This window comes from Nycticebus coucang, chromosome 2 (assembly GCF_027406575.1).
Source record: "Nycticebus coucang isolate mNycCou1 chromosome 2, mNycCou1.pri, whole genome shotgun sequence".
NCBI lineage: Eukaryota > Metazoa > Chordata > Mammalia > Primates > Lorisidae > Nycticebus > Nycticebus coucang.
The window spans coordinates 63,188,740-63,332,918 of record NC_069781.1 but is presented as its reverse complement, the minus strand read 5'-3'; the positions used below and the strand labels follow the sequence as shown (position 1 = coordinate 63,332,918).

At 39.0% G+C, this 144,179-nt stretch overlaps 2 protein-coding genes and 1 non-coding gene across 12 annotated transcripts; 1 reads left to right on the top strand and 2 right to left on the bottom strand.

Moving 5' to 3' along the window:
• Window positions 1–50,718: 50,718 nt before the first annotated feature.
• Window positions 50,719–115,941, top strand: SNAPC3 (small nuclear RNA activating complex polypeptide 3). 6 transcript variants are annotated; one of them, XR_008376172.1, is made up of 11 exons: window positions 50,719–51,067; window positions 52,030–52,107; window positions 75,682–75,766; window positions 83,034–83,138; window positions 84,345–84,494; window positions 88,810–88,892; window positions 90,260–90,424; window positions 94,013–94,120; window positions 95,411–96,035; window positions 97,033–97,218; window positions 102,595–104,731. XR_008376172.1 is itself a non-coding variant. In XM_053572143.1 (9 exons), the coding sequence occupies exons 1-9, from the start codon at window positions 50,751–50,753 to the stop codon at window positions 95,556–95,558; spliced, it is 1,239 nt and encodes a 412-aa protein (XP_053428118.1). In that variant the 5' UTR covers window positions 50,719–50,750; the 3' UTR covers window positions 95,559–100,138. The 6 variants fall into 6 exon arrangements, 1 of the variants encoding a protein (XP_053428118.1); XR_008376173.1 differs by lacking the exons at window positions 97,033–97,218; window positions 102,595–104,731 and adding an exon at window positions 115,430–115,941; XR_008376168.1 differs by having other exon boundaries at window positions 95,411–97,218; window positions 102,595–104,734.
• PSIP1 (PC4 and SRSF1 interacting protein 1) lies at window positions 99,971–140,111 on the bottom strand. Of its 5 annotated transcripts, XM_053572115.1 has the most exons (16): window positions 139,917–140,111; window positions 139,110–139,328; window positions 136,050–136,126; window positions 124,554–124,692; window positions 122,441–122,545; window positions 121,167–121,226; window positions 115,979–116,075; window positions 114,720–114,795; window positions 109,794–110,022; window positions 108,792–108,910; window positions 106,077–106,132; window positions 105,387–105,457; window positions 105,071–105,172; window positions 104,748–104,961; window positions 102,326–102,437; window positions 99,971–101,518 (listed from the first exon to the last, which is right to left on the bottom strand). In XM_053572115.1, the coding sequence occupies exons 2-16, from the start codon at window positions 139,179–139,181 to the stop codon at window positions 101,458–101,460; spliced, it is 1,590 nt and encodes a 529-aa protein (XP_053428090.1). In that variant the 5' UTR covers window positions 139,182–139,328; window positions 139,917–140,111; the 3' UTR covers window positions 99,971–101,457. The 5 variants fall into 5 exon arrangements, with proteins under 5 accessions (XP_053428090.1, XP_053428100.1, XP_053428107.1 ...); XM_053572125.1 differs by lacking the exons at window positions 99,971–101,518; window positions 102,326–102,437; window positions 104,748–104,961; ... (1 more) ...; window positions 105,387–105,457; window positions 106,077–106,132 and adding an exon at window positions 106,872–108,709 and having other exon boundaries at window positions 139,917–140,104; XM_053572132.1 differs by lacking the exons at window positions 99,971–101,518; window positions 102,326–102,437; window positions 104,748–104,961; ... (1 more) ...; window positions 105,387–105,457; window positions 106,077–106,132 and adding an exon at window positions 106,872–107,531 and having other exon boundaries at window positions 139,917–140,104.
• Window positions 110,887–110,990, bottom strand: LOC128580059 (U6 spliceosomal RNA). Its single transcript, XR_008378419.1, has one exon. It is a non-coding gene; the product is annotated as a U6 spliceosomal RNA (small nuclear RNA).
• Window positions 140,112–144,179: the final 4,068 nt, after the last annotated feature.

Genomic DNA, 144,179 nt, shown 5'->3' with positions numbered 1-144,179 from the left:
TCTACCCCCGCCCAGAAAGAAAAAGAAATACTAATGGTGCTTTGAATTAAAAATCTATTAAATATCAAAGTTGAAACTAACTTTGTCTATCATTCAAATTCTGTGATCCTCAGCTTTTCTAGGTATAAAAAAAGGAAATTATACCTAACAAATTCTGTAGTTCATTCTTTCCAGTTATATTTGATTCTGTGGCTATGAAAGGAAACTCAGGTTTTATTAGAAAATAAATGTGTCTGGACCTTTTGATAATTGTATTCCTAATTTTTATAAATTAGCCACTTAAAAGCCAATACTTTTGCCTCCTACAACTTAAATTTCTTTCTACTGAGATGAATCTTACTTGCAGACGTTTATCGACCATGAATCGTTTATTGACCATGAGGAAGGGACTGATGTCAACCAGCAAGAGAATTTCTGTGTACAGATCCTCTCCAAGGAGGTAATTTGGTGCTTAAAACCATAAGTTTAGTTGTCTTCCATCTCTATACAGCCCCGTCTGCCACCTGGTGGGATCCAATTCTAAGGAAATTACTCTGAGTTTTTTGTTGTTGTTTTGGTTTGTTTTTTTAAAAGATGGGGTCTCAACGTGTTGCCCAGGTTGTATTCAAATTCCTATACTCAGGTAATACACCCACCTCAAGCCTTCTGAGTAGCTGGGACTGTAGCCACGTGCCACTGTGCCCTGCTTCTGATTTTTATTTTAAATTCCCTGCAGAAATTCTGAAGCCTTTATTGAAGAAATCTATTAGTTAGACCATGAAAGATGGCTTGTATGTGTGTGCTTTTATAATCAAATGATTTGATTTACAGTGCTATAATGAAAATAGTCCCTTTTCTTTGCTGTGCTGTTTGCCTAACACATCTCCTTTAGACCTGGAAGAATAAAGCATGATATTGGTGTTCCTACTTTTCTCTGTTTCTAATGCTTGCCTTCTAGGAGCTTATGAGTCATCATTACTTTGACAAAAGTAACATTATCACAGGGAATTTAGGCCTGACTTTCCATATTCATGAGCAGGTAGGTTTTCTTCCTCCTACTTCCTTCATCATTTCCATCTTGGTTACTAATTCATGCCATTTTAGTTTTTTGGTTGAGCTCTTATTCTTTGCATAGAAAAACAATAGATTCACCAGAGAGAGGGAAGGAGGGAGAGGGGTGGGGCCTTAGTGTGCCACACCTTCTGGGGGCAAGACATGATTGCAAGAGGGACTTTACCTAACAAATGCAAGCAGTGTAACCTGGCTTAATGTACCCTCAATGAATCCCCAACAATAAAAAAAAGAAAGAAAGAAAGAAAGAAAAACAATAGATTCTTAGCTCTATCTTCTTTACTCACCTCTTTCTTGGCAGGCTGGTAGTGTTGGTGTCCCTGTTCTTTCATGTATGACTGAAAGTGATTTATGGCTAATACTCATATTTTAACCTAGACTACATCCAGCTTCTCAGCCTTCTTTAGAAGTCACTGCTTATAGCCAGGCACAGTGGCTCAGGTCTGTAATCCTAAGCCCTCTGGGAGGCCAAGGCAGGTGGATTGCCTGAACTCACAGCTTTGAGACCAGTCTGAGCACACTGAGACCCCATCTCTAAAAAAATAGCTGGGCATTATGGTGGGCACCTGTAATCCCAGCCACTCTAGAGACTGAGGCAAAATAATTGCTTGAGTCCAAAAGTCTCAGGTTGCTGTGAACTATGACCCCATGGCACTCTACCCAGGGTGACAAAGTGAGACTCTGTCTCCAAAAAAAGAAAAGAAAAGAAAGCACTGCTATAGTTTAATAACATGGCATACACCTATAATTCCAGCTGCTCAGGAAGCTGATGTGGGAGGATTGCTTGAGCCCAGGAATTTGAAACCAGCCTGAGCCAGCATAGCAAGACCTGTCTCAGATATAAAAACTAAATAAACATACATAGAAAAAGAAAAGACTAGAAGCAAATATAGAACAAGAGGTGCTATCTTTATTTAGTGGTAATATGGGCATATATGTATTTGCACATACTTTTCTGTATTTTCTAAAATTTCTGTAGTGAGCATATGAAACTTTAATATTAGAAAATATTTTTCAAAAAGTTACCAGTAAATGTGAAATTTCAGTAAAGCAATTATTTCATTAACGGTGCTAATCACAGGAATAATTGCAAGTTGACTAACGCACGTTATTTGCTAAAAGTGGAAGGACTCCTTATTAATTGTCCGCAGTTTATGTTATATTTGTTCTTTCATTGTAAAGAAGAGGAAAATGACATTCAGAGAAGTTGAGTCAGTCTATTGACTATCCATAGGTTTTGGTGGGGTGTGGTGGCTCATACCTGTAATTCTAGCATTCTAGGATGCTGAGGTGGAATGATCCCTTGAGCTCAGGAATTATCAGCCTAAACAAGAGCAAGACCCCACCTCTACTAAAAATAAAAAAGCCAGCTGGTGTCCTAGCCAGCACCTATAGTCTGAATAGCTCAAGCTACTTGGGAGACTTGACTCTAGGGGAGACCCAGGAGTTTGAGGTTGTTGTGAACTAGGCTAACCTGTTGGCACTCTGGCCTGGGAGACAGAGTAAGATTACGTCTTTCATGTTTACATGGATGGAGCTGGAATATATTCTTCTTAGTAAAGTATCTCAAGAATGGAAGAAAAAGTGTCCAATGTACTCAGCCCTACTATGAAACTAATTTATGGCTTTCACATGAAAGCTATAACCCAGTTATAACCTAAGAATATGGGGAAGGGGGAGAGGAAGGGGAGGGAGGGGGAGGATGGGCAGAGGGAGGGTGATTGGTGGGATTACACCTGCGGTGTATCTTACAAGGGTACATGTGAAACTTAGTAAATGTAGAATATAATTGTCTTAATACAATAACTAAGAAAATGCCAGGAAGGCAATGTTAACCAGTGTGATGAAAATGTGTCAAACTGTTTATAAAACCAGTGTATGGTGCCCCATGATTGCATTAATATACACGGCTATGATTTAATATTAATAATAATTAAAAAAAAACACCAAAGAACTATTTGTGGGTTTTGAGTTGGCTACACAGTCATGGAAAGGATCCACTAGAGCTATTTAGTTCCTGGGCTTAGGGGCAGCCAGGGTGCTCCAGATCAGGTGATTTGTAGGATCCTGGCATTATACTAAAAAAATAAGCACAATGTCAACAGGTGGAGCCCACGAAGAGATTTGCAGTTATAACTCCAAGGGACAGGAAGGACATCCTCACCTATCTCTTCTTACCCTCACTCCTAAATTTCTCTGATTGAAAAGTCCAAAGCATAAGAAAATTGTTTTTAGAAATCTACACATTCAGGTGCTTATTATTTTGCTGTGTGAACATTAGTAAACAATTTTCATCTTAATCACGAATCTGCACCTCTGGTGACTGACCCTTGCATCTTCTTACTCAGATTGTGTCTGCATTCCAATACTGCCACGAAAAACAGATTGCTCGCAGAGACCTCAAGGTACGTAGAAGTGTTCTAACCAAGTGTATGCTTGTTTGTGTTCAAATCTCTCATTACACAAATGAGGTATAGATTAGATTTTGCTATTAAATAAGACAAAAATAAATCTCATAATGGTTGAAACCTTTTAATCATTTTACTCGAGTAGTAGTAGAGGATTAAAAATAAATAAAAGTAACATTTGTGACAGGTATTCACATGTCAGTTAAGGTGGCTGGTGGTTGACCTCTGGAAGACAGTCATCACACAACCAAAGAGATGCGGTCCCCCAGAAGTGCATGGTCAGCTGGACAGCGTCCTCAGTGCCACCTGGCATTATTTTCTGCTTCTCTGGGCAGCTTTGTCTCCTGTTAACAGTAATGCTTATTTGAGACCTTTAAGAGTCTCCACCCTAGCATGGAATAAGGTTTCGTATTTCACAGAGAAAATGGAAACACAAGGCCCTGAGACATAGCTGCACCTGCACCATCCTTTACCTCTCCTCTTGTTACAGGAAAGTGGGGCAACTCTGCTGCCCCACCTCTGTGGGGTTCTCTCTCTCTCTCTGTGGGCTATGCCCTGACTGATGCCTCTTTTCTCTAATTTTTCGTTTACTCTCTCCCTCTCTGCTTCATCTCCCCAGCAGCATTTACAAATGCTCAAGTCTATGCCATCTTTTTACCAAAACCCTCTCCACCCTAGATCCCCTTCCGGATACACCCATTTCTCTTTTCACAGGCATAGCACATTTCTCTGAACATTTTCTAGACCCCATGTCTTAGCTTGGTCCTCACCTGTACTCTCTCCTTTCATGATTGTCATTGACTTGCTCGTACCTCTACACAATCCCCTCTTGGTGCGTTCATGTCCTGCAGTAGCCACCTGTGTGCTGACAGCCTCCAGTCCCTTCCTGAAGCCAGAGTGCTTTCCCAGAGTCCGGGGACCAGCTGACAAAGGGCATCCGTCTTCACCTGAGCATCCCTCAGGCACCTCAGGTGCAGCAAGTTCAAAGCCTGAACTCTTCCTTCCTTCTCATTTTGGTGACTGATGTCCCTCAGGTCTCCCTCTGCTTTACCAGGTCCTTTTGCTGCTGTTCTCTAAATATCTCTTTCACTTCTTTCTGTCTCTGTTACACTATCCTAGACCAGACACCATCATCTCATACTTAATTATGATACCAGTTTCTTGCCTATTTTGTTTTTTTCATGCATGTTTTCCACATTGCACCCAGAACTGACTTTTTATTTTTTGATTATTTTATTTTTGTCTTTTGACACAGTCTCACTCTGTTATGCAGGCTAGAGTGCTGTGGTATCAGTCCAGCTCACAGCAACCTCCAACTCTTGGCCTTAAGCAATTCTCTTGCCCAGCCTCCCAAGTGGCTGGGACCACAATGCCCAGCTATTTTTAGAGATGGGGTCTCAAGCTGGTCTCAAACTCCTAAGCTCAAGCTATTTATGTGCTTTGGCCTCCCAGAGTGCTAGGATTACAGGTGTGAGCCATTGCATTCAGCACAGCACGGACTTTTTAAAAAACACAAAAAAGATTGTTATTTCTGGGCTTAAATAATTCCTCAGTGGCTTCCCATTGCCCTTAGGATGAAAATCCAAACTTCTTGAGTATAGACCTTTGTGAGTCAGCCCTGACCATCTCCCCTGCCATCTCTGCCACACATTTTTAGTTTCTTGAATGAAACATGCTCTCTTCACCTGTGTGTTCTTAGACTCTGTATTCTGCCTAAAACACTGCTCAGCAACACATCCTTTATGCCCAACTGCACCTTCTTGTGCTTCAAGTTCTCATTTTGTGCCAGTCCCACAGCCCCCGGTTCCTCCTTGGTTACAGAGCAGACAGGACTCAGGGCAGCTGCTTTTCTTTCTGCCTTCTAGACTGTGAGCTCCTGAGAATAGGGTCCTATTTATCTCATTCATTATATATAAATCCATTGTGTAGTAGATTTCTTGATCTTGGGGCATTTGATATATTAGAATTAATGATTATTATCCTAGCGCTTCATGTCTGTTACTGATTGTTCATATTATCAAATTAGGAGTTCTAATTTGTCTCCTGTTTTTTTCCTCTAGAATAAAAGTGTTTTTTCATTTATTAATTAGGAGATACTAACTTTATATCATCACAGAAACCTTTGTTTATGAAATGCCTGATCTTGTCATAGTTCTAATTATTTTGGTTAAATTTTTTTTTTGTCTTGATGTTTTCCCTCCAGGCTGAAAATCTATTGTTAGATGCCAATATGAACATTAAAATAGCAGGTTTTGGTTTAAGCAATGAATTTACTGTTGGCAATACTCAACATGTGTTGTGGCAGTCCTCTGTACTTAGCCCCTGAGCTCTTCCAGGGCAAAAAATTCCACAGGCCGGAGGTCAGTGTGTGGAGGTCACATCTAGAGGCTCGTGGTCATCCTGTGTATGTTCATCATGGCTCACTTCCCTTGGTTGGGCAAAGCCTGAAGGTACAGGAAACAGTTGCATCCTTGTACTGTATCAAACTAAAAAGGAGTTTTGTAAAATTATATGGGATTGGTGGTGGCACCCGTATCTCAGTGAGTAAGGCGCCTGCCACATATACCAAAGCTGGCGGGTTCGAATCCAGCCCGAGCTAGCTAAAAACAATGACAACGGCAACAACAAAAAGAAATAGCTAGGTGCCTGTAGTCCAAGCTACTTGGGAGGCTGAGGCAGAATTGCTTAAGCCCAAGAGTTTGAGGTTGCTGTGAGCTGTGATGCCACGGCACTCTACCCAGGGCAACAGCTTGAGACTCTGTCTCAAAAAAAAAAAGAAAATTATACGAGTTTTTATATATATATATATATATATTTTTTTTTTTTTTTTTTTTTTGTAGAGACAAGAGTCTCACTTTTTGTGGCCCTCGGTAGAGTGCCATGGCCTCACACAGCTCACAGCAACCTCCAACTCCTGGGCTTAAGCGATTCTCTTGCCTCAGCCTCCGGAGTAGCTGGGACTACAGGCGCCTGCCACAACACCCGGCTATTTTTTTGTTGCAGTTCGGCCGGGGCCGGGTTTGAACCCGCCACCCTCGGTATATGGGGCCAGCGCCTTCCCGACTGAGCCACAGGCGCCGCCCATGAGTTTATATTTTTAATGTTATATCAGTTTAGGGATTTCAGTGAGGTTTTTTTTGTTGTTTTTTAACCTAAAAGTTGACTCACTAGTTTTCTTTCTGCCCTCCCTTCTGAAAGGAACTGGGAGAGAGCCTCTGAAGAGGGGTATACCGAATCCCTTTCTGCATCTCCGCAGGACTGTGAAACCCCCCTCAGAGGTCTCCTGGTGCTAAACCAATTAAACAAAGCACTCTAGAGGTTACGGCATAAGTGAAAATAAGTAATAACTTGGGAGAGTTTTCAGACTATTTTAGAATGTAGCTTGGTTTGTGTGGCATGCTGAATACTTGCTTGGGACTTTTTAAGCAGGAATTGAGGCATTAAAAAAAATTAAGTTACCCTTTGACCATATTAAAAAAATATTGAAAATAAATTTGCTTATAATTTTGCTTATCAGAATATTTTATTTTATGCTCCTAATGAACAGTCCACCTTTTCAGCAAATCATGAAGGGTAGGTAGCTCAATGCAAGGCATGGAGAAGATGAATTTAAACCATTTGTGGAACCAGAACTAGACATCACAGATCAGAAAAGAATAGGGAATTACTCTGTCCCTACATGCTATGTATGCATATGTTTGTCTAAATAACATATTTCTCTTTTGACTCAAGTATATGCCTAAAATGTGAATAATGGAACATTAAGCACAAGTTATATAATGGACAACTTATCTGATCTATCAAATTTAGGAACTTAACTAACTGTAGTTTCCTGTAGTAGTGGAAACTGTAGACTGTAGTAGTGACTCAGAAACAAGTACTCATTTGCGTTAGAAAAATATGTGATCTTAGGTCAAATAAAGAAAATTATTTTACCCTGTAACAGAATGATCTCTTACCCAAACAAAACACATAAATTGTATTATACAATCCTTCTTTTTTTAGGTATTTTGGTGAGAATGGGATATTCACAAGAAGAAATTGAAGAATCTCTTAGTAAAATGAAATATGGTGAAATCATACCATATATCATTATTTGAGAGAAAATCTTCAGAGGTAAGAGTATCCAGAGAGAAAGAGCTGAAGTATCCCTTACATAGGGCCAGGCACGGTGGTTCGTGCCTATAATTCTAGCATTCTGAGAGGCTGAAGCGGGCAGATTGCTTGAGCTCATGAGTTCAAGACTAGTCTGAGCAAGAATGAGACCCCCATCTCTAAAAATAGCCAGGCGCTGTGGTGGGTGCCTGTAGTCCCAGCTATTTGGGAGGCTGAGGCAAGATCACTTGAGCCTCAGAGTTTAAGGTTATTGTGAACTACGATGCCATGACACTCTACCGAGGGCGACAAAATGAGACTCTGCCTCAAAAAAAAAAAAAAAAAGAAAGAAAGAAAAAGAAATATCCTTTATGTAAATTATTGGTCTGTGTAAACTATTTTCTTAGTTTTAAAATTTTAGGTATATATGATAGTTGATTTATCATTTTTTAAATTTACCTGCAAATAACAAATTAACTCCTATGACCTTCATAAGCTACTATTTTAATTTCAAGATAATAATTCTCAATAAGTAAACAGAACATTTTAAATTATTTGGAAAAGCCTGGAAGAAGCTCATGGACACATAACTTTTTGTGACTTTTTCTGGCAGTCAGAAAAATACTTTTGCCTGAGTTTACGTTTGTCATTTTTAAACATTGTGATTCTTCAATTCTGTTAATGAACTGTTTTTGAGAGGTCTGTGTGTTATGAGTTTAGTTTCTTAATAAACCTTTTAGGTTCCTGTTGTGGTTTATTGTTTTTCTCATTTTCTCTCAGCTGGATGCTAGTGATTCCAGTTCTAGCAGCAGCCTTTCACTTGCTAGGATTAGGCCAAGCAGTGGTCTCAACAACAGCCCCAGCCAGTCTCAAGCCAGAAGCAGAGACATTACCATATAAGTGTTCTCTTGGAATCTCCCTCCTAATGTTGGGAGGCATTCTGTCTCTCAGGGCCTGCCAGGTTGGAGATTAGGATCTGTAAGTGAAGTGTTGTCCACATCTTTGTTTCCTTTGTGTTTGTTAGTTGCTAGTAAGGAGGGATTTTCAGGGCCTATGGGTGGCAGGGCAATTAGCAAGGCCCAGAACCTTCCAGTTTAAAAGGAATTGTTTCGAAAACCTAGAAGAAATCTTACAAGGGAAATTTCTTTTTTCTCTAGGGAATATCTTAATAAATTAAGTTTTTTCGGGCGGTGCCTGTGGCTTAGTCGGTAAGGCGCCGGCCCCATATACCAAGGGTGGCGGGTTCAAACCCGGCCCCTGCTGAACTGCAACCAAAAAAATAGCCGGGCGTTGTGGCGGGTGCCTGTAGTCCCAGCTACTCGGGAAGCTGAGGCAAGAGAATCGCTTAAGCCCAGGAGTTGGAGGTTACTGTGAGCTGTGTGAGGCCACGGCACTCTACCGAGGGCCACAATGTAAGACTCTGTCTCTACAAAAAAATAAAATTAAATTAAAAAATAAATTAAGTTTTTTCTTAAGTACATAAATTCCATCTGGATTATTAATGCCTTTTCCCCCCAGTTTATAAAATTTTAGAGATAAAAAGAGCTTTAGACATGGCATCATCCATAACACTCCTCAGACTCCCATTTTATCAGTGAAACACTATGCCAAGAGAGGTCACGGAGTCTCCTGAGGTTGCATAGCAAGTGAGAAATGTCCGCTCTGGGAGGTTAAGGCAGGTGGATTGCTGGAGGTCAGTACTTTGAGACCAGCCTGAGCAAGACGAGACCCCCGTCTCTATTAAAACTAGAAAAAAGCTAGCTGGGTGTTGTGGTTGGCACCTGTGGTCTCAGCTACTTGGGAGGCTGAGGCAAGAGGATCGCTTGAACCCAGGAGTTTAAGGCTGTTGTGAGTTATGATGCTGTGGCACTGTACCTAGGGCAACACAGTGAGATTCTGTCTCAAAAAATGAGAAATGTCAGGGGTCTTTAAGAGCCTTGAGCTGTTCGGTAGACCTAGCCCAGTAGACTCAGCAGAAGCAAGTGTGGCAGAGTCAAAAGTAAAAGCGGGGTATGAGGGAATGGAAAATAAACCAGCCAAAATGCCAATGCAATAGAAAAAAAGCAAAGTTTTTATTTAAAACAAAGTGTAGATAAGCCTAGACTTATCTGGAAATTGGAAAAGGGTCCCCCTCACAAGTGAGAGGAGATACCACACAAGCCAGTATGCAAGTATAAGTATCTCATTTCAGTTCCTCCTACGGTTATCTATAAAGTTTTTCACTGGCTCCTCTGATACTTTATTCTCATTTACTTTTCATTGGTCATAGATTACCTCAGTTGTCACGGGTGCCCATTTTCCTTGTCTTTTTTAGCCAGAATTGTTACCTGTTATGTTTCTGACAATTGTATGATGGTGTCTATTAGTCTTGTGATGTTTGTTCTGTAACTGTGACCATTATTTCCTTTTGTGTCACAAACTAGCAACAACTAGGGGAGAACAGGACATACTGGGTCAGTTCAGTCACAAGGTTCCAAAACTCATTGTTTGCTTCTGGGCCCTTTTTAGCTTTCTTATCTAGGAAGCCAGACTTTTCTCCTGTTCCTTCCCTGTAGACTGTTTCTATCCCTAATCAAGAAACACCTGGGGGGAGGGGGGAGGCCAGGAGGAGGGAAGGTTTTTGGTGGGAGCTCACCTAATGTGTACAATGCAATGATACATTTCAAAACTATTAAGAATAGAGGATAAATGTCTTACCACAACAAATAAGTAAGCGAGGTAATGGTAATGTTAATCAGTTCAGTGTAAGCATTCCACATTGTTTATCAAATCAGTACATTGTACCCCACAAATGCATTAATGTACAGTTGTGATATAATAAAAAAAAAAAAAAGAAACACGTGGGGCAGAACCCAAGACTCTGGTCCTGTGGATTTGTTCACTAATCCATCTCCTTTTATAATAATAATAATCATTCTTCTTTGTGGGAGTTTCTAATACTAAAAGGAAGTTCATAAAAGAATATTTCCAGAAATTATGTAATAGAGAAAATCACTTTTTGACCTGATCCCTGCCTACTTTTTACTTTGTATGGAGCTGGAAAGAGTGGTCAGCAAGGGAAAGATTTGATTGTGCCTCTGGCCATATTCTTTTAAGTATTAAAAATTAGATAGGTCCGGGTGGCGCCTGTGGTTCAGTGAGTAGGGCGCCGGCCCCATATACTGGAGGTGGCAGGTTCAAACCTGGCCCCAGTCAAAAACTGCAAAAAAAAAATTAGATAGGTTCCAAATTTGATGCCTAGCAAAGTACATCCACTTGATTCCAGGTGAGGGCTGGCTTTCCAGACCAGTGTTTAGTTTGTCCGCCAGCCTCCTCTCCCCGTTCGCCTTGTCCTACTTTCTGCTGCCTACCTTTGCATATATGCCTGCTTCTCTAAAACTACAATGTCATTTGTAGCTGTGCTGCTTAATTTGGAACCTTGTGCATGTATGTATTTGTTTACACTTTTCTGGAAAGGATGACTTTTATCATATTTTCAAGGGGTTCTTAAGTTTGTTTGAAAAAAAAAAGCACCAGTTTACCAATCAATAAATGGTATTGGGAGAAGTTGGTAGTTCTCAGAAAAAAAAATTAATTTGGATGTATTTCTCACATTTTATACAAAGATGAATTCCAATTGGAGTGAAGGTGGGAATAAAAAGGCCCCAGAAATATTAAAAGATATTTCCTGAGCAGGACTCTCGAAAGAAGAAGTAAGGGAGGGCAGGAGGAAGGAGGGAAATATTAAAAGATAACATGGACTGATTTGCTTTATAACTTGGACTGGTAAAAGTCTAACTATGACCTTAGACAATAAACCCATGAAGGAAAAGACTTGCAAATTTGACTGCATAAAATTTCTATGTGATGCATCCATACTATGAAATACTACTTAACAGTAAAAAGGAACACATATCTGGGATGGATCTCAAGGGAATTATATTGTCTGACATACCATTCCATACACATAACATTCTTAAAATGGCAGAATTATAGAGATGAAGAGCAAGTTAGTGGTTGCCAGGGCTCAGGGAAAGAGTCTTGGGGAGAGGGAGGTGGCTTAGCTCTGAAAAGGTAGCCCAGGAGGTCTCTGAGATGGATCTGACTGCGTCTCAGCTGGTGGTAACCACACAAATCTGCATGTGAGACAAATGGGTGTACAACTAAATATACAGACACAACTGAGTGCAAGTAAAAGGGGAGATCTGAATGCATTCAGTGGATTGGATCAATGCTTCCATTCTGAATCTCAAATCTAAATACAATTAGTAAGACGGAGCTTAAAGGCAGCTCATGCCCGTAATCCTAGCACTTGGAAGGCTGAGGTGAGTGGATTGCCCGAGCTCAGGAGTTCAGACCAGCCTGAGCAAGAACAAGACCCCCATCTCTACTAATAATAGAAAGGAGCCATAGGAGCCCACCTGGCATCATGGCGGGCTCCTATGGTCCCAGCTACTCACAAGGCTGAGGCAAGAAGACCATTTGAGCCCAGGAGTTTGAGATTTCTGTGAGTTATGATGCCATAGCACTCTAGCCAGGGGCAACAGAGTGAGACTCTGTCTCAAAAAGAAAATCAAATGATGCTTTTTAAAAAGAAAATAAATAAAATACAATAAATACAATTAGTAAAGGTTTTAACATTTTTTTTTTTTTTTTTTTTTGTAGAGACAGAGTCTCATTGTACCACCCTCGGTAGAGTGCCGTGGCATCACACGGCTCACAGCAACCTCCAGCTCTTGGGCTTACGTGATTCTTTTGCCTCAGCCTCCCGAGCAGCTGGGATTACAGGCGCCCACCACAACGCCTGGCTATTTTTTTGTTGCAGTTTGGCCAGGGCTGGGTTTGAACCCGCCACCCTCAGTATATGGGGCCGGTGCCCTACTCACTGAGCCACATGCGCCGCCCACAATTAGTAAAGGTTTTAAAGCCAATCAATAGTAACCTAAAGGTTCACAATGTTAGTGAACCTCTTGTGATATTGGAAAGAAAGATAAACCTTACAAGTGATATCACCCGATATTTGGTTAACTCTTTTGTTTTATATGTTAAAATTACTGCTCTGAGAGTTTAATTGTTCTTTCCCATAAATAAAATTAAGCCCAATGGGTTTTACTATGTGACCCAGACTGGAATGCAGCAACCCAGCCACAGCTCATTGTAGCCTCAAACTCCTAAACCCTGTATACTTTTAATTCAGTTCCAAACAGATTTGCCATTTAGATTTTTGTCCAAGTAGTAACTTACTCCCTTCTCTCCTTTTAATAGATCTAAAACATAAAGTTCCTTCTGTCTTAGAATAAACAATGAGCATTTGGTGCTGTTCTTTAAGGTTACCACTAGACATCAAATCTGATGAATATACTAGTGATAATCATTTCCAAAATCCTTTGCACTCCAGATAACCTGTGCTAATATTAGAATCTCCACACACAAATGATTTATTAGAGGGCATCAGTTCATTGTGCACCTGGGGTGTCCCTGGGTGCACTGCTCCTGGGGTTGAGGGTATGACAGCAACCTCTGCCCACTTCCTCCCTGTCACTTGCTTGAGGAACATAACTTTCCTCTGCTTTTACCATCTGCCTTTGTCTACTCAGGTTCTTGTTTACTTTCTAGAAAATTATGGGTGCTTTTAAAAGATCCATGATAAAACTTTAAAGGAAATGGCCCATAAAATCTATACTGTTTTGTTCCAGAATAGATGTAATTCAATCAGTTCATTCTGCGTAATGTGTGTGCCTCTTAATTAATTTGGTCAGTTATCGATACGGTAATAACCCCCCTTAATACGTTTCCAAAGGATCACTCTGAACAATTATTATTATTTTAAAAAATCTTTAAGAAAAGTAGAAAGTTAGGGACTTTTACTAAGTGAAATTTTAAAATTGAATTCATTGCAGAGTAAACATTATATGTAAGTGGGAAACATCTTAGAAGATTTTACTGTTTTGTAATTGTGCAGACAAATAGCAATCTTAGATCATCTTACAAAATGTTTATTTTCACACAATAAAAGGTGAAATTATATTTTATCTCTTAAAAAGTAAACTCTTTATTATAGCTGGACCAGCTATTCCTTCAGTTGTGGCATATCCAAAAAGGAGTCAGACCAGCACCAAAGACGTCAAAGAAGAATTCCCTCCCAGATATCAAGAGATATTGCTGTTGGGAAAGAAGGAATTGTTCCAGCCAGTCACATGCTTGGGGATACAAGAAAAGCTCCACTGTCCCTAGTGTAAGTGTTGCTGAACTAGAGAGCCGACCTAGGATGATAGAGTTGAAACCAACTAGACAACGACTGTTCTGAGCCTGTCCATTTTACTCTTGTTTTCTCCTTTGCCTGGAACACCCTCCCTATTACTCCACCATGCCCAGTCCCAACCTATAGAAATTCTTCCTGCTGCATTGTAGGTATTTCTTGTTGACATTCTGTGTCTAATCCATTCCTGATGCTGTCACAAAATACCTGAGAATAGGTAATTTACAAAGAAAAAAAATTTATTTCAGAGGTCAGGTATGGTGACTCATGCCTGTAATCCTAGCACTTTGGGAGGCCAAAGTGGGAAGATCACTTAAGGCCAGGAGTTTGAAAACAACCTGAGCAAAAGTGGAGACACCCTGTCTACAAAAAATAGAAAAATTAGCCAAGTGTGGTCATATGCACCTGTAGTCCCAGCTACTCAGGAGGCTGAGCCAGGAGGGTCACTTTAGCCCAAGAGTTCAAAGTTGCTGAGAACTGTAATAAGGCCACTGCAGTCCAGCCTGGGTGACAGAGCAAGACTCTATCTAAATTAAAAAAAAAAAAAATTAGTTCTGGAGATTGGAAAGTTCAGATCAAAGTGACAGTAGGTTTGGTGTCTGGGGGGACCCTATTCCCTGCTTCCAAGGTGACACCTTATTGCTGCATCCTCCTTAGAAAACTAAGGCTCTATCCTCACTTGGCAGAAGGGATGGGAGTGATGAACTTGCCCCTTCAAACCCTTTTATAAGAACCTAATTCATTAATAAGGGCAGAGCCCTTATGACCTGATGCCTCTTACACATAATATATTGGAGATAAAAGTTTTAGCATGACTCAGCGCCCATAGCACTGTGGTTACAGCACCAGCCACATACGCCAAGGCTGGCAGGTTCAAACCCAGCCCCAGGCCAGCTAATTAACAATGACAACTCCAACAAAAAATAGCCAGGCATTGTGATGGGCACCTGTAGTCCCACCTATGTGGGAGGCTGAGGCAAGAGAATTACTTAAGCCCAAGAGTTGGAGGTTGCTATGAACTTTGAGGCCATGGCACTCTACAGAGGGTGACTTAACAAGATTCTGTCTCAAAAAAAACGTTTCAGCATGAATTCTGGAGGAGATACAGTCAAACCATAGCACACACTGCCCCCTCCCCGTATACACTATGTCAGTGACGAAATCCTGTATGTCAAGTGCCATGTCCAGTTGTTCCACAGACATATGCTGAGCTTTAGGTTACTCTAAGCAGGGAGAGACAGAAAGACCTCAGTCTGACAAAGAACAGAATAAAAGCAATGACAGTGTAGACAGATGACAGCAGACAGAAGCCCACCATAAATGCCCAAAAGACAGTTATATTGATCTGTACCTTAAATCATATGCATACATTTATGTGTATGTCCGTAGATATGTACTGGAAACAACCCCAAATGTCTTTAACTATTTGAAACAGTTAGGATTCTCTGTTGCAAGTGTCAGGAACCCAAGTCCAAACAGGCTCCAATTAAAAAGTGCATCTGTTAGGTCCTACAACTAAAAACACCCAGGCCTAGAGTCAGGGTCCATCTTCTAGTTCTGCCTCCTCTGTGGTCGTTCCACGACTGAGCTCAGCACCATCAGACCTCTTCCTGCTCATGGCTCTGCTCCAGCCAAAGCCTGGGGTTGTCTTCTCGATCTGTGTGTGCTGCCTCTAGCAATCTCTAAATCTGTCGCGGGACAACAAGCCAGAAAAAGTCTAGGGTGGATGAGCTTCATCTGCAGCCCAGGGACCTAGAGTTGTTTCCCCTAAAGCAAAATGTAAGTATCATTGCCACAGGAAAAGAGAAGATACTAAGTGGCAAAAAAAGGAAACTGAGCCAGGCATGGTGACTCATTCCTGTAATCCTAGCACTTGGGAGGCTGAGGCTGGTGGATTGCCTGAGCTCATGAGTTCGAGACCAGCCTGAGCCAGTGCGAGACCTCGTCTCTAAAAAATAATAGCTGGGCATTGTGGTGGGAGCCAGTAGTACCAGCTACTTGGGAGACTGAGGCAAGAGAATCCCTTGAGCTCAAGAGTTTGAGGTTGCTGTGAGCTGTGACGCCACAGCACTCATACCAAGAGTGACAAAGTGAGACTCTGTCTTAAAAAAAAAGGAAACTGAAGGTGTTTCCAGTTCTTTGACTGTATACAGCCATTCTGCCAGGCAAGGCAGAGGGCAGAATTCTCGAACAATGCAGGGACATGCAGCTCTTCTTGAACAATTTAAAGACCTGTCACCCTCGTTTGATGGCTATCAGAATCCCGATGGGTAGTTGAAGTCCTATATGTCAAGAGCTGTTTCCAGTTATTCTGTTAGGAGAACATTTATGGATCCCCTGCTTTGTCAGGCTTCCTCCTGGGGGCACATTGACAAGATTATAGCTGTGTTTTCAGGGAGCGCCAGCAAGGAATGGTCACTACAATACAATGTGGTGTGCATGAACTACAGTCACAGGAAGAAGTGATTTAGCTTGCAGTAGGAGGCTGCACCAGGGAACGCTACATGGAGGAAATGACCTCTGACTGATTTTTGAAGAGTGAATAGAAAGTTCAGGCATAGGGAATAGTTTCTGCAAGCGTTTTCTGACTGGGGGCTTTACCATAAGACTGCACGTCCCTCGAGGGCCAGAAAGTCAAGTTCCAGGAAGAATGACAGGAGCAAAACCTAGGGAGATGGCAGGGGCCAGACTACAGAGCCCAGGGATTCGTGACTAGCATGTCTAAGTTAGGAGTCTGGACTTCATCCTGAAGGCTCTGTGTGCAGTAGAAAGGTTATGAGCAGATGAACAACAAAGTCCATTTATATTTTGGGAAGTTCAGGGCAATGGAGTGGATAGACTAGAGGGACAGAACCCAGTGAGGATGAAGCATGAGGCTCTGCCCTGAGAACCTGGCAGTAGAATTGGAGAGCAGGGACCAGCTGAAGGGCTGGTAGGAAACGGACACTGACAAAATGCCATGGTTGGTCTGGATATGAGAAATAAGGGAAAGGAAGAACCTGCCAGTTTCCAAGTTTCAATCCTTTGGAAGGATTTCTACAGAAAGACACTGGAAGAGTATGATCATTGTCATACTTTAAAGAACTTGAAAAAATAGTGCTTTGTTTTATATGGAATCAGAAAAAACCTTGAATAGCCAATATATTACTTAGAAATAAAAACAAATCATGAGGTATCAATGTTACCAGACTTCAGGCTATACTATAAATCTATAGTGTTCAAAACAGGTGGGTAGGGCCAAGCACCCGTAGCTCAGTGGTTAGGTCTCTGGCCACATGCACTGGGGCTGGTAAGTTTGAACCTGACCAAGGCCTGCTAAACCAAAAAAAAAAAAAAAAAAACAGCCAGGCGTTGTGGTGGGCCCCTGTAGTCCCAGCTACTAGGGAAGCTGAGGCAAGAGAATTGCTTGAGCCCAAGAGTTTGAGGTTGCCATGAGCTATGATGCCACGACATTCTACAGAGGGCCACAAAGTGAGACTCTGTCTCATTAAAAAAAAAAAGAACAGCATGGTACTGGCACAAAAACAGAGAGGTAGATTTATGGAACAGAATAGAGAACCAAGAGATGAACCCAGCTACTTATTGTCATTTGATCTTTGATAAGCCTATCGAAAACATTCAGTGGGGGAAAGACTCCCTATTTAACAAATGGTGCTGGGTCAACTGGCTGGCGACCTATAGAAGATAGAAACTGGACCCCACCTTTCACCATTAACAAAAATTGATTATCACTGGATAAAAGATTTAAACTTAAGACATGAAACTATAAAAATACTACAAGAGAATTCAGGGAAAACACTTGAAAAAAATCAGCCTGGGAGAATATTTTATGAGGAGAACCCTTCCCCCCCAGCCCCGGGGCAATTGAAGCAATACCAAAAATACATTACTGGGATCTGATCAAACCAAAAAGCTTCTGCACAGCCAAGAACACAGTAAGTAAAGCAAGCAGACACCCCTTAGAATGGGAGAAGATATTTGTAAGTTATGCTTCCAACAAAGGTCTGGGCAAGAGACTTGAACAGAAACCTTTCTGAAGAAGACAGGTGCATGGCCTAGAAACACATGAAAAAATGCTCATCATCTTAATCATCTGAGAAATGCAAATCAAAACCACTTTGAGATAACATCTAACTCCAGTAAGATTAGCCCACATAAAAAAATCCCAAAACTACAGATGTTGGCATGCATGCTGAGAGAAGGGAACACTTCTACATTGCTGGTGGGAATGCAAGCTAATGTGACCTTTTTGGAAAGAAGTTCGGAGAATACTAAAGGAACTAAAAGTAGACCTACCATTTGATCCTGCAATTCCTCTACTAGGTATATACTCAGATGATCAAAAATCATTTTACAATAAAGACACGTGCACCAGAATGTTTATTGCAGCACAATTCATAATTGCCAAGTCATGGAAACAGCCCAAGTGCCCATCAACCCATGAATGGATTAACAAATTGTGGTATATGTACACCACGGAATACTATGCAGCATAAAAAAGATGGAGACTTCACATCTTTTATGTTTACCTGGATGGAGCTGGAACATATTCTTCTTAGTAAAGTATCTCAAGAATGGGAAAAAAGTATCCAATGTACTCAATACTACTATGAAATCAATATATAACCACCTACACACTCATACGAATGGCAAAACAAGACTATAGCCTAGAGCAGTGGTTCTCAACCTTCCTAATGCCGTGGCCCTTTAATACAGTTCATGACCCACAGATTGAGAACCACTGGTCTAGATAGTAAAAGGGAAGAGGAGAAAGAGGGGAGGAGGAGGGAGGGTATTTGGGGGGAACTCACCTAATATGCATAATGCAATGATACATTTCAAAAATATTAAGAAAAGAGTATACCTGTCTTACCACAACAAATAAGTAAACAAGGTGATGGATGTGTTAATCAGTTCAATGTAATCATTTCACATCGTATATCAAACCAGTACACTGAATCCCATAAATGCATCAATGTACACAGTTATGATTTAATTTAAAAATATATAAAAAAAATTGACTTGGTTCCTGTAGCACAGTGGTTACAGCACCAGCCACATGCACTGAGGCTGGCGGGTTCGAGCCCAGCCTAGGCCAGCCAAACAACGACAACTGCAACAAGAAAATAGCTGGGTGTTGTGGCAGGCACCCGTAGTCCCAACTACTTGGAAGGCTGAAGCAAGAGAATCGCTTAAGCCCAAAAGTTTGAGGTTGCTGTGAGCTGTGACACCACGGCACTCTACCAAGAGTGACATAGTGAGACTTTGTCTCACATGTATGTATATGTATATACATATATAAGCATCTTCCAAAAAGTATTATATAATACATATATATATATATACTATTCCCTTAAACACCATGAGATTTTGTCTCATTAATTGCTAGTCTTTAGGTATCCTTTCCCACTTAATTTTTGCTCCTAAGTCCTATAAAATACCCTTTGGATGTAGATTAATTATATCTGGTTTTCACCACTGTGTATAAAAAGACTATATTCTGTGTTTGTAAGAGTCTCTTACGTTCTAAGGTCCACAGCACTATTCCTGATCAGTGAACTCCAGTTGCTCCAACACACAGTATTAGCAGTGCAACCAGCCTGAATCAAATCCACCTCCCAAGAGGTCTTGCCAGTCATAGCACTTTCCATGACCCCATGGGCGCAGCCCCCACCTCTCACAGCCTGTCCTGTGAAGCCACACTGTTGCCCCAGACTCCACTAATCCTTTTAGTAAGTTAACTTTGGAACTCAGGAGGTAAGTGTCTGGTGATGCTAGTTGTTTTGGAGTGAACATAGAGAACATAAAGTGAAAGTTCTTCCTGTTGTGTGAAGCCACTGTCCCGATGTTTTTCATTCTGCCTTCAACTCATGTTTTTCTGGATTTTATACATCTAACTTTGTATGTTTAAACCATTAAAGTAGAAATTACAAAGCTCAGAGTCTTTTCATAACACTAAATATTGTCTAGCACTTGGGAAGTTTTTGTTTTTATTCTTTAATTACAATTCCCGTGGGTTGCACACCTCTCCACATGGTTTGTCCACAGCAGGTTAGGAAAACTCCAGTTCTGGTGTAAGCAAGGGACTGGTGCTCCATACCAATCACCAAGGAAGATGATACATCCATTGTAATCATCCATAGACACGAAGGAGAGGGACATTTCCTCTTTTCACACTTTATTGTCATGAAAGAGCACCAAGTTTCTCAAAGTCCAAATCTTAAAATTTTTCTCTCCCTCAGTAAATTATCTTGAGGTACCTTCTTCAAAGGTACAGTTTTGAAGATAATCCCTAGTATATTCTCAAAAAATAACATGTTTTCATATCCAGTGCATAAGAAAGAAAAAATAATAATAAAATCAGGTTATGTATAAAATACTTGATGTGTCTAGGTAGGCTGTCATTTTAGGCCCTGGGAAACCACAAGGGTCCTTTGAGGTAATTTTGACTCATTTTCATGATTTACTTATATGTGTTGCAAAAGCCTAGAAATATTAGTTGCTTCCAGAGGAAAAAGAAAAGACACCACTTTGAACCATAAGCAAATAGTGAAAGACCTTTACTCAGGAACAACACCAGAAACTCAAAAACCCCTGCAGTTTCAGGGTTCCCCTAAGGGACTTGTTTGAAGTTAAGCCTTGTTGTGGATTAAACTGTCTGAGGTTTCCTGCAGGTTTGTGGAGGAACCAGTAAGGGTCTCTCAGATCTGCAGTGATCAGAGCTCCTGTCCTCTGTTTTCTGCACTCCCCATGGCCTATTAACCTCTACTCAGTGTCACATTTTGCCATTATTTAAACTCTAGGCCAAATGTCACTTTTCAGACTCCTTAATTTCTCTAGATTAATCATCTAAAATTTAAGTGAGCCACATTAAATAGTCTGTTTATTGTTAGGATAACAAATGGTAGATATGGGAAGATTTCTGGTAAGTTAGTTAGCATTAACTAATAATAAAAATGAAATCAGACAAGTCAAAAGATTCCAGTCTACCTTCTTATTTTCTCTCTCTCTATATATATATATGTGTGTGTGTGTGTGTGTATAATTTTTTTTTTTTTAGACAGAGTCTCATTTCATTGCCCTTGGTAGAGTGAGTACTGCAGCATCATAGTTCACAGCAACCTCAAACTCTTGGGCTCAAGTCATCCTTTTGCTTTAGTTCCAGCCTCCCAAGGAGCTGGAACTATAGGCATCCACCACAATACAAGGCTACTTTTTAGAAACAGGGACTCCCTCTTGCTCAGACTGGTGTCAAACTCCTGAATTCCATTTATCCACCCACCTCAGCATCCCAAAGTGCTAGGATTAAAGGCATGAAAATATATTTTAAAGATTTTTTTTAGTCATTTTTCAACTAAAATTATCTTTAGAATACTAATTTATATTTATATAGTGTTTATTTATAAAATATTTTACATGCATGACCCTCTTTACAGTAGATAGCCCTGCTGTATACCACTTTTGATCTGATTATGAAGTGGTTAGCAGTTATTTACAGTAGTTAGATATTTTTTAATTGGTCGATTGATACCTGAAGCAATGCCAAGAGTTATCCCAAATTAGAAAAAAGTCCAAGGATTTCATCAATTCAGTCATTCAGCAAATATATAACATTGCCTGTTGTGTCCAATTGCAGTACTGGCCTTTACAAATAAAAGTTAATAAGTACAGCCTGCATTTGCCCAGGGAAGCCAATCACATGATTGTAGAAGTCTGATCCATAGTTCAAAAAGCCTTTTATGAGATTCTGTTCAGCACAGCCTGTGCATCTTCTTAATTTTTTTTAATGACCAGAGTCACTCTTTTTAAATACAATTCTTCTAGTTTATTACATAAAAATAAAATTCATTGTTATTTTGTCACTTAATTTTTATTTTGAGATTTAAAATGGGACCATTTATTTCAGTTTAAACCCCAATAACCTATTTTTTTCTTAAAGTGATTTATATCAGGCTCAGTGCCTATATATAGCTCAGCGGCTAGGGTGCCAGACACATATACCAGGACTGGTGAGTTTGAACCCGGCCCGGGCCTGCCAAACAACAATGACAACTACAACCAAAACATAGCTGGGCGTTGTGGTAGGTGCCTGTAGTCCCAGTTACTTGGGACTGAGGCAAGAGAATTGCTTAAGCCCAAGAGTTTGAGGTTGCTGTGAGCTCTGATGCCACAGCACCCTAATGAGGGCAACATAAGGAGACTATGTCTCAAAAAAAAAAAAAAACTGATTTATATCATACCAGTGTAATAAACATTCTATTAACGTTTAAAATTTTATCATCTTCCTGAAAGAAGCAATGAGCTTCTCAATGGTTAAATATTTTTATAATGAAAAATTTTGATGTTTTTACGTAAGAAGACAATATTTCTGTACATTAGATATTCTGAAGAAAGTTGAGAAATTTTGTTTTATTACTAGTACATTGCAAATGACTTGTCATTTCTTTATCACAAGACGTTTTATCTTAAAAGTGTGTCCATCTGAAGAATTTTAAATAGATTTAATTAAATCTGATATCAATATTTACTAGTAAACTTTTTCTTACAAGTATGTATCTTTTAATATTTCTAGTTAAAGGTTACTTATTTATTTAATTATCTGTAATAATTTTACTTCTTCAACAGATATCACCATTTCATTGTTTATTGGCCAGAAAAGGGGTGCTGTTTTATCTGGGGAATTTTGTCTTTCTCTCCATGGCTGATTAGATTTTCTGTTTAATTTGTGCAAATTGTTTTTGTTAATTTCTTTTTTACTTAAATTCTTTTAGAAACATGTCATTCAGGTTTATCAGATGGTAGGATACACACACACACACACACACACACACACACACACGCACACATTTATTTTTCAGTCCTCATCCCCAAATAGGCCCTGCAATTAACATCAGGTGTGGTTTCCTGGCCTTGTTTTTATTTTTTTTTAAACTGAACTTTCTAAGTAAACACTTACTTCCTTAAAAGGAAACTGGAAAGAAATAGATTAAATCTGTCAGGCATTTTAAAGAGAATGTGATACCCAGGCAACAAAAGGCCTTTGTGTGCTCTATGCATTTTCTTTTCTTTTTTCTTTTTTTTTTTTTTTGAGACAGAGTCTCAAGTTGTTACCCTGGGTAGAATACTGTAGCATCATAGCTCACAGCAACCTCAGACTCTTGAGCTCAAGCAATCCTCTTGCCTCACCTTTTCTATGTTTGGTAGAGACAAAAGTCTCACATTTGTTTAGGCTGGTCTCAAACTCCTGAGCTCAAGCAATCCACTCCCTCAGCCTCCCAGAGTGCTAGGATTATAGGCATGAGCCACCTTGCCCAGCCTCTTTCTTTCTTCTTTTATTTCAAAATGTTAAGGGGGTATAAATTTTTTAGGATACATGGATCACTTCAACATGGTATCACTCTTGCCATGCAACAGACTGTTTTCCTATACTAGATAGGATAGATACACAGAATGTAGTGTGTGTGTGTGTAGAGAGAGAGAAAATTTAAATATATATAAAATATAAAAAAAAATATTTTTATCACAGGTCCAAGACTCTCCAGAGTGGTCATGACAACTGCATCACTCAAGAAGGCAGCTGCATGGGTCCCAGAGTGAGTGGAGCCAAGTCCCTGGTAGACCTTTAATGGACCCGGAACATAAATGAGAAATAAACTTTGTTGTCACAGGCCACTGAGATTTGGGAGTAGTATGTCTGCAGTACAGTTTAGCCTCCTTGACTGACATGAACCTCATACTGAACATACCTTTTCTGAGTTATCCTTTCAGTCCGATGTTAGTTTGGTAACAAAGAGATTTTTGCTGGGCCTTTGTTTGTTACGACAAGGGGCCCGTGGTCTGTGGCAAATGTATATTGCTCTGTAAACCTATATCTTGCTCTTGCTCTGCAAACAATAAATACTTGCAAAAAAAAAAAAAGAGAGAAAATGAAGAGTTTTTGTTTTTTAATTAAATCATAGCTATGTACATTAATGCATTTATGGGGTACAATGTGCTGGTTTTTTTTTTTTTTTTTTTTTTTTTTTTTTTTGTAGAGACAGAGTCTCACTGTACCGCCCTTGGTAGAGCGCCGTGGCGTCACACGGCTCACAGCAACCTCTAACTCTTGGGCTTACGTGATTCTCTTGCCTCAGCCTCCCGAGCAGCTGGGACTACAGGCGCCCGCCACAACGCCCGGCCACTTTTTTGTTGCAGTTTGGCCGGGGCTGGGTTTGAACCCGCCACCCTCGGCACATGGGGCCGACGCCCTACTCACTGAGCCACAGGCGCCGCCCGTGCTGGTTTTATATACAATTTGAAATACAACAAACTGGTTAACATAGCTTTCACTGCATTTTCTTAATTATTGTGTTAAGACATTTGTACTCTACACTTTATAGATTTGACATGTTCAACATTTCTTTGTCACGCCTGTGTATAGCCGCTGGTGTTCTCTACAGAAAAGAAAAACAAAATCAATGTTATCAGAACTATTTTATGCATATTCAAGCAAATTCATGCTTTTTCTCCTTTTTTGCAACACAGATGTTTGCATGTTTTACGTCCGATGCCTTACTTTTTGCCTTTTATACTTTGGAAATTATTCCATAGTAGTCCATATTTATTTTTTCCTTATCAATTTCCATATCAATGTAATATTCCATTATAAAAATATAGTAGTATTTATTTATTTAACCAGTGCTTTATTAATGGACCTTTAAGAATGTTCTAATTTTTTGCCACTCTGAATAATACTGATTTAGCCATCAGAATACTGAGAAAAATTATAATCATTTGCCTCTGAGTCCAGAGGTAAATTTGTTTACATTTTGAGTAATTTTATGAATGATTTACAAGAGTAAGAATAAAGGGATAGTGACAAACTACTTTAATATAAATTATAATAAGAATTTAAATGTAGGAAACCCAAATTTCTTGCCTACATTTTCCTGTTTTTTTTTTTTTTTAGAGACAGAGTCTCACTTTGTTGCCCTCGGTAGAGTGCTGTGGCATCACAGCTCACAGCAACCTCCAGCTCTTGGGCTTAGATGATTCTCTTGCCTCAGCCTCCTGAGTAGCTGGGATTACAGGCACCTGCCACAACACCCGGCTATTTTTTTGTTGCAGTTTGGCCGAGGTTGGGTTTGAACCCTTCACCCTCAGTATATGGGGCCAGCACCCTACTGACTGAGCCACAGGCACCGCTCCATTTTCCTGTTTTGAAAGTATATATGTCACAAAAGGGCAGTGTCCTTTGCTTGCCACTAACTGCTCATGCCCTGTCTTACATGAACCCAAAACATAACCATCTCATGAAAACTGCTTCCAGATTTCAATTACATATTCAGTATTTTTAGCTTTATAATTACTGCTCATACTTCTCCTTGAATCTGCAAATCACAATCTTTTTGAAAACTTTGACACTCCTAATTTTGTTGAGGAGAGGACAGCCATCTTCTTTGCTCCATAATTGCAAAGTATTTCACAGTTAAAACCCCAATGAGAATGGGGTTTGGCACATTGTTTTCATTTCCACATCATCTATTTCTTTCCAATCACCTGTGTACCCACCTGCCTTTATATTGTCCACTTACAGATTGTATCAAGTAAAAGTTTATGTATAAATGTCACAAGGGATGAAAGAAAATTATGTACTTTTAGCAAAATGGATCCTGTTACTTGTCACAAAATCTTATGTTAATAGTTGTTCCTGTTAAAGGCCTGAGTATAGATCTAAGAATCCATATTTCCTTTTTATCCTTAGAGGATATTGTTCAGAGAGATCAACTCTTGAGAGACTTGAAGTCCAGTGAGGAAGGCAGGTGCATCGGTTTCTTTCTCCTTACCCAAACGTCTCTGGCAGTCAGGGACTCCCAAGCTACTCTCACAAGGCCAAAGCCTGCTGCCACCAGTGAAATGGGAGCTTCTTATGGCCAAACCACCAGGCTCCAGTACTCTTGAGGTTACTTCTCATCACCACAACCTGAGCCATATTGCTACTCTACCCTTTGGGCACCTTTGTCCTCCCCCAGTGGACTTCAGCCCCCTCAGTTTTTTGTTTTGTTTTGTTTTTGAGACAGAGTCTCACTTTGTCACCTTTGGTAGAGTGCTATGATGTCACAGCTCACAGCAACTTCAAATTCTTGGGCTCAAGTGATTCTTTTGCCTTAGCCTCCCAAGTACATGGGACAAGAGGCTCCCACCAGAATGCCCTGCTATTTTTTACAGATGGGGTCTCACTCTTGCTCAGGCTGGTCTCAAACTCCTGAGCCCAAGCAATCCACCCACCTTGGCCTTCCAGAGTGTTAGGATTACAGGTGTGATCCACTGTGCCCGGCCCAGATGCTCAGTTTTTATCTCACTCGTTCCCACACAGACATCTCCCAACTCTGACTCAGACTACAGAAACCACAGGGGGCTGGTGGGTCCCAGGGCATCTTTGTGATCCCAGAGTCTAGGCCAAAGATTTTCAACCAGTGTGCCATTGGCATGCCAGTGTGCTGTGAGAGGATCTTAAGTGTACCATAAAAGTATTGAAAAATGGGTAAGAGCTGTGCTGGGACCACGATCAGCTCCTGCCCAAAACCGCCATAACAGCTGCGCGGGACTGTGATTGACATCTGCCCAGACCTCCATAAGAGCTGCACTGCCCGGACCTCCGTAAGACCTGCACCTCCTGGACCTTGGTAAGAGCTGCACCGCGATCCCCGACCCACGACTCATGCCTGCCAGGCCTCTGCACGCCCTGACCAGGAAATGCAGGAGCCGCATCCTCCCTCCTGTACCCTCCTTGCCTCCACACCAGCACGCTTGTCTGGCCAGGGACTCTGGTAGCCACGTGCTCTCTGGAGCCCTCCCTGCCTCTGCGCAGAGCCCTTCTGGCTGGAGACTGCTGGAGCCTGGGGCTCTCTGTGCCAAAGTCACTGGGCGCCAGGCACTCCCAGAACCTTGTGTACCACGTCCTGCCCTGTTGCTGGATCCGGGTGTGTCACACTCCTGAGCTGCTTCCACAACCAGAACTTCCTGGTTGGGGCAGCCCCAGAGGAACTACACAGGTTCACTCCCTACAAAGATCCAGCAACAATAGAGTTATCCTGCTGGGGTCTAATCTTGGAGAGACACCTCCCCAACTCTGAGGAGGGCTAGAGGCAATGGTGAAAAACAATCATGAGGCGAAATCAACAGAAAACTCTGGCAATATGAATAATCAGAGTAGATCAACTCCCCCAAGGATCAATGGGGCAGACACAGCACAAGAACCCATGCACAAACAAATAGCTAAGCTGTCAGAAATCAAATTCAGAATCTGCATAGCAAATAAGATCGAATTAGAATTCCAAGCAGTAACCCAAAAGATATCTCAAGAATTCAATGGATTCAAAGACCAATTGACCAAAGATTTTGACACACAGAGACAAGAAGTTGTCTCTCAAAGATCTGAAAAACACAGTAGAATCCCTCAGTAACAGACTGGGGCAAGCAGAAGAAAGAATTTCTGACAGTTTCAGAACTCCAGCATGACTTAACCCAAATAAGACATCCCCCAGATACATCATAATCAATTTCACTAAAGTTAATATGAAGGAGAAAATTCTGAAAGCAGCCAGACGAAAGAAAACCATCAGGGGAAGAATATTAGAATAACTGCAGATCTCTCTGTTGAAACCTTTCAAGCTAGAAGAGGATGGTCATCGACTTTTAATCTCCTAAAACAAAATAACTTTCAACCCAGGATCCTGTACCCAGCTAAACTAAGTTTCATTTATGATGAAGAAATTAAATACTTTAATGACATTCACATATTGAAGAAATTTGCCACAACTAAACAGGTTCTCCAGGATATTCTCAGACCTATCCTTCATAAAGACCAGCGTAACCCTCCACCACAAAAGTAAACCCACCCAGAAACTTTTGATCAAATTCCAACTTCCACAGTCGCAAAAGGAAAATTTTGATCAAATTCCAACTTCCACAGTCCACTGGACTCTTGAAAGGCTTATCAATATTCTCAATTAATGTGAATGGTTTAAATTGTCCTCTCAAGAGGCACAGGTTGGCTGACTGGATACAAAAACTCAAGCCAGATATCTGCTGCATACAAGAATTGCATCTTACATTAAAAGACAAATATAGACTCAAGGTGAAGGGATGGTCATCTATACTCCAGGCAAATGGAAAGCAGAAAAAAGCAGGCATTGCAATCCTATTCGCAGATGCAATAGACTTTAAACCAACCAAATAAGGAAGGATAAGGATGGACACTTCATATTTGTTAAAGGCAACACTCAATATGATGAGATTTCAATTATTAATATTTATGCACCCAACCAGAATGCACCTCAATTTATAAGAGAAACCCTAACAGACATGAGCAACTTAATTTCCTCCAGTTCCATAGTAGTTGGAGATTTTAGCACCCCTCTAGCAGTGCTGGATAGACCCTCCAAAAAGAAGCTAAGCAAAGAAATTTTAGATTTAAACTGAATGATTCAATATCTGGATGTAATAGACATCTACAGAACATTTCATCCCAACAAAACTGAATACACATTCTTCTCATCACCCATGGAACATACTCCAAAATTGACCACATCCTAGGCCACAAATCCAACCTCAGCAAATTAAAAAAAATAGAAATTATTCCTTGGTGCTTCTCAGGTCATCATGGAATAAAAATTGAGCTCAATAACAACAGGAACCTGCATACCCATACAAAAACATGGAAGCTAAACAACCTTATGCTGAAAGATAGATGGGTTACAGATGAGATTAAGAAGGAAATCACCAAATTTTTGGAACAAAACAACAATGAAGACATGAATTATCAGAACCTCTGGGATACTGCAAAGGCAGTCCTAAGAGGGAAATTTATAGCACTGCAAGCCTCCCTCAAGAAAACGGAAAGAGAGGAAATTAATAACTTAATGGGACATCTCAAGCAACTGGAGACAGAAGAACATTACAACCCCAAACCCAGCAGAGGAAAAGAAATAACTAAATCAGAGCAGAATTAAATGAAATTGAAAACAAAAGACTTATACAATAGATCAATAAATCCAAAAGTTCGTTTTTTGAAAAGATCAATAAAATAGATAAACCTTTGGCCAACCTAACCAGGAAAAAAAAGAGTAAAATCCCTAATTTCATCAATCAGAAATGGTAACGATGAAATAACAACAGACCCCTCAGAAATTCAAAAAATCCTTAACAAATACTACAAGGAACTTTATTCTCAGAAATATGAAAATCTGAAAGAAATCAATCAATACCTGGAAGTACGCCACCTACCAAGACTTAGCCAGAATGAAGTGGAAATGTTGAACAGGCCTATATCAAGTTCTGAAATAGCATCAACTATACAAAATCTCCCTAAAAAGAAAAGCTCAGGACCAGATGGCTTTACGTCAGAATTCTACCAAACCTTTAAAGAAGAACTAGTACCTATATTACTAAACCTCTTCCAAAATATAGAAAAGGAAGGAATATTACCCAACACATTCTATGAAGCAAACATCACCTTGATCCCAAACCAGGGAAAGATCTAACAAGAAAAGAAAAGAAAATTGTAGACCAATATCACTAATGAATATTGATGCTAAAATAATAAGATCCTAACAAACAGAATCTAACAACACATCAAAAAAATTATACGCCATGACCAAGTGGGATTTATCCCAGGCTCTCAAGGCTGGTTCAATATATGTAAATCTGTAAATGTAATTCAGCACATAAACAAACTAAAAAATAAAGACCATATGATTCTTTCAATTGACGCAGAAAAAGCTTTTGATAATATCCAGCATCCCTTCTTGATCAAAACACTTAAGAAAATTGGTATAGAAGGGATATTTCTTAAACTAATAGAGGCCATCTACAGCAAACCCACAGCGAATATTGTACTGAATGGAGTTAAATTGAAATCATTTCCACTTAGATCAGGAACCAGGCAAAGTTGCCCATTGTCTCCATTGCTCTTTAACATTGTAATGGAAGTTTTAGCCATTGCAATTAGGGAATAAAAGGTGATCAAGGGTATCCACATAGGGTCAGAAGAGATCAAACTTTCACTCTTTGCAGATGATATGATCGTATATGTGGAAAACACTAGGGATTCTACTACAAAACTTTTAGAAGTGATCAAGGAATACAGCAATGTCTTAGGCTACAAAATTAACACTCATAAGTCTGTAGCTTTTATATATACCAACAATAACCAAGCCGAAAAAACAGTCTAGGACTCTATTCCTTTCACAGTAGAGCCAAAGAAGATGAAATATTTGGGAGTATACCTAACAAAGGATGTGAACGATCTCTACAAAGAGAACCATGAAACTTTAAGAAAAGAAATAGCTGAAGATGTTAAAAGATGGAAAAACATACCATGCTCATGGCTGGGAAGAATCAACATTGTTAAAATGTCTGTACTACCCAAAGCAATATATAATTTTAATGCAATTCCTATTAAAGCTCCATTGTCATATTTTAAAGATCTTGAAAAAATAATATTTTGTTTTATATGGAATCAGAAAAAACCTCAAATAGCCAAAATATTGCTCAGCAATAAAAACCCAGTAGGACGAATCATGCTACCAGACCTGAGACTGTACTATAAATTGATAGTGATCAAAACAGCATGGTAATGGCACAAAAACAGAGAAGTAGATGTCTGGAACAGAATAGAGAACCAAGAGATGAATCCAGCTACTTACCGTTATTTGATCTTTGTCAAGCCAATGAAAAACATTCAGTGGGGAAAAGATTCCCTATTTAACAAATGGTGCTGGGTGTACTGGCTGACAACCTGTAGAAGATTGAACTGGACCCACACCTTTCACCATTAACTAAGATAGACTCTCACTGGATAAAAGATTTAAACTTAAGACATGAAACTATAAAAATACTTGAAGAAAGTACAGGGAAAACTCTTGAAGGAATCGGCCTGGGTGAATATTTTATGAGGACTCCCCAGGCAATTGAAGCAGTATCAAAAATACACTACTGGGACCTGATCAAACTAAAAAGCTTCTGCCCAGCCAAGAACATAGTAAGTAAAGCAAGCAGACAGCCCTCAGAATGGGAGAAAATATTTGCAGGTTATACCTCCGATAAAGGTCTAATAACCAGAATCCACAGAGAACTCAAACGTATTAGCAAGAAAAGAACACGTGATCCCATCTCAGGGTAGGCAAGGGACTTGAAGAGAAACTTCTCTAAAGAAGACAGACGCACGATCTACAAACACATGAAAAAAAGCTCATCATCCTTAATCATCAGAGAAATGCAAATCAAAACTACTTTGAGATATCACCTAACCCCAGTAAGAGTAGCCCACATAACAAAGTCCCAAAACCAGAGATGTTGGCGTGGATGTGGAGAAAAGGGCACACTTCTACACTGCTGGTGGGAATGCACACTAATACGTTCCTTCTGGAAGGATGTTTGGAGAATACTTAGAGACCTAAAAATAGACCTGCCATTCGATCCTATAATTCCTTTACTAGGTTTATACCCAGAAGACCAAAAATCACAGTATAACAAAGACATCTGTACCAGAATGTTTATTGTAGCCTAATTCATAATTGCTAAAGTCATGGAAGAAGCCCAAGTGCCCATCGACCCACGAATGGACTAGCAAATTGTGGTACATGTATACCATGAAATAGTATGCAGCCTTAAAGAAAGATGGAGAGTTTACCTCTTTCATGTTTACATTGATGGAGCTGGAACATATTCTTCTTAGCAAAGTATCTCAGGAATGGAAGAAAAAGTATCCAATGTACTCAGCTCTACTATGAAGCTAAATTACAGCTTTCACATGAAAGCTATAACCCAACTATAGCACAAGACTATGAGGAAAGGGCCAAGGAAGTGGAAGGGAGGGGGAGGTTAGGATGGAGGGAGGGTAATGGGTGGGGTCACACCTACGGTGCATCTTAGAATGGGTACAGGCGAAACTTACTAAATGCAGAATGCAAATGTCTACCTACAATAACTAAGAAAATACCATGAAGGCTGTGTTGAACAGTTTGATGAGAATATTTCAGATTGTATATGAAACCAGCACATTGTAACCCTTGATTGCACTAATGTACACAGCTATGATTTAACAATAAAAAAAGTATTTAAAGATCATTATCTAAATTATTTTTTAAGAAGTTCAAAGCACAGTAAGTATATTCTTTTTTTTTACTCTTTTTCTTTTTTAATCAACATAATTTAAGTGTACTGCAGAAGTTTATAGGTTCAGGTGTGCTGTGAGATCAAAAAGGTTGAAAAGCACTGGCCTCGATATTCTAGGTGGGCTGTCTTCTGGAGAGAGAGACAGAGACAGCCAGAGTTCTGGCCTCCTCCATCCGGACTCTTTTCCTCTCCTTCCCGTGCCCTGCCCAGGGCTGCTGAGAGATGATTGAGCCAGGGCTCATAGGCACTGCTTTTCCTCTCTGTTGGTGCATCCACCGCACCAGGGCTTCCACAGAGAGTAGGCTCAGACCTTTCCAGACTTTTTGTCCCCTTCCACTCCCTCATCAGTGGCTGCTGAGAAATAACATTAAAGCTGCCACCCTGAGGCTTGCACAGAGCCTGGGGCCCAGACCATTCCTCCAGGGCTCCCGCAGCGAACTGAGGAGAGCTCAGATTATGAGCTCCCTGCCCCCTGGCCCTCCCTTTTGCAGTCTATAGTCGCTTGCCTGGTGACTCCATCAGAGCAGAGCACATCCTGAGACAGAGGGAAATCAAACCTGCTTGGGCATTTAGGGACCAGCATGCTTCTCCTTGGGTCAGAGATTGATCTTCAGGGACCCCCCAAGGTCTCAGTCACATTGCTCAGGTGCAAGGGGGGAGTTTGTGTTTGGGTAAGGCCACTGCAGCCCCTTCCTGGCAGCTTTGCCTAAAAGCTGGGAGCAGAATGTTGATGTCTACTAAAACAGACACCTCTCCAGCCTTGGTGGAGCCTGCAGGCAAGCTTGCCCAATCCAACCCTGCTCAGCTGCAGTCCTCCACCTGGCTCTACTGTGACAGAGAATAAGGACTTGCCTAAAGTTTCAGGGCCTCATCCACCACCCAGGGCAATCAAGTGCTTCACCTGGTCACAGGACCCAAAAACACCACTTCAGCTTATTCCTTCCCACAAGTACTGCCCACTGGTATGAAGGTTGGTTGGCACAGCCATTATGGCATTTACTGAATCCCACAAGCACCATCCACTGCCTGAAAGATTACACTGGGTATGCCATTATTTAATCAAAAGATAATCCAAAAACAAGAAGCAAAAGATGGTCAGGAGCAGTGGCTCAAGTCTTGTAATCCTAGCACTCTGGGAGCTCAGAAGTTGGAGGCCAGCCTGAGCTAGAACTCGACCCTGGCTCGGCACCCGTAGCTCAGTGAGTAGGGTGGTGGCCACATACACCAAGGTAGGCAGGTTCAAGCCTGGCCCCGACCTGCTAAACAACAATGACAACTGCAACCAAAAAATAGCGGGTGTTGTGGTGGGCGTCTGTAGTCCCAGTTACTTGGGAGGTTGAGGCAAAAGAATCTCTTAAGCCCAAGAGTTGGAAGTTGCTGTGAACTGTGATATCACAGCACTCTACCGAGGGCAGCATAGTGAGACTGTGTCTCAAAAAAAAAAAAGGGAAATAAGTGGTTGTGTGTTGGGCCCTGCCATGTGCCTGAGGCCTAGTGCAACTTCCCGAGCTTGACTAGAAGTAGATCCATCGAGCTACTTCCACGTAGCAATGACTCAGCAAGGCTGGACTGAAACTGCCTCTACCTAGATACAGCCAATGTGGTACCATGCCATTGGCCCAACCCTGTTTTATCACCCATCACACCATTTCAAGTACCTCATCCCCTGCCTCCTTTCCCCGCCCCTTCCCGGCACCCTATATAAGCAGCTCCTTGACACAATAAAGTTGAGATCCTGCTTCGACAGACTCCCGGCTCCTTGTGTTCCTGTTTGAGCTGCCAACACGCGCCATCCCGCTCAGCCCCTGGGACGAGATCGGGCTGGCCCCATCTTCCCTCAACTGCAACTGCCAGAGGACCAGGCAGATTGGTGCCCCGTGTGAGGAACTTGGCTCCCCACACGAAGATCATTGACGGGCCAGTCGGTCTGCAGGTGAGTGTACCCCCGTAAATTATGGGGATGTCTAATTCCAAATTTGACCCTGCTTTGGAATCCCTTAAAATCTTGCTCAAAAGCAGAGGACTAGACCTCTCGGATAGTCAGACCCTTCAAGCCTGGGAATGTTTACTTAAGGTCGCACCCTGGCTTCCGGAGAGCAACCTCTTTGACTGGGACACCTGGGATAGGGTTGAAAGATTAATCAGAAGAGCACATATAAAAAGGGAGGAGATTCCCCCGCTTGGGACACTCCCTACTGTATCTGCCTTAAAGGGCTGTTTTCCCCCGTTCCCCCAAGAAAGCGGAGGGAGCATCAACCCTGAGAGAAGCTGAGAATAAAAGTCCCAAAGCAGAACCGAGCCCAGATCAGAGCCCTGAGTCAGCAGACCTCATTGGCCCACCAGTCAACCCAAACCTCTCTATCCTTCCCTCCACCCTTTTGGGAATGCTCCAACTAATCCTTTCTGGGCCCCCTCTGCACCTCCTCCATATGGTGGAGAAAGCAATACTGAGGGCGGAGCTACCAACCTTTTTCCGGTTAATAATAATCCCGGAGGTAATCGCCTCGCCACCTGGTACCCCTGGGAGGCTCAAGATCTCAAAGATCTAAAAAAGGCAGTTTCTGAGGACAGCCCTAACTCAGACTTGGGCAGAAACCATACTTGAAGGGCTAGCGCACCAAGGGTGCGTAGCCCTAGACTAGAAAGAACTAGCCAAAGCCGTACTCCCGAGCCCCACATTCCTTAAGTGGATGGCCTACTTCCAGGAGGAGTGCCATGTTTGGGGAGAACGTAATCAGAGCACCCAACCCTCCCATTCCCATAACTTATGGCATGCTTTATGGTACAGCTGATCAATTTTCCATTGGTCTCCAGCAGGCAGCTATTCCTGTTCCTTACCAAGATCAGGTCAGAGCCAGTGGGCTAGCTGCATGGAAGAAATTAGAGGAGGGCCCCACTGAATCCCCCATAGCAGGAATCAATCAGAAACACACAGAGGACTGCTCCGCCTTTATAGACAGAGTCCAAAAAAGCCTAAAAAGAAAGTCCCCTGCTGGAGAGTTAAGGGATGGATTTGTCTGTTCTTTAGTCTGGGATGGCATGACCACTGATTGTAAGCTCGCCTGCGCCAGGTTAAGAAACCAGGCGATGGAGAGGTGGATCATAGCTACTCAAGATGTTGGTTCCACGTCTCATCAAGCAAGGGCGATGGTTTTGGCACTTCAGGCAGACTGCCAGGAAGAACTCCAAACACTTATTAATGCCCTTCAATTAGCCCCTACTGCAGGCAAGCGGACATGTTTCTGGTGTGGTAAAGAGGGCCACTTCAAGCAGGAATGTCCTAACCAAACCAAGCGCCCCCCTGACCCACCAGGGGGGAATGGCCCCCGCACCCCCTGCCCTCGCTGTAAAAAAGGCTTTCATTGGGCCCGCGATTGCAAATCCAAATTCAATCTCAAAGGTGAGCCTTTAAACTCCCTGCGGGGCTATCCCCAGCCCCGTTAAAAAAGGGGAGCAGACCAGTACAAACTCATTGGACCATTCCCCTGATTGTGGGCATGAGACCAAAAATAACCCTTACAATTGGAGATAAATCCTTCAAATTTCTCATGGATACTGGGCAGACCACACAGTTATCAGGAAAGAGGAAGTACCCCAATCTTGGCGGCTAATACCTGGACCACCCCTGTTAGGTATGGGTGGCCGATCTACCTCCTGGGAGACCGTCGCCTGGCTCCCCTGGGTGGACCCTAGTGGAAACCATGGGGCCCGCTTGTGGTCCCGGGCCTAACTGCCAATCTCCTGGGTCAAGACATTTTAGGTGAGGCGGAGGCATTTATCACCACTGACCATAACAACTCTCAGGATGATCACCCCCAAGATAAAATTGAAAAGCAATTTCAACAAAAACAGAGAGGGCAGTACTATTATCCAGATAACCCATACCTCGAACCAATCAATCAAGAACACTCCCAGGTTCACCCCCAATTCTAAAGGCCACTGCTCATCCCCCCGTATTCCAAATTCTATGGACACCCGGGGACCCTGTATGGGTAGAGCAGTGGCCTCTCCCTTCAAATAAACTCCAACATTTACATTTGTTAGTCAACCAACAGTTAGACCAAGGGCATTTAAGACCATCTACTAGCCCTTGGGACTCTCCAGTATTCATAATCAAGAAGCCCAGTGGCTCTTGGAGACTCCTACAAGACCTCAGAAAAATAAATGACAGGATGATCCCTCTCGGAACCCCCCAGAGAGGTCTCCCCTGGATTCCCGCAATTCCCACAGCTTACCACCTCACAGTCATAGACATTAAAGATTGTTTTTTTTCTATTCCCCTCCATCCAAACGATATGGAAAGGTTTGCCTTTTCCATACCTTCAACCAATTTCCGAGGGTCAGATTTAAGATTTGAGTGGACGGTCCTACCCCAAGGAATGGCTAATAGCCCCCCTATCTGTCAATATTATTTGACACACATCTTCATTTCATTACTAACGCTACCTAACATACTATTCTACATTTATATGGATGATATAATCTTAGGAATCCACAATTCAGATAACCTCCAAGAACTCACCACTGAATGCCTCGCTCTCCTCCACCAGAATAATTTTCAAATAGCTCCTGAAAAGATACAAACCATCCCCCCATTTAAAATCTTGGGGTCCGTCCTCTCCCTAGATACAGTTTCCCCTATTAAACCCCAACTGGTCCTTCAAGAAACTTATAGTTTGCCCCAGCTGCAGAAATTACTCGGGGAAATTAATTGGCTAAGACCTTGGATCCCTATCTCCACTGAGGAGATAATTCCCCTGTTTAATGTTCTAAAAGGCCTAGATTTAAACTCTCAAATAACATTACCACCTTATTGTCAACACATACTGACTAAAATTCAACAATCCATAAACCAAGCTTCTTTAAAAAGATTCAATCCCCACATACCCCTTATCCTCTACCTCTTTCCGGGAGAAACTTTATGTACCGCCCTCTTAGCCCAAAAGAGGGAGCCTATCCAGTGGATTCATCTCTCAGTGGGAGGAGTCCCTAGAGTCTATTCCATAAACAATCAGATTGCCAACTGCATAGTTAAAGGAAGGGACATAGCAGTCAGATTGTTTGGCATTGAACTCCATTCCATCATCACCCCATATAAACTCTCAGATTTTTCCTGGCTTCAGAGAAATAACGATAGAATTGCACTGGTGCTTGAAGGCCGAATTGATTGTCACTACGGTCCTTACAAATGGATGAACTCCTTTCCCAAACTAACTTGGAAACCACCACAACTTTTTCTCCTGCATCCTAATCCCACCTTCCTCACCGTCTTTACAGACGGAGGGCACCTAGGAGCTTCCATTATTATTTATCCTCCCCTAGTGCAAGGTCAAAAACCCACCCCCTGCCTTGGTGTGTGTCACACTTTATGGGGGCAAGACATGATTGCAAGAGGGACTTTACCTAACAATTGCAATCAGCGTAACCTGGCTTATTGTACCCTCAATGAATCCCCAACAATAAAAAAAAAAAAAAAAAAACCCACCCCCTTAAAATCCATCCTACATGAGCTTGAAGGATCGGCTCAATTCAAAGAACTTTTTGCTGTTGTCATGGCCCTTAATTCCATACCTGAACCCTTTAACCTATTTTCAGATAGCCTTTATGTAGCCAACCTACTACTCAATTTAATAGAGGCTCACATTAAATTAGATTCCAATCCCATATCCCCATTAATGATCCAGGTTAGAACTCTACTCAAACAAAAAACCAATCCAATTTACTTACAACACCTTAGAGGACATCAAAACCTACCAGGATTTTTAGCTACAGGCAATAAATTAGCAGATCAGCTAGCCTCCATGCCACAATGCAATACAGTCACAGAAGCAACAGAATTTCACCAACTAACTCATATCAATTGGAGAGGGCTTAAACACAAGTATCCCCGCATACCTGTCAAGGATCTGAAAAAAATCGTTTGTACTTGTCAGTCATGCCAGCCTTTCCTTCAAGTTCCCCCTCTGCAGACCTCAGGCACCAACCCCCGAGGCCTTTGACCCAATCATCTATGGCAAATAGATGTTACTCACTACGCCCCTTTTGGGAAACTTAAATACATTTTCATGTCCATTGACACCTTCTCCCACGCCTGTTAGGCATCAGCACATGCTGGAGAAAAAAACTAAACATGCCATTAGCCATATGCTCCAATGTTTCGCTACCCTTGGTCCACCTGATCAAATTAAAACTGACAATGGCCCTTGCTTTACAAGCAAACCCTTTACAAATTTCCTACAAACATGGAAAATTTCACACTCCACTGGCATACCACACAACCCCCAAGGTCAAGCTATCATTGAAAGATTCAATCAAACCCTTAAGGGTCAATTACAAAAACAAAAGGGGGAGTCTATACCCCCTCACGATCAATTGAAAAAGGTTCTATTCACACTAAATATCTTAAATTTTTCCAAAGAAGACCCACACTTATCTCCCTTTCAAAAGCATTGGTCTTCATCCGTGACCTATACTTCCATCTGAGTCCAATGGCGAGATCCGCTTATGGGAGGGTGGAGAGGACCAGACCCACTCCTTACAGCAGGGAGAGGTTTCCGATGTGTTTTCCCTCAAAACTAGAAAAAACCCATTTGGGTTCCGGCAAGAGACCTTAAATACTTGCCCCAACAAGAAGGGGATAACCTTAATTTATCCAGGGGGGTCTAACGCCCCTGAGAAGTGTCTTTCTACTTCCCCCCCAGAAGGAACCCCCAATGAGGAAGCAACTGCTTCCACTGCTGCTGATGCTAATGATGTTCATCTCCCCCAGTGAGGAGGGAATGGACGACCCCAACGCTATCCGGAGTCTCATGGCATCTAGGGAGGCATCTGTTTATTTTTGCAGAAGAAGTGCTGCTTTTATGCCAACAGATCTGGGATCACGCAAAACAAGATCAAAACACTCCAAGAAGATTTAGAAAAGAGAAGAAAAGAAATTTTAGAATGGGCCTACATGGTTTTTTGTTTTTTTTTTTACCCTACCTTCTTCCCCTGATTTACCCTTATGTTAGTCATCACCTTTGGACCCTATTAAAAAGGTTAGAGGCAATAAACTTAAATCAGGTCGAGGTCCGATATCACCAGCTCATTAACCACAAATCTAACTATTATTATTAACCGCCCTCCATAGCACCAATGACAGGTAAGATCCCAAAACTGGGACAACCTAAGACAGGATATGGAGAGGCTGCACGGTGGATTACATTCATAGTACCCAAAGACGGGTAAGATCACTCTGTGTTCAGTCAACCTAAGACAGGGACCAAACCGTTGATGTTTGTATCCCCATGACAGGTAAGACTGAAACTGCAAGAGCAGGCTACCTAAGACAGGGACTATGTTTTTCCGTCATACAAAAAACAAAAGGGGGAATTGTTGGGCCCTGCTATGTGCCTGAAACATAGTGCAACTTCCCCAGCTTGACTAGAAGTAGATCCATCGAGCTACTTCCGTAGCAATGACTCAGCAAGGCCCGGACTGAAACTGCCTCTACCTAGATACAGCCAACGTGGTACCATGCCATTGGCCCAACCCTGTTTTACTACCCATCACACCATTTCACATACCTCATCCCCCGCCTCTTTTCCCCGCCTCTTCCCCGAGCCCTATATAAGTGGCTCCTTGACGCAATAAAGTTGAGATCCTGCTTCGACAGACTCCGGCTCCGTGTGTTCCTGTTGGAGCCGCCAACACTCGCCATCCCGCTCAGCCCCTGGGACGAGACCCGGCTGGCCCCAATCTTCCCTCAACTGCGACTGCTGGAGGACCCGGCAGTTGTGTATGCAAATAAGAAAGCATACTTACATACTACAATACTTACAAAATTTATGGAACATTTGTTATGACCCAGGCACTATTAGTTCCTTAGGATACATTGAGAAGCAAAACAAAGATTTCTGTTCTGGAGTTTACATGCTAATAAGGGAGGACATACGAAAAAAAATCATATATCTAATAAATGAATTAGGCCAAGTGTGTGGCTCACACCTGTAATCCAAGCACTTTGGGAGGCTGAGAGGGGAGGATTGCTTTTAGGCCAGGAGTTCAAGACCAGCCTGGGCAACATAGGGAGATCCTATTTCTACAAAAAATTTAAAAACAAACAAAAAGAGAACACTGTAAAAAAAAACGAATTGATAAGTTTGAAAATCATATGTGCTATGAAGGAGATCCAAGAAAGCAGGGTGAGGGAATAGGAATGACGGATAGGGTTTGCAACATTAAATAGGGTAATCAGTACTGACCTCACAAGGAAGGTGACATTTGAGCCGAAGGCTCAATCAGGGGACAGGGAACTCTAAAGAAAACTGGGGGAAAGAACCTTCCACATAGGCCTAGATCTCTGAGGAGCCATTGCAGACTCTGAGACAGGTTCTGAGTGCCATTCTTTGTTGCTGCCACACAGGTCTATTTGTGAAGCAGACTGGGCTGAGTAGTCAGCACAGTTTCATTTTGTTTCTTTCTGACTTCTCTTCTTAAAGGAACACTCTGCTGCCGTGTGTTGCTTATTTATCAATAAGAAATCTATGGATTGTTGGATACACGTTAACAGTAATTGTACAGTATGAGTCTATACTTATAAAAAGCCATATATATTTATTTAGGAGAGAAACTATGTTGTCTATCAAGAGAATATATATGCATAGTTGTGAATTCATACCAAATAATCTGGAAGGACATATACCAAATTTTAACAGTTAGAAGTAAGTGGGAAGGGATGAAAAGGGAGCTTTTGCTCTTTTCTAATTCTTTTGCATTGTTTGGAATTTTTTTTTTTTCAGTAAGCATGTCTTCATTTCATTTTTTTTTTTTTTTGGCCGGGGCTGGGTTTGAACCCGCCACCTCCGGCATATGGGGCCAGCGCCCTACTCCTTTGAGCCACAGGCACTGTCCAGTATGTCTTCATTTCATGATGCCAAAGCAAGGTTGTAGGCCAGCTGCAGTGACTCACGTCTGTAATCCCAGCACTTTGGGAGGCCAAGGTAGGAGGATCATGTATAGCCAGGAGAAAAAGCTGGGCAATATAGTGAGACCTCATCTTTACAAAAACAATTGGAAAATTAGCTGGGTGCAGTGGCATGCACCTGTAGTCCCAGCTACTAGGGAGGCTGAGGCAGGAGGATCACTTCAGCCCAGGAGTTCAGGGTTGTGCAAGCTATGATCACATCACTGCACTCCAACTTGGGCAACAAATAGATACCCACCTTCAAAAAAAATTATTTTAGAAAGGACTGTTAGAGACCAGGTTTATTTCTTGTTTTGAGGAGAAAGTAGTGTACATAGGAAAGATAGATAACATCTTCTTACATCTATTGAGTTGTTTATGATCCGAGAGACCAAAATAGATGCTGTTGTGCAGGAGGCTGATGCCAGGGAGGTTCACACCAAATGCGTTCAAGGCGAAGAACTTTGGAGGCAAAGGCAGGTGTGACATGCCTTTATCCAGCTTGTGGCAGCCAATGAGCAGGCACAGAAAGTCCAAATAAGTGGAAGGTCCTGTACACTTGTATATCCAAGAGGAACAGTGGCGGCAGAATGCCAAACAGTAGTCATACAATAATCATATAGTAGTTATATAAACAGGACTTCATGTGTACAGTTATCACTACAGTTATGGGTATATAAAGAAAACATAGTGCCTTCTGGTGGAACTGTGGGCAAGGAAGCCAAGGTCTCTATCTTGCCCCACAGTGCCCCTTTATCAACTAAGAAAGACCCTAAAGTTAAGGAAACAAAAGTTGAGGCTTTAGGGCCTGAGCAACAATGCAGATTTCTAAATTCCTACTCATACAAGAAAAGCCATCATCTTGCTAACGAGAGGGGCCATAAGGCAAGTCATCAGACCCCTCCAAATTCTGATTTACAGGTCAGACCACTACAACTCTGATCAGACGGAGGCCTGGCCTTACACGTATTCTCTTCTGATTAGCAACTGCAGAGCTGAAGCCAGTTTCAGCCAGGATGGAGAGGCTGCACACAGCGTGGCGTGGCTCATGCCTATAATCCCAGCTACTTGGGAAGGTGAGGCAAGAGTACAAAAGCAGCCTGAGCAACACAGTGAGACCTCATCTCAAAAAAAGAAGGAAACTATGCACAAACTTTTTTTGCATCCTATACTTCACCTTTTAATGCAAACAATCAAATTCTACTTCATTTTAATACATAACCTCCTCAAAGTGAACATGGGATGTATGTTACATATGAAGTCTAACAAGTACATGAATTCATCCTAGAAAAAGTGCTACATACCTCATTGCTGAATATCACTATGGTCAACTTTGAAATACTCCCGTAGGCCATATGGTGATTCTAGTGATATTCAACAAGATAAGGTTCACTCTTTGTAGAATGAGTTTACAAAATTAATTGTCAGATTTCCTATGTCAATAGTTCCAATGACCATTCCAGAAAAAGAGTTCCAAAATTGCTGTGAAGTGTGGACGAGGTGCTGACATCAGTGCGTAGCTTCCCAAGGGGAGCACTCAAAAGTGACCATGGTGATACTCAGCAATGAGGTATGTAGCACTTTCTCTAGCACAAGTTTGCAAACTTAATTATCTGTCCTCTATGTTTATACATTGTGTATACCCCCAGCTCTCCTCATAAATATGTGTGGCTTTCCTCCAAAACCTGCTGACTATGTTTGACTCCAGTGTGTAATATAGATCCTGTGAGGCATAAAACCCACCCCTTCCCACTTGGAAGGGCATGTCTTTGGTTCACACAGGAGACTGTCTCTTCTTGGTTTGCAAACTGATATTGTTGCAGAGGGAATGGCCTGAAAAAAATGGCAAAAATATTTTCTGTCTCAGCAACTTTTGGGGAACTGAAACCTACCTCCCCACCTCAGGCCAGTGGCAGGTGGGGGGGAATCTCTTTTCTTTGGACCACAGGAGATAGCTTGAGGGAATTGTCTGGGCAGAGGTCACAAGATCTTCTTAGCTGAAGATGGGATGGGCAAAGGGCACAAGATCCTCTGCTCAAATTGGGGTTAATCTGGGCAGAGATCACAAGACTGTTTATTTATTTATTTTTTGTAGACACAATCTCAAGCTGTCACCCTGGCTAGATTGCTGTACTGTCACTGCTCACAGCAACCTCCAACTCTTGGGCTTAAGCGATTCTCTTGCCTGAGCCTCCCAAGTAGCTGGGACTACAGGCATCCACCACAATACCAGGCTATTTTTTGGTTATGCTTGTCATTGTTATTTGGCGGACCCGGGTGGATTCAAACCGGCCAGCTCTGGTGTATGTGGCTGGCACCTTAGCCATTTGAGCTACAGGCGCCAAGCCGTAAGACTGTTTTAACCAGAGATGGGATGAATCCAGGCAGAGGCCCCAAGATTGTCTTGGCCCAAAATGGGATTATGGGATCAGAACTTTTAAAAGCTTAAACTGAGGCAGGAAGATCCCTTGAGCCCAGGAAGTCAAGGTTGCTGTGAGTTAAGATGCCACAGGACTCTACCCAGGGTGACAGAGTGAGACTCCATCTCAAAAAATAATTAATTAATTTCAAAAATTAAAAGCTCTGTGCTTCTGCTCAGAAGCCGGAATTTGGATTTTGAGACCATTGGCCATTTTCTTCCTTTGCTAGCAAAGTAATAAACTTCTCTTTCCTTCTCCTCAAACCTCCTGTCCCTCTTTTTCTGATGTGGCTTCTAGGGACAAATGCTGAACTTTCAGAAATAATATTGTCAGTAAGACTCCCTCTGTACTGGTCGTCTTTGTGTTTTCTTTTTTGTTGTTGTCATTGTTGTTGTTGTTTGTTTGTTTTTGAGACAGTCTCACTCTATTGCCATGAGTTGAGTGCCCTGGCATTCACTTTTTGATGCTCACAGCAACCTCAAACTCTTGGGCTCAGGCAATCCTCTTGCCTCCGCCTCCAGAATTGTGTACCCACCACAATGCCCAGTTCTGGTGGTCTTTGTGGACCCTTCTTAGTTTCATGACAGCCACTTCGAGGAATACTAAAGAATATTTGTAGCAATTCCTACTCTCAAGATTCATTTTCAAGATAGAAAACTGTCCATAGGGGATTTTCTCTCTTTGACTTGAACTCTACATGATGACAAAGAATTAGATGTTTATTTTTTTTAATTTTTTTTATTTATTTATTTTTTTGAGACAGAGCCTTAAGCTGTTGCCCTGGGTAGAGTGCCGTGGCATCATAGCTCACAGCAACCTCAAACTCCTGGGCTCAAACTCCTGGGCTCAAACTCCTGTCTCTGCCTCCCAAGTAGCTGGGACTACAGGCGCCCGCCACAACGCCCAACTATTTTTTGGTTGCAGCAGTCATTGTTGTTTGGCGGGCCCAGGCTGGATTCGAACTTGCCAGCTCAGGTGTATGTGACTGGCGCCTTAACCGCTTGAGCCACACGCGCTGAGCCTATTTTATTTGATTTGTTTATTTTTTTTTTTGAGGCAGTCTCAAGCTGTGGCCCTGGGTAGAGTGCTGTGGCATCATAGCTCACAGCCACCTCCAAATCGGGCACAAGAGATTCTCTTGCCTCAGCCTCCTAAGTAGCTGGGAGTACAGGTGCCTGCCACAACACCTGGCTATTTTTTGGTTGGAGTTGTCATTGTTGTTTAGCAGGCCCGAGCTGGATTCGAACCGGCCAGCTCAGGTGTATGTGGCTGGCGCCTTAGCCGCTTGAGCCACAGGCGCCCAGCCGAATTAGATGTTTAAATATAAAACTTCTCCTACAAAGAAAAGAACTATGGTATAATTTGAAATACATTTGGCCTTTGTCCCAGTTCCTGTTACAGAGCCCTTAAAACTTTTGGACTTTCCTGAGTGATGGGAATGTCTTTTGTTTATGCAAATGAGATGACTTATGTGGGGCCCCTAGAAAGCATCAGGATGGGGCCAATCACAGGAAAGACCAAGCAATTAGAGAATTAGAGGGCTGGAACTTGCAGTGCCACCCACAGGCCTCTGGGAAGGAGGAGGGTCTGAGAGATCTAGCTCTATGAGAACTCTTGTCAAGAAGATTGGATGAGCTTCTGGGTTGCCCGGGTCCGACCCCTACCTTGCCCTGTCCATCTGTTCCCCTGGCTGTTCATCTATATCCTTGGTAATACACTTTATAACAAATCGGGAAATATAAGTGTTTCCCTGAGTTCTATAAGCTATCCCAGCAAATTATTGAACTCCAGGAGGGAAGGGTCCATGGGAACCCCAATTTATAGCCAGCTGGTCAGAAGTAAAGGTCACAACCTGGACTTGGAGCTGGTGCCCAAAGTAGGAGCAATCTGTGGGACCTGACGCTATCCCAGGTACATACAGTGTCAGAGTGAACTGAACTAGAGTACACCCTGTTGGTGTCTGCTGAAGAATGGTTTCTGGTGTATGGAGCAACCCTGCACATCTGCTCACAAAAGTGTCCCATGTTGAGTTTGAGAGTAGATTAAAGGAAAAACAGTTTGTTATTTTTCCTTTTATAGCAATAAATAAAAATTATGAGCCATGAGATGGTCTGATAGAACATTTAATTTTGCAAATGTGAGCTTGCCACGCATATGTATCACCAAGGTGAGGTCAGAGTACCAGACACCATTGCTGACATTCCTTCCATCTCAAGAGTGGCTGCCCCAGTCTCCTATAGCCCCTGGCCACCATGGCTCTGCTTTCCACCTCTGAATTTGACTCCTCTAAGTACCTCATGTCAGTCTTTTTGTGACTGATTTATTTTATTTATTACGATCTCTTAAGGTCCATGCATGTTATAGCATATGTCGGAATTTCCTTCCTTTGTAAGGCTGAATAATATTCCATGGTAGGTTATATGGCTCATTTTGTCTATCCATTCCTCCGATGGTGATCACTTGGGTAGCTACTCCCTCATAGCTATTCTGAGTAATGTTGCTATGAATATGGGTATATATACTCCCCCTTTTTTTTTTTAGTGTCAGTTGGAATTGAATGTTCTTTTACTTGTCTCAGATCATTCTAATTGATCCATTTAGGGCATCAGTACATAATTCTAGACAAAGAAAAAGAAAAGATTTATCACAATTCTCAAGGTAAAAATATCACTTAAAAAATAATTATATCCTGTGAGTGAGAGGAGATGCTCATATTCGTGTTTCCCCCCAAGAATCTTTATAATACTTGGATATAGGTCAGTTTATCAGTTTCCACATCCAACAGATTTATTTTGACCTAACTTCTATTAAATTAGAAAACCTCTCTAAACTAGTTATAGGTGTCTGGGAATGATGGTTGGTGTTGGTGGCCTGCCAGGTGACTTACAATCCCAGAGCAAATGTTACGAGGTGTTTCCCCCTCTGGAGAGTCCTCCCAAGGGCACATTCAGCTGCTGGATGGTTGATCCTCTCAGCTAAGGGCAGCTTGGAAAAGAGATAATGAGTCCACTCTCAGTTATGTATGCCTCTGGGAAGGGTTTCTTCAGGCTCTCTTGCAGCGCATGGGTGTGATTTTAAAGGACACTCAGTTACTTGCCACTGGTTTCTTTCACTGAGGGGTGGAGGAGTCGATGAAAGTTCAGGTAAAGCTCTCAGCAAGTTAGTCATTTGTACTACGGTTTGGACTTCTTAAGAAAGCCTGTAATGCTCCATGTCAACAAGAATTTTCAGGCTTGTGCCCGTAGCATAGTGGTTATGGCGCCAGCCACAGACACCAAGGCTGGAGGTTTAAACCCAGCCGGGGCCAACTGCAACAGAAAAATAGCCAGGCATTATGACAGGTGCCTGTAGTCCAAGTACTGGGAGGCTGAGGCAAGAGAATCGCGTAAGCTCAGGAGTTTGAGTTTGCTGTGAGCTTTGACGTCACGGCACTCTACCAAGAGCAACATAGTGAGACGCTGTCTCAAAAAAAAAGAAAAGAATTTTCAGCGTGTCGAGTGGGTTTGGGCTACTCAAGGTATGATTTTTGTGGTGAAGACACATCCCATGAACGTCCACTTAAAGCAGTATAAAACTAAGCTCTTTTAGCATTATTAACACATGAAAAATTTTTTTATCTCATTCTCATTTCGAAAATCTTAAGCACTATTTTTCTCTCAATATCTCATACTCTTGAGTATGAACACAGACATAAAGTGTATGTGTATTATTTAAGGAATAAAAAAACAAAAGGAGTCAGCATATACACAAAACAAGTTAAGAAACATCACCAGGAGGGGCAGCGCCTGTGGCTCAAAGGGGTTGGGTGCTGGCCCCATGTACTGGAGGTGGCAGGTTCAAACCTGGCCCCTGCCAAAAACAAAAGACAACAAAAAGAAACACCACCAGAACTTAGAAACCCCTGGATGGCTGTCTCCAAGTAAATGCAAGCTCAGTTCTGTGGACATCATTCTTCTGGTTTTCTCTCTAGTTTTATCATTGATTTATGTGTCCCTGAAAGTATAGTATTTATAAAAAAAAAAAAAATAGCAAGCTGCCTGTGAAAGGGAGAAATGATGTTTCCCTTAACTAGATGAAGTCTCCCAGGAGACAGTGAACAACACAAAGGCCCAGATCTTTGTCTGGATTCGGCTTCCCTGTGAGTTTATAAGGGTCTCTTCTGGGGAAGTCAAATGGCAAGGTTTTGATTGAGTCATGGGTAACAAAGGGGCACCACAATCGGGGCATCTGGTGGGACTTACAGGTAGAATTGCCAGAGGCAGCAATCCAGCAAAAATATGGTTAGGAAAGGATGTTGTTCTATATTTTTTGTATTTTCTCTAATTTCTGCTCACTAGGTGCAAATTCCAAACTTCAGAAGTGGATCGAAACAGAAGTCTTTTGGGATACAGTGAATGCCTGCTGTTCATTGTTTGCTCTTTTTAAATTTGGTTATATTCCCTCAATCTTCTTTTCTGCAATAGGTAATGAAAATTCAGGGAGATGATGGAAGGCAATTGTGCTCTCTCTGGTGATCTGCTTTATCAGAGTAAAATTCCACTGGGGGTGGAACAGAAGTCAGAAAGTCCTCGATTCTGAGGCAGCTTCTCTCATTTTAGTTCAAAGCGTTCAGCATGCCCAAGTGCCATACTTTGGTGGTATCATTTCCTGAGCCCCACCAGTATCGTTTGTCTAGATTTTATAACTTCTCAGGGCACTGGGAAAAAGTTTTTGTCCACTCAAACCCAGTTTTCAGGTGTTCATTGTAGCACCTCCTGTTAGGTTTTAGGGGTTTTTTTTTGGTTTTTTAGAACTTAAAAAAATTATTTTTAATCATTTTGGTATGTGTATACTAGTTGAATAAATTTATAGGGTACATTTGATGTTTTGATATGGGCATACAACGTGAATTAATAAAATCAAGGCAATTGGGGTATCCATCACCTCAGGCATTGATTGTTTCTCTGTGTAAGGAACATTTTAATTCCACTATTTTAGCTATTTTAAAGTATACCCTAACATCATATTGATTATAGTCACTTTGTTGTGCTATTAAATGTGGGATTATAGTCACTTCGTTGCACTATCAAATATGGTCCAAAAATACTATCTAGCTGTATTTTTGCATCTGTTATCAGTTTCAGTTTTTGACTGCTTATGCTCTACACCTACATACAGATGTGCTTGATCCAGCCAGTCCTGGCTGACAGTCTGCATCCTTCTGGAGTAGTGGTCACCATGTGTATTCATAGATTAGTCTGATGTGCAGAATAGACATTACTGACTGTTTCCATCACTATTTTAGGCCTATTTTTGACCCACCAATCTCCTTTTTAAGAGTGAAATTGAGTCTAGTAGAACCCAAGGGCAACAACAAAAATTGGAGATTTAATAAATAAATGGTGTGAAAAATACATTAACCATGGTGAACTGTATCTTGTTAACTAAATGTTAAGACAATCTGATTAATATATCTGTAATAGAAGTAAGGTCCTGAAAAGGGTGAAATGTATTAAAAGCCTCCTATCTTGGGCTTCCAAAGTGCCTTTGTTCCAAGACAAAGGGGTTTGCCCCCCTGTCATTGTCCAGACAATGTGCAGAGACTAGGGGTAGGGCCACCAAGCATTATTATTAAAAGGCCACCAATTCTGGAGAACAGAGAGTAGACTGTTCTGCCACAGTTACGATTCTAATAATTTTTATCATGGGATACAAGGAAAAAAATCTGGAAAATTTTAACTTTATCTAAAAGAAGCATCAAAGACAGCTACTTGGGAAGCTGAGGCAAGAGAATTGCTTAAGCCCAAGAGTTTGAGTTTGCTGTGAGCTGTGATGCCACAGCAGTCCACGGAGGGCGACAAAGTAAGACTCCGTCTCAAAAAAAAAAAAAAATCAAAGAAAACAAAATAAAAGTAGCCTGTACACTAACGATGTAACAATACTTATTGCTTGTTATTACCTTCCCTGAAGTTTTTTTGTGACACCCATTCTCCCAATCAAGGTGAAATCTTAATTCACTAGGTGACTCACGCCTGTAATCTTAGCACTCTTGGAGGCTAGGCTAGCGGATCAATTGAGCTCATGAATGTTATGTGGGGAAAGAAAGTAGATTGAGCAAAGTAGGTCAGCTGTTCAGCTTCAACTTAGCTTCTCAGACTCCATTTTGTAGGGTGCTTTTATATGTATATGTATTTTTTTTTTTTTAGACAGTCTCACTTTGATGCCCTGGGTAGAGTGCCTGTCATCAAAGCTCACGGCAACCTCAAACTCCTGGGCTCAAGCAATCCTCTTGCCTCAGCCTCCCCAGTAGCTGGGACTACAGACATGTGCCACAACTCCCAGCTAATTTTTTTCTATTTTTCAGTAGTAGAGACAGAGTCTTGATCTTGCTCAGGCTGGTCTCGAATTCCTGAGCTCAGGTGATCCGCCAGCCTACCCTCCAAGAGTGCTAGGATTACAGGCGCGAGTCACCTAGCCTGGCCAGATTTCTTTTTTAAAGGTGGGAAAGAGGTTCTCAGATACATTGTAGTGACTGTTGCCCAACTCTGTGAATATACTAAAAACCACTAAACACATCAAATGCGTGAATCATGTGGCATGACTGTGTTCTACGAAATAAACAGCCAGACCTCTTCTGTCTGTCCTGCCACGTTCTTTGGGGCCTTTGAGTTGGAGTGTGCTCCATTGAGGCTAAGCCAATTGAGATCAGATCCAATCCTGTTTGTTTTCTAACAGTTAAACCTTTTTTCAATAGCAAGATGAGGGTGATAATCTCTATCTGGAAAGACTGTGATTTTTAAAAATACATATTAGGGTTAGCCATAGACAGTGTGTGACACACAGTGGATGCTCTGAAACACTACGCACACAGCAACGCACATATACGGGTGGCCATAAAGTTTGGGACTCTGTACTCATATTCACCCCAACCGGGAGCCTTGGGGAGGTTCTGAGAAGACCCGATCTGGAGGGCTGGTCTTATCCCTGATGTCAGCCCTCCGCCCAATCTCTCAGGCTCTGAGGCTGTGAGGTAACAAATAAACCCGCTAACCCTGGAGAAAGAGTCCGCATCCTGAGGCCCAGAAAAAGCAAGAAGTCATCATCAGGGTGTGATGAAGTCGCCCTAGTGACCATGGGGGAGAGGAGGAGCGTTGCCACGTAACTGCAAGGGGCCGCGAATCAAACCCGACCGACCGCCCGGGTGCCCCAGGGTCTCAACCGTTCCACGCAGCGCGCGGCAGCCAGAGCAATGCGCAGATCACTGCGCGCGGAGCCTTGAGGAGCCGCGCCGGGGGGCGGGGTGGACGGGACTTGCCGGGAAATGTAGTGTGTGCAGCTCCGCCCACGCCGCGCCGCGCCGCTGCTCTGCGGCCGTGCGTCTCACGCGACTACAAGTCCCATCAGGCCCGGTGAGGCAGTGTTCGCCAGTCTGTTGCAGGGAAGGGAGTGGGGCGAACATGGCCGAAGGTGGCTCCGGCCGCCCAACGTGCCACGGGATTCTTAGCAGGCAGGAGCCGGCCCCCAGCACTGGCGACTGCAACTTTCCAGAGTACGAGCTTCCCGACCTAAACACCCGCACTTTCCACGTGGGCGGCTTTGGGGAGTTATGGCGTGGCCGGCTTCGTGGGGCTGGGGACTTGTCGCTGAGGGAGTCCCCGGCGCCCGCTCTGCTCGGGCGAGGAGAGGTCTCTGACTCGGACCAAGAGGATGCCGCTGTGGCCCGGGATCTGGGCTGCAGCCTGGAGGCGGCCGCGGAGCTAAGGGCAGTGTGCGGGTGAGTGTGGGGCCGAGGGGCTCTTGCAGTTTGGGACCAGCTGGGGTGCAGCTTTGCCCCTGCTGTCCTCTGGAATTCATTCGTGGGCGGGCCTGTGGCTTAGACCTGGGGTGGCAGGATTGCCCTTTCCCTCGGCTGAAGCGAGAAGTCCTAGGACCTTGACTCACAATTTCTGCGAGTTGGAATAAAGGGACAAGACAGTTCCGTCAAAGGCTAGTTTTTCTATCCTTTAATTTTAACAGCGCTTAGTGAAGAAAAGCAATCAGGGTAACAGCGACTTGTACTTGCCATTGACAGGTACTTTGACGATGGAGGAACCTGAGTAATGGTGAGGCTGGAGGAGACTTAATGGGTGGAGTGTTAATAGTTGATTAACTGTGGTTTCTTGGATATGGTATTACTGAATTTTTTCCCAAAAGTGCCTTCTTTGGATTGAAAATATAAAAATAACTTTTAATAATCTCTTCTGCTACTTAACGCTCCTGGCTGCTTTCTTTTTTTTTTTTTTTTTGTAGAGACAGAGTCTCACTTTATGGCCCCTGGTAGAGTGCCGTGGCCTCACACAGGTCACAGCAACCTCCAACTCCTGGACTTAAGCAATTCTCTTGCCTCAGCCTCCCGAGTAGCTGGGACTACAGGCGCCCGCCACAACACCCGGCTATTTTTTGGTTGCAGTTTGGCCGGGGCCGGGTTTGAACCCGCCACCCTCGGTATATGGGGCCGGCGCCTTACTGACTGAGCCACAGGCGCCGCCCCCCTGGCTGCTTTCATCTGCCCTATAACCTTTTTATCACAAAATATCAGCACAGAATTCATTGTCTTTGAGTTCTGGCCTCCTCTTAGTCGCCTGCTGGACTTTACCTGATGAAATTATTTAGAGATGTATTTAAAACACAATTCTGACTCGCTCTGGACAAGATACACGATCAACCTTAAAGTATTGCTTTCCCTTTTTGTTTTAGCCTTGATAAACTGAAATGCTTTGAGGAAGGCGAGGACCCAGAAGTCATCCCAGAGGATACTGACCTGGTGACTTTGGGGTATGGAGGACTGTGCATTTGTTGTGTGTTATTTGTTTAAACATTTTTTAGTACACTGTGTTCAGAAAAATTGAAAACAGAGTATTATTATCCACATACCTACTCCTCAAATTCAACAACTGTTAACATATGACCATATTTGCTTAGCTATATGTGTCGAAGTTGCCTGCTGTGTGTCTTTGCTTATACCATTTAATAAGTTGCAGACATCATAATTTACCCCTAAATATATCAGCATAGAGCTCCTATATATCTACCAAATATCATTCTCCTATGTAATTAGCATGGAATTAATAAACCTAAGAAAATTAACAATAAAGTCTAATATCCATTTTATATTCAAATATGTGTTTATTTTTAATATGTTTTACAAATTAATCTACTTAACGTTTGGGGTGCAACCAAAATGCTTTGATAGTGTTTCTTGAACCATCTGATAAAGGACCAGATTTTAACATTTTTAATCTTTGACAGATGCATACTTTTGTAAAAATACCATAAAAGACAAATACTTAAGAAGTGACATTTTAAAACACAATATGAGTTCAAATTTTTTGTTGTTAAATTCAACAGACATAAAATTATTAACAGCTTATAATGAAAGTTTCTAAACACTTTAATTTTCTGTGCAGATTACATAATGTATAGCTCACAAATCAGTTCCAGTTTGCCTTTCACACTGAGAAACACTGCTCCATGATAATGCTATAGAAAAATTGTGCATATTATGATGAAATTTACAATTTCACCATATTTCACACCACCTCACCTTGTTATGTTATTCTTGATCCTAGCCTTTCTATTATTCCTCTCAAATACTTGGGTAGTTATTTCCACTCTCCTTGGTTTTTGTTTTAACTGCCAAATCTGTTCCCCTGATCCTCATTGCTAACATTTACTTTAGCAACACTTGGAGTGCTATGAAAAGCTTCCATTTTTTCTTAGTACAGCTTTTCACCTGATTTATCTGTTATGCTACCCGAGTATGCTATTTTGCTTTGTCAAAGACTACATCTCCTCTACGGAAAAATTTCAAATTCTTAGCTAGACTTTTGAAGCCTTCCACATTTATCCCAAATCTGCCTTTCCAGATTCATTTCAACCATTTTGTCTTTCAAATGGTTCAGGATGCACTTGGCCTTTCTTCCATTTGAAGCCTGCTAGATTCCTTAGGAAATAGCTGCATTTTATTGCCTTGAATGCTAACATTTCTGAAGTCCTTGAAGACTCATTGAGAATCCAAACTGCCCTTAAGCCTACTATATTGCCAGCTCCAATTGGTGATCTTGTATTGTTGATTGATTAAGTTGCATTTGTCTGAAATACATGTGTGATTGTTACCACTTCCTTATAACCTTTTGAGGGCCCTTAGGCTAAAGTCCTGAGTCTTCAAGTGGCTCATAAACGCCTTTATAGACTGGACCTTGAGGATCTTTTTGTTTGTCTCTGCAGTGTTCCTGCCATGCTGCACTGTGTTTCATTTCCTGAATGTGCTTTCTGACTCCAAGCCTTTGCTTAAAACATTCATTCTTCTTTATCCCTGTGGCCTTGCTCACTTATCCTTAAAGTCATAACTAAAGGACTAAGGACTCCATTTAGATCCCTTTGTATGCTCATGTAACACCTCATATGTCCCTATGGAAATACTCATCATGCTTATATATACTTGTTTAATTTTTCTTTTTTTTTTTCTTCCTTTTTTTTTTTTTTTTTTTTGTAGAGACAGAGTCTCACATACCACCCTCAGGTAGAGTGCCGTGGCATCACACAGCTCACAGCAACCTCTAACTCTTGGGCTTACGTGATTCTCTTGCCTCAGCCTCCCGAGCAGCTGGGACTACAGGCGCCTGCCACAACGCCCGGCTATTTTTTTTGTTGCAATTTGGCCGGGGCTGGGTTTGAACCCGCCACCCTCGGCATATGGGGCCGGCGCCCTACTCACTGAGCCACAGGCGCCGCCCAACTTGTTTAATTTTTCTACCATCTTAGCTACCCTTACAAGCTTCATAAGCCCTATCACACTGCTATATTCCAGTTTCTAGAACAGCAGCACCTAATAGTCAATAATTATATTCGTAGAATGAGTGGAATAAATGAAGCTGTCAAAACTCAGAAATGACTTTTAGAGATACAGTGAAAAAAGAAGGCTGATAATCATAAGCAAAGCAGACTTTTTGCTATAGCTAAACATATTTATTAAGTGGCTTATAAAGATTTTATTAAAGCATGTGGAATAGTAGGTTTTTTTTTTTTGTTTTTTTTTTTTTTGTTTTTGACTGTCCTTTGAGCCACAGGTGCTGCCCTGGAATAGTAATTTTAAGATTACAGAACACATTGCTTTTTCCCTGTGTGCTTTCCATTACTAGGTCAAGTAGATTTTGTTGATTGCCATCTGGTCCCTCCAAACATAGGATGTGGGGAAAGATTTATATGTGTAATGTTAAGAGTTAATGTAGCATGCCTCTGCTGGAATTGTTTCAATGTACTATATAACTTATTAACCTTAATGGTCCTGCAAAAAAATTAGATTTGTGGCAAAAACCTAAATATATCTATGCTTTCTCTTTCTCTAAAGTTTCTTTTTTCTTTTCTTTTTTCCCCCAAGTCAGCCCAACTTATTTTCTTCTTTTTTTTTTTAAATTTTTTTAAATTTATTTATTTTTATTAAATCATAGCTGTGTACATTAGTGCAATCAAGGGGTACAATGTGCTGGTTTCATATACAATCTGAAATATTCTCATCAGTCTGTTCAACGTAGCCTTCATGGCGTTTTCTTAGTTATTATACGTAGACATTTGTATTCTGCATTTAGTAAGTTTCGCCTGTACCCATTCTAAGATGCACCATAGGTGTGGCCCCACCCACAACTCTCCCTCCACCCTAACCTCCCCCTCCCTTCCCCTTCCTTGGCCCTTTCCCCATAGTCTTGTGCTATAGTTGGGTTATAGCCTTCATTTGAAAGCTATAATTTAGCTTCATAGTAGCGCTGAGTATATTGGATACTTTTTCTTCCTTTCCTGAGATACTTTGCTAAGAATATGTTTAAGCTCCATCCATGTAAACATGAAAGAGGTAAACTCTCCATCTTTCTTTAAGGCTGCATACTATTCCATAGTATACATGTACCACAATTTGCTAGTCCATTCGTGGGTCGATGGGCACTTGGGCTTTTTCCATGACTTAGAAATTATGAATTGGGCTACCATAAACATTCTGGTACAGATGTCTTTGTTCTATTGTGATTTTGGTCTTCTGGGTATAAAGGAATTATAGGATCGAATGGCAGATCTATTTTTAGGTCTCTAAGTATTCTCCAAACATCCTTCCAGAAGGAACGTATTAGTGTGCATTCCCACAAGCAGTGTAGAAGTATGCCCTTTTCTCCACATCCACGCCAACATCTCTGGTTTTGGGACTTTGTTATGTGGGTTACTCTTACTGGGGTTAGGTGATATCTCAAAGTAGTTTTGATTTGCATTTCTCTGATGATTAAGGATGATGAGCTTTTTTTCATGTGTTTGTAGATCGTGCGTCTGTCTTCTTTAGAGAAGTTTCTCTTCAAGTTCCTTGCCCACCCTGAGATGGGATCACGTGTTCTTTTCTTGCTAATACATTTCAGTTCTCTGTGGATTCTGGTTATTAAACCTTTATCGGAGGTATAACCTGCAAATATTTTCTCCCATTCTGAGGGCTGTCTGCTTGCTTTACTTACAATGTTCTTGGCTGTGCAGAAGCTTTTTAGTTTGATCAGGTCCCAGTAGTGTATTTTTGATAAAGCTTCAATTGCCTGGGGAGTCTTCCTCATAAAATATTCACCCAGGCCGATTCCTTCAAGAGTTTTCCCTGTACTTTCTTCAAGTATTTTTATAGTTTCATGTCTTAAGTTTAAACCTTTTATCCAGTGAGAGTCTATCTTAGTTAATGGTGAAAGGTGTGGGTCCAGTTTCAGTCTTTTACAGATTGTCAGCCAGTTCACCCAGTACCATTTGTTAAATAGGGGATCTTTTCCCCACTGAATGTTTTTCATTGGCTTGTCAAATATCAAATAACGGTAAGTAGCTGGATTCATCTCTTGGTTCTCTATTCTGTTCCAGACATCTACTTCTCTGTTTTTGTGCCAATACCATACTGTTTTGATCACTATCAATTTATAGTACAGTCTCAGGTCTGGTAGCCTGATTCCTCCTGCTGTGTTTTTACTGCTGAGTAATGTTTTGGCTATTCGAGGTTTTTTTCTGATTCCATATAAAACGAAGTATTATTTTTTCAAGATCTTTAAAATATGACAATGGAGCTTTAATAGGAATTGCATTAAAATTATATATTGCTTTGGGTAGTATAGACATTTTAACAATGTTGATTCTTCCCAGCCATGAGCATGGTATGTTTTTCCATTTGTTAACATCTTCAGCTATTTCTTTTCTTAAAGTTTCATAGTTCTCTTTGTAGAGATCTTTCACGTCCTTTGTTAGGTATACTCCCAAATATTTCTTATTTGGCACTACTGTGAAAGGAATAGAGTCCTTGACTGTTTTTTTGGCTTGGTTATTGTTGGTATACATAAAGGCTACAGATTTATGGGTGTTGATTTTGTAGCCTGAGACATTGCTGTACTCCTTGGTCACTTCTAAAAGTTTTGTAGTAGAATCCCTAGTGTTTTCCAGATATACGATCATATCGTCTGTGAAGAGTGAAAGTTTGATCTCTTCTGACCCTATGATACCCTTGATCGCCTTTTCTTCCCTAATTGCAATGGCTGAAACTTCCATTACCATGTTAAAGAGCAATGGAGACAATGGGCAACCTTGCCTGGTTTCTGATCTAAGTGGAAATGATTTCAATTTAACTCCATTGAATAAGATATTGGCTGTGGGTTTGCTGTAGATGGCCTCTTATTAGTTTAAGAAATATCCCTTAAGTGTTCTGATCATGAAGGGATGCTGGATATTATCAAAACTTTTCCTGCATCAATTGAAAGAATCATATGGTCCTTATTTTTTAGTTTGTTTATGTGCTGAATTACATTTACAGATTTACGTATATTGAACCAGCCTTGAAACTCTGAGATAAATCCCACTTGGTTGTGGTGTATAATTTTTTTGATTTTGGATTCTGTTTGTTAGGATCTTATTGAGTATTTTAGCATCAATATTTATTAGTGATATTGGTCTATAATTTTTTTTTTCTTGTTGGGTCTTTCCCTGGTTTGGGGATCAAGGTGATGTTTGCTTCATAGAATGTGTTGGGTAATATTCCTTCCTTTTCTATATTTTGGAAGAGGTTTAGTAATATAGGTACTAGTTCTTCTTTAAAGGTTTGGTAGAATTCTGACGTAAAGCCATCTGGTCCTGGGCTTTTCATTTTAGAGAGATTTTGTATAGTTGATGCTATTTCAGAACTTGATATAGGCCTGTTCAACATTTCCACTTCATTCTGGCTAAGTCTTGGTAGGTGGTATACTTCCAGGTATTGGTCGATTTCTTTCAGATTTTCATATTTCTGAGAATAAAGTTTTTGTAGTATTCGTTAAGGATTTTTTGAATTTCTCAGGCGTCTGTTGTTATTTCATCATTACCATTTCTGATTGATGAAATTAGAGATTTTACTCTTTTTTTCCTGGTTAGGTTGGCCAAAGGTTTATCTATTTTATTGATCTTTTCAAAAAACCAACTTTTGGATTTATTGATCTGGTGTATAATTCTTTTGTTTTCAATTTCATTTAATTCTGCTCTAATTTGGGTTATTTCTTTTCTTCTGCTGGGTTTGGGGTTGGAATGTTCTTCCGTTTCCAGTTGCTTGAGATGTCCCATTAAGTTATTAATTTCCTCTCTTTCCGTTTTCTTGAGGAAGGCTTGCAGTGCTTAAATTTCCCTCTTAGGACTGCCTTTGCAGTATCCCAGAGGTTCTGATAATTTGTGTCTTCCTTGTTGTTTTGTTCCAAAAATTTGGTGATTTCCTTCTTAATCTCATTTGTAACCCATCTGTCCTTCAGCATAAGGTTGTTTAGCTTCCATGTTTTTGTATGGGTATGCAGGTTCCTGTTGTTACTGAATTCAACTTTTATTCCATGATGGTCTGAGAAGATGCAAGGAATAATTTCTGTATTTTTTTTAATTTGCTGAGGTTAGAGTTGTGGCCCAGGATGTGGTCGATTTTGGAGTATGTTCTGTGGGGTGATGAGAAGAATGTGTATTCGGTTTTGTTGGGATGAAATGTTCTGTAGATGTCTGTTACGTTCAGATGTTGAATGGTTAAGTTTAAATCTAAAATTTCTTTGCTTAGCTTCTTTTTGGAGAATATATCCAGCACTGCTAAAGGGGTGTTAAAAATCTCTAACTACTATGGAACTGGAGGAAATCAAGTTGCTCATGTCTGTTAGAGTTTCTCTTATAAACTGAGGTGTGTTCTGGTTGGGTGCATAAATATTAATAATTGAGATCTCATCATATTGAGTATTACCTTTAACAAATATGAAGTGTTCATCCTTTTCCTTCCTTATTTTGGTTCGTTTAAAGCCTATTGCTTCTGCGAATACGATTGCAACGCCTGGTTTTTTCTGCTTTACATTTACCTGGAGTATAGATTACCATCCCTTCAACTTGAGTCTATATTTATCTTTTAATGTACGATGTGATTCTTGTATGCAGCAGATATCTGGGTTGAGTTTTTGTATTCCAAACAATCCAACCAACCTGGATTTAACCTGGGCAATTTAAACCATTCACATTAATTGAGAATATAGATAAGCCTTTTGAGAGTCCAGTGGACATTTTTAATCCTTTTGCGACTGTGGAAGTTGGAATTTGATCAAAATTTTCTGGATGGGTTTACTTTTGTGGTGGAGGATTACGCTGGTCTTTATGGAGGATAGGTCTGAGAATATCCTGGAGAGCTGGTTTGGTTATGGCAAATTTCTTCAACATGTGAATGTCATTGAAGTATTTAATTTCTCCATCATAAATGAAACTCAGTTTAGCTGGGTACAGGATCCTGGGTTGAAAGTTATTTTGTTTTAGGAGATTAAAAGTCGATGACCATCCTCTTCTAGCTTGAAAGGTTTCAGCAGAGAGATCTGCAGTTATTCTAATATTCTTGCCCTTGTACGTGATGGTTTTCTTTTGTCTGGCTGCTTTTAGAATTTTCTCCTTCATATTAACTTTAGTGAAGTTGATTATGATGTGTCTGGGGGATGTCTTATTCTGGTTGAGTTGTGCTGGAGTTCTGAAACTGTCTGGTATCTGATTTTCGGAATCTCTTGGCATGTCTGGAAAGTTCTTCATAATCTCATGGAGAGGAGACTCTGTGCCTTGTGAAGCCACTTTGTTGCTTTTAGGGATCCTTATAAGACGAATATTGATTTTCTTTGAATTATCCCAGAGCTGGCTGAGAGACCGATCTGTTTTTGCCCTCCATTTCTCTTCCTTTTTGTGAGTTAGGGAGTGTTCGAAAGGTTTGTCTTCAGTGTCAGAAAGTATTTCTTCTGCTTGCCCCATTCTGTTACTGAGGGATTTTACTGTGTTTTTCAGATCTTTGAGTGCTGTAACTTCTTGTCTCAATGTGTCAAAATCTTTGGTCATTTGGTCTTTGAATTCGTTGAATTCTTGACGTATCTTTTGGGTTACTGCTTGGAATTCTAATTTGAGCTTATTTGCTATCCAGATTCTGAATTCGATTTCTGACATCTCAGCTATTTGTTTGTGCATGGGATCTTGTGCTGTGTCTACCCCATTGATACTTGGGGGAGTTGATCTACTCTGATTATTCAAATTCCCGGAGTTTTTCTGTTGATTTCGCCTCATGATTGTTTTTCACCATTGCCTCTGGCCGTCCTCAGAGTTGGGGAGGTGTCTCTCCAAGATTAGACCCCAGTGGGATCACTCTATTATTGCTGGATCTTTGTAGGGAGTGACCCTGTGTAGTTCCTCTGGGGCTACCCCAGCCAGGGAGTTCTGGTTGCGGAATCAGCTCCAGAGTGTGACATACCTGGATCCAGCAACACGGCGGGAGGTTGTGCACATGGTCCTGGGAGTGCCTGGCGCCCAGTGACTTTGGCCCAGAGAGCCCAAGGCTCCAGCAGTCTCTGGCCAGGAAAAGGGCACTGCCCAGAGGCAGGGAGGGCTCTGGAGGCCACGTGGCTACCAGAGTCCCTGGCCGGACGAGTGGGCCAGTGTGGAGGCAGGGAGGGTACAGGACAGAGGATGCAGGGTTGCGCTTCTCCCGCAGTTCCGGGCATGGTGGGTGGGTGCCAGTCGCGGGTTGGGGATCTCGGCACAGCTCTTATGGAGGTTCTGGCAGCGCCAAGCCCAGGAGTTTGAGGTTGCTATGAGCTGTGACGCCACGGCACTCTACCCAGGGCAACAGCCCGAGGCCCCAGTGTGCCAAAACTAGTCTCACTCTGCCCCTGTGGTTTAAGGCTGTAAGGCAGCTCAGTCCCTGCCTTTAGGCTGCTCAGTCACTAGGTTACTAGCTCCTGCCCTGTCCTTGCTCTGCGACCCTGAGGGCGGACCTTGCCAGGGCAGTTTTCTCATATGGCTCCCTGCGGTCCACAGCTGAACACTATTAGCTCCGTCCGGCTCAGTCTGGGGCCCTAGACAATGCCCAAAGTTCTCTGTAGTCCTGCTCAAGCTCTCCCCAAGGCAGTTCAACTGAGTGCCAAGTCCAAAAACACCAAAACAGTTCACAGGTAAGACCTTTCTGGTTTGCAGTCTCACTGCTGCTTATACTACGGCTGCCAGCGGGATTAGGTCGATCGAACACAAGCAGTCACTTGCCAATTTTCCACTGTTTTCGTCCTCCTCTTGGGGTCCAGAGGTCCCTTGCTGGCTCCCTGTATCTCAAAGCGATGATTGTAGGCAGATCCCACCATCCAGAGATGCCTGGAGTCTTATTTCCCAGACTCACCGTGCCCAGTTGCAGGCAAGCTGTTACCTGGCTGCCATCTTGCTCCACCTCCTAGCCCAACTTCAAGTTGCTTTTTTCTGAGGCAGCGCCTGTAGCTCAGGGAATAGGGCGCTGGCGCCATATACCAAGGGTGGCAGGTTCGAACGTGGCCCCTGGCCAAACTGCAACAAAAAAAAGCCAGGCATTGTGGCGGGTTCTGTAGTCCCAGCTACTTGGGAGGCTGAGCAAGAGAATTGCCTAAGCCCAAGAGCTGGAGGTTGCCATGAGCCGTGATGGCACAGCACTCTACCGCAGGTGACAAAATAAGACTGTCTTCCAAAAAAAATAAAAATAAAGAAAGTTCCTTTTTTCTTTCTTAACATAAAAATAAAAACAAAACCTGAGCACACGATCCCTTTATTATGGCATAAAATAAATAAATTTCTAGCACTATTTCTTTCCCCTGTCTAATGAAGGAACTCCTTAACTCAATTTATGCATATAAGAGAAAAAAAGGTAATTGATAGAGATTGATTTTCTTTGATACATGCTACTAGTCTATAGTAAGCTAAATAACTTGCCTTTAGTACTTTTGAAATTTTGATTTTAATTCCTAGAAGTAGGAGAGAGAATTTTTTTTTTTTTTTTTTTTTTTGGTTTTTGGCCGGGGCTGGGTTTGAACCTGCCACCTCCAGCATATGGGACCGGTGCCCTACTCCTTGAGCCACAGGCACTGCCCGAGAGAGAATTTTTATTGCATGGGTACTTGGACATGTCATCTCCAAATCTTCATCATCATTACTTTGAATGTAATAGTAATCTCTGTTAGATTATTCTGCCTATCCTCCTCACTTTTGTGTTCAAGAAAACAATGTTTAAGGCAGCGCCTGTGGCTCAAAGGAATAGGGCGCCAGCCCCATATGCCGGAGGTGGCGGGTTCAAACCCAGCCCCGGCCAAAAAGTGCAAAAAAAAAAAAAACAAAAAAGAAAGCAATGTTCACTGGTCCAGTACTTAGGATGAAAAGGGGAAGCTTAAGATTACTGCAAGTAAAAGATGACTACAAAATTGGAGGACTCACCATTCTAAAACAGCCACAAACAATTTAAGAAAATGCAAACAATTGTAATATGTGTGGGCTTTGCTAGAATGACTTTAAACTGGGGAATCTTTAAACTACCAACCTTGTCCTTCTAAGTATAAAAACAAATGAGGAAATAAAATCCAAAGAAAACATACTGCAGAAAATCACCGAACAACTGTTTATGCAAATCACCCCCCCCACAAGCAACCAAGAATTAGAAGGAAATCTGTAAGTCTGCATTGCAAACAGAATTGAATATACTCAAGCATTTGAGACCCTCTGGATTAGAAAGTTTAAAACTAAGAATGAAAATGAAGAAAAAGGGAGAAATGAATAAAGAATGAAGTGCAGGCAATTAATGGAAGAAAAAGTTATCTCATAAGCAAATAAATTATGAGATACCCAAAGGAAAATAGACTCAAATAAAAATTTAATAAGGTGCAATGAAGAAAGTTATGGAAACAACCAAGATTATTGAAATTAAGAAAAAAGTAAAATGGGTCACAGAATGTATTAGGAAAGTAAAACAGGCAGAGAAGACATAGTATTTAAATTATCGGTGTTTCTGAAGAAGAAAAACAAAGCATGGAACAGAAGTGATATTTAAAAACATAAGAAAAATCTTCAGAAATGGAATAAAACCAAAATTGACAAACTGAAAAGTCTTACAGGCAACCTGTAAAAATTGACCATAATTATCAACTCTGCGATCTTAGTAAAACTATTAGATTTAAGAGAGAAAATCATCAATTCTTCCAGGCGAAAAGAACCCATAACTTACAGAAGCAAAGGCACACTTAACAAAAAGCATCAGAAGTTGGGCAACACCTGTGGCTCAAGGAGTAGGGTGCCAGCCCCATATACCGGGAGTGGCGAGTTCAAGCCCAGCCCCTGCAAAAAAAAAAGCATCAGCTATTGCAAAACTGACAAAGCAAGGCAATAATGAAGTGGCATCTTTTTTAAAACTAAAGGCAATGTGAACTATGGATTTTATATCCAACTGAGATATCCTTTACATAGTTAGGCTATAGAAAACGTTTCCAACATGTAAGAACTTGGATAATTTCTGTATCCAGCAGCCACTTTTGAGGAATATACTAGAGGTTGAGCTTCATGCAACCAGTCGATGACTATGAAATTTTCACCCAAAGGTTTAATAAAATGAGAGAATCAGGGTGGAAGACTAATGTCTAATTATTACATATTGTAACAAAGTACAATATTGCAACTAAAAGATGGCAGGAGAAAAGAGGATAATGTATGGGCAAGTGGGCACTTAAAAAGAATACCGAGGCACCTGTGGCTCAGTGAGTAGGGCGCCGACCCCATATACCGAAGGTGGTGGGTTCAAACCCAGCCCCGGCCAAACTGCAACAAAAAATAGCCGGGCGTTGTGGCGGGCGCCTCTGGTCTTGGCTACTAGGGGAGGCTGAGGCAAGAGAATCGCCTAAGCCCAGGAGCTGGAGGTTGCTGTGAGCTGTGATGGTACAGTACTCTACGAAGGGCAATAAAGTGAGACTGTCTCTACAAAAAGAAAAACAAAACAAAACACCCAAGGAGGAAAGAACCTAACAAACCAGAAGCAAAAAATGAAATAAGAAAATGAGTAACCGAGGGTATTTTAAAAATCTAAGTGCAAAGGTAATCAGAACAAAAATAGAAACACCATCCTTACTCCCCAATTGCTAAAACATAAATGGCTGGGCACCGTCGCTTAGGCCTGTAATCATAGCACTCTGGGAGGCCGAGTTAGGTGGATTGCTTGAGCTCAGGAGTTTGAGACCAGCCTGAGCAAAAGCAAGAGTCCATCTCTACTAAAGACAGAAAAATTAGCTGGGCATTGTGGCAGGTACCTGTAGCCCCAGCTACTTGGGAAACTAAGGCAAGAGGATCACTTGAGCCCAAGAATTTGAGGTTGCTGTGAGCTATGATGACACTACAGCACTCAACCCTGGGTAACAGAGTGAGATCGTCTAAAAAAAAAAAAGTACATCTTAATAATGAAAAAAAGGTAATGTTGTATAATGGAGACTATTTGGCATATTTACAAAAATTTGTAAATATTTATAAATTACATATTTGTAAAACATTAACATTCATAAAATAGAAATAGTACAAGTAACACTGTAGTTACAAGGTAATAAACCTAGGATTTACTAACACAAATAGAAATCAGAAAGATCCTTCACCCGGAAATTTTTTTTTTTTTTTGTGGTTTTTGGCCGGGGCTAGGTTTGAACCTGCCACCTCCAGCATATGGGACCGTCGCCCACCTGGAAATTTTAAAGCTTCTTTTTAAAGAATAATTTCTGGGTGAAAGGTGAAATGCATGCTGAAATTACAGAATTTTTAAGAAATGCTATTGAAAAATACCACATAGCAGAATACGTGTATTTGTTTTCTAATTTTTAAAAACTTTATTCAAATTAATATGAGGTTACAATACTTAGGTTACATTGTTCTCACTACCAGGGTAAAGGTCCATTTGTAGAAGAGCCCCTCACCCAAGGGGTGTGTTATGCACCCTCACAATGTGCACATTAGATGAGATCCCACCTCATGCCCTTCCTCCTTCTGCCATGCGTCCTCTTCCTTTCCCCCGGCACTTCCCTTAGAACAGATGTATTTGGAGGAGTTACTAGAAGAAACCAGTGCAAGAAACATCTATCAATAAAAGTGAGAGTAAAGATAAGTGGATTAGATTTCCATTTCAGAAAACAAGCAACAAAGTAAACCAAAAGAATTAGAAAGTAACAATAAAAAAAAAGAAAATTAGAAAGTAAGATAAAAATATTAGGAAGGAAATAAAAACAGAAATTAATGAAGAAAAGAATAGGAAAACAATACTTGTGATTAATAAAATAATTGCTTTTTGAAATAACAAACCATTAACTAACTTCGTTAAGAAGATAAGAGAGCGGGGCTCAGTGGCTCACGCCTGTAATCCTAGCACTTTGGGAGGTCACACAGGTGGGTTGCCTGAGCTCACAGGTTAGAGACCAGCCTGAGCCAGAGCAAGATCTCATCTCTAAAAATAGGCGGGTGCCTATAGTCCCAGCTACTTGGGAGGCTGAGTCAAGAGAATCACTTGAGCCCCAGAGTTTGAGGTTGCTGTGAGCTATGACAACACAGCACTCTTCCAAGGGTGAGAAAGTGAGACTCTGTCTCAAAAAAAAAAAAAAAGAGAAACAGCATAACCTACAAAATGAGGGAGGAATCACCCTTACAACGAAATTTAAAAATTGTAAGAGTACTTTGTAGCACTTTTTTCAAGGGTTACCAAACTAGCCCACAGGCTTGCTGGTTGTTTTAGTATGCAAAGTTATACAACCATGCCCATTTATTGAGATATTGTTTGTGGCCACTTTAGTACTCTAATGGAAGGTTGAGTAGTTGTAAGACAGGTCATCTGGCCTATAACCTAAAATATTTACTATCTGGCCCTTTAAAGAAAAGCTTGCTAATGTCTGTTCTACACAAATTATGTGTAATTGGAAAATATTGGATAGAGTTGAGTGATTTCTTTACACAAATTTGAAAACCTAATTGAAATGGAAAATGTCCTAGGGAAAAAGAGATTACTGAAATTAAGCATAATAGAGTTAAATAACTTAAAACAGTTTCTGATGAAAAACAGAAAATTATTTAAGAAACTATCCGAATAAAGCTCCAAGTCCAGATGGTTTCGTTAAATAGAAGAATTCTACTTAACGTTGAAAGACTAGATAGTCCAGTGCTCCAAAGCCTTGAAAGAAGAAAAACTTCTCAAGTATTTTTACAAAACAAATGTGACATTGCTGTTTAATGTAGATGATGACAATACAAAGAAAGAAAACTTGATACTGGTATTAATCAAAATATTAGCAAAAAATCCACATATTAAGAAGATATTATATCGTTATAAATTGGAATTTGTTCCAGGAATGGAAGGTTGGTTCAATATGAAGACATCTGTTAATATCATATACCATATTGATAAATCTAAGACATAGCTTATTTGATTATTTTCAGAGATGCTGAGAAAGTCTTAAACACCTATTCATGATGAAATACACTGAGGAAATAGGAATTGGAGGGATATTATTCCAACATGATAAAATACATGTAGCCTAGTTGGAAGATTAGTATCTTATTTAATAGAGAAGCAGTACAGGCATTTTCTGCTGAGACCTGGAACAAGGCAAGCATGTCCATTTTCTCCACTGCTTTGCAGCACTAGCTGCAGAGGTATTAGCTGTGCAGTTTGACAAGAGATATTAATTGCAGGCTGTGCAGTTTGACAAGAGATATTAATTGCAGGTGTAAGAGTAAGTAAAGAACAAAAATTTCCTTTATTTTCAAGTGATACAATAGTATCCATGGAAAATCCCACAGAAATCAATGCTAAAACTGACTCAAACAAAAAAAGAATTTCTTGAAATAGCGGTGTACAAAATTGATATTTAGAAATCAATAGCATGGGTGGTGCCTGTGGCTCAAAGGAGTAAGACGCCAGCCGCATATGCCAGAGGTGGCAGGTTAAAACCCAGCCCAGGCCAGAAACTGCAAAAAAAAAAAGGGAAAGAAATCAATCACGTTTGTATATACAGTTAACAGAGAACATAATGGTAGGAGAAAATTCTATTTTTAATAGCCAAAAAGAAGATTAAATCCTTAGAAATCAATTTAACAAATGTGTAAAACTTCCATGAAGACGATTTTAAAACATTCCTGAGGGTGGCACCTGTAGGGCGCCAGCCCCATATGCTGGAAATGGCGGGTTCAAACTCGACCCCGGCCAAAGAAAACGCTCCTGAAAGACTTAGAAGAAAACTTGAACAAATTAAAAAATACTCTGTTCTTGGATAGAAAGACTAAACGTTATAATGATGTCAGTTCTTCCAAAATTAATTTATAAATTCAGTGTAATCCCAATAAAAATACCAAAAGTCATGTTATTTTGTAGAGTTAGATAAGTTGATAGGAGCATTTGTATAAAAAACGCACGCAAGAATAGCTTGGAAAACCCAGGGGGGAGAAAATTGTGAGGCGAGTAGTAATTTTATCAGATACTAAAATATTCTACAAAGTCTTTTTGTACTGGCTCATGAATAAATAAACTAGTGGAGTAGACTAGAAAGTCCAGAGTCAGAGAAATATGGAAATGTAGTATGACACTATGCACAAAAATAAACTCCTAATAGATTAAGGATCAGAATACAGACCAAAAAAAAACATAAACTGTGGTGTTGTGTAAATCTAGAGGAAATAAAAAGATTGATAAAATTGCCTACATAAACATGAAAATGTTTACATAACAAAAACTATCATAAACAAAGTCAAAAGACAGCTGCCAACCTTGGAGAAAATGTTTGTCACACCTACTGCTATACTAGAAAAACCATTTTTTCCTCTTTGGGACAAAAATATGTAGAATAAAACCAGTCCTAAAACATAAATTAGTAAAAAACTATACAAACTGTGCGGCACCTGTGGCTCGCAGGAGTGGGGTGCCGGCCCCATGTGCCGGAGGTGGTGGGTTCAAACCCAGCCCCAGCCAAAAACTGCAAAAAAAAAAAAAAAACTATACAAACTTGAAAATTAGTAATGTAAAAAAATGTGAAAAGTTGAAAGATAGTTCATAAGGGTAAAGTGTTTTTCTTGCCAGGCTTAAGTGTAATTTAAAGGTAAACATAAGTAGAAAAACAAAATCTATTGACTTCTATTCATTTAATCCATGTTTTTAGGATTAAATTGTCAATTATAGTTATAAGAACATTAACAAGTAAATTTTCATGAATCAACTCCAGGATTGTGCCCAGGAGGACCACCTGTCATAGAACACATATGCTACAGCATGGCAGTGTGGGTTTCCTGTGCACCATGCTGCTCCCAAGGTCAAGAAACGTGTGAGTTACATGTTTCACAAGGTCCCAGGTTCAAAGTAGCATGAGTTAATAAGCACAACTCACACATCATTTAATGTATTAATATATATACCACAGAGGGCCAATGCCCCTAATATACAGGGTGGCCATAAAGTTCGTGTACAATTTAAAATAGACAAGTGGCCGTAAAGTTTGTGTTTAATTTAGAAGCACATGAACTTTATAGCCACCCCATATAAGTTGAGTAACAATGATCAAAAACCCAATGGGAAAAAGATGCAATTCACACACAAAAAATGAAAATGACTTACAAACATGAAAAAATGCTCAAGCATGCTTATAATTAGAGAAGTTAAACCTACACTGAAGTATGTTTTCTTGCATCTCAGACTGGGACAGATTTAAAAAACTTTTTAAAAAGGTGTAAAGTTTTTACAGCTTTTTACTTTTTACTTTCTTGGGAAAGTATCACAAGAATGGAGAAGCAAGAATCCAGTGTACTCAATTCTAATATGAAGCCAGTAAATAATCTAATACATACCCTCATAAGAGAAAAACTCAAATCAATTCAAGGTGGGGTGCAGGGGAATGATGAAGCCAGGAGAAGGAAGGAGGGAGGAGGAGGAGGAGGGGAGGGTCATACCTCTTAGAGGCGGGACATAATTATATGAGGGACTTTACCTAACAAGTGCAATCAGTGTAACCTAGTTCTTTGTACCCTCAATGAATCCTGAACAATAATAAATAAATAAATGAAGCTGTGGGCTCTGCGCCTGTAGCTCAGTGGCTAGGGTGCCAGCTACGTACACCAGAGCTGGTGGGTTCGAATCCAGCCTGGGCCCGCCAAACAACAATGACAACTACAACCAAAAATATAATGGGCATTGTGGTGGGCACCTGTAGTCCCAGCTACTTCAGAGGCTGAGGCAAGAGAATTGCTTAAGCCCAAGAGTTTGAGGTTGCTGTGAGGCCATGGCACTCTACCTAGGGTGACAGCTTGAGACTCTTGTCTCAAAAAATAAAATAAAATAAAATAAAGCTGTGGGAAACAGGCCTTTTTCCTCATTCCTGATGGGGATGCAAATTGGTATAGCTTTTCTCTGGGGCAAGTTAGGTAGTACCTAACACAATTACATATACAGAGGATGCCAAAAAAAGTATACATGTTTTAAGTAAGGAAAAAACTGTATTTAAATTGTAATACTCGTCTCAGTGCTTGTAACAGAGTGGTTATGGTGCCAGCCATGTACACCCAGGCTGGCGGGTTCGAACCTGGCCTGGGCCAGCTAAACAAGGACAACTGCAACAGAAAAATGGCCAGGCATTGTGGCAGGTGCCTGTAGTCCCAGCTACTTGGGAGGCTGAGGGAAGAGAATAGCTAAGCCCAAGTTTGAGGTTGCTGTGAGCTGTGATGGTATGGCACTCTACTGAGGGCGACAAAGTGAGACTCTTGTCTCAAAAAAAAAAATGAGGGTGGTGCCTGTAGCTCAGTGAGTAGGGCGCTGGCCCCATATACCGAGGGTGGCGGGTTCAAGCCCAGCCCCGACTGAACTGCAACTAAAAAATAGCTGGGTGTTGTGGTAGGCGCCTGTAGTCCCAGCTGCTCTGGAGGCTGAGGCAAGAGAATTGCGGAAGCCCAAGAGCTGGAGGTTGCTGTGAGTCCTGTGACATCATGGCACTCTACCGAGGGCGGTAAAGTGAGACTCTGTCTCTACAAAAAAAAAAAAAAAAAAATGAAAATAAAAATAAATAGATGAATGAGTAGGCTCGGTGCCTATAGCTCAGCAGCTAGGGCACCAGCCACATACACTGGAGCTGGCAGGTTTGAACCAGCCTGGGCCTGCCAGACAACAATAACTACAACCAAAAAATAGCCCGTTATCGTGGCGGGCACCTGTAGTCCAAGCTACTTGGGAGCCTGAAGCAAGAGAATTGCTTAAGCCCAAGAGTTTGAGGTTGCTGTGAGCTGTGATGCTATAGCACTCTACAGAGAGTGACATAGACTGTCCAAAAAATAAATAAATAAATTGTAATACTCGATATATAACAATAGCAAAAGATGGATACAAGTCATGTTTGAGCACCTCTTCAGTCGCATGTGACTGAAGTATTACAATTTTTTTTTTTTTGAGACAGAGTCTCACTTTGTTGCCCTCAGTAGAGTACTGTGGTGTCATAGCTCACAGCAACCTCAAACTCTTGGGCTCAAGTGATCCTTTTGCCTCAGCCTCCCTAAAATTTGGGACTACAGGTGCCCACCACAATGCCTGGCAATTTTTTTGGAGATGGGGGTCTTGCTCTTGCTCAGGCTGGTCTATAACTCCTGAGTTCAAGTCACACCCACCTTGGCTTCCCAGAGTTTTGGGATTCCAGGCGTGAGCCTCTGCACCTGGAGAGTATTACAATCTTAATAGTTTTTTCCTTTCTTAAAATATATATACATTGTTTTGGCACCCTTTGTATATGCACTTGTTTTTTTGAGCCAGCAATTCAACTCCTAGTAATCTATACCCTAGATGTACCTTCAACAATCTGAGAACACCTCAGTGCATAGTTATGCATCGTAGCATTGTTTGTAATTGTAAAGTATTGAAGTAGCTTAAATATGTATACGTAGGAAGGTATGCTATGAGTAATGGATACACATAGTGGAGCATTTTGCAGCTGTAGTAAAGGATAAGAATGAATGAATGCAGAATGATGTCTGGTGCATATTGCTACATGAAGAAAGCGAAGTCCCAAAGCATTTGCTACCCTTTATGTGAGAAAAGCTGTGCCAGGTGTAATTTATTGTTTGTTACCTGCAAAGTTACCTTTTTTGCCTGCTCTTTAAAAATGAATATGACCGTTTAAATATTTTTCCTTTGCCAAATGGCATACTGTTAAAATTTGTCAGAAAAGGGCCATGGAGAAGCCTTTCAGGAAAAGGAGGAAAGTATTTTGCCCTCCTGAATTGAAGTGCAGTCTCAGTGGGAGCCTGTGGTGTACGCAGGCTTCCCTAGCATCCTGCTCCTGCAGTGTACTCTGTCCAAAGTACCCAGCAGCCTTCCCTGGCACCACCCTATTTCCCTTCAGTCCTCATCCTTGAGGGTGGATTTCTACCAAGTTCCACTGATGGCAGCACCATAGCAACAACTTCTCTGCTATTCAGTGAGTCTTAGCTATGCCCTCTCCAACAAGTCTTGGGATTTCCATCTAGGGAGGAGAAAATGATTCCTTTGGGCACCCTTTCTTACCCCAAGAGGTAGGGTTATCCTTAAATCTACTATTCCTACAAACTTTAGAGTTTCCTTTACCTCTTGTTACTCCAATCTTGAATAAGTCTTTAAGCTTCTTTGTTTAATTTGCTGTTTGGGTTTTTTCCTCCTAATTGAACTATAGATACTGGTTGCCTGCAGGGGTTGGTGATAAAGGGATGAGAAGAAGGGAGGGAACAGGAACAGGCTAGTAGAGACAAGAGAGAGAGTGACTTCTGACTGACTCTTAGCACCATAGTGATGTTTCACATATTCACATCCCCCAAGGTAGTCAATTAAAACCATCCAGGGTGCAGGTGGGAGGAATCTGAAATAGCATACAGAAACTAACCAGTGATCCTAATTGTATTACAAATGAATGATACAATAACACTGAAGAGGGTGGGGAAGAAAGAGCTAACTATGCCTGTATAAAAGCATTTTTTTTTTATTTTTATAGAATGGTTTATGAATTTGTCATCCTTGCTCAGAGAGTATGCCCTCTCTTCCCTATATTGTTCCTTTTTATTTTTTTAAGTATATGTGTTGTCAGAGTGAGCATTAATGGCATATCTTGATGTAATATGTAAGGCTGAAGACAAAAATAACTGTTTCTAAGTCAGTGTTTCTCATGGGGGTATAGTTTAGTAATTCTTTAACTCATTTCTATATTTACTAGAATGGAACGTCCAAGTTAATAGCTTGCCGCTAGTGACACCTGGGTTTCTCACTTTGGAGAAGGAAGTTGTAAACGAGGAAAGGTGAAAGGCTAAAGTGAATCAGAAGTATCAGTATGAACACATGATTTTAAACATGTAACAGAAAAATGCAGAAGTACAGCTATGGACAGGTTGGTATAAATGTGTTTCCTGCCTAATTCGGCTAAGAGACCTAGAAGCAGTGACAATGACAATGAGAACACCTGGTACTCATATACAGTTTCTTTTTTTTTTTGGCCGGGGCTAGGTTTGAACCCGCCACCTTCGGCATATGGGACCGGTGCTCTACCCCTTTGAGCCACAGGCACCGCCCTCATATACAGTTTCTAAACACCTCTCTCCAGTGAAGGATCTAGTGCTCCTACAAGTAGCTGATCCCAGGATGGGGACAAGAAAAATATGGATGAGCCTTGAGCATCTTGTAGTATCAGAAAGTAAGGACATGTTAAAATAATAATAATAAAGGGCTTGTTGAAAGAATGGGAACCAACCTGAAGGAATTCCTAATGACGAAAGCTAGAACAATTTGAGTAAAAAAATGATCAAATAAATAAACAAATGAGAAGAAAGAGACAGGTCTTCCTTATTATAGAATTCCAGTGAACAAATATAGAAGGGAAAGGAATCACCATTAGCCATAAACCATGTTTACCATAGTAATAAATGTTATAGATAGAATGTGCTGATGAATGCTAAAATTCCTGGGTGAAGTTTGAGGAGAAACAAGATTTGCATAGTCTCAAAATACCACCCCCTAAAATAATCGAGTTCATAGTAAAGAAAGTATCTTTCTAATGGTGGGATCTGACAGACAGGAACTTAACCAAGGTAAACATGACCAGTAATATGACACATTAACATCATGACTTTTTTGGTTTGATATACTCAGAAGGACATCAGGCTTATGGTATTCTTGCCAAAAAATGCTAAGTTTATTCCAATCATTAGGAAATAGCAACCAAACCCAAATTAAAGGACATTCTGTAAATTGATTAGTGATCTTTGAACATGTCAAGATCATGAAAAACAAGGAGAAAATGAGGGACCATAAAAGACTTGAGGGGACAGAGGAAATACAACTGATGTCATGTGGAATCCTGAGTAGGACTCTGGAACAGAAAAAAGGCATTAAATTAAAAATTGTGTGAAATTTGAAAAGGGTCTTTAGCTAATAATACTGTGTAAGTGGTAATTTACTGGGTTTTTTTTTTGTAATTTCAGTTAATGTGAGGGTTTACAATATTTGCGTCTGTTAGGTAGAGTCCCTCTTGTAGTTGTGTCCTGCACCTAAAAGGTGTGCCAATACCGTTACATTGTGTCCATTAAGTGGGAGCACACCAATCCCCTCTTCTCTCATCTCCCCAACTTGAATTGAATTGAATTGTTCTGCTATATGGGCATGTATTAGATCATCTACTGGCTTCATGTTAATATTGAGTACTTGGATACTTGCTTTTCCATTCTTGTGATACTTTACTAAGAAGAATGTGTTTCACCTTCATCTAACCTAATACAAAAGATGTAAAGTCTAAATTTTTTATGGCTGCATAGTATTCCGTGGTATACATATACCACAGTTTGTTAATCCATTCCTGGTTTGATGGGCATTTGGATTGTTTCCACATCTTGGCAATTGTAAATTGATCTGCGGTAAACAATCTAGTGCAAATGTCCTTACGATAAAATGATTTTTCTTCTTGGTAAATGCCTAGTATTGGGATTGTGGGATCAAATGGGAGGTCTAATTTGATTTCTTTGAGGAGTCTCCATACTTTTTTCCAAAGAGGCTGTATTAGTTCACAGTCCCACCAACAGTGTAAAAGTGTTCACCTCTCTCTACGTCTGTGCTAGTATCTGCAACTTTGGGACTTTGTGATGTGGGCTGTTCTTCCTGGGGTTAGGTGATATCTCAGGGTGGTTTTGAGTTGCATTTCTTTGATTATCAGGGATGATGAGCATTTTTTCATGTTTGTTAGCCATTCATCTGTCTTCCTCGGGGAATGTTCTGTTTATGTCTCTTGCCTAGTGATAGATGGGATTCTTTGCTCTTTTTTTTTTTTTTTATGAGACAGAGTCTCATTTTGTCACCCTTGGTAGAGTGCCATGGCATCACAGCTCAGAGACGAGGCCAGCCTCAAACTCTTGGGCTCGATAAATCCTCTTGCCTAAGCTTCCCAAGTAGCTGGGACTATAGGCACTCGCATAACACCTGGCTATTTTTAGAGACAGAGTCTTGCTCTTGCCTTTGGTCAAGCTGGTCTTTTAACTCCTAAGCTCAGGCAATCCACCTCCCTCAGCTTTCCAGTGTGCTAGAATTATAGTCTTGAGTCACTATACCTGGTCGTGTTTGCTCTTTTTTTTGTTGATTAATTTGAGTTCTCTGTGGATTCTAGTTATCAACCCTTTATCAGATTTATAACATGCAAATATCTTTTCCTTTTCTGAAGTTTGTCTATTTGCTTAATTTCCTGTCCTTGATAATTTTTCTATGATCACATGAGGCATTTAGGAGAAGGTGAATAAGAGATATGAGGGAAGTCTTTGTACTATTTTTGCTATTTTAAGTCTAAAATTAGTTCAAAATGAAATGTTTTTGATGCAAATCAAAAACACTTTGAGGCTTGGTGTCTGTGGCTCAAGTGGTTAAGGCGCCAGCCACATACACCTGAGCTAGTGGGTTCAAATCCAGCCCGGGCCCACCAAACAACAATGATGGCTACAACCAAAAAATAGCCGGGCGTTGTGGCGGGTGCCTGTAGTCCCAGCTACTTGGGAGGTGGAGGCAGGAGAATCGCTTGAGCCCAAGAGTTGGAGGTTTCTGTGAGCTGTGATGCCACGGCACTCTACTCAGGGCAACAGTTTGAGGCTCTGTCTCAAAAAAACCCACTTTGAGATGTCTAACTTCAGTAAGAGTGGCTCACCTAACAAAATCCCAAAACTACAGATGTTGGCGTGGATGTGGAGAAAAGGGAACAATTCTGCATTGCTGGTGGGAGTGCAAGCTAATACGTCCCTTTTGGAAAGAAGTATGGAGAATATTCAGGAATCTAAAAGTAGACCTGCCGTTTGATCCTGCAATTCCTCTACTAGGTGTATATCCAAAAGACCAAAAAATCACTTTATAACAAAGATATTTGCACTAGATTGTTCACTGCAGCTCAGTTCATAATAGCCAAGTTGTGGGTCAGTGCCCATCAACCCATGAATGGATTAATAAATTGTGGTATATGTATACCATGCTATATTATGCAGCCTTAAAAAAGATGGAGACTTTACCTCTTTTATGTTTACATGGATGGAGCTGGAACATATCCTACTTAGTAAAGTATCTCAAGAATGGAAGAAATAATATCCAGTGTACTCGGTACTATTATGAAACCAATTTACAATCACTCACACTTTCACATGAAGAATAGATCACAACCATGGCCCAAGATGAAGGAGGGAGGAGGGGGGATAGGAAGAGAGGGGGGAGATCAGATCAAGGGAGGGTGAATGGTGGGATCACACCCATGGTGCATATTGCAAGGGTACATGTCGAATCTATTAAGTATAGAGTATAAATGTCTTAACACAATAATTATGAGATGAAGCATATATTAACCAGAGTGATGTAAGTGTTCCTAATTCTGTATGAAATCAGCACATTGTACCCCATAAATGCATTAATGTATACATGATCTATGTGTTTATGATTTAATAAAAAATAAAAATGAGATCAAAAGAAAAAATATTTTTGAAGCTGCAGTAAAGAATGTTGAACTTTGATTTTTGTTATATTTATAACAGGGTTAGAAAGAAATTCTTAGAACACCGGGAAGAAACCATTACAATTGATCGTGTCTGCAGACAAGAAACATTTGCTTATGAGATGGTGAGATTCTCATCTTTTTCACCATTTTCTCATGAAATAGTAAACTGTCACTGGCTGAGTATTTGGCTAACAAACTGTATGGTAGTTTTATATTGGATATGCTTACTTGGAAACGAGAGAAACTCCGCTGGGACTGGGAACTAGTGAGAGAAAAAGGACTCACAGAACTCAAGTGACTGCATATTTAACTCTTTCAGATCTCTGCCTTTATTTTTGCTCTTTGTTTGGTCCTGCTCTCAGTACGAGGCTAAATTTATAGCTTATCATTACCCTGTTACTGGTCTGTTCTCCTGATTTTGGTTTACCCACATGCTTAATCCTAATCCTTTATCTCTTGTGTAAAACCCAAAGAAAAATTTAAGATGATGGATATTGAGGAATTACAAGCTAGTAGACACAGGTTCAGAGACTACTATGTGCCAGTTACTGTACTGGACACTTAATAATGCATAATGGTACATAATATCTATCATCTCTCTCAACTGATTTTATTTTTATTGTGGTAAAATTTACATAACAGAAAATACATTGTAACTTTTTTTTTGAGACAGTCTCCCTATGTTGCTCTCCGGAGAGTGCTATGGTATCACAGCTCACAACAACCTCAAACTCTTGAGCTTAAGCGATTCTCATGCCTCAGCCTCCCAAGTAGCTGGGGGACTACGGGCGCCCGCCACAGTGCCTGGCTATTTTTTTGTTGTAGTTGTGATTGTTGTTTGGCAGGCCCGGACTGGGTTCGAACCTACAAACCCTGGTTGAGCTACAGGCACTGAGCCCATTTTAACTATTTTTAAGTGTTTAATTAAGCAGCACTAAGTATAGTCACAATGATACGTAATTATCACCACTATTCCAGAACTTTTTAATCTTCCCAAACAGATACTCTACCCATTAAGCAGTAATTCACCAGTATGTCCTCCTGCAGTCTCTGGTAACCCCTATTCTACTTTTTGTCTCTGAATTTACCCATTCTAGATACCTTATGTAAGTGGAATCATATAGTTTTGGCCTTTTGTGTATGGCTTATTTTACTTAGCATAATGTTTTAAAAGTTCATCCATGTTATAGCATTAGAACTTCATTCCTTTTTTGTGGCTCAAGAGTAGTCTGTTGAATGGATATACCACATTTTGTTTATCCATTCACCTGTTGATGGACATTTGGGTAATTCCCACCTTTCAGCTATTGTGAATAGTATTGCTATTAAAATTGGTGTGCAAGTATCTGTTTGAATCTTTGTTTTCAGTTATTTTTGGTATAAATCTAGGAGTGGAACGGCTGGGTCATATGGTTAATTCCATGTTTAAAATTTTGAAGACCTCCAGACTGTGTTCCTTTAGCAGCTATACCATTTTCCATTCCACTCAGCAAGGCGTGCAGTTCTAATTTCTGCATATCCCTGTCAACACTTACTTTGTTTTATTTATTTATTTTTGGCCATCCTAGTGGGTGTGGAGTGGTATCTCATTGCAGCTTTGATTTGAATTTCCCTAATAACTGATCATGTGAACATCTTTTCATTTGATTTTTGATCATTTGTATATTTTCTTTGAAAAAGGTGTGCTTAAGTTTTTTGCCCATTTTTAAATTGGGTTGTTTGTCTCATTGTAAGAGTTCTTTGTATATTCTGGATACTGGACCCTTACCATATGTATAGTTTGAAAAGATTTTCTCCCTTTCTAATGGATTGTCTTTTGATTTCATTGATAATGTCTTTTGTGTACAAAAGTTTTAAAATTTAATGAAATTCAGTTTATCTGTTTATTCTTTTGCCATTTGTGTTTTGGTGTCATACTTAAGAAAATGCAAAATATATTGACTATTTTCCCCTATGCTTTCTTCTAAGAGTTTTATAGCTTGTAAGTTTAGGTCTTTGACACATTGTGAGTTAATTTTTATATATGAGGTAATGGTTTGACTTAAGTCTTTTGCATATAGATACCCATTTTTTGCAGATGATCTTTTCCTATTGAATAGTGTTAGCATTTTCATCCAAAGTCATTAACCATTTATGTTTCACTGGTCTATACTACTGATGTATCACTATCAGTATTATCTTAGAACGCCACTGTTTTGATTACTATGGCTTCGTAGTTACTTTTAATAAAATTAGGAAATGTGAGTCTTCCAACTTTTTTCTTCTTTTTCAAGATTATTTGGGCTGTCAAACTTCCATATGAATACATTTTAGGGTAGGTTTTTCTATTTCTGGAAAAAAATGGCATTGGTATTTTGATAGAAATTACACTGAATCTGTAGATTACTTTGGGGAGTATTGACAGATCTTAACAATATTAAGTCTTCTAATTCATGAACAAAAGATGTCTTCCCATTTATTTAGGTCTTTAATTTTTTTCAGCAGTAATTTCTCCCTCCCTCCCTCCAGGGCAGTTGTTATGTTTTTATTTCTTTAAATATTTATTCATTTTTGTGGGGGGAACAAGAGCCTTACTCAGTTGCCCTGGGTAGAGTGCCCTAGCATCATCATCATAGCTCACAGTAACCTCAAACTTCTGGGCTTAAACGATCCTCTACCCTCAGCCTCCCGAGTAGCTGGAACTACAAGCTGCAGCCACAAATCTTGGTTAGTTTTTCTATTTTTAGTAGAGATGGAGTCTTGCTTTCTGTAGGCTGGTCTTGAACTTCTGAGCTCAGGTGATTCCCCTGTCCTTGGCCTCCTACAGTGCTAGGATTACAAGTGTGAGCCATTGTGCCTGATGATGTTTTATTTTTTTTTTTAATTTTAGAGACAAGGTCTTGCTATGTTGCCTTGGCTGGTCTTGAACCCTTTTTTTGTTTTGTTTTGTTTGAGACAGTATCATTATGTCGCCCTCAGTAGAGTGCCATATAGTCACAGCTCAAAGCAACCTCAAATTCCTGGACTTAAGCAATTCTCTTGCCTTAGCCTCCCAAGTAGCTGGGACTATAGGCACTCGGCACAATGCCTGGCTAGTTTTTTGTTGCAGTTGTCATTGTTTAGCTGGTCTGGGCCCAGTTCAAACCCAGCAGCCTGGGTGTATGTGGCCGTACCCACTGAGTTCTGGGCGCCACCCAGGTCTTGGACTCTTGAGCTCAAGTAATACTCCTTTCTTAGCCTCCTCAGTAGCTGCAACCAGAGGCATTTACCACTGTGCTTGGCTTGTTTTGTAGTTTTTAAGTGTACAGCCGTTTACCACGTTGGTTAAGTTTCTCTCTAAGTATTTTATTGTTTTTGTTGCTATTGTAAATGGAATTGTTTTCTTAATTTTTCAGAATGTTCGTTGCTAGTGTATAGAAATACAATCGATTTTTGTGTGTTTGTTTTGTATTTGCACCTTTGCTCGATTTGTTTATTAGTTCTGGCTTGTGTGTGTGGGTTTAGATCCTTGAGGATTTTGTACATATAAGAACATGTCATCAAAGGTAGCTTAATTTCTTTCTTTCCCTTTGGGTTGCCCTTCCTTCTTTTCCTCTTTCCCTTTTTTTCCTTTCTTCCTTCTTCCCTCCTTCCCTCTTTCCTGTTCCATCCTTCCTTTCCTCTCTGTCTAGAACTTCCAGTACTATGTTGTATAATAGTGGCAAAAGTATACATCCTTATCTCGTTGCTGATATTAGTGGAAAAGTTTTCAGTCTTTCCTCATTGAGAATGATCTCAGCTGTGGGTTTTTCATATGTGGCCTTTATCATCTTGAGGAATTTCCCTTCTGTTCCTAGTTTATTTAGTATTTTTATCACAAAATGGTGTTAGATTTTGTCAGAAGCTTTTCCGCATCGAGATGTGATCTTTTTTTACCATCATTCTATTAGTGTAGTGTATTGCATGCATTGATTGATTTGCTGTTTTTTTTTTTTTGTTGTTGTTGTTTTAAGAGAGAGTATCTTGGGCGGCGCCTGTGGCTCAGTGAGTAGGGCACCGGCCCCATATACTGAAGGTGGCAGGTTCAAACCGGGTCTGGCCAAACTGCAACAAAAAAATAGCTGGGCGTTGTGGTGGGCATCTGTGGTTTCAGCTACTCGGGAGGCTGAGGCAAGAGAATTGCCTAAATCCAAGAGCTGGAGGTTGTTGTGAGCTGTGATGCCATGACACTCTACCGAGGGCGACAAAGTGAGACTCTGTCTGGACAAAAAAAAAAAAAAAAGAGAGAGAGAGAAAGAGAATCTTGTTCTGTTGTCCAGGCTAGAGTACAGTGGCATGATCATAGTTCATTGCGACCTTGAATTTTTGGGCTCAAGTGATCCTCTTGCCTCTACCTCCTGAGTGCCTGAGTCACTGGGACCACAGGAGCATGCCATCATGTATGGCTAATTTTGTTTTATTGTTTGTCTTTAGAGACAGGGTCTTGCTATGTTGTGCAGGCTGGTCTCAGACTCCTGGCCTCAAATGATCCTCCTGCTTTGGCCTTCCAGAGTGTTGGAATTACAGACCCAAGCCAGTAGGCCCAGCCTAATTTGCTGCTGTTAAATTGCTGTTGTATTTCTAAGGATAAATCCACCTGGATGTTGTATATAATCCTTTTAATATGGTGTTGAATTCGGTTTATTAGTATTAACATTTTGTTGAGTATTATTGCATTCTAATTTATAAGGGATACATGTACTGGCCTGTGGTTTTCTTATGGTGTATTTGACTGTATTATTGGGATAGTGCTGGCCTCATAGAATGAGTTAAGAAGTGTTCACTCCTTTTCAGATTTTTGGGGAGAGTTTGAAAAACACTGGTATTAATTCTTCTTAATTGGTAGAATTCACCAGCGAAGTTATATAGTGCTGGGCTTTTCTTTGTTGGGAATTTTTTTATTACTGCTTCAATCTCCTTACTTGTGATATGTCCAATTTATTTTTGAGTCTCACTTAGTCACCCTGGGATTGAGTGCCGTGACCTTACCGCTCATAGCAACCTCAAACTCTTTGGCTCAAGCCATTCTCTTGTCTCAGCCTCCCAAATAGCTGGGACTATAGGCGCCCGCCACAGTACCTGGCTATTTTGGAGCTGGGGTCTCACTATTGCTCAGGCTGGTCTCTAACTCCTGAGCTCAAACAATTTGCCCACCTTGGCCTCCCAGAGTACTAGGATTACAGGCACAGGCCACAGTGCCCAGCCTGTTACAGGTCTATTTAGTAGGGTTTTCCATTTCTTCTTGGGTCAGTTTTGATAGTTTGTATGTTTCCAGGAATTTATCCTTTTTAATCTCAGTTATCTAATTTGTTAGCATATAATAGTTCATAATTTTCTCTTATGATCCTTTTTATTTCTGTAAAATCAGTAGTAATGGGTCTACTTTTTTTCTTTTTCTTAATACAACAAGTTTGTCAAATTTGATGTTTTCAAAGAACCAACTTTGGCTTTTGTTTTATTTATATTTTTCTATTCTGTTTCATTTATCTCTACTCTAATCTTTTTATTACAATTTTTCCTGGAGCTCTAGATTTAATTTATTCTTCTTTTGTGCACTGTTATTGATTGAGATTATTCTTCTTATTTTATTTTATTTATTTTTTATTTTTTGGAGACAGAGTCTCACTATGTCGCCCTAGATAGGGTGCTGTGGCGTCACAGCTCACAGCGACCTCAAAGTCTTGGGCTTAAGTGATTCTCTTGCCTCAGTCTCCCAAGTAGCTGGGACTACAGGTGCCCACTACAATGCCTGGCCATTTTTTGTTGCATTTGTTGTTGTTTAGCCAGCCTGGGCTGGGTTCAAACCCACCAGCCTTGGTGTATGTGGCTGGCATCATAACCACTGTGCTACAGGCGCTGAGCCATTATTCTTTTATTTTAATGTAGGTATTTATTGCTATAAATTTCCTTCTTCTTTTTGCTTTTGCTGCATCTTCTAAATTTTATGTGTTGTGTATTTCCTTTTTGTTTATCTCAGAGTATTTTCTAATTTTCATTTGTGGTTTTTCTCTTTGACCTTTTAGTTAAGAGTGTTTGATTTCTATGTATTTGTGCATTTTCCAATTTTATTTCTGTTATTGATTTCTTTTTTTCTTTTCTTTTTTTTTGCAGTTTTTGGCCAGGGCCAGGTTTCAACCCGCCACCTCTGATATATGGGGCCGGCGCCCTACTCCTTGAGCCACAGGTGCCACCCTCTGTTATTGATTTCTAATAACATTCACTTGTGATTAGAAAAGATACTTTTTATAATTTGGGTTTTGAAAATTTGGGGCTGGGCTGGGAGGCCAAGGTGGGTGGAACGCCTGAGCTTAGCAGTTCAAGACCAGCTTGAGCAAGACCCTTCCCTACTAGAAAAACAAAAAACTAGCCTGGTGTTTTGTTGGGCACCTGTAGTCTAGCTACTGAGGAGGCGGAGGCAAGAGGATCGTTTGAGCCCAAGAGTTTGAGGTTTCTGTGAGCTATGATGCATGGCAACCGAGTGAGACTATCAAAAAAAAAACCAAGAAAGAAAATTTAAGATTTGCAAACAATGTAACCTAATTGTTGGTACCCTCATTTAAACTGAAATTTTAAAAAGAGAAAGAAAATTTAAGATTTTGCCGTCTGTCCGTATGCACTTGAGAAGAATCTATATTCAGCAATTATTGGATGGGGACTTCTGTATGTGTCTATTAGGTCTAATTGTTTTATACTATTCTTCAAGTCTTCTGTTTGCTCATTAATTTTCTGTCTGGTTGTTCCACCCATTATTGAAAGTGGAATGTTAAAGTCTCCAACTATTATTCCAGAACTGTAGAAGCACAAGGGATGTAGAGTGAAACAGATCTGTACCTGCATTGTAAATCTTTGGTGTAAAAATGTAACTAAAAATGCTGGTGTATGCTGGAGGTGGCGGGTTCAAACCCAGCCCCTGCCAAAAACTGCAAAAAAAAAAATGCTGATGTTAATTAGCTGGGCCTCATGGTCGGTGCCTGTAGACCCAGCTGCTTGAAAGGCTGAGGCAGGAGGATCACTTGAGCCCAGGAGTTTGAGGTTGGTGTGAGTTAGGCTGACACAACTGTACTGTAGCCTGGGCAACAGAATGAGACTCTGTCTTAAAAAAAGAAATAACAGTGTTACACCAACATTAGTTTATATTCCTGTTTGATCATTAATTGCTAAACATTTAGTGCCAGATGTCTTATTAGTAATTCCTAGTAATAGTTTTGTAAAATAAGTATTTTCTGGTATTTGTGTATGTGCATGTGTGTGTATGTTTAGAGATGTTTTAATAATTTTCCTGAAGTAGAAATAGGCTGTCTGATTCCACCCCTTGCTGATAGCCATTGTACCACACTTGGCTCTTATCTGAGTTATAATATATGATTTAAAGGCCTCTTTCTCATTCTTTAGGAGTCACATGCCATAGGAAAAAAGCCTGAAAACCCCTCAGACATGATTGAAGAAGGCGAGCTTATCCTATCTGTGAATATTTTATACCCTGTTATATTTCATAAGGTCAGTAGTAAAACCTTTTGGATTTCATGGATAATCTGAGTAACTTTAGTCAAAGGGTTTAGTGATTTGAAGAGTCACATTCCTATGCTTGCACAGTCTCACTCTGTTGCCAAGGCTAGAATGCCATGGCGTCATCCTAGCTCACAGCAAACTCAAACTCCTAGGCTCAAGTGATCCTCCTACCTAGCCCCCACCCCCAGTAGCTGGGACTACAGGCTCTTGCTGCAATGCCCACCTGGTTTTTCTATTTTGGGGTTTTTGTTTTGTTTTTGAAATACAGTCTCAGTATGTCATCCCTGGTAGAGTGCCATAGTGTCACAGCTCACATCAACCTTAAACTCTTGGGTTTAAGCGATTATCTTGCCTCAGCCTCCCAAGTACCTGGGACTGCAGGCACTCGCCACACTCTTGGCTATTTTGTTGTTGTTGTTGTTGTAGTTGTCATTGTTGTTTAGCAGACCCGGGCCGGGTTTGAACCTGCCAGCCCTGGTGTATGTGGCCAGGCCCTAGCCACTAAGCTGCAGGCACTGAGCCTGGTTTTTCTATTTTTTAGTTTAGATAGGGTCTTGCTCTTGCTCAGGCTGGTCTTAAACTTTTGAGCTCAAGCAGTCCACTTGCCTTGGCCTCTCAGAGTGCTAGGATTACAGGCATGAGCCACTGTGCCTGGCCTTTATTACATTTCTTCAGAGGAGAGGCCATGCCACACAGGGCCATAAAGAGAAGTACTGTTTTTCGCCAGGAGGCTGAAAGAGGGGAATGCATAGAGCCCAGCTTTTATTGGGCTTTCTGTGGAAAGGCAAGGCAGAGATAGTAAACTATTTAGGTTTAGCTAGTTTGAGTAATTCCAGCATCTTTGGGGCATTGAGGTGTAGTCCCTTATTGCCTGATACCTGGTCCTAGGTTGATATAGGTTGATGGGGTAGCAGGGGAAATACTGGCTTGGTGTGTAAGAATTAGATAAAAAAGGCGCTTTCAGAGAATGGTCTCTGGATCACAGGGGACACAAATAATTTTGACATTAATTTGGCCCTGAATATAATGCATGTGAAGTAGACAAATATTAAATCTAAGAAAACACAGAATCAAGTTATGGGCACAATTTCAATTTAAGAAAACCACTAACTTAATTTGGATTTGATTGTGCTAGAATTTGTGGGTTTTTTGGTTTGTCTCTAAGTAGATATTTATTTACTATTTGACTTTTAGCACAAAGAACACAAACCATACCAGACAATGCTGGTATTGGGCAGTCAAAAGCTCACAGAACTAAGAGATTCAATTTGCTGTGTCAGTGACCTCCAGATTGGTGGGGAATTCAGCAACACTCCTGACCAAGCCCCTGAGCACATCAGCAAAGTAAGATGATTTTCCTCCCATAAAACAACAGGAATTAATGATAATAAACTAAGGAAATAATGATTACTCTAGCGGGCTCATAAACATCCCAGTAAATGCTTTCTCTTCTCATGCGATTCCATTAAGCTACTACTCTCTTTCCTTCCTTTATCATCAGAACTTTTCCAAAGAGAAGGCCATTTATACTCTGTTTTGATTTCTTTGTCTTTCATTTATTTCTAAGTTATTCTATGGACACTTTCTTTCTAAGATAATAGTGACTACCTAATTGTCTAAACCAGCAGTTCTCAACCTGTGGGTCACCTTTGGGGGTCAAATGACCCTTTCACAGGGGTTGCCTAAATATACCCTTCATATCAGATATTTACATTACGATTCATAACAGTAGCAAAATTACAGTTATGAAGTAGCAGCGAAAATAATTTTATGGTTGGGAGTCACCACAACATGAAGAACTGTATTAAAGGGTTGCAGCATTAGGAAGGTTGAGAACCACTGGTTTAAACATTTATCCATTTTCTGCAACTTGATCTTACTGTAGCATTTGACTTTGCTGTTCACATGCTCTTGTTTTAAATTCTGTGGGAGTTTCAGTTTTTCATAATTGCCCCCAGCAAAAGGATAGAGTCAACCGAGAACCTCAGGGTCAATGTGTTGTAATTTTTTTTTTTTTTTTTTTAAGATCAGAAACATGGTCCCACATGATTTTAATGTCTAACCTACTTACCATTTGTACATCGCTCAGGTTAGTTGATTTTTTTTTTTTTGTCAATAAGCTCTTAAGGATCTTTTTTTTAAATTAATTAACTTTTTTTTTATAGAGATGAGATCTCACTGTGTTGCCCAGGCTGGTCTCTAACTCATGGCCTCAAACGATTCATTCTTCCACCTCAGCCTCCCAAAATGCTGAGATTATAGGCATGAATCCCTTAAGGGTCTTTCTGGGAGGAACTCTATGAACGTATTTTACACATGTATTATTCCGTTACTTATTATGAAGCCTTTCTAAAGGAAAAATGGTAACATACAAATGTATGTTTAACCAAGCTTCTCCAGTACTTCTTTCCTAGGTCTGTTTCTGTCACAGAGGGTTCCTAGGAGTATTTCTGAAGTTCTAACATAGCTGCTTTGAATATTTGCAAGAGAGTAAATGAGTAAAACATGACTAAAATGGTACATAAATAATGACTTTATTCAAGTGACTGTATTAGTTATTAGTAGTTACTTTATAAAATAGACAGTGTTAACAGTAGACTTAGGTTACATTTGATTACTAACGGAAGAAACTTCCTTTTTTTAAAATTTCAAAGTATTACTGGGGTACACATACTTTGATTATATTATTGCTTTTATACATTTCAGGTCAAAGTTAGTGTGTCCATCACAAAAGTAACTTCTTATAATAGTTTGCCCCAGCCATAGTCCCTTTGGAACTTGGTCAGTTCAGCTAGCCTACGTGCTGACAAAATAGGCAATCTACGTTAGTGCTTATCTTTGGTTACTATTAAAAATGAAAATTCACTGGGGCAGCGCCTGTGGCTCAAAGGAGTAGGGCGCCAGCCCCATATGGAGGTGGGGGGTTCAAACCCAGCCCCAGCCAAAAACTGCAAAAAAAAAAAAAAAAAAATTGAAAATTCACTGGTATTGAGATTACTTGCATCTTCTATGCTACCATTTATATACTGAGATAAGGAAATGTTGTTAATGGATGACTTAGAGGTCTGACAATTAAGTTTGTGAACTTGTCCTAGAAAAAGTGCTACATACTTCATTGCTGAATATCACTATGGTCACCTTCCAAGTACTCCCCTTGGGAAGCTATGCATCGACACCAGTACCTAGTTACCCTTCAAAGCAATTTTGGAACTCTTTTTCTGGAATAGCCATCAGAACTATTGTTGTATTACCTTTGTTGTCCTAAATGTCATCAACATGTATTCCTTTCAGTATTTCCTTTACCTTCAGGTAAAGAAAAAAGTCATTGGGAGCCAAGATCAGGTGGGAGGGTGTGTAGTTATTTGTTTGCTAGCTAGAACTCTTTCATAGACAGTGCCATGTGAGCTGATGTATTGTAGTGATGCAGGAGCCATGAGTTGTTGGCCAGGATTTTCACATAAGATTTTCCTCACCATTTCTCTAGGTTTACTTGGTCTGCTATGGTTCTCATAGTCAGCTGATGATTTTGATGCACAATTTGATGAATTTTTGCAATGTTTTCATCAGTTCTGCTCATTAGTGGCCCCCTCGACCTCTTTTTATCAAGGACACTGTCTCTCCCCTCAGAAAAACATTTAATCCATTTGTACATTGCCATTTTCTTCATGGCATTATCCCCATAAACTTGGACTCATATGTCCCTGATTTTACTTCGACTCTTGCCAAGTTTAACAAGAAATTTACAAATGTTTGTTCTTTGTTCAAATTCAAGCTCCAGCATTCTCGGGATGGAACACAAAAACATTCAATAATAATGAATGCCACTCCGCAAGACACTGTCAGACATTGACACAAACACAACTGTGAGACACTGACATACCAAGATTATGAAACCTTACGGAGTTGTTTGTACTGTGTTGTCAACATAAGCACACAGTGGCAAGTTCATGAACCTGATTGGCAAACCTCTTATGATTTAGATGAAAAACATTTCTGTTATTTTAGGGTCTACCTTGTAATCAGTAATTAATAGCAAAAGGCGTTAAGTTGCTTAAATCACTTAAGATGAGGTTCTCTAGAAGTGTTTGCAATGAATAAAGTGTTATATACACTGAACTTTGTTTTGTTTCCAAAATAAGGCAATAGTTATTCTTTTAGAACTTGTATTTTGGGTCCTGGCTTACTCTTTGAGGATTTAGAAGTATATGAAGTGGCAGATTTCATTTGGTATTAAGTACATTGTATCTTTGTTTCTCCACAACAACCTGTAAGGAAAGTAATGGGTTTATTCATATTTTACATGATGGTACAGAGGATCAGTGATACTTAGTGACTGGGCCAAGGAGAAATTGCACAGCCCGTCTTAGCAAGAATATCTGATACCATTGCAAAATGATGTGCAAATGGAGGAATGAAGACAACTATGAAAGAAAAATAGAAGCTTCTAAGAGATAGGAAAGAAATTATAATATTAGGGTAAAACTATTTTAGTACCTGAAACTGACATATCTTCTAGAGGTCAAAAATTCTTTTAATCCCCACCACAATCCTGTAAGATGTCATCATAGATATTATTCCCGTTTTGCAGATGAGGAAACAGAGTTCTGAGGAGAGTTACATATCCATCCAGACTCATAAATCTAATAAGTGGCAGGTTAAGGAAATGAACTCAGGTCTTCTGACCCTCTTCCAGGAGTCAGACTATTTCTAAGTATATGGTGAAGGACCACTCTAAAAGTGGTTCTCAACTCTGATTGCATATTTTTCCTAGAACGCTTTAGAAAAATATTAGTGTCAGGCCCACATACTCAGTATTCTCATTTCATGAGTCTGAGGTGATACTTTGTCTTAGGTGTTTTGTGATTCTATTTTGTAGTCAAGATTAAGAGCAAACCTTTGATAGAAATGCTGGTAGAATGAAGGCTAAGAAACTAGAGGGATTAGACCAATTGTGCTAGTACTATAATGGTACTGGAGCAAGGTTGCTTGAATAAAATTAGAAATTCACATTCTGTCTGCCTAAGAGTTACTGGAAATATAAAGAGAGTTTTGTTTGTTTTTTTAAAGAAAACTTCATTAAAATGTTTTAAAAAGGACGGTGCCTGTGGCTCAATGGAGTAGGGCGTTGGCCCCCTGTGCCGGAGGTAGTGGGTTCAAACCCAGTCCCGACCAAAAACTGCAAAAAAAAAAAAAAATTCCTTAAAAAAAAATGTTTAAAAAGGCCAGAAAATATAACCTGATCATTGTTATCACAGGTAAAAAACATCAAAGATTAGACTTAGTTTTTTACTTGTAGTATCCAAAATAACTATCACTGCTGTGTATGTACATAATAAAGTAATATTGAAGTTTGTTTGATTTCTTATTGGATTCCTTTTATGAATCACAGGAAAATATACAAGTTTAAATTGAACCTACTGACTAAAACAATAATAGGATAAAATTGATAACAGAACCACGGAACATGTCTTTACATCTTTATCTCTGGTAAATAACATAGTACCTGTCATAGAGTAGATTCCCATTAAATTTTAAACAAATCTAACATGCTGAGCATATTCTATGAAGTTTTCATAAAGCTGTTGTAACGTATTAGTGTGATTTTACCACAAATTTTTGTTAATTGTAGGCTTTGTCAATAACATCTGTTTTCTTATAGGATCTCTATAAATCAGCCTTCTTTTATTTCGAAGGAACATTTTACAATGATAAAAGATACCCGGAATGCAGAGATTTGAGCAGGTATAGTTTTAAAAAATCTTCTCTAACTCTTTCCTATTGCTAGTTCTCAAAAGTATGATATCTCCACAGATCCTATTATTCGTCTTTTAAGGATCATTGTAAAGAATTATTTATAAGTATTGAGCATTACATACATCTAACAAAAATTAAGCTGGGCACAGTGGTGCATTGCCTATAATCCCAGGTACTCAGGAGGCTTAGGCGGGTGGAGTGTTTGAGGCCAAGAGTTTGAGGCTATAGTATACTATGATTGTGCCTGTGAATAGCTATTGCACTCCAGTCTGGACAACATAGCAAGATCCCCTTTCTAAAAAACCAAACTAAATTTCTTTTGTATATTTAAAGTTAGATGTGTTCTTCACATAGTAAGTGTGCAGTGTACCTGTGCAATATACCCATTGGGTAGAAATTTACCCTTTTTTTTTCCAAAAAAAAAAAAAAAATGGAGGGCCCCAAAGAACTGGCTTACTTTTATGATATTAGAAATTGAAACTAAGGAATATTTGAAATGTTAACATGTAATGAGATTATTTATATTAATATTTTTGTGAAAAGTACCACTTTTTTTTTTTTTGAGACAGAGTCTCACTTTGTCACCCTTAGATTGTGGTGGCGTCACAGCTCACAGCAACCTCTAGCTCATGAGCTTAGGCGATTCTCTTGCCTCAACCTCCCGAGTAGCTGGGATAACACCTGGCTATTTTTTGTTGTAGTTTGGCTGGGGCTGGGTTTGAACCCACCACCCTCAGTATATGAGGCCGGCGCCCTACTCACTGAGCCACAGGCACCGCCCGAAAAGTACCACTTTTCTAAAACAAAAGAAATTGTCATACATTTTGCATTTAAGCTGAAGTGATAAACATGTGGCATCCAGAAAACTTGTTTATGAGAGGGCAAGTATCCAATGTACTCAAGAGGGGAGTGGGTTTGGTGTGCTATCACCTAATAGGCACAATGAGAGGTATGTGGCACACCTCCTGAATGAAGGGCTCAACTACAACTTGGACTTTACCCAGCAGATGGAAACAGTGTGACCTAATAGTTTGTACTCTCATATTAATCTGAAATTTTAAATAAATATTAGTTTTTGTAAGTTTCAATTTAAAAAAAGAATTTAAAATAATAACAGTATTATCCTGAAGGTAATTTTGAACTCAAGGGACCATATTTTGAGAATTATTCTTTAATAGGTGAAAAAAAACTCAGTGTCCTAATCCTAACATGTATCAAAACACTATGGTCTTCATCTCAAGATGGCGACTGTCTAATTAGTTAGGTTGTATGAATTTCAGCAGTCACAAACCCTTTTCTCTAGTTTTTAAGTTTTTGTGGAGCAGTATTCTATTCATGCCTTTTTTCTTCCACAGAACTATCATTGAATGGTCAGAGTCCCATGATAGAGGTTATGGAAAGTTTCAGACTGCTAGAATGGAAGATTTCACCTTCAATGACTTGTATATTAAACTAGGCTTTCCTTACTTATATTGTCACCAGGGAGACTGTGAACATGTTATCATCATTACTGACATAAGGTGGGTGGCAGCACTCAGAACGTTTTGTTACTTTTTTCCTTTCTTGATTTCACAGTATAAAAGCACAGGTATGTAAGATTAAAAAAAAAAAAAAAAAGAAGTAAAAGTAATCATCTTTGTAACCTGACTTGGGAACAGCAAAAATAAGTGTCTGTTTTCTGTGCATTACCACCTTTGTGTATCCATTTGCATCCTCTATTGTTCATCTTTTGAAACATGTTTAAGAAATACTTTACTATTTATTAGAGTTAAAATCTGTAAATACTTTAAAAAGTATCTCCATTTTTATATTAAACAGCTGTCATTAAGGTACTAGTCATCCATTGTATATATATGTTTTTGTTTTGCACATTTGCAACTTTATTTCTAGGTTTCCTGTTTTTTTGCCACAATTTGAAGATGGTAACAAAAAACTAGGGGAAGAAAAGAGTAAATCTTCACATGTGGCAAATGCGAACTCTAAGGTTTCAAATTGGGAAAGAGCTGAAGTCTATGAGATTTGGAGATTAGTTGTAAACTTTGTATAGCTGATTTCTCTATTCCATAAATGAAACTATTCATTTCTTCCTTAATTAGGAAATCTCAGTTTTATAAGTACCAATATGTAAGCAAAAATCTTGCTTTGTTGCTGGTTTGATTCTGAGACTTTTTTTCTTTCTTTTTTTTTCTGTGGAGCAATGATACACCATGTTTTACCAGTAACTAGGAACCATTAAATACTGGTATAATAAATAGGAACTGATGCTTTCAGAAGGTCCCTGTTTCTAGTTTTTTTGGTCTTAGTGACCAGTCCCCAAAATTTTATACCCCATGCACTCATCAGAAAGCTCCAGAGGAAGCAGAAATACTTCACACACACAGTAAACCCAGAACAAGACAGATGTGGGATGCCACACAGAATAGACTAAATAGACACGGAGGGGATTCTGAGGATAATGGGAAAATGAAATCCTACTGTGATAGCTGTTTACCAGACCTAGAGAACAATTCAGTCCAGAGACTGGAGCCAGGAACACAGAATTCAGGAAGGATGTCTGGGAAGAAAAATAGAACTGTTAGACCTGTTGGTGTTTAACTCAAATGGATAGTTCTGTCAGAAAATAGGGAACTGAGTTAGTAACAGTACTTTGAAAATTCAGCAGTGCAGACAGGAGAGAATTAGTAGCTAGAAAGCAAAATGTACAATAAAAGGAAAGGGTAGTCATTTGTATAGCTTATGTGGAAGTATTAATTCCTCATAATTTAGACATTAAGTATCTATTTAACCAAAATTATAGCAGTTCTATAAAGGAGTTGAGCAAAATTGTAAATGGAAAAGAATTGTCCTTTGGAGAAGAATGGTGAGTCAAAAGCAAGGAAAACTTATAAACCTTGTATTTAGAGACTTTCAAAATTATGCTTAGTATGTTTATATCTTTGGTAATGTTATTAAAATTTTAGCTGATCTGAAGGCAATGAGTTATCTCATTTGATAGTTCATATTGAGTTACAAGGAATTGAACTCCTTGTTCTATTCTTTTCCCCCTTCTCACTGTACTGGTCTAAAAAAAAAGTCTTTAAAAATTTTCAGATAAGCATGCTTTTTCTGTTCATATGAGGGGAAGTGTGTCTAACATAAGTTGGGAGACAGTCCACTATTGTAACTTTCCTTCCATTTCTTACAGTGTAGGGGAATATTGCATAAACATTGTCATTCTAAGGCTGAAGTATAACAACCTGGCCCTTAAACTCAAGGCAATTTCTTTTTTTTTTTTTCACCATCAAGGCAATTTCTTGATGCAGTGGTCAACAAATAAAATAACGATCTGTTTCAATGCTAAAGAGAAACAGCAATTTACATTTGTTAAGAGGTTGCAATGTGGGACTTTGCTGAGTCATTTTTAAAGGTAATTTAGACTGTAAGTCATTTTCATCATATAGGTGGATTTAATCATTCAGCACCATTCCACAGTACCAGCTACCAAAACTTCAATCATTTTCTGATGGCGAAATTTAGTATTTACTATCCTTTCTTGTTTAAAAAAATTAAATTTTAGAATTGTCAGGGACCTTTATAATTTTGTGCAGGCCTTTCATTTTTCAGAAGAATCTGAGTTCTGTCATTAAGCCTTCCTTGAAGGTATTTATCCAAAGCTGTGTAGCTGATAGTACCAGAGTACAAATTGACTTTCATTTATAATTTCTTAAAAGTTTCATAATTCTGACATCAAAAACTAAAATCTTACCAATTCATATTATACCAGGAGCCAGATTTAAATAGTCTTTTCCCTTTTTTTTTTTTTTTTGAGAATATTTTGGTTCCGTAATTTGCTTTTGTATTCATATTATGCCAGGAACCAGATTTAAATTTTTTGTTTTCCTGTAAGTCTTCTTCCTCCCCTTCCTTTTTTTTTTTTCTTGAGAATATTACAGGGGTATACACATTTGGTTACATAATTTTCTTTTCTACCATTTGAGTCAAAGTTGTAAGTTTGCATGTCTTTCACCCAGATGCTGTGCTTAGTACTGTGAGGTGTGAATTTACACATCTCCTTTTCCTCCTTCCCCTGAGATTTAGACTTTAACAAAATGGATGTTTAAAAAAAACTCGATCTAGCAGGGCGTTGTGGCGGGCGCCTGTAGTCCCAGCTACTCGGGAGGCTGAGGCAAGAGAATCGCTTAAGCCCAGGAGTTGGAGGTTGCTGTGAGTTGTGTGAGGCCACGGCACTCTACCGAGGGCCATAAAGTGAGACTCTGTCTCTACAAAAAAAAAAAAAAAACAAAACTCGATCCACATTGTAACTAGTTCTAGGTAAAATATCACCAAGTAGCCTTGCTCAAACTATGTTCCATAAAAAGGTACTAAGCAGCTTGGCACCTGGAGCTGGTGGGTTGAAATCCAATGGCCAAGTTTGAGGGTGCTGTGAGCTGTGATGCTATAGCACTCTACAGAGGGCAACAAAGTGAACCCTTGTCTCAAAAAAAAAAATGAAAATAAAAATAAATAAATATATACTCTTGGTGCCTATAGCTCAGCAGCTGGGGCGCCAGCCACATACACTGGAGCTGGCGGGTTCGAACCCAGCCTGGGACTGCCAAACAATTACAACTACAATCAAAAAATAGCCAGGCATTGTGGTGGGCGCCTGTAGTCCCAGCTACTTGGGAGGCTGAGGCAAGAGAATCGATTTAGCTCAAGACTTTGAGGTTGCTGTGAGCTGTGACACCATGGCACTTGACACCGTGACACTTGACACCGTGACACTCTATCTCAAATAAATAAAAGGTACTAAGCATTAAGTAAAACAAGGATTCTCTGGTGGAATACATTCAAGAAATGCTGCATGCAATTGCTCCCTCTTAAGAGTGTCACAGTGTACGTTACCTACCATAAAGGGATTTATGAAGTCTCACAAGAAAACCTTGCTTTTAAAATGCTCTTTTAGAGAAAGGATTTTGTGGAACACAATTTGGTCAAATTTCATGTAATAAGAGGTTTGCATAAATCTTTCGTAAGCAAAAACTGACATCTGTGTTCTTAAATGTTGAGGTATATAGACACATTCCCTTACAGATCATAAATTTGTACTTCATTTTCTTAAACAAAAGGCTTGTGCATCATGATGACTGCTTGGATAGGACACTCTATCCTCTCCTTATCAAGAAGCACTGGCTGTGGACTAGAAAATGCTTTGTTTGCAAAATGTACACAGCTAGGTGAGTGATATTTTTTTTCTTTGAAAAGTGTTGGGTCTTTAATAGTTACTTTTGATATTTTAGTTTTCTATTTTTGATCTAAGGACTTTTGTATTTGGAGTTATAAATAATATGAGGGATTTTAGCTAGTACAGAAGTGTGCAAAATCACTTTAACATGTTAAAACTAGCGTATTTAAATATTAAGGCAATGTATTATCTTATATGCAGATAAGTCAGGGGAAGGCTGAACTTCAGGGTTGATACAATGCTCTGAGAGCTATGTTCTTTCTGCCTTTTGTCTTAGTTTACAAAATCAACTCCAATCCACAGCTTCTGAATGAAAAAAAAATCACAGCACATTACATGCAAAGTCAAAATAAAGTTTTATACAATTTTTGCTTCATGTCATTCTGCATTTTACATTATAAAGTGTTCCTTACTATGGGTCAGAGTCAAAAATGTTTAAAAACCACTCCAAGGAAGGGAAGAATTTAGTACAGGTTGAGCATTCCAAATCTGAAAATCAAAAATCCAAAATTTAAAACATTTTGAGTCCCAGCATGATAGATACTCAACAAAAATGTTCATTGAAGCATTTTGGATTTTCAGATGTTCAATACTCAATTGGTATATACATAACACAAATATTCCAAAATCTGAAAACCATCTGAAATTTGAAACATTTCTGGTTTCAAGCATTTCAAATAAGGGATATTCAATCTTTATCTTCAGTTTGCTTCCCTACCACAATACAGTTCTTTAACCAATCAGTAGGCAAACATGATAAATCAGAGTTATCAGATCAAAATGAAAGGGAATGTTAAAAGCAAATAGTCCATGAAATGCAGAATTCAAATAACACTGAAAATTAGCATTTTCATCTCACTGTGACCAGTAACATCATCTTAGGCCAAAACAATCTCAGTTAAATGTTGTTCTAGGTTAAAAAAAAAAAAAAAGTTAAAGTTTTCAAATTAACCAGTGTTGGAGGATAGATATGGCAAATGTGTGGTGTTTTTAAGTACATACTTAACATAATTCTCTAATTACCTTTAAGGGAGGCCTTACAGAGAAATAACATTCTGCAGTGTCTTAGTATTACATGTCCTTTTGCCTTGTAGAATATTGGTAGTAATATATCTATGTCTCTACCTGTATACAATATTATATAAAAAATTGTTTTAATAATACAGACTAATGAGGTAACACTGCAGATGTTATGTATACATGTTACTACATACAGGCTATAACTTACAGCACATTAATGCATGAAAACCTTAATGATGTACATCTTTTTTAACAACTACAGATGGGTGACCAACAATGACAGTTTTGCACCAGAGGATCCCTGTTTCTTTTGTGATGTTTGCTTCCGAATGCTCCACTATGATTCAGAAGGCAACAAACTGGGGGAATTCCTTGCTTATCCTTATGTTGATCCTGGAACCTTTAATTAAGAATAGCCACATACATACACACAGAAAAATGCACCTTTCAGAAATAACTGTTCCCTTGGATAGTTACCTTATAAGAAATCCCACTGAGGACTAGATCCACTTGGAACCACCAGCTAAACATAACCTTTTCAGAAAGTCCAAATCACAGATTTTTCTGTAAAGTAACTTGCTTTTAAATGTTTAGAAATATGTTTAATTATATATTAGTACTTATTCCAAAATATTTTTCATTTAGTACTTTTTGCCCCTTTTAAGTGGGTTGTTTTATTTTCAACTTGTAGAATTGCTGAATATAAATCTTTTGTCAGATACACATATTCTGATTTTTTTCCCCAGTCCATGGCTTGCCTATTTATTTTCTGTCCAGTGTTTTTCACTAATGATAAAATTCAGTTAGTGATATATCAAGTGGAGGAAGTATTTTGAAAATTCTTTGAAGAATGTGCAAGCTATACCGTCTACCACGAGGCTTCCAAGGTAAAGATCCTTCAAATAAATATCCTTCAAATATCTGTACTAAAAATTAGGGAGAAGAATACAAGTGATTTTAAATAAATAACACAAAATGAAGAATAGCTATCGTGGTAATTTAAAGTTATAGTGGGTTCTTTTATAATGTAATGTTACCTTTAGTTTTGATAGGTACTGGACACATTAAGACTTTGTTTTTGAGACAGAAGCTGTCTCTGTCACCCAGGCTAGAGTATACGACATCAGCCTTGCTCACAATCTCTTAACTCCTAGGCTCAAACAATCCTCCTGCCTCAGCTTCCTAAGTACTTGGGACTATAGGCATCTCCCAATTCACACCCAGCGAACTTTTGTATTTTTAGTAGAGACAGCCCCGCTGGTCTTGAACTCTTGAGTTCAAGCAGCCTCCAGAGTGTTAGGATTATAGGCATGAGCCACTGTGCCTAGCCACATACGAGACACAAAGAAACTCACCTATGAAAGTAAAAAGGTCTTGTATGTTCACGCCTTCACAGAAGTAACATTTAAATTGAAGCGTCAATTCTTGACAGAAACTTCCTATGGATCATAAATGCTAGGAGCTTAAAATATATCAATTTAGTATTATGATTATAAAAATATGTTTTACATGACTATAGGGACATGGTAAGAATCAAGATTGTACTGATTGCTAGCACTGGCTCACTTATTTTTAGCTAGTATTATTGAATATTCTATAAGCAAAAACAAAAGTAAACAGTTTCCTGGCCCAGCTCTTCTATTCCTCTGGCCCCTAACTATAATAATCCAAGTTACTCTCTTCTGTCATCCTGAGCCAAAGAGAAAAGGAAACTTTTAATTGATTCCCAGGTCCAGATCCTCAGAAAAAACTGTAGCTAGTTATCTATACTGAAATATTTTCTGGAAACCTTTTTGGGTGGAAAATTTAATACCTCCTGAGACTTTAAGAATGCTGTGAAACAGATTTTAAATGCATCATAGTGTTTGTTTTACTTTCTCCCAGGTTATTTTAAATTCACCTGAGTGCCACATCTGGATGGCTAAGAACAGACTTTTTATCATAAAAATAAAAAAAGTGAAGCCTGTAGGACTATATTTAAAAGATTGACAATGAAGTTATGATTTATGGACCTAAATGCCACGTATCTTTTAAGTTGATTGGTTTGGAGCGGACAAGCACCCGTTTCTGGTATGTCTAGTGTTTTTCTCATTCACGGATTCATTCAGTTAGTACACACAGGATCGGTATACAGAATTAAGAGGCCACTCTAGACTTACCCTGTTTCCCCAAAAATAAGACATCCTCCGAAAATAAGACCTACTTACAGGAAAGATAAGACGTCCCCTGAAAATAAGATCTAGCGCATCTCTGGGAGCACACCTTAAAGTAAGACACTGTCTTATTTTCGGGGAAACAGGGTAGGTTTTTACTTAGCTATAACTAGAAGAGCATTAATATTGAACAGATGGAAAATTCTGTTGGAAAACCATAGACTTAAGATAAATGAGTGATATGCCCAATTCCTAAAATTCCACAGGTAAAATATATTTTTTGATTCTTTATTTTCTTTACTTAGAGATGAGGTTTTGCTATGTTATGTTGTCCAGGCTAGTCTTAAACTCCTGGCCTCTAGCGATCCTCTCACCCTAACTTTCCAAGTGCTGGGATTATAGGTGTAAGCCAATGTGCCAGGCCCAATTCCTTTGTTATTAATACTGCATTCCTTTTAGGTCATGCGTTAATGTGCAGTGGTCTGTTTACTTTGATTCATTTTAGATTCATATTCTCAAAATGGCAAATTTCAGAAAGCTAATTACTGTTATAATACATTGTGCCATGTGTGCTGCCAGTCTATTCATCTTAGTGGACCAAGAACAAAGATAATCATTTAAAACATTGTTTTATTTATTGAAAATGTTAATCTTTAAGATTAATTTTTTTTCACTAAAGACTCAGATACCTCTTATTGTTTCCTAGTGAAACTGAGAAGGGCTAACCAGGTTGCTCCATTTTATCAGTGTAATCAGTCATATACAGATATTCCCACCAAGTTGAGTCAAAAAAATTCCTTATAGGGGTGTGTGTGTGTGTGTGTGTGTGTGTATACACAACACTTTTTTTTTTTTGAGACAGAATCTCACCTCATTGCCCTTGGTAGAGTGCTGTGACATCGCAGCTCACAGCAACCTCAAACTCTTGGGCTCAAGTGATCTTCTTGCCTCAGCTTCCTGAATAGCTGGGACCACAGGTGCCCGCCACAATGCCTGGCTATTTTTAGAGATGAGGTCTCGCTCTGGCTCAGGCTGTTCTTTAACTGGTGAGCTCAAGCAATCCACCCACCTCAGCTTCCCAGAGTGCTGGGATTACAGGTGTGAGCCACCATGCCCCGCCTCTAACTTTGTATATTTTGAAGCTATAAAATCTCTGATCCAAAACAGCTTTTCTTTATGCCTAGTTCAACCTATTAATCACAACTTGCTTGTTAAACAAATATGAAAATGTTATCATGAACAGAGTATCTTTTGTATTTAAAAATGAATTTTTATACAATAATAGATGCACATACACAAAAATTACTATAGAAAAGCAATATCTATTAAACATCTCTGTCAATACCCTTTAAGGATAATTAAACATTGGATCTTACTAGGTCAGTCATTTCTAACATTATCTGTGTGTTGCAGATTAATACAACACAAATATAAACACATTTCTGCCTATTATACCTTTGTTTCTAAATTCTTTAATGATACGGGTTTGCTATTTCCAATAGATTGTCCTTTCTAAGGCCAATGGGACAAAGTAAGTTGTTAGTGAAGCCCATACAGAGCCCTATACAAGCCTTTGCTCTTACACAGAATTAGATGGCAGATTTCCTCTTGACCAGACATCCAGGTAAGTGTGTGTGGGGAGGAACATACACTTACGTGACTGTTTATCAGCAAAACAGGGTAAATGTATTGGTATACTGTTAGAAGTCACTAATATGATAGCTTTTTTTTTTTTTTTCTTTTTTGGGACAGTCTCATTATGTCGCCCTCAGTAGAATGTCACAGCTCACAGCAACCTCCAACTCTTGGGCTTCAGCAATTCTCTTGCCTCAGCCTCCCAAGTAGCTGGGACTACGGGCACCCGCCACAATGCCCAGCTATTTTGTTGCAGTTGTTTAACTGGCCTGGGCTGAGTTCGAACCCGCCACCCTCGGTGTTATGTGGCTGGTGGCATAAACGCTGTGCTACGGGCACTGAGCCTAAAATAGCATTTTTAAGGCTTAAAGTCTCTGATAAAATGTCTACACACACAGTCTTGATTCAAGATGATGTATCTGAAATTTTTCTAAGCAGCTGAAAAACCTTCAACAATCTATTCTGCTAGGTCATGTATAAATTAACTCTTTAAAATGTTATCCAATGATGATTTAAAAGAACCCAGCACAAAATAGGTGTTGTTTATACTTTTTTTTGGGAGGGGGGCTGTCATTGAAATCACTCAGAAGTTTGTTCATCTTGGGAGTTTTGACCAACTACACAATTTGAGTCACTGTTCCTAAAAATTTTTGATAATCATTCATAAAACTTAGAGTTGTGAGAGTGATATTATCTATGAATCAGCCTAGACAAATAGAGAAAATTTCTTGAGAAGACAGTGGTTCTCAACCTTCCTAATGCCACGGCCCTTTAACACAGTTCCTGTGGGTCATGACTCACGGGTTGAGAACTGCTGTTCCAGAGGAAGGTCTACCTATGCAGGCAGACCTAACTTATTAACATGCTGCATTATCTCCAGAAGTTGAATATTCTGTGGCTTCTTGGTAAAACTACAGGTCTGTTGGGTCAGACAAAAGATAAACATTTCCTTTATTTTTGCCATCCATGAGCTTACCCTGTCTTCCCAAATACCACAATTCCATCACTTATAAAAAGCAAAGAAATTACTAGAGTTTGATAGAAAAATTCTTTAATCAAAACAAGTTTACACATTGACACTTATGGCTTAACTAGAATAAATCTGTCCAAGTTAAAACTGTAGTAAGGACCAAACAGATAGCGACTGGTATATATGGGGGTTCTCTGAAAACAGTAGGTCCTAGTACCATTGTAAGATCTCTCAAAAGCAAAAATCCAATTATTGAAGTAATTCAAATTTTTAATCTATAGGTAAAAACAATTATCCTAGAGGTCAAAGCACACAGTGTTACATACAAACTGTCAATGCTATTTTCCCGTATTCACAGTTTCAAAACATGAGAAATATTCTATCAAAAACCATCAAATGACCTAATATTCAAAATATCTTAGAAATGCTATTCTTTAGTAAATATACCATTAAATTTTTTGTTAACATTGGTTTTACCCTGATTTAATCTATATACATCAATATATAGACTATCTCAAAGTACTGCACTGGAGCAACTAATGTTGTATGATATAGAAATAAAAATTCCCCTCTACAATAGCCATATTTTCAAATAGGTTTGCTTCCTTAAAACATTTACTTATATTTACTGCATAAGCATAACAGATTGACTTTTTTCCAATTAAAAAAATATTAGTGACTTCCTTAATGAGTATTAAGAAAACTTAGAAATGAGACATTTCTCAAAAATAAGCTTATTTAATTTTCAGTTTTAGTTACTAGTGCCTGGAAAGGATCTTAGATGATTGAACCCTAAAGCCAGATTCATTCTTATATATACCCAGTCTGTTTTCTGCAGGCAGGTTGTATGATTTTACTGAATTCCTAGCCACAAAACTAAATTACCTTCAGAAGTTAACATGAGTTTTGTACCTCATAGAATCGTCAGTTCAACGTCGTATCTATTTGGCATACAAAAAGGCATACAGAACACACGTTTCAAAGAAGCAGGATAATGCAGCACAATATATAGACCGTGAGATTAAAATTAGTTTTTGATAAAAGGAGGGAGTGAGTACTTACATAGAAGTAACATTTTACCTACCATAAAAATGCTTAACTTCTACAAAACCCACAAACAGTGGAAAGACAGTCTGGTAAATCCAAGATTTGTAAAAAATATGCACAAAACCCATGGTATTTAGGAAAGAGGAAAGGTTTATCCAGGTTGCAGTTTTTAAAATGTAAATTTGTCCTACTATCAATTACACATTAACATACACACACAAACTGAAAATATGCTACAACCATGTCTGGAAGAGCAATTTTAACATTTTCTAAAATGGATTTTGCTCAACATTTACTGTTATAATGTAGCTGTTAATACTGCACAAATACAATTAGCAATAATGTTTACTTTCAAACAGAGATAAAGGGATTTTCTTCCCTTAAAACAAGTTTTAAACATCAAAACCTATGCTTATAAAAATTTAAAACTTTCAGCAGTCTAAATATTTTAATGAAAACCATTACAAACTTCTCAAATGTTCTCTATATTCCAGGTATGTCAAACTAGTTATCTAGTGTAGAATCCTTCAGAGCTATTTCAGTCTCTCTCTCTTCACTGGATGGCCTAAAGAAAAGGGGAAAAGAAAGTTGTGATAATTGGAATCAGGGCTTTTTGGGGAGGGTGGGGGGCACATTAAATCTGTGCATTATGGTTTTCAAAAAAAGAATTAAGCAAAACCAACCCCCCCACCACCCCGACTTACTGTTTCTTATTCAAAACTTTATTTTACCATGCTGTATCTTCCCCCAAGTATCACACAGATAAAGTACTCAGTACTTGGGAAAGCGTAATGGACCAAGCCCTTTTCATCATTTCCAGGTTTAAATTGAATTGTCTTTAGTATGGAAATGTTTTAGCTGTGGTAACAAATCTGTATTACAAATCTTAAAAAATAGAGAGGGAGGCCAATATGCAGATACGAATTCTCTTAATTTCAGAATTGGAAGGGATGCTTAATTCCAAGTCCTTCCAACAGTGGAACAAACTAAGATTTGGATAACTATAGTTCCATTAGCTTGTTATTTTAGGGTGAATAGTATAAAATGCCCTATGATTCTACATCTAACTTTTAACATACTTTCTCACTCCAAATTCAAGAATGTTTGAAAGGAAATTATTAGTGATGTATCAGTAAAGTCCAAGGACAAAGTTATTTTCTTTAACTAGGTTCCTACTTAGCCCCTAAATACAGAGGCACACTAGTTACATGCAAAATGTTTTTACTTTTGCTTTTTGCTTTGTCATTTGCTTACTGAATTCAGGAATTGATAAAAAGATAACCCCTATATAAATAACCTTGGAACAGTACTGTGATTAAAAACTTGAATTCAGGAAAAACACGCAAGATGACCCATTACAACACCTCCTCACTTTTTCTTAGTGCTGGCCTCATGGTTGTCTTTGCTTTCTTCATTGCTATCTCCATTATGCTGTGGCTGATTACTGTCTTGAGCATCAGATCCTCCATTTAGAGTCTTTGAACCTTTAGGAGTATTCCAATGGAGAAACTGTTAGAGCTTACAATATAATACTTTAAGTTGTTCTCTAAAGAGCCAAAATAAAAAATGCAACATGGCCCTCATGTTCCTAATGTCTTTTACTTGAAGTTACATTGTACTATATCTTCTCTTGAATTTCAGGATTGGGTTTTGATGCTTTTTCCAAAAGGGAATAATGATTTTAACAACAAAAAGCCGTGCTGTTTACTCCCAACATCACCAAAACATCCTGTGGGTAGCTAAGGTACCATAAGAAGCAGTGATTAGTACATGTATCCTTGGGTACAGAAAGAAGATTATTAATCTGATAATATAGGTGCTATAGGTGCTATATTATTAATTAATAATTATTAATCTGTGCTATAGGTGCAGGGTGCTATAGCTCTTCAGCACATCATGATTATTCTACTTCTTAGAAAAAACAATCATAAATTTTAAAATTTATCATTACTGATATTTTATAAGTGTTGTAACATTTCCTAATTGAAAAGTTTTGTGGCTAGTGAGTAAACAATGGAAGATTCCTATAAATCTCATTCCCTACTAAATGAGAGAAAAAAATCCAACTGCTTTTAAAATGTTGGCTTCTACCTTAAGTAGCTGCTACTAAGATGTTTAGTAACTTGGAATTTGGGGAGTTGATGGTATTATGTTCTAATAAATAATTCTTTATAGATACATTCTGAAATGTTTATGAGTGATGGTACATATGGAATTTTCTGTAAAATAATCTCCAGGGATGGCACAGAGAAAGCTTACAGGGAACAAAACCATAATGATCACATATTGATAAAAGCTAGTTAATGGGGTTGTAGGAAGTTCATTTTATTTCTGTGTAGGTTAGGGATTTTCTCGAACGTAAATGAAAAGAAAAAATTATTAAAAATTTTTCGTAGAGACAGAGTCTCACTGTACCGCCCTCGGGTAGAGTGCCGTGGTGTCACACGGCTCACAGCAACCTCTAACTCTTGGGCTTACGCGATTCTCTTGCCTCAGCCTCCCGAGCAGCTGGGACTACAGGTGCCCGCCACAAGAAAAAATTATTAATAGTAAATACCAGCAGGATTTAACTACTACTAATGTATAAAGTTAATGAAAAAGAAAAGCAGAAGGTTGAACATTTTACTATATATGCTACACATTCTAATAAATGCTTTATGAGAGTTTCCTCATTTAATGTAGGTAAGGTAGTAATGCTTGGTACCAAAAGTATTTTGGATTTGGGGATATTTGCATATACATAATGAGATATCCTGGAGATGGGAACGGAACCAATTCTAAACATGAAATTCATTTGTTTCATTTATACACATAGCCTGAAGGTAATTTTTATACAATATTTTTAATAATTTGGGGGTATGAAACAAAGTACATGTACAGTGAACAATAAAGAAAACAAAAGTATCACTGTCTCAGCCACCCATCTGGACAATGTGTGGTTGTTTAGTATCACCATCATTCCTGACTGAATGTACACTACTACTGATAAGCAGTCATTTTTTTATACTTAACACTCATTAAAAACATAACTGTTAAAAATATGACATGCCAGCATACAACTAAGTCATTAAACAGCAGTAATAAGAAGGGCATGCTTTCAGTCTCCACCTACAGAGCAGTGTTCAGATGAAAAGGTTACTGTACGCTATTTTTTTTTTTTTTTTTTAAGTTTAATCAGAAACATCAGAAGCACTTGAGGGACCAGGAAGTGGGTCTTCTAAGGATGAGGAGACACTAGGCTGAATAGTACTTTTTAAAACGTCTCCTCTGGCTCACCTCTAATCCTAGCACTTGGAGAGGCCGAGGTGGGTGGATTGCTTGAGCTCAGAAGTTCAAGAACAGCCTGAGGAACGTGAAACCCTATCTCCACTAAAAACAGAAAAACTAGCCAAGCATTGTGGTGCACACCTGTAGTCCCAGCTACTTGGGAGGCTGAGGCAGGAGGATTAATTAAACCCAAGAGTTTGAGGTTGGTGTGATCTGTGATTACACCATAGGCACTCTTCTCGGGGTGACAGAGTAAGACTCTGTCTCCAAAAAAGAATAGAGTCTTCTGCCTCATTAACAATGTTTGTCTTAGAAGTCTCTCTTGGATTTTATAAACTGACATGATTTATTTTTCTGTTGCAAATACATGCTGCTCTAGGCCTTCAATAAGCCTATCATATGTTTTTACCAAACCATCTTTAGGTACTTTTTCTGCAGTACTAAAATGAAATTATTTATCAAACTTATTTTTTAAAAGTTCTGACAAACAGTTAAAAAACTGGCCTCAATTTTTTTTTGCCACATACCTGTTTGTTCCTTTTCTAGCTTTTTGTTTGGCCCTTTCTTCCCTTGATCTTTGGTTTTATTCGCTTCCTCATGCTGTCTTTGTTCAGCAAGAGATTTATTCAGCACTTGTGTGATCACGGAATCTCCTTCACCAACCAAAAACATGTTCTTAAACTTGTTATACAACATTGTAGACTTTTCCATGATAACCTGACTAACTTTGAATCGCCGTATCTGAGAAAACAATATACATTCATAATTGTTTTCCTAATTTATTTAAACTTTATTTTTAAATCAAGTAAGGAGAACAATTTTTAAATCTATGTGACTTGAATTCACTTACTTTTTTCAGTGTAGTAATCATCTCTGTGTGTTTTTGAGCTTGTTGCATTGTGACCTGAAGTGAAGCAAGTTCATCCAAGGCCTCAATGCATCTGTTCACATCCTTCATGACAAAACAGTAATTTTGTAACTGTTAATTATCACAACATACATATCTGTTTATAAAGATCACTTTTAAAATCTCAAATAAGGCAGTACAAAATAACCAGTAATTGTCCCTTTTATCTTGAATCTAGATACTTATAAAATCATGTGAAAAAATAAAATAGGAAGCTACAACTGCAGCACTACATTTTTAAATGAGGTCAAACACTTACAAGATTATCAATTTTGAGTGAGTTTTTTATCTCAGCATGTATCCTTTGAAGTCGAGAATCCATTGATGTTTCTATAAATTAAAATATGTGAAAAACATTAAACAGTTTTCCTAAACCACTGTTTCTGTATTGTTAAGCAAAGTATAATGGAAGGAATTGGTGGATTAAAAAAAAGTGTTTTTAGTAGTCTTCATTAAGAAGCTCATCTACTAGTAGTTTTCACTAAGAAGCTCATCTACAAGAACAATAACTAAGAATAACAAAGTATCTGGTTTAGGAAAGCAACATGCAGCATGAAAGCATAAAATCACCATTCTAGCTGCATTTCTTTCTAACGTGCTGTCTTCATCCAATAATGAACTACTCTGTGCTCCATTACCTAAACACCTTGTTTCCTTAATGTATTTAACCAAGGAATTTGTCAAAATATGGGAAATCATCCAGCAGCTTTTATTTATCAAGGTTACAAAAATCTGACGCCATCAAATGATGAACATTACAATATATAAAGGCAACTCTTTAAGTTCACCTTATTATACAATTTATATGAAATCCATCAGGGATTTGCAAACGTGTACTTGTAGGATATAAGAACACAAAATGAGACTCTAAAACCAATACATAAAAAGTATCTATGTAATTTCCTTTCTTTGTATAATTTTATACATCTTAGAAAGTGAAATAACTAACCTCGCTTCTTCTCCACTTTCTTAACTTCTGGCTTCTTTCCTTCATCTTTAGTCTGCCTATCAAATGTTAACACAAATATTTCAAAACATTGGAACTTTGTGACTATGATACCAAATGCCCACAATCCCTCATGTTAACAGCTAAAAGGTTTTGCCTTTAAATAATAAGATTCTTAGCCTAAGCCACAAGGAATTGACTATAGTTCTTACAACTGGAGTTTCACAGCACTAGTATAAACATAAGCAAAACTCACATTCACGTACTAAATTAAATCAGTAATTTTTCAGTAACATCACAAATATGTATGATCTTAAGCTGTCTTGGTGAAATTTTGCTTTCCATTATTAAACAGTGTGATATTAAAAGACCAATTTTAGGGTCACTGGACAAACAGACCACAATGGAAGTAGAATACCCATAAATATTTAATGGATTCTACACCTCAATTAATTTTAAAAGCAACATGTCAAAACAGACCAATCTTATTGTTTTCCCACATCTCCAAAGAGTAAATTATTTAGGGCTTTTGAATTAGCTTCAAGCTTAGACATACAAGATGATACTATCATACATATTTTTAAAAATTTTGGCCAATGTATCAAACTTAAATGACATCCACTAACATTTACTACCATTTCTCAAATGAAAAGGTACCATTTTAATGTAAAACACAAAAATAACCACTTAAAACTGAAATTTTAATAATTTCTACTACCGTGGCTTGGCATTCAGGCCATATTATGAACCAATTGAAATAGACAAGAACAAAAAATATCTAAAATTCAGGTTTTTTTAAAAAAAAACTTTATTTTAAAATTTTGGTTACAGTTTCATTTTTTTCTTAACAAGTCTACGATTTTATCTCTCAGGATAAAAAAACAATTAAGATTCTAAAGAAACAACAAAGGAATGTCAAAGGAAGGGCACAATTGCCCCATTCTCAGGTGTAGGTGCTATTCCAGTTTAATACCTAGCTTTAAAACAAAATGTATTTTTATATTTTGTAAATGAAGTAATGTTACAACCACCACCACCACCTTCTGAGCTTTTTATAACTTTCAGACACAAAGCTTCATTTTAAGTTTGGTTAAAAAAACAGGAATGATGGCCAACCTTAATATGTAGTGTGTACCTTACAGGAAATTTTGTTAACAATCATAACACAGTTATAATGCCATTAATAATGAAGTCCTCAATTTAAAATCTGGAACATTCTTCCATCAAGGGGGGGAAGGGGTAATTCAGTCCAATGAGTCTGTCTCAAGATCTTCATCTCTTGTTTGTTCCACTTGTATTCTCTTTTCAGTAACTGGATTAATGCTTTGAGCCCAAAATGAGATATATTTTTTATTACTGTAGATTACATGTTGTTTGGCTGGGAATACAATACAATAAACTTTATTTTGCATAATGCATTTCACACAAGCTGCATCTGAAATGCTTTACAGAGCAAAACTGTCCAAGTACAAAGTTTTGTAATAACAGAAGAAGAAAAGAAAACACAAATATTAGAATTTGAGAAAGTTACATTGGAGGACATTCAAAAGAAACTGAAATACATAAAGATAACTTTGAGATACTGAAGAAGGGTTGGGCTAGCAACAACTAATTTTTTATCTTAATTTTGGGAGCACAATAAAGTTAAAAGCAACAAACAGTCCAGCAACTTTTCAATGAAAAGATAGAAAAGGATAGGTGACAAAAAACAATCTTTACAGAGGTGGTCAAAGTCTAACAGATCAGAGGGAGTAACATTTCAAAGCTTTAGATCAATTTTTAAATTACTCCCTGAAGCAGCTAAAACTGCTTATATATCCTCCAAACTACTAAGAGTGAAATGCTATTACTTGTAAAGAAAGATTTTTGGTTTATGAATGTACTATATAAAGAAAAAAGCACAAAAAAATCATTCAAGAATAGTTTAGAATTTCACTGCTCATTAACTATGTCTTAGTGACCCAGAGCATGTTTTATAAATCATCTCATTAAAATAACAATAAATTTAGTCCAAACGTAAGACACTCAAGGAAAGAAAAACATTTCAGAGAAAGAACTCAGAAGTGACTAAAGATATCTAGGAAAAATGTAATGAAGACATGAAGTCTAGTTGTCATTGCTATTTACTTTTCCTTCTGGTAATAAAAGTATTTTATATATATAGGGGAAAGAAATTCCCCATGATAAGCACTGTCTCAAGTATCAAAACATAAGAGAAAACAGCTTTGAAACTGATTCATATTGCACACATACAATGTATACCCTGTCAGCCTTTTTTACTGGCTTCCTGGGGTTCCAAATGTGCTTTCATTATTTTGCTGGTCTTTACGGGGAGGCCTGCTGGTGGTGTAACAGATGACGGTATTTCCCGCATTCTTTCTCCACCAATAGATGTCAACACTCTTTCTATATGTAATTATGTAACAGTAGAGGATGAGTACATTTCCTGGGAAGCCACTAACAATTAAACCCTATCTGTACTTTCAGTTTTAATTCAAAAATAATTCACAAGGTGATTGCCTCAGTGAATTTCATCCTCTCAGGAAAGAAAAAAGCCTGAAATATGATTATCATCATATACAGAAGATGTTTCTAACACATGGGAAAAGTCACTTCTTCAAAAGGCTTCATGAAGTCTGGAAAATGAAAGTCTATTGTTTAAAAATTTCATGCTAGCCTGAAAAAAGAACCCAAAATGTAGAATAAAAAAATACTTACTGCTCAGTTTCCATTTGTTCCTCCTGCTTGCGTTTCCGATCTGCTGCTTCTTTCTCGTGTTGGCCTTTCAGCATATTCCTTCTGTGAGCAGCCTGAAAGTTTCTCCCACCCTTTCGCTTCTGTTTTGAGAATTAGGATGGATTTAGCTAACTGGTGACTAGTGCTTATGTAATTAGTCTTGGGAGAAAAAAAGCAACTGGGTTTTTAAGGGACATATATTTAACAACTTAAACAAATCTTTTGTTTCCAACACCATCTCTGGTTTGCAAATTTAACTTTTCCCTTGACTGTAGATTAATAATCTGTTTTCTGCTCTGCTTTAAGAGTGATTACCTTTTGTTTTAAATCAGTGGTTCTCAACCTGTGGGTCGAAACCCACAGGAACTATATCAAAGGCTCACAGCATTAGGAAGGTTGAGAACCACTGTTTTAAATGAAGTACGTCAGACTATTTGCCACTATACAGCCGATATGACTTGAGTACTGACAAGCACACTACTCAACCTTTCCAATTAAAAATTTGGCTTCTACCTGCATGACCTGGATCCATACATCTCTAAAGCTATACACAAAATTTGTGGGGTTTCTACATAAAAAGATACACAGCTTTAATAAGATTTTCAAACCCCTACTGCATCCCAAAAAAGTTACTACTGATAGAATGCACAATAAACAGGCTTAAAGAGTGTTAAGTATTTCTTTGAGAGTAAATAACAAATACCTGTTTATAAACAACTCTTTGTTTTTACATTTGCTTTAGTCTCCTACCATTTCAAGATAATATGGTATTTAATTTCCAGATCATAACTAAAAAAGTTAAACCAAGAATAAAGGAAATTTTCAAGTACACTTTTTAACATAGATAATTAAGGTCTATTCAAAAAGTTAAAGGAATCCAGTTGAAGACTTTCACAAAAATAGTGAAAGCTTACTGAGTAGATTAAGGACCATAGAAGAAACTTACAAATAAAACATGTTTTATGTAATATGTAAATTTCCTACCTTTTCACCTTCTTGATCATCTCCTTCTTCTTCAGAATCAGAGGTTGATGTAACCCCTGGTTTAACTAAATTTTTCCTTTTTGACTCAACTTCTTTCTTCCCTTCTTTTTTGTCTGGCTCTTTTCTTGGCTTTTCTTCTTCCTTCTGGCCCTCTTCATCCTTTTTAAGCTGCTTTTTAGGTTGTTTTTCCTCTTGCCCCTTTTTTTTACTTTTGTCTTCTTCAATAACCCTATTTTACAGAATCCAACAGTGGAAAATGAGCTACACATAATTAATATACTGTCATTCAACTATACCCTCCTAGTCAATTGAATAAGTATTTTAGATAGTAATAAGTATTATAGACTTTTTTATTTAAAGGCAAATCTAAAACATCTTCAAGCAAAACGAAAGTGTCTTAATCATCCATTGACAAAAAGGAATCCTGTAACAGAACATCTTTTTGGTATAAATTAGAAGATAAAAATTATAGTGGCATTAGATTAGCAGAAAGTGGATTTTTATAATATGATTCATTTACTCAAAAGAATAAGGCAAGTAGTACCATCTACATGCCAAGGCAACGTTTTCAACTCTGAGGATTCAGCAGTCAAGATCTTGCAGACAAGATTTCTGGCTCTTAATGCAGTTTATTATATTTTACTATTTGTAAGAATTATGTTTAAAAGGTAGACACAGGAAAAATAGAACTATAGAAGTGAAATCATTTTACAACTCAAAAGAAATATTCTTTGAAGGGTACAAGGGTCCCAATATAAGCACATAATGGGAAATATACAGCCAGTAAAAGCAAATATCAGATCCCCACTGGATTTTATAGAAATTAAAGCAACCCACTTTTTCTAAATTGCTCAATAAAGCTAATTACTGCTGGATATTTATGCAAATTAGTACTGTAGAAATAGGCTCAAGAAGAATCGCTAATCATTATTTTTGGAGGATGTATGTCCAACTAATGCAATTCTTTTACAAAGAAATACTTCAAATTTGAAGCTTGGACAAATTTTTAGAAACTATAACCTTACTATCCACAAGGAATTTCATTGAGATTTTCATAAATTATGCAGTTAAAAAAATCAATGAATTTTTTTTTTTAAATATGGAACACTTTATGAATTTGTGTGTCGTCCTTGCACAGGGGCCATGCTAATCTCTGTATCATTCCGATTTTAGTATGTGTGCTGCCAAAGCAAGCACTGTTTCTTTTTCTTTTCTTTTCTTTTTTTTTTTTTTTTGAGACAGAGTCTCAGTATGTTGCCCTTGGTAGAGTGCCATGGCATCACAGCAACCTCAAACTCTGGGGCTTAAGTGATTCTCTTGCCTCAGCCTCCCTAGTAGCTAGGACTACAGGTGCTGGCCACAAGGCCCGGCTGTTTTTTGTTGCAGTTGTTGTTTTGCTGGCCCAGGGCGGGTTTGAACCTGCCAGCCCCAGTGTACGTGGCTGGCACCCTAACCTGTGAGCTACAGGCGCCGAGCCTAAATCAATGATTTTGAGAGCTGGAAAAGACTTCAGATTATTCAGACAAATGAGAAAATGATGTGGCACAAGGTCAAATAGGCCCAGTATCTCAATTCCAGATCCAATGACTGTCTTCCAGAGAAGCGTTTCCTTGAACGTTTTCTAAGAAGACTATTAGATTGGAAGAGAAAAAGATTCACTTTTTGCCTCTAGCAATTTTTTGTCACATAATTATCATTGGATGTTTGTTACCTAATGTCTTACGTGCTTCATCTTTTAGTAAATGAAAGAAAAAACACAGAAGAAAAACAATTTCTTAAAAATGAGAATAGTCTAAAAATATTTCTGTGGCTCTTAAACAATACTTATCAATTTTTTTCCAAAACGTTAGCCCTATATGGAAGGAAAGAACTATTTAAAATATAAATACCCTCTGACCCAGCAATTCTCCTTCTAGCAACGTATCCTAACCAATATATTTACACATACGCAAAACAAATAGATGACAATGTTTTAATTTCTTTTCTTTTTTTAGAGATCTGGTCTCCCTCAGTCACCCAAGCTGCTGTAATTCCAGCTCACTACAGCCTGTAATTCCTGGGGTTAATCAAAGTGATCCTCCTGCCTCATTCTCCAGAGTAGTTAAGACTATAGACCAGTGCCACCATGCCTAGCTGAATTTTTCATTTCTTGTAAAGATGTCTTCTATGTTGCCCAGTCTAGTCCTAAACTCCTGGCCTCAAGCTATCCTCCCACCTCAGCTTCCCAAAGTGCTGGGATTACAGGTATGAGCAAGTATACCCAACCCCCAGCAGCTAGTTTTTAAAAAGTGATTTTAGGCACATAGTTTAAAAATCATGGTCTTAAGAAAGATTTATTTCAATTTATTTTTTTATTTTATTTTTTGTCTGAGGTTTCTTGAGTATCAAAGCAAAAAATTCCCATGAATTATCACTGCTCGGCTCAGTGCTCGTAGCATAGTGGTTTCAGTGCCAGCCACATACACTGAGGCTGGTGGATTCAAAACCACCTCAGACCAGCTGGACAAGGATGATAACTGCAAGAAAAAATAGCCGGGCATTGTGGTGGGTGCCTGTTGTCCTAGGTACGTGGGAGGCTGAGGCAGAAGAATCACTTAAACCCAAGAGTTTGAAGTTGCTGTGACTTGTGACGCCACAGCACTCTACTAAGGGCAACATAGTGAGACTCTGTCTCAAAAAAACAAATCATAATCATAATAATTATCACTGCTTGCTACAAATGAGTCTTTCCACAATGGTCCTTCTTGCCACCTTCCATTACACACAAACTTGTATTAATTTCTTTTTAGTATGTCAAGGAACATTAGGAAGACTGTATTTTGTAAATTTCTCTAGTCTTTTAATATATATTAACACAAGTAAAGACTAATACAAACACAAACCGAAATACCTCAGCAGCTTTAAACAAATACTTTTACTTTACAGGAGTGAGTTGGTTTCAGCTCTTCTGGCCTCTATTCTGCTGTCTTGTCATTTTATACCCATTGTGAAGAAGTAGTCACTGACAAGTGCTGTTCTCATAAAGACCATTAGTCTCAAAAGAGCTTATGTAGTTTAACTCTGCCCTCCACTTTGTGTGCTCAGATACATAGCCAACATCTATCCTACATACAGCATTAATAAGAAATATTATAAGCTACTGCTATTTTTAGGGTTGTCTACTGCCTCAACAAAAATCTCACTAACAGAATAAGAACAAAAACCTAAAACATATGTTAATGGCTTTGGAGCTGGGAAATCAGAAACCCTAACATTATTACACAATGGGTAAAATTGGTGAACTAATATAACTTGAAAGAAGAAAAATGTATTCCGTGAACCTGTGGCTTCGGGTGAAGAGGTTTCAAGATAGAATGTTGGTAGTTGAGTTGACTGTTACCAAATAAATTTTGTTAAGTGTCCAAAGAGATGAGTTCAAAAAAGAAAGCCTATTTTCAAGTGAGAATGTAGGAATTTCAAATTGAGAAACAGCCTGGAGTTAAAGATCCAAGTAACGGTATAGCCACCAGGCCTTAACAATTGAAATTGGGCTGCCTTAATCCTTCAGATGGATAAACGATTCCTGAGAGATGGTTTCTCGGGAAACCTATATAGCTCAAAATATCTGTAGTAAGTGTATCTGAGAAAGTCTTATGAATATAAGACCACTGCACAAAAAGCTTACTAGAATTAAACACACAAAAAAGTATTGTTATTACCAAAAATGATACCAGACTATATCAAGAGAAAGTAAGTCCTAAAGAAGAAGAACCGTGGGCCCCCAAATCCCTATGGTCTGAAAGCAGGTTGAGAAAGCTGCTCAGTGGGATGGCAATATTTCCAACAATGTTTTCATATTCAACTAAGGATGTTACTGAAAAAGTAGAAAACTTCCAGAGACATCAGTCAAAAGCCATGGAGACAAATGAACTGGGAAGGGTACTCTCAAGAAAAACTGGGGCCTAATCAGGGAACATTCATTATATCCAAAATAGAGGGATCTCACAATATTTTCCTGCAGAATTTCAGACTTCTTAGGGAATAGTGACCACAAACGAACTCATCTCCAACTACCTGATTTCTTATTTTCACTACTATTGTTAAACCATGTTGTATTTTGTCCCACTATTTTTTTAATCAAGTACATTTTGAGTGTATGTATTGTGTACAATATGATGTTTTTGTATTTATATTTATGTATTTATATTCTATCTAAAATTCCTGAACAATTGATCTTGCCTAAGTTCTCTATTACAGATTTTACTCTCCATTATCTAAGTATTTTTATAACTTTATATGCTGAGAAAATGCCTTAGATTAATGAAATAACTCATATTTTTCTCAATTCCCTATCAGTTTTTACTTTAACAAAATTTTTAGTTTTTCTATTGTTTTTAAAAATATCAAAATAGTAATTAATAACAACAAAAATCCTGTAAAAAACAAGGGAAAAAAAAAACCAAACCAGCAGAACTGCCACAAGATTTAGGGTTGTTTTAAAGTAAAATGCTGGCCAGGTGAACTGGTTCATGCCTGTAATCCTAGCACTCTTGAGAGGCCCAGGTGCAAGGATCGCTTGCGCTCAGGAGTTAGAGACCAGGCTGAGCAAGAGCAAGACCCTGTCTCTACCAAAAATAGAAAAATTAGCCAAAGGTGGTGGCACACACCTGTAGTCCCAGCTACGCAGGAGGCTGAGGCAGGAGAATCACCTGAGCCCAGGAGTCTGAAGTTGCAGTGAGGTATGATGACACTGCACTGTTCTCAGGGGGCAATTAACGAGACTGTGTCTCAATAATAAATATAAAGTCGGTGGCACCTGTGGCTCAAAAGAGTAGGGCACCAGCCCCAGTCAAAAACTGCAAACAAATAAAAAAATATAATAATAATAATATAAAGTCAAATGCCTCATTTATTGTGTAAGTAATTATACGTTAAAAATAAACTCACATGTCACTTTCTGAAGGACAGGGTTGTTTCACCATTTTGGGTCTGCCTCTTGGTTTTGGAATCTTGACTTCTGTAGCTAATATTCACATGGGGAAAAAAGTTATCAGTAACTACTGTTTTCCCTTTAAGAAGCAAAGCTCATAAAAATTACTAATGATATACACTATATAGGAATATTAGTGGCTTGTTACAGATACAATTATCCATAAATTTAAAAAATAATACCTCTCCCCATGGTTCAAATAGGCAATAAAAAAAAATTTAAAGAGATAGATTAATAGAATCATTTTCAATTTGTTCTTAGTATGGTTGAGAGAGCTTAAAAACATTTTTAACTGTCATTTTAATAGGACTTTGTCACAAAAATGAACTTTAGAATAAATATACACACACACACACATATATATATATATTTAAAGCATTTAAAGTACATTTACACACACATCTTGGAAGTTTTTATCAGATTCACCAAGTTTCCTAACACCATTAATTTATTTTATTACAACATTAAATTCTAAAATATTATGTAAATAAATTTTCAATTCTCTTTGTTTTCTGGATATTACTCATCTTACACCATATATCAGGAAGAATTCTATTATGAAGTAGGAAAAAAAACTGGCTCTATTTTGGTGAGTTTTCTTTGTATAAGGAAGATCCTTCTGAAGTATTTCTAATTTGCCAAATTAAATTTTTTTTTTTTTTTGCAGTTGTCATTGTTTAACTGGCCCAGGCCAGGTTCGAACCCGCCAGCCTTGATGCATGTGGCCGGCGCCACAACCACTGTGCTATGGGTGCCAAGAAAATGTTTTTAATAGGCAATGCTGAAGAGAGCTGCATATTGTAAATATCCTTATAAAGAAAAGAGTGCAAAACTTTAAAATATCGATGGTTTTAATCAATCAAATATTCTTCTTTTCATTCTCTCATTATGACTCCATTTAGAAAGCTTGTGATTCATTAATGAAAGGTAAAATAAATCCATTATTCATGGTAATTTTAACTTCACTACAGCCTCATTCAGCTCATTAGGGAAAATACAATGGTGATAGGACAATGTGAAAAAAGTCACAACCATTTCAAATTTAAATATTTTGTTTCATCAAACAGAAACCATAATGTTTATCTCCACTGAAATTTATCTGTTACACATATTGAATTACTTGTGTACATCATTCCAAAATGTTTCATACAACACTTTGTAACAGATTAAAATATTAATCACAAACCAAAAAATATTTAAACATCAATAATCCTACCTGCAGGTCGTCCTCTTTTAGGGCTCACTTTTAGATTACCAGATGCTGTTGCCGTTGTCACTACTCCTGCCTCCTCGGTCTCTACTTGTTTTTCTGCCTGAATTACAAAGACATCATTAATTTTTTTAAGCAGTTCTCCCGTGTGTGTGAGAATAAAAACTGCTTTTTAATCACTAATCTGATTTGTAAACTTAATTCCCAGAGTTGGTAAGGATGTGGAAATTCATTCATACATTGACTACTGATGATCAATAAGAACCAAAACTCATCGAAGGTAACCCTTAAATTATTCTCAGAGAACACTATAAAAATTCCTCCCTAAACATTAACTCATATTTTATTTCTAGAATTTTAAAAATTTACAGACCGTCTGACCCTACCCTAATCCTGACTCAACAGGTTAAAGAACCAGGTAAAGCTCTCCATGTACCAAAGGTTAAGAACCTAAGGCAGAAGTTCTCTAAAATTTGGTTCGAACTGTATAGTTCGCTGGGTGCCGTGGCTCACGCCTATAATCCTAGCACTGTAGAAGGCCGAGATGGGTGGACTGCCTAAGCTCACAGGTTCGAGACCAGCCTCAACAAGAACGAAACCCCATCTCTAAAAATAGCTGGGCATTGTGCCGGGTGCTACAGTCCTAGCTATTTGGGAGGCTGAGGCAAGAGGATCACTTTAGCCCAAGAGTTTGAGGTTGCTGTGAGCTGTGAGACTCTGTTTCAAAAATAAATAAATAAATAAATGAATGGAGCTATCAAACTGAATAGTGCCAAAAAACCCCAAAATAAAACAAAAAACCTCTCTTCGCTTATTTTCTGCTTTTGAAAATAAATCAAGACATCCAGTAAGAATTACAGGTTAAAATGGATGTTACTGAGGAAGGACCTAAAAGTGGCAACAAGTTCATTAATAATTAATACAATACTAAGAAAATGCCAGGAAGGCTATGTTAACCAGTGTGATGAAAATGTGTCAAACGGTCTATAAAACCAGTGTATAGTGCCCCATGATTGCATTAATGTACACACCTATGATTTAATAAAAAATAAAGAAAAAAAATTAATACAATAAATAAAAATGGGCTTGGCACCTGTAGCTCAGTGAGTAAGTAGGGTGCCAGCCACATACAACAAGGCTGGTGGGTTTGAGCCCGGCCCGGGCCAGCTAAACAATGACAACTACAACCAAAAAATAGCTGGGCATTGTGGCAGGTGCTTGTAGTCCCAGCTACTTGGGAGGCTGAGGCAAGAGAATAGCTTAAGCCCAAGAGTTTGAGATGCCTGCCATAGCACTCTACTGAGGACATAGTGAGACTGTCTCAAAAAAAAAAAAAAAAAGGAACAAAGAAAAAAATGTTATTCTTAAAAAAGTAAATGTAATACTAAGGAAAAGATCCGCTTCACCATGGATATGTGCTCATGACTGTTACAGCAAAATCACAAGTCAAAATAATTCCCCATGAAAATAAAATCAAAAATACATAATACATGCACACACACACACATACACATATAGTTTTCCCCAGGCAAAAGATTAAGCTGTATGAAATATACATATATTTATCTTTTTATTTATTTATTTATTATTTTTTTTTTTTTGGTAGAGACAGAGTCTCACTTTATGGCCCTTGGTAGAGTGCCGTGGCCTCACACAGCTCACAGCAACCTCCAGCTCCTGGGCTTAAGCGATTCTCTTGCCTCAGCCTCCCGAGTAGCTGGGATTACAGGCGCCTGCCACAACGCCCGGCTATTTTTGGTTGCAGTTTGGCCGGGGCCGGGTTTGAACCCGTCACCCTCAGTATATGGGGCTGGCGCCTTGATTTATTTATTTTTTTTGAAACAGAGTCTCATCATGTCACCCTCGGTAGAGTACCTTGGTGTCACAGTGACCTCAAACTCTTGGGCTCAAGAGGGTCCTCTTGCCTCAGCCTCCCAAGTAGCTAGGACTACACGCGCCTGCCACAACACCCAGCTATTTTTTGTTCCAGTTATCATTTGTTGTTTAGCTGGCCAGGGCTGGGCTCAAACCCACCAGCTTCAGAGCATGTGGCTGACGCCATAACCCCTGTGCTAAGGACACTGAACCCATATATTTATCTTAAATGCAAATGTTCTCTGACTACAGATTCATTTCTTCCATTTTTTACTTGATCTCACTGAGACTTTTAACCTTTTGACTCATTTTCTCCCCATTTATTACCCCACTTTATAGCCCTACTACCTTCCCTGATCTAACCTAACCTAAAGCCCTCCCGACACACACACAAACCTCATGGAACAACTATTCAAACGCATTCTCAACACCTTTGCATATTAGTTTTGCTGTATCTGTCCCACAAATCCCAAACAGACAAATACTATTCAATTCTGCCTTCTCTATTCTATTATTCACAGCTGCTGAATCCTGCTAGGGAAAAAAAAAACCCTAAAACTGCACAAACATGCATTCATTTTATGCAGTCTCATTTGGGATTTCAAACCCATTCACTAATCCTTTTCCTTGTCTTACCAGGCCCTTTTCCTCTCCCATTGCTATCATAAACATTTGATCCATTTCCCTGTCTTGTACCACACTTGAAGTGTTGCTTTGAATTGGGAGAAGGGAGACATGGAGGCCAGTAGAAGGGAATTTCCTTCATTTCCAACTCCCAAGAAATTTATTTTTTTGAGACAGGGTGTTGCTCTGTTGCCTGGGCTAGAGGCACTGTTAACACAGTTGATTGCAACCTCTAACTGCTAGGCTCAAGCCTCCTGTCTCTACCTCAGCCTCCTATGTAGCAGTGACCACAGGTATGTGTGCTATCATACCCAATTAATTTTTCTATTTTGTGTACAGACGTGGGTCTTGCTATGTTTGTTGGTCAGGCTGGCCTAAAACTCCTGGCCTCAAGCAATCCTCCTGCCTTGGCTTCCCAAAGTGCTAGGATCATAAGCATGAGCCACCACACACCTCTCTGAAATACACCTGAACCTAGTTAAACTTTCATGGCACACTTAAAATTATGCTGTTGATCAAAAAGAGTAAAAAAAAAAAAAGAATACACTTAACTGTGCTTTGAACTTCTTTCAAAATAATTAATGATCTTAAAAAATTTTTGAGGCACACCTAAGATCCTCTCATGGCACACCAGTGTGTCAAGGCACAGTGGTTGAAAATCCCTGGCTTATAGCCTCTTTTAGCTCTTCCCTTCAACATTAAAGTCTATCTCCTCCTTCCTGTTACGTCAATTCCTTCACAGGTGCCCTCCCTTCTCTCTAAACTAGCATATGCTTCTTATGTAAGTTATACGGACTTTTGACACCTTTGATCTTACTTTGTTTTAAAAAGAAAAAGTGTTAAAGGCATTCATATATTTTTTCACTAACCACTTTCCCTTAACCATGCAAGCAAATCCTGTTAAGTTACTACACTCTCCTTTGAAGATTTCAAAAGCATAGGGTAATTTTATCATTAAACATTTCATTCTCCAACAATCTGGTTTCTGCCTTTACCATTCAACTGAATGTAACTTGTTACCTTGAAAAATCCTGGGGAGACTATTTGGCAAGTGTCTTACTGGAACCTCTCTAAATCAGGACACTAATGACACTTCCTCATTCTTGAAATTCTCCCTTCCCTTCTTCAGCTTTATATTCCCTTGGATTTTCTATAAAGAGTTCATTCTCAACCATAATTTTACACAGCAACCTCTCCTCCTCCATTATATTCCTTCAGGATTCCTGTTTCTGCATTCTTCCCAGTAAACATTTCCCCCGACCTCTTCTACTATCTCTTCTTTATACCAGAGACTGCATTTTTACTTTTATCTTTTTCCCGTGTTGCCAGAACTATGTATATCTTTACTCCAATTCTCATAGATGCCTCACTTCCTCTTCCTCCATTTTTATAGTCCCAAATCAATATCCTCAGCACTCCCCATATCTAACATAGTCATCCAAGCATTCTGCTCTCCTCCTCTCTCATGACCATCAAATTCCAACCAGCAACTTAACCCTCCTTGAATACTATTAAACCCCATCTCTCATCTACACTACTTAAAAAACCCGCTTTAAGGTCTTTGTCCTTCCAATCTCATTGCCAGCACCTTAGAAAAGCTTTCCATAACCTTGTTACCAAGTCATAACCCCCTATTTTAACCCTTTTGCTTTACGTACTTATTTTTTGTCTCAATAAAAAGGAAAATTCAATGAGAACAAAGACCTTTTTCCCTGCCAAATTCCATGCCTGGGCCAAATTAGAACTAAAATTCTGAATGAATTTTTACAGTGAACTGGTCTCACTGCCCCAATCCAGTCCCATCATTCATAGTATTTTTTTTAAAAGGAGACATCTAAAATCTTTTATGATTTAACAGCTTCCCATCACTTCCCTAAGTTCCAATTCTTCAGGTCAACAATGGAGGTTTTGGTAACCATTTCCGTTAAAATTTATGGTCTAATAATATTGAAATGCAATACTCAAAATGCTTGATATGTCCTCTGTGCTTCTTTATATACTATTCAAATTACCTCACGTCTTTCCCCTTCCCCTTTATGTGACAAAATTCTGCCTTTTAACTTCTTGTTGAAGTTATCACATCCCTTCCCACACACACCCCCACAAAGGATAAAAAGCCACTGTATTTATTTTCATATTATACTTCCTCATAAAATACTATGGTTTTCTTTGTATCTTTGGCATATAACAATAGTTTGAGACATAAACATGTGGAAAGAAAGTGTGAACAAAACTTTGCAGAGAGAGGGAGAAAGTCATGTTAATTAAAACCCTACTCTGTATCTAGCCTTACACTGTCACTCACGGTTTCACACAACAATGTTATGAAGTAACAATAACAACATAATAAAAGACACTTATCTAGCACTTAGCAGTATTTAGGTACTAGAATTATAAACATTCTACATGTGTTAAATCAATCATTTAATACTCAACAATCCTATGTACTGCTATCCATCCATTTTACTGAGAAAACAACAGTCTTTAAGTGAATGAAAACTGGTGCATCTTATTTTAACACTGAACTTAAGGTTGCTGCTGTTCCACGAAGAAACACACAGTGGTGCTAACTACATACCATAACTCACTGTTTAAAAAATTAATGAGTTTAGAATAAAAGGTCAAGTTTAAATAAGACTTCATGATCTCTATTTTTCTTCACTCCAAATAAAATAAAAATTCTTAATGGAATTACCTTTCTCTTTCTCCCTCTTCTGGCAGCTTTTGGGGTTATGTCAATTGCTTTAGTCACATCCTAAAAAAAAAAAAAAAAGAAAGAAAGAAACTAACTGAAAAACTTACAATAAGACTGAGAGAAACTTTCTTATCAACCTCCTATGTTTTAAAAATATCCAGTCTAATGGATAGTACATTATCCAGTATATCTATCCCACAATATCTTCCTTCAAAAAAAAAATATTCTTAATACTAATAACCCACCCATGAGTTGGACCTCATGTTTTGCACATAAAAATAACTTTAAATAAAAACATCCTTGTGGTCATATGTAGTGGATTTTGCCTGTAAATCCAGCACTTTAAGAGGCTGAAATGAGAAGACTGCTGGAGCTCCGGAGTTTGAGACCAGCCTGGAAAATATACTGAGAACCCGTCTCTACAAAAAATTTTTAAAAAATCAGCCAGATGTGGTGGTATATGCCTATAGTCCCAGCTACTCAGGAGGCTAAGCTGCAGAACTGCTTGAGCAAGGAGCTATGGAAGGGCCACTGCTTTCCAGAATGGGTGACAGAGCGAGATCCTGCCTCACAATAAAAAAAAAAAAAAAAAAAAAGAATCTATGCATCTTCAAAATGCATACATTATTTTCAATACTTTTTTTTTTTTTATTTGTTTGTTTTTTGCGGTTTTTGGCCAGGGCTGGGTTTGAACCCGCTACCTCTGGTATAGGGGGCCAGTGCCACCCTACAATACTATATATTTAATATTTATGCAACGAAATAAGCCCTGAATATTTTCTTATTTTGTAAGTACTTTATTTTTATTTTTTGAGACAGAGTCTTACCCTGTCGCCCTGGGGTAGAGTGCCATGGCATCATACCCCATAGCGACCTCAACCTTTTGGGCTCAATATCCTCTCTTGTCTTAGAACTCCCTAGTAGCTGGGACTACAGGTGCACACCACCACATCCAGCTAGTTTTGTTTTGTTTTTCTACTTTTAGTAGAGGCAGGTTCTTGCTCTTACTTAGGCTGGTCTCGCTCTTGCTTAAGCTCCTGAGCTCAAGCGACCCAATGCCTCTGCCTCCCAGAGTGTTGGGATTACAGGAGTGAGCTACTACACCCAGGAGTTTAAGTACTTTAAAGATTATTTTCTGGCCATCTTGGTGTGACAGAATGAGACTCTGTCTCAAAAAAATAAATAAAAAAATTCCATTTTGCCATGGTTAACTCATTTTATAATTTCTTCCTTGGAACAAAATGCCTTTATAATACAAGAGAAATGAAATATACCTCATTGCTGGCTTTTTCTTCATGGTCGGTATCTTCTTTTGAAACACTAGTTTCTTTTTCTTCAACTTCAACATCAGATGATGCATTTGATTGTTTAGTTGATGCCTGTGAGTAATCAACTCTTATTACTTCCACAAAATGAGGTTTTACTCTAAAACTTTCTACTCATAAAAAATCAAAAGCTTGTCTTTAAAAAGTTAGAAAAGTACTCTGATTTCTACTTCATAGAACACTTTTAATGCATAGCATTTAAAAATAATTGTAAATGTTACCATTTCTTTCAAAGTCTCACAAGGGACCATCCATATTCCTGGCTTTCAATGCATCCAAGTGAAGCAGCATGAGAGGTACAACTACAAAGAATACTATTTTGATGCTCTAACCAACAAATACTCAACATGATACAAGTTGAATGACCTAGAATAGCAGTCATATATAATATTCAAAGACTATAATTTTCTAGGGAGAGATGCTTATCTATACACTCTAAGACAAATGGGCTTAGCAAGAATAAATAAATAAATAAATAAATAAATATAAGCTTTTATTTATTTATTCTTTATTTAAGAATAAATATATATATGTAAGCTTTATTTAATGATTTTGATCTGAATCTCAAATTCAGTTTATGTGCCATTAGGGACATGTCTCAGCCTGGGAATCACAGAGTATATCAAACCAGCATAATCACTTATACTTCTGGTAAAGGCATTAAGTAATTTGGATTCATGCAGAAATTTCGTCATGAAATAAAAAAATTCCAAGTCTATATGGTAAAAACTACCTGGAGATTAAGTGAGTAGATAGGAACACAGGATAAATGCTGGGTGATTTGGAGGATGAAAATGACCATAAAAGTGCAATCACAGAAAAGATGATCCAAGAGAAATTACAAAATGTTAGTTTCGGAAAACAATCAATTCTGTCTCTTTAGCAAGATATATCCTCCCATTACATAGTCTAGGCAATAATATGAAACCATGCTTCCATTCAACAAATACTTAGTATCTATTCTCACACATATATGTTCTGGGTAACATACAACTTCTTTGTTCACAAAGCTAATATAATAATCTATGGTAGTTATAAACAAGTATAGAAGCAATTGTGATATAGTCCTGTAACAAGTAAGTACTGGGTACTAATGAAAGCACTTATGATCATCTAATACAGCCTTGGAGTATCAACGAAAGATTTATATGTTCCAGATTGAACAGCATCTGAAAAGTTCTCCAAGGTGAGAAAAAGCATGGCCCAAGTAATGAACTAAAAAATTTTTTAAGTTTAAAGGCAGAAAATTGCAGAATTTCCAGTATGTTGCTAAATCCTTCTTTAGGTTTACTCATCTTTTCCCAGTTTTTGTACAAGTCTTAATAAGAGGACATTTACTGATCAATGAAATGAAATAAATTTTCATGAAGACTTCCCCTCATAGTTCTTTCCTCGTAGTATAAAACCTGGTTTGTTTACTTTAAATTATAAGAGTTCTGGGACATCCACATAGGAACATATACATAGTTTAAGAGTGCAATAAAAACAGAAAAACGTTCCTAAATAACACCAATACTAAGTAGGACAGAGGAAAAATAGAAATTTCTGATAGTATGATAAAATGATACAAATAGGGTAAAGGCAAACCACTCTATGAAAACTTAGCATCACATATAAAATAACAAAACCTCTGGACAGAAAACAAAACAAAACAAAGAATGCTGTTCTGGATACCATGTTATATACATAACTCATGTGAGGTTCATATTCAAACACAATTCTATTGGATTTACAAATTAAAGAATATAAAAACTTAAGCACATTCCCCCTAAGTTAAAAAACCTGAATTTAGGAGTACAATACAGATGCTTGAAATTTAGTGATGTATTAAATAAACTCTCAATCAGGAATATTTTGGTTTTCTGAGATCTGTTTAACCATTCAAGTAATAATTTTATCAATTTATCCAGACATAAAAGGTCAAGATTCTACCTCACAAATAAGAACAATTTAATTTGAAATTCATAAGGCTTTTAAATTAGTACTTATTTTCCTACAGCTATACTATTATTCCCTCAGGACCGACTAAATACTAAAGTAAATTTTATGTAACACCACTCACCTGTTGACTTGAAAATTTCACTTTTGGATTGTTATCTATTTCCCATAAACCTTCATTAAAACCTTTTCGTTTATTTGGTTTGCCATATTTTTCCTTGTTTTCTGAGTAAGGAAATATATCCTTTGGTCCTAAAAAAGCACTATAAAGAAAGGGGGAGTATATGAATGCAAAACAACCTCGAATATATGTTATTAAATAATACACTATTATGAATCTATGTAAATGGTAGATTAAAATAAATACAATTATATTTAATTTCAAATACTTTTATTAAATTAATCCATAAGCTCCTAGATCTATAATCCTTTTTTTTTTTTTTGTGAGGTAAGAGTCTCACTATGTTGACCCTGGTAGAGTTCCATGGCATCACAGCTCACAGCTCACAGCAACCTCAAACACTTGGGCTTAAGCGATTCTCTTGCCTCAGCCTCCCAAGTAGCTGGGACTACAGGTGCCCGCCACAATGTCGGCTATTTTTTTGTTGTAGTTTCCATTGTTCTTTGGCAGGCCCAGGCTGGATTTGAACCCGCCAGCCCTGGTGTATGTGGCCGGTGCCCTAGCCGCTGATCTACAGGCACCAAGCCTATTTACTTTTTTTGAGGCTGAGTCTTGCTCTGGAGTCTTGCTTTGTTGTCCAGGATACAGGGGTATTGTGATCACAGTTCACTGCAGCATGGAATTCCTGGTCATAAGTAATCCTCTCTAATCAGCCTTTTTAGTAGCCAGGACTCCATGTGTGCACCACCACATCCAGCTGATATTTTTTTGTTGTTGTTCAGACAAGATCTTGCTGTGTTGCCCAGGGTGGTCTCAAACTCCTGAGCTCAAGTAATCATCCTACCTTGTCCTCTGAAAGTGCTACGATTACAGGTGTGAGCCACCTTGACCAGCCTATTTATTATTCTGTTTATATTAAATTAAAATTCACTTCTAGCATTCTTACTGTTTTTGCTAAAGTTTCATCTTTGTTGGACAATTCTGTCTTTTATTTTGGTAAAATGTCACATGGCTATATTATTAGAAGACAGAAGTCAATTATACAGTCTGTGCATGATTTGAGAACAGATGCTTGCTGACCAATCACCAAGCAACTCTGAAACTGACAAGATATACATCTGTAATTTACCTCCTGTGGGTCCTATCTTGTTCAGCCTTGTCTCACAACTAAGACGTTGTAAAGTTGTTTATTAATACAATCTGAAAGTTTTAATAGAATTCTATCCATTCGCAGAATGTGATCAACTACATTTGATCTTATTTATATCACCTCATTTTACATACCATTTTTCGTTACAATTGGTTCATTTTTATTCTGAATTCTGCTAAATAGGTTGTTTTGTTTTGTTTTGAGAAAGAGCCTCAAGCTGTCGCTCTAGGTAGAGTGCTGTGGCATTACAGCTCACAGCAACCGCCAACTCCTAGGCTCAAGAGATTCTCCTGCCTCTGCCTCCCACGTAGCTAGGACTACAGGCGCCCACCACAATGCCCGACTATTTTTGATTGCAGCCATCATTGTTGTTTTTGGTGGGCCAGGGGTGGATTCGAACCTGCCAGCTCAGGTGTATATGTGGTTGGCACCTCAGCCGCTCAAGCCACAGGCACTGAGCCGCTAATAGGTTTTTTTAAAAAAAAATTCTTCCCATTCTTCCTCCCAGCTTCATAAGCTGTACTTTGTTATCTTATTAATCATTATGTCCATATGAAAAGTTATATAAATTCACATATCTTAATATACTCAAAATTAAATAACTATTCCCTTCTAACTGAAAAGAGCTTTAAAACTCTAAATTCATGTTAAGTATAGAAAATTGTTAAAATTGAAGGCTGGTGCAGTGGCTCACACCTGTAATCTTAGCACTCTGGGAGGCTGAGGCAGGTGGACTGCTTGAACTCACAGTTTCAAGACCCACCTGAGCAAGAGCGAGACCTCATTTCTTTAAAAAAAAAAAAAAAATTGCTACGTGTTGTGGTGGGAGCCTGCAGTTCCAGCTACTAAGGAGGCTGAGACAAGAGAATTGCTTGAGCCCGAGTTTGAGGTTGCTGTGAGCTATGATGCCACAGCACTCTACCAAGGGCGACAAAGTGAGACTCTATCTCAAAAATAAATAAATAAAATTCCCACATGAAAAAATGCTCAACATCATCAAGCTACCAGGGAAATGTACGTCAAAACCATAAGATACCATTTCATCCCCCATTTAGATGACTATAATAAAAACAATGGATAACAAGTTGTAAAGGATGTGGAAAAATTGGAATCATACATTGGTGGTAGAAATATAAAACGGTGCAGCTGATTTGAAAACAGTCTGGTAGCTTCTCAAAAGATTAAACCTAAAAGTTATCATTTGACCCAGGAATTCTACTCCTAGAGAAATGAAAACATGTTCACACAAAAACTTGAACAAAAATGTTCACAGCAGCATTATTCTTAACAGCCACAAGTGGAAACAATCCAAATGTCTACCAAATGATGAGTAAATATGGTAGAGCAATACAATATTACCTGGCAATAAAAAGGAGTGAAGTATTATCACAGCCCATAGCAGGGATGAATCTTAAAAACATTACCCTAAGTGAAAAAGTCAGTCAGTAAAGATTGCATGGTGTATAGTTCCATTTACATGAAATGACCAGAATAAGAAAGTATAACTAGTGGTTGCCTAAGCTAGGGCAGGAGAAAGAATGGGGGAAAAATGGAAGTAACTGCTAATAGATACAAGGTATCTTTCTGAGGTGACAAAAATATTCTAAAATTGATTTTGCTAATGGCCAGACTACTCTCTGCATATATTAAAATCTATTAAATTACACATTTTAAGTAGATGAATTGTATGGGAAATGAATTACATCTCAAAGCTATTAAAACTTTTCAGAGAATGTCAAACCCTATCAAAGAAAACAAAACAATCCCGGGCAGTGCCTGTGGCTCAAAGGAGTAGGGCACTGGCCCCATATGCTGGAGGTGGTGGGTTCAAACCCAGCCCCGGCCAAAAACTGCCAAAAAAAGAAAACAAAACAATCCATAATTTCACCAACTATAGTTATTATTTTCAAGCCACTTATTTGTTTACATACATATAAATAGGTAACTGCAATGTATATGATACTTGTTCATAAGTTGGCCTTTTCAAATGAAAATGAGTATCTTACTTCGTCAACAATTACTTATCCCCTGGATATTTCACTGAATGGCAATATCATAATTAGTCTACTGTTGGACTATTTTCCTGTTATCAAATTTTCTATAAAATCATGCTGCTGTAATAAACATATTATTCAATCTTTACACCTATTTCATAATAAATTTTAAGAATAGTTGGGTCAAAGGATATACTCCAGACCTACGTGGTCCTAATGAAATTCAAAGATGATGGTAGACAAAAAAAATGTTCCTTGGGCAGGCAATCCCACAGGTTTGGTTGAACAAGGGTCCTTATTAGTTTTTACACAGGCCTAAGGGTACGACCTTATATGACTGTGGCTGTGATTCATTTTTCAAAGCATTCTATTTCAAAATGACATACAAAAAATATCAATACATTAAATAAAATCAGGTTATAATTATATGTAATGGCAAATACCAAAAATTGTAGAAGTCTGAAAGAAAATATATCAGAATATTAATGTTTTCATTCATTCATTCCATTCTAAAATAATGCACTAAATGCTCAGTGTAGATACACACAAAAGCAACTATATATAATTATATGATAGCAAATGCTTAAAAAAAAGCATAGACAAATATGAAAGAAAACACATCCAAACATTAACACATTTAAGAGCTATTTCTAAATAGTAGGAGTAAAAATGATATTGTTTCCTTTACAGAACTTACATGTTTCTTTTTTAAAAATTTTAACAATGAGGGCAGCGCCTGTGGCTCAAGGGGTAGGGTGCCAGTCCCATATGCCGGAGGTGGCAGGTTCAAACCCAGCCCCGGCCAAAAAATAAAAAATAAAAAAAAAAAACAACTAAAAAAAAATTTTAACAATGAAAAGATAGGCTGGAAGTGGGGGTTCATGCCTGTAATGCTAGCTAACACTCTGGGAGGCTGAGGCACGTGAATTGCTAGAGCTCAGGAGTTCCAGACCAGCTTAAGCAGAAGTGAAATGCTGTCTCTACTAAAAACAGAAAAAGTAGCTGGGTGTAGTAGTGGTTGCCTGTAGTCCTAGCTACTTGGGAAGCTGAAGCAACAGGATTGCTCAAGCCCAAAAGTTTGAGGTTGCTGTGAGATATGATGCCACGACACTCTACCCAGGGTGACAGAGTGAGACTTTGTCTCAAACACACACACACACACACACACAATGAAAACATACATAAGGCCAGGTGTGGTTGCTCATGCCTGTAATACCAGCAGTTTGGGAAGCTGAGGTGAGCAGATTCCTTGATCTTAGGAGTTCAAAACCAACCTGAGCAAGAGTAAGAACCTGCCTCTACTTAATAAAAAAAAAAAAAAAAAAAAAAAAAAAAAAGAACAACTAGCCAGGAGTTGTGGTAGGCACCTGTAGTCCCAGCTCCTGGGGAGGCTGAGGCAAAAAGATTGCTGAACCCAAGGTGCTTGCTGTGAGCTATGACAATACCATGGCACTCTACCCAGGGTGACAGAATAAGACTCTGTCTCGGGGGTGGAGTGGGATGGGGAATATATATACACACACGTTAATTGGAGGTAAGTTAGCCACCAAATTCTGGAGCTAATGGGAAACTCAGAGATCGCCAAGATATTCATTTTAAATATTAGAAAATTGAAGTCCAGAAAGATGAACTGACCTGGGCAAGGTCATGTAGCTATTAAACAGCAGAGCCTCCTCAACTGTACAGCGTTCCTTAAAAAGATTTCAGGGTTTCCTTTATCTACTATAAAACAGTCTTTGAAACATCTCCTAATAAAATATTAGGAAATATGCCATATTGCTAATTCTTATGAACTCAAACAGCTAATATCAACGTCAAAGCTCCTAAGAATCAAGACTAATGTAAAACATTCTAAGAAAACAGCAAATCCTTAACTAAATTCAGTAGTAGTTTTAAAATTCTAAAGCAATCTAAATTCTACAAGTGTGTTTTCTACATGGTATTTGCTTTAAGGCTATAAATGTGCACGAGTATATACCAATTTTCTAAGAATTTAAGTACACACAAAAGCCGTTATTTTTCTGAATTCACTTTTTGTGAGAAATGTCAAGAGAACATGGGCGGCGCCTGTGGCTCAGTCGGTAGGGCACTGGCCCCTTATACCGAGGGTGGCGGGTTCAAACCCGGCCCCGGCTGAACTGCAACCAAAAAAAAAATAGCTGGGCGTTGTGGCGGGTGCCTCTAGTCCCAGCTACTTGGGAGGCTGAGGCAAGAGAATCACTTAAGCCCAGGAGTTGGAGGTTGCTGTGAGCTGTGTGATGCCATGGCACTCTACGGAGGGCCATAAAGTGAGACTGTCTCTACAAAAAAAAAAAAAAAAAGAGAGAACATATCCCTCACAAAAGCTCAGTTATCACACACCTGGAACTTCTTTCAAAGCAAACCAGAAGTCATATAAACAAAACAGGAAAGCCCACCAGAGCTAAATACAGGAAGCTCAAAACTCCCTAACTGTTCCCAGGCAATATTATTAAACAGAAAGTCCCCCCTTTTTTTGAGACATTGTTTCACTCTGTTACCCAGGCTAAAGCCTCCTGACATCAGCCTAGCTCACAAGCTCACACTCTTGGGTTCAAGCAATCCTGCCTCAGCCTCCCAAGAAGCAGGCAACAAAGCTCAGCTAATTTTTCTATTTTTCCTAGAGACAGGGTCTCACTCTTGCTCAGGCTGGTCCTGAACTCCTGAGCCTAATCCATCTTCCCACCTCTGCTAGGATTATAGGCCTGAGACCCAGCCAGAAAGTCCCATTTTTAATAACATATTGATTCTAATTTACTGTTTCATTTCTGTATACTAAATCAAAAAAGATGAAACATACTGCCTACAAGTAGATTTTATATTAAATAATACCATGCACTGAATCATAGAAAAATGATCCAATAAACAATGGAATATGCATGTACTATAAGCCATGACTTGTTGGTATGAAGAGATGAATAAAACAGTTCATTCCATCACTGGGTGTAAAACTTAACAGAAACCATGTAAGTCCCATACCAACTCATGCAGCTATAGAAATAGTATGGAAGAACAAACGTGAAAGAAAATAAAATCCTATATTATGATTCATTTCTTTATTTCCTTGTGACCATCACCAGTACCTCCCTATTCACCTTCACTTCTAAAACTTAAATTAGACAAATTTTAAAATAGCCTGTGATGTATACTTTTTAAAGTTCCTGAAACTGAGCATCAATTGTATCACAATTAAGATATAGATGATAAAGGAGCAAAATATCCCTTTAAATTTTCCAGACTTCAGAGAAACATAGCTAGATAAGAATATCCTCAATTAGCAAAGATAATGAGTAAAACTCAAATTTTTGAGCTGCATTTCAAACAATAAAAACTAGTAGTCTTAGAAAAATAATATGCAACATTACCTTTAATTGAAGTCCAGAAAGATGACTTCAATCTTATCTCCCAAAGTAAAACTTTGTCAAAGCTATGACATTTTTAATTACTAATAGCCAGCATTCATTTAATGTTTAACAAATGCCAAGCACTGGTCTAAGCATTTTCCAAGTAGTAGCTTGTGTGCCTCCCAAAATTCCGAGGTAGATTATTCCCATTTTACACTCGCCAAATGTTTAACAGCTACTATGTACCTGGCACTTAAGTAAATGACAAGATAGACAAGGTCCCTGCTATACTAGCTCTTAAAATGTCAGTAAAGAGAAAAAAAAAAGTTTCAATCATTGTTGCAATGAAGAAAATAAACATAAAAAGGAAGATTTGAGCTAAGATCTAAGTGACTTCAAATATGTTAAGGCATAACCTTCCCAGCAGAGAAAATAAGCAACAAGAGTAAGATCAGGCTTATTTGTGTAACTGAAAAAAGGTGATAAGGTTGGAGAGGTAAACATAGGCTAGTTCATATAGGGTCTCATTAAGTGGCATTTGTAGATAAGTTTGTGGTTTTTTTCACTGGTAATGTTAGTAAGGGAGTCAATGAAGATTTTATTTCAATGAAATTATATTATCTGATTGGGATATAAAGATCACTTTGACTAGTTATCCCTCAGTATCCCTGAATTATTGCTTCCAGGACCCCCCATACTGAAATCCAGGGACGCTCAAGTCCCTTGTATAAGGTAGCATAGCATTTGCATATGATCTGCACAATGCCCACCCCAGTATACTTTAAAAATCATCAAGTCCCTCTGCAAACTAGTACAACCTTTCTGGAAGGAAGTATGGAGAAACCTCAAAGCACTCAAGCTAGACCTCCCATTTGATCCTGCAATCCCATTACTGGGCATCTACCCAGAAGGAAAAAAATCCTTTTTTCATAAGGACACTTGTACTAGACTGTTTATTGCAGCTCAATTTACAATCACCAAAATGTGGAAACAGCCTAAACGCCCACCAACCCAGGAATGGATTAACAAGCTGTGGTATATGTACACCATGGAATACTATTCAGCTATTAAAAAAAATGGAGACTTTACATCCTTCGTATTAACCTGGATGGAAGTAGAAGATATTATTCTTAGTAAAGCATCACAAGAATGGAGAAGCATGAATCCTATGATTAAATGCCTTAAAGACAATTAAGGTTATGGTGGGGGGAGGAAAAGCAGAAAGAGGACGGAGGGAGGGGGGTGGAGCCTTGGTGTGTGTCACACTTTATGGGGGCAAGACATGATTGCAAGAGGGACTTTACCTAACAATTGCAATCAGTGTAATCTGGCTTATTGTACCCTCATTGAATCCCCCCCCCAAAAAAAAAAAAAAGAACACAACTGAAATGTAAATGGTTGTGACACTAACCGTTTAATAATACAACCCTAAGTACGTGTCAGGTGGGGCCTGTGGCTCAAAGGAGTAGGGCGCCGGCCCCATATACCGGAGGTGGCGGGTTCAAACCCAGCCCTGGCCAAAAACTGCAAAAAAAAAAAAAAAAAAAGAAATACATGTCTCTGAGACATGTTTGATGCCACATTACTAAAATTTCAAGATAATATTCTTCACCCTGTCACTTATTGCAATTATTTTAATGTATAATTCATCCTATCATGATTATGAGAAGAGCACAAGAGACATCAGAAGATCTAGTTTCTAATTCTGACTCTACCACTAAGTAACTGTGTGGCAATTTTTTTAATGGTAAAAGAAAGGGGTTGGACTAGATGCTGCCTGCTCTTCCTGTACTAACATCTGGTAAACCTCTGAAGACATTTTCGGCTGTCACACCCAGAGAGTGCTCTTGTCATCTAATCAACAGAAGCCAGGGTGCTTGTAAAAACCTACAAGACAAAGGACAATTTCCACAATAATGATCTAACACTAAATATCAATAATGCCAAGACTGAAAACTCTGTCCTAATGATAATGATGCTCTTCTACTTCACTGAGAGTGGTCAATGACTATCACATGTTAATTAGGAGTGCTTTTAGCTAACCAAACTTGAAATAAATGGTCGTTTTTTTTCCTGAAAAAAAAAAAAATAAAATCATCAAGTCCCTGATATAAGACAGCACAGCATTTGCATATGACCTATACAAAACACACACCCCACTTTAAAAATCATTTCTAGATTATTTATGATAACCACAATGTAAATGCCATGTGAACAGTTGTATTGTTTTAGGAACAATGACAAGAAAAAGTCTGTACATATTCGGTACACACGAAACTATCCATTTTTGGACACTATCCCAGATTTTCAATCCACGGTTGGTTGAATCCATGGATGCAGAACCCACATATATGGAGAGCCACCTGCATACGAAGAGTAGAAACTGAGACCAAGACAGGACAAGGACATCATTAACAGGAGTAATCAAGTGGACATATCCAGATGCATTTTAAAGGAAAAGAAATAGATGCTGACTGACTAGATATGAAGAAAAGCAAAGACTTGATATACTATAATCAACCTAATATTGACATGTGTGGCCCCAGAAAAGAATTGGATCCATGTCATTCCCACTTACTAAGAATTGGTTCGAATATGTTAGGTTTAAGATACCTAGGAGATTGTTAGTATCCATAAGCAATTACTGTCTCATATTTAGAACTTTATTACCAGACATTTTACTATGAATGTCATAAGATGTATGTCAGAAAAAGAATGCAGTTAAAAAAGGATTCTGCTCTCAAATAAAAAAAAAAACTTGATGTATAAATCAGTTATGAATTCATGCAGTTTTCCAAATCCCTGTTTCTTCCTGTTCCATTTCCCTAACTCTTGGCTGCTAGAATAAACTATGCAAAATCCAAATTGAAAAGTTCAAATAACTACCCTCCCAAATTTTGAGAGGGGAAAGATTAACAGAGACCTCGCTTCTAAAAATTAATCTTAAGTACAACAAAAAGTAAGCCACCATACCAAGACATATGGCAGTACCACCTTTCCAAAGATAAATGGTGTACTTATGAGAATATGATGGCAGAAAACATTCCAAGTGCATTTTGAAATGAAAAATTTAAGATCATTAGCTTAATTTTAAAGTTAAGTAAATTTTAATTCCTTGAATATTAGGAATTTATTGTCTTCATTAACTACCTTGATACCCATTAGCCAAACAATACCTACATTCAGCTAGTTGGTATAGTCTGATTTAAAACATATATTTATGGCATGAAAATCCTCATTTTTTTCAATGCCAGAAAAAGGTTAATTCCTCTTCTAAATTTAAAAAGGTAATGTAAGATGAACTACAAGTTCTATAAAATTGTAAGGATGTATAGAAGTGTAAAATCTGTCCCATTTTAGAAATACCAGATTTTAAGTAATTTTCAAATTACAAATCTGAACAATTCTAAGGAATATCTACTCATTACTATAGTATTTCCAAACTTCATATGCATCAGAATTATCTGGGAGGCTTATTAAAATAGATTGGTTTAATCAAGCCCAAATCCACACAGCTTGATTCAGTAGGTCTGGGGGAGGGCCTAAGAACTTGCATTTTTAACTAGAGTTCCCGTGTGATGCTGGTGCTGCTAGACTTGGCACCACACTTTGAAAACCCATACTTGAAATACACAGAGAACTATTTATCATTAAAAGCTATCTTTCTCTGTCAAATTTTCGATTTTCTTTAAAGTAGAGTATTCAGGGAATCAGAAATTTACCATTTTTTTCTTTCCTTTTTTTTTTCAAGATAAAGAGAAGGGGTCTTGTCTTGCTTATGTTGCCTAGGATGACCTCAATTCTGGACTCAAGCAATCATACTGTCTCAGTTGCCTCAGACTCCTGAGTAGGTGGGAATATAGATGCCCACCAGCATGCCCAGATTTTCTCATTTCTTAAAAAATATATATTTATAGATAGAATATACCTGAACCCAACTCTAATTATGATAAGGCCAATCCAATTCTGGATCAAATAATCTGTATTAAAAAACTAATTACGAGATCATATGATACCATGAATATATAACCAGAATTGTCAAGTCTATTCAGATAGTAAACTAGTGGTTGTCAGGGATGGGGGAATGGAGAGTGATTGCTAATGGATTTGAGAGCAAATATACTAAAATCTACTGAATTATACAATTTCAACAGGCAAACATCATGGTATTTTAATCACATCTCAATAAACCTGTTAAAGTTTATACAGTAGCTAAGCAATATGAAACCAAATGTTGCCAACGTAGCCACTCTTAGGAATACAAAAACTATATAGAATATAAACAACTTTCTTTCTCCTCATCCCAAGTAAACAAGCCTACTCTACCAAGATTATTGCAGATTCTAAACTACAAGTCTAAAATCAACCAGACTGTATAGTGTATGTAAAGCTATTATATTACAGATATACAGGAATATTATTTTTGGAAATTAATGATAGCCCCCAGAGTGGTTCAGGAATAACAGTTCAACATTCAGCTGCAATTTCTGAAAAATGTATTTCACCAACCAAATCAGTTCTCTGCCCACACATATCCACCAGGGGCAGCAGAGCAGAATAGCTCTAGGGACCACATAAACACAGAGGGAATTTATCCAGATTTCTTTTTCTCACCTTTCCCACAATACACTGTTTGTGTGGCTGACATTACAAAACCTGAAATAAAATAGGGTGCTGGGTAGTTCTTATACAAAAGCACTTTATTTTCCCATTTAGTCATCTAAATAGGAAATTTCCATCAGTCATTCTCATTGCTGAGAGAATTATCTTCCTTTTAAGGAAACATTTGAATAAAAATTAAACCTACAGTATCTTTAAACTCTACCTTATAAATAAAGAGACTTGGAAGACTTTTTCCAAAGTTCAGTGATTATTCTAAAGTCTTCTATTACTTTACTATTTCTTCTTTGAACTCATCTCTACTTGTTTTGCATTTTATACCCAAAGACCTTGCTAAAATAACTGATTTCCCTTTAAAGCTAACAGGACTTACGTCTCATGAGTTCCAAAAAAGAAAATGGGTAGTTTGTTTGTGGGTGGCTTTACAGCTCCATCAGGAACTTCATCTACCTAAAAGAAAAATTGTAAAAATTAAAATCTTTTAAAACATACACCTCAACAAACATGAAGAAACTGAGAACAAGACACTGAGAAGTTATCTGTTATAAAATGGACCAGTTCTACAGGCCCATAATCTATATGTCTAGTTCTGAAACCCAAGAACTTATTTCAAAACTCATCTGGTAGCAAAACCTGGACATCTGAGGTAATTCAAACACTTCCTTCATCCATTTAGAGTTTCTACTGTTGTTAATGCAGTATTTCTGCTTAGAAACATGTGCTATCCTAGACCCTGCCAACAACAAAATACATGGCATAGGTGTAGTCATTTCCTTCCTAAAATCCCAAAATTCAGAATTCTTAAACATATCTGGCCCTAAACATTTCAGACAAGTCTGAGTCCATTTGAGAATCCTAAATGATATTTTTGCAAGAAGGATATACAAGTAACAGAGTAATATAGAAGGATACATTAAAAGATTCTTTACCTATAATTGAATCACCTGAGGTTACCTGTTTGTTTTTCATTTCTCGTCAATCCTTTTAATTATGTAAGGAAGAAAGTATCAGGTGCTATTATGTCTAATATACCTGTTGTACCTGTTACTCTTCCTTATCAATAAATGAAAGGCAGACCCCAAGGCTAGAGCAGTAGTATACAGGCAGAATTTAAAAACATTTCTATTTTATAAATTTCATAATTTCAAAAACACTAATTAAAAAGTATCAGATGACTTTGTTATGAGAAGGCTGACCATCAGAGGATGTAATGTAAGGGTAACTACACTGGTTTATTTGTACGGAAGTTGGAAGGTTTTCACACACCAATGGAATCATTACCACCCAACCCCTCTAAGAGTAATTTCCTCACCTGCATGATGAAGACTATACCTGTCATTTCAATTTTGTGGGAAGGCCCCAAGAATTGCAAAGATCCTTAAGCCCTTAGCAGGTAATTTCTGTCAACCCAGTTCATATACTTGTGTTAGCAAACATCTTTAAGAGTTTATACAAATACCCAGCACCTACAGTTGAATGAATATCAAATTTTTAAAAGTTTGATTTTAAGAATGATTATTATTGATTACTGTAAGAATATGCAAGACTTAAAAATTAATGAAGTTTGGGACATGTAGACAGAAAATGTTAAAACCAAAATGGAACAAGAAGTGTCATCTTCACAGCTGAGACCCTAAATACATACTCTTAAAATTTAGAATTTCTAAGATTAATGAGAAGATAGAAAAAGGAATATAATTCCTGGACATAGACATGAAAACCCAAATTCAGCTGCTTCTAAGAAAAAATGAGGGAGAAAAGGAGAAAAAATTCCATTCCAATTCAAATTAACTTGTTAACTAAGGAAAACACTCTGGCCTTCCCAGGGCTAACTTTATTTTGCTCTTAGTTAACTCTTAGTCACTTACCATACTGAAGGGTGTGAGGGTGACTTGAGAAATGTTAAAAACATTCATTTCCACTTGACTTTTAATGCATTGTGACACAACAACATGAATATAGATATATCAGAAATTTTCTAACATATCAAAATATATAGACACCCTGAAAATCATGAAGAAGTATCTCAAAAGGGCCTTAAACCTGCTCAGTTTCCCTAAGCTCTATTTAAACATAAAACATATCCTATAAGTGCATGATTACATATGCAGTATGCTTTCAGTTAAGACCACTACATTCAAGAAGCTACAGAATATTTGGAAGTCAAATCATATATAAAAATTTAAAATATCATAAAAGGACTAGATTACAATATGAAACACAGAGACAAGAATTATGATTAACCACTGCTGAAGGATCCACTGAAAAGGCAAACTTGATAGACTAAAAAAAAAAAAAAAAAGACTTGGAAGAGTTGTGTGGGAAAATTTAAGGAACAGGGATCATTCTATAGTTTGATGGCACCCTCAGTTGCTCAATTCATGATTCCCTATTAACAAATAGGTCGTTTCACCCCTTTCTCTTCCCAGTTGACATAACTAAAACTTCCTAAATTATTTTTAAGGAATCTATTTTCAAAGAAGAGTAAATCAGTAGGAAATAAATGGCCTGAAAAAAAATCACAACTTTAGAGTATCATATAGGCATATTTTAAAAGGTTCTTTTCCTTACCTAATCTAACAGATCTCAGCATGTTTTGGGTCCTGTCTTAGAGCCTGGGTCCCACCATTAAAAAAAAAAAAAAAAAAAAGACCTCTTTTTCTGAAAATGGAGCTTAGACATTTAGACAGTCTCAAATTCCTAAATGTCACAAAATGTTCTGGGTCCTCAATCTCTTCTCTGTACCACTAAATGTGAACCCAAGAATCTAGTCCACCCCTCCTTTTGCCTATAGGAAACAAAAAGACAAAACAACTTCTTCAAGGTCATTAACAATAAAAATAAATACATGGAATAAGAGTTTTTTGGACCTTCACTAGCGCTAAATAATTGTAATACTTTCAAGAATATCCAGTCCAGTCCTGAATCTATTAAACAAGCAAATTCAGACGGTCTCTTCAACTACAAAAAAACAATTGCTTTAAAAACCCTGTAAATTCAATTTAATCACAATACATATATCTTTCTTTGACATCCAAGGAGTTTGTGTGTAATTTGCATAGATTCCACTGATACTTGGTATTCTATTCAACATTAAGGAAATGCCAATGTTCCACTAATTTTCAAAGACAAGAGTTATACTTGGTTATTTCATCTACAATGTAGTATTAACTAAACATCGCATTTAAATATCTCCTATGAAGAAAACCTGTCAAAGTGTGTCAAAAACGACAGGGAAACAGATATGGAGGACACTTGGATTTTTATAATTGTATGGGAGATTACTCGGCAAAAAGCTAAAATGAAAGGTCAGGTTACAAATGAGACTGAAGGATAGAAAAGACACAGGAAAAAATTAAGCGAAATGGTAGGAGGCAGGCCTCTCAGGAAGAAGGTAGCACATCGCTAACACCGAAGCCTACAAATCACTTACTCGAGCCGGCCAATGAGGATAACCTTTCATCTTGGCGAAGATGAGGTCCCCAGGTTTGAAATCGCGAGTCATGTTTCGGAGGCGAGGCCGGGGTCCGAAGCCCAGGAGACCGCGAGGGGCTGCGGCGGTGCGGGCGGCGGAGGGATGCGGGAGGGTGGACGGCAGCCGAGGCTCCCGAGCCGGCGGGCGGAGGAGGATGCCTGGGGTGTCCCGACGCGCCTGCGAGAGAGAACGAGGAGGGCGGTTAAAGCGAAGAAACCCGGAGGGAGGGGCTGCATGGGGAGGGAGAGAAGGAGAGCGAGCGAGGGAGGGGCGGGAAGGGGGAGTCGGGGGGAGGGGAGAGTGTAGGGGGAAAGCGACGGAGGGGGAGGCAGGGGGGAAAGGGAGAGGAGGGCCGCCTCCCGCTCCTCCCCGCCGAGTGCGCGGCCTCCGCAGCCCAGGAGCTACCCCCTCCTGGCTGGGGCAGGTCCGCCGCTCCACCACCGAAAAGACGCCACCACCTGAGGCAGGGATGCTGTCCAGCCCTAAATTCCCCTTTCTCTCGCCCCATCTTCCCTTGGGCTTTTTCCACAGGGCTTAAACGCAAAATGGGGGGGTAGGGAAGAGAGGAAGAGATGGATTAAGAAAAGCGAACGTTCTTCTTCCTCCCACCCAAGACCTCCCCCGCAACCTGCTTCCCGACAGCCGCAGCCCCGGGCAGCTTCTCGGCCCCCGGCGGGCCGCGTCCACTTCCCCGCTACAGCCAAGAGCGAGGCCACCGGGGGGAGGGGGCGCGGGGGGCGGGGCAAGTCCCGGCCACCCGCTCACCTGGTGGGGCTGCGGACGCTGAGGCTGCGGTTGCTGGCCGGCAGCCTCCGCCTGCGTCCACGCAAGCCACCTGCGCCACCAGCTGCCGCAGAGGCGTCTCAACCGCTCGGAATCGCAACCGCCGCCGCCGCCGCTGCTGCCGCCGTAGCTGCGCTGCTCCCGCGCGGCTCCCGCTCGGCGCCCGCTAGCATTGGGGCGAGACCAACTGCTCACCGAGGGAGGGGAGATAATGTAGTACCCCCTTAAAGTATGGAGCTCCAGAGTGGAGCTCCTGAAAAGCCGAGATCTGCAAGTCCGATTTTGAGTAGTAAATGCATCCAGATGGAGAAAGAGTCTCAAGCGAAGGAAAAGGGAGTGGGCAAAAATAGCTAGGCCTGCGGCGGCTTTCCCCTGCGGTTTGTGGAGTGGTCGGGCCCGGCCCGCCCCTGCTGGCTGCTCTGCGTGTGTGTATTTGTATGTGTACTGTATGTAAAAGGCGGGGTGGGAGGAAATGATTGTTGTGGACGCGGTTTGGGGGCGGGTAGCCGGGCCTCTAGCCCTTGGCTGCATGTTAGAGAGAACCTGGCCACCTAAACTGCAGGTTCTTGCATCGTTTCCCAGGGTGTGAAGGTTTTAATGCTGTTTTTGCGCGGTTTGCATCATCCGAAAAAGAGGAGCTGTACAAAAACCAGTAGATGAAATTGGAGCATGAGATGGTTGCTGGGTGTGCAGCATGTAGGCCTCTTGCACCTCCCTAAATGCGCCTGGCAGTCTCCTTTTTTTGAAATTGTAATGTGAGAAAACCCCATTTCATTTATATTACATTGAAAGCACCAAGAACGATTAAGAAAAATGCAATCCTAACAAATGCAAAATGTGAAGGATAGAAAACAATGACAGGAAAGCCAAGTAAGCCTTTTAGGTAGGATGTGGGTTTAGGCCCTAACTAAATTTTAGTTGTATCTGAGTTTTATTTCCCTAGTAGAATGGTAGCCTATACAGTGTATAAGTATTGCTCAATCTTAAATGTTTTATTTCTTTAAATATTCTTAGAGATTTTAAAGAATATTTTTTCATCCCTTTGCCAATACATTCTTTAATATGCCCAGCCTTCTGATGTGAATCGATACATTTTCTTTTACACTAGACCACAGATGTCGCCAGAATTGTCTAATTTTATTTATCCACTAATATGGACTCATTAGATCCAGGTTCCCAATAAATATATAAAAAGACATTTTGAAAATTAATAAAAATTACGTTTTCATTCTTCATTGAACCCCTCAAAAAGAACCTACTGTGTGATGAGTACTCTTAGGTGTTGATACAACCATGAGCAAGGACAGATAGTTTTTATTTAAAACAATTAAATAATTTTATTTAATTTTATTTAATTGTTTTAAAATAAAAATAATTTTATTTAATTGTTTTATTTAATTATGCTGAAAATACTTTTTAAAGCATAGAATGTTAAAATATATAAATATTACTACCTAATACTGCTTTAAATAAACAACTCACAACTGGGAATAAATCAGGAAAAGCTTTATGGAGTTGGCAAAAAACTGAACATTTTTTGATAAAGATAACAGTGTGCTTGTTTGGCACACACCTGTAATCCTAGCACTCCTGGAGGCCCAGGTGGGAGGATTGCTTGAGCTCAGGAGTTCAAGACCCACCCTGAGCAAGAGCGAGACACCCCACGCACACACTAAAAAATAGGAAAAAATTAGCTGAGCATAGCGGCGGGTGCCTGTAGTCCCAGGTACTTGGGAGGTTCAGGCAGGAGGATTAATTGAGCCCAAGAGTTTAAGGTTGCTATAAGCTATGACAACCACTGCACTCTACTCAAGGTGACAGAGTGACACGTCTCAAAAAAAAAAACCAAACATGTCTTTAAAAAAGGTATGAAAGGAGACCTCCCCAATGTCCTACAAGGAATTTCAAGAAACAAAATTACACCTTGGAAGTATGCCAAGGGTTCCAAGTGGAACAGAAAGAGAAAATGATTATTAAGGGAGAAGGAAGAGTTTGTGAAATGTCTTGAAGCTTTGAAGCTTTTCATCCTTAATTTGAATTTGATACATGTGCTAGGAAGCTACTATATGTTGCTGAGCAAAGTCAACCCAAAGAAAGGGGTTCTTGCTGTTTCAAGTTAGAAAATAGCAAAAAAATAGCTGGGCATTGTGGCGGGCGCCTGTAGTCCCAGCTATTTGGGAGGCTGAAGCAAGAGAATTGCTTAAGCCCAGGAGTTGGAGGTTGCTGTGAGCTGTGATGCCACTGCACTTTACTGAGGGCCATAAAGTGAGACTCTGTCTCTACAAAAAAAAAAAAAAGAAAAAAAGAAAAAGAAAATAGCAAAAAAAGGCTAGAAGTAACTGTGGTAACCCATTTCTCTCATGAGACTGATTACTGTGAAAAAAGGAAGGAAGGGCACAATTAAGCCTTACACAAAGGAATACTTGTCAGGTCGTGGTCATAAATCACACAAAGGAAAAAGTGGAGAAAGATATATTGAAGAGAAGTTCAGGATAACTGAGTAAGAGAGACCAAAGCATCATCTATCATTTTCTGTGCACATCCTTTGTTCTAAACCCTAAGGCCTTAAAAACTCCAAGCATGGTCTGGAGTCCAGCAGCACTGGCTTCACCTGGGAGCTTGTTAGAAGCTCACTCCCTCCCCTAAATCATAATCTACATTTTAACAAGATCCCCAGGTGATTCTTATGCATATTCAAGTTTGAAAAACTGCTGTAGAAGATACTATAGATTATAAGAGCTTAAAATTGAGTAGAGAAAACAGACATATAATAGATTATAGACAGATTATAATTGAACTTTTTATTCATGCTAAATAATAGGACCAACATGCAAAGAGTAGGTGGGAACTAGGAGGGAGGTCCTTGAAAAAGAAATAAAAAACAGAGGAAAAGGAAAATGCATTGATGCTTCAGTATTAACATTTTTGAAAAGGAAGTATGATACTTTCTTGCTCTCTTAAGTTTTGGCAATTTCAATTTGATAGTCTGTAGATAACAGATGATAACTTTTAATCAATAAGTCAGGGCAAAACAGGTGGTAGTTTAAGCTTCCAGAAAACAAAAGCCCAGGATCCCTGGTAGCAGCAGTTTTGAATCTAAGGAGAAGTGGGGGAGGAGAGAGGGAAGGAAAGGCTGGGCTCATCAGAGCCGGCTTCCCTGAACTACTAGGAGCTATCCTCTCCAGCCATGCTTGATGCATCCTTCCCTCATAGTCAGCCTTCTTAGTGGGGGCTGCTCATATGCCAAGACAGAGATCAGAGCAGTTGTGAGAATGTTATAAAGAGAAAGAATATAATTTCCAAAACTACTGAAGCAAGGAGAAGGAAGCAGGGAAACCTAAATGTGTTTAGGCAGGAATTGGACCTATAATCTTTCCTTTAATCCAGGTGCTACTATCCCCATTTTACAGGTCAGAAAACAAGTTCACAAAAGTTAAGCAACTTGCCTAAGATCAGTGGTGCCAAGACATCATTTCAGCCCTTCTAGTCTCTAGACCAGGCCTTTTTGTGGTACCATACCGCCTCTCCGTGGGGCAGGGAGGCAGCAAGGCTGCAGGCAGAATGATTTATAATTAGAAAAAGATGCTGGGAGGAAAAGCAGCCCAGTCCTTTTCCACCTTCTGCCTTTCGACTTGAAAGTATTCCCAGCTTAAAATTTCCTAACATCCTCCTTCCACCCCACCCCATTCCCCAGCGGGTCCCCAGCACCACCCCATTCTACTTAACTCTTTCTGGTCTTAAAGGAGTCAACTCTAAAGTCACCTCTGGAAAGACTTTGACTTCCTCTTACAGTGGCATAATTTCTTATTTACAATACTACCAATTTAGTATTTACTTAGAAGTAGGCATTATCTTATCAGCATATGCATTTTGTAGGTACTCAATAAATATTTTTTTTTTCAAAAAACATTTGTTGAGGGTGGTGCCTGTGGCTCAGTGAGTAGGGTGCCGGCCCCATATACCAAGGGTGGCAGGTTCAAACCCAGCCCCGGCTGAACTGCAACCAAAAAATAGCCGGGCATTGTGGCAGGCGCCTGTAGTCCAAGCTGCTCGGGAGGCTGAGGCAGGAGAATTGCAGAAGCCCAAGAGTTAGAGGTTGCTGTGAGTCCTGTGACATCATGGCACTCTACCGAGGGCGGTAAAGTGAGACTATGTCTCTAAAAAAAAAAATAATAATAATAATAAAAAAATAAAAAATTATTGAATGAATAAAGCACTGATGTTTTTCATTTACTACAAATATAT

What these genes read in the sequence shown, in the direction of transcription:
- SNAPC3 (XM_053572143.1), top strand. Translation starts at nt 50,751, where the DNA reads ATGGCCGAAGGTGGCTCCGGCCGCCCAACGTGCCACGGGATTCTTAGC. An exon ending in AAACATTTGCTTATGAGATG is followed by an intron (nt 75,767 to 83,033) that starts GTGAGATTCTCA and finishes CTCATTCTTTAG; the next exon opens with GAGTCACATGCCATAGGAAA. An exon ending in TGCAAAATGTACACAGCTAG is followed by an intron (nt 94,121 to 95,410) that starts GTGAGTGATATT and finishes TAACAACTACAG; the next exon opens with ATGGGTGACCAACAATGACA.
- PSIP1 (XM_053572115.1), bottom strand. Translation starts at nt 139,181, where the DNA reads ATGACTCGCGATTTCAAACCTGGGGACCTCATCTTCGCCAAGATGAAA. An exon ending in GAAGAGGGAGAAAGAGAAAG is followed by an intron (nt 116,076 to 121,166) that starts GTAATTCCATTA and finishes TTTGTAATTCAG; the next exon opens with GCAGAAAAACAAGTAGAGAC. An exon ending in GAAAGTGGAGAAGAAGCGAG is followed by an intron (nt 105,458 to 106,076) that starts GTTAGTTATTTC and finishes TTTAATTTATAG; the next exon opens with AAACATCAATGGATTCTCGA.